This window comes from Xenopus tropicalis, chromosome 1 (assembly GCF_000004195.4).
Source record: "Xenopus tropicalis strain Nigerian chromosome 1, UCB_Xtro_10.0, whole genome shotgun sequence".
Lineage (NCBI taxonomy): Eukaryota > Metazoa > Chordata > Amphibia > Anura > Pipidae > Xenopus > Xenopus tropicalis.
In genome coordinates, this window is record NC_030677.2 from 117162758 (window position 1) to 117275194 (window position 112437).

General features: G+C 37.9%; 3 protein-coding genes across 8 annotated transcripts; 2 read left to right on the forward strand and 1 right to left on the reverse strand.

Annotated features, from left to right (window-relative positions):
• Nucleotides 1-16897: 16897 nt before the first annotated feature.
• trmt10b (tRNA methyltransferase 10B) lies at nucleotides 16898-31369 on the forward strand. Of its 4 annotated transcripts, none has more exons than XM_018097747.2 (10): nucleotides 16898-17215; nucleotides 18264-18434; nucleotides 19433-19652; nucleotides 21577-21691; nucleotides 23173-23300; nucleotides 24483-24635; nucleotides 24784-24862; nucleotides 27681-27748; nucleotides 28244-28364; nucleotides 30517-31369. In XM_018097747.2, the coding sequence occupies exons 2-10, from the start codon at nucleotides 18391-18393 to the stop codon at nucleotides 30645-30647; spliced, it is 1059 nt and encodes a 352-aa protein (XP_017953236.1). In that variant the 5' UTR covers nucleotides 16898-17215; nucleotides 18264-18390; the 3' UTR covers nucleotides 30648-31369. The 4 variants fall into 4 exon arrangements, with proteins under 4 accessions (XP_017953236.1, XP_004910928.1, XP_002935709.2 ...); XM_004910871.4 differs by having other exon boundaries at nucleotides 16899-17215; nucleotides 28241-28364; XM_002935663.5 differs by lacking the exon at nucleotides 18264-18434 and having other exon boundaries at nucleotides 16899-17215; nucleotides 28241-28364.
• A 5457-nt stretch (nucleotides 31370-36826) lies between these two features.
• Nucleotides 36827-70823, forward strand: ddx58 (DEXD/H-box helicase 58). 2 transcript variants are annotated; one of them, XM_002935671.5, is made up of 21 exons: nucleotides 36827-36966; nucleotides 38884-39061; nucleotides 40522-40653; nucleotides 42347-42528; nucleotides 44278-44425; nucleotides 45905-46003; nucleotides 46243-46326; nucleotides 47211-47261; nucleotides 47781-47885; nucleotides 49929-50082; nucleotides 52287-52545; nucleotides 54402-54564; nucleotides 55759-55863; nucleotides 56905-57062; nucleotides 58780-58915; nucleotides 59147-59289; nucleotides 59687-59777; nucleotides 61188-61358; nucleotides 62383-62534; nucleotides 62899-63045; nucleotides 70208-70823. In XM_002935671.5, the coding sequence occupies exons 2-21, from the start codon at nucleotides 38956-38958 to the stop codon at nucleotides 70520-70522; spliced, it is 2901 nt and encodes a 966-aa protein (XP_002935717.2). In that variant the 5' UTR covers nucleotides 36827-36966; nucleotides 38884-38955; the 3' UTR covers nucleotides 70523-70823. The 2 variants fall into 2 exon arrangements, with proteins under 2 accessions (XP_002935717.2, XP_031746242.1); XM_031890382.1 differs by lacking the exon at nucleotides 70208-70823 and adding an exon at nucleotides 66406-67047.
• A 3442-nt stretch (nucleotides 70824-74265) lies between these two features.
• On the reverse strand, nucleotides 74266-110540 carry aco1 (aconitase 1). 2 transcript variants are annotated; one of them, XM_012957530.3, is made up of 22 exons: nucleotides 110329-110540; nucleotides 102959-103019; nucleotides 99516-99632; nucleotides 97675-97843; nucleotides 96502-96639; nucleotides 95451-95520; nucleotides 93209-93392; nucleotides 92796-92935; nucleotides 91838-92009; nucleotides 91148-91248; nucleotides 90577-90693; nucleotides 89389-89548; nucleotides 88448-88583; nucleotides 88192-88276; nucleotides 87369-87525; nucleotides 86835-86959; nucleotides 85976-86080; nucleotides 84498-84640; nucleotides 83548-83695; nucleotides 77142-77264; nucleotides 76768-76959; nucleotides 74266-75968 (listed from the first exon to the last, which is right to left on the reverse strand). In XM_012957530.3, exons 2-22 carry the CDS (start codon nucleotides 103008-103010, stop codon nucleotides 75849-75851), a joined length of 2754 nt encoding a protein of 917 aa, XP_012812984.1. In that variant the 5' UTR covers nucleotides 103011-103019; nucleotides 110329-110540; the 3' UTR covers nucleotides 74266-75848. The 2 variants fall into 2 exon arrangements, with proteins under 2 accessions (XP_012812984.1, NP_001135643.1); NM_001142171.1 differs by lacking the exon at nucleotides 102959-103019 and having other exon boundaries at nucleotides 75115-75968; nucleotides 110329-110374.
• Nucleotides 110541-112437: the final 1897 nt, after the last annotated feature.

The following is a 112437-nucleotide window of genomic DNA, read 5'->3' on the forward strand; positions in this document are numbered from 1 at the left end:
CATGTGGGGTTGCAATATCCTAAAAAAAATGTTGAGTTGGGTTGGGTTCAGAAGGGACAGGATGGGAAATTCAACAACCACACATTGCTACTTTACTGGCTACCATACTGGCTTTTTAGAGTACTAATTCCCTCTGTCTTTTCAGAATTTAATTACACACCAAATTCATAGCAACTGGCCTCCTTTTTTCAGCTTACTATCCCCATTTGGGACATTCCATAGCAGAACCTGTTTATTTTAGTAGAACAGCAGCTGATACAAACTGCTTTAGGGTAATACATCATGCTTCTGGAACATGGATACTGATATTACAGGTGTGGAATCTATTATTCAGAATGCTTTAAACCTTGGTTTTTATGTAATTTGGATCACCATACCTTGCCTACTAAAACATTTAAGATAAACCTGATTTTAAGTTTCTTAACATGTGCTTTTTTCATTATATCACATTTCCTATCTACCTGTTTTTATGTATCAGTTTCTCTAGTAACCTAAACTCTCTTACGCAGCCTCTCGCTCTCTAACACAATGAAAGTCTATGGGGGGAATTCACAAAAGTGTCGGATAATGTAGTTTAAGCGAAAGTGTTGTGCGCCACTTTTGGAAATGTCGGTAATCCATCAGATCCAGGAAATAGGAGGTTCCCATTCATGCAACCAGAGCCGCATCTGTATCTGCCGCAGCGCATCTCGCATCACACCTTACTGGAGCCTCATCATGGCTGACGAACTGCAGGAGCAGGTGCGGGCGAGAATAGAAGCCGATGGTGCCGACTGGCTTAGCCAGTTGTTCGGCACACTCGGGGCCGACATAAGTCAGGGGGGGATTAACTGTGGACATCGATAATAAGCGCCCAGTCTGTCGCTCCCGCCCTCCCTTCCTTCTGAGCCCCAGCCCTCCTCGCGCTACTAGGCGCACCACCTCTGCCTCCCAGCTGATGAGTGAGACATAAAGGGGGCAGCGCGCGGAGGTTAGGGCTGCAGTGCAAACACGATTAACCCTTGCACATCAAGGCCCACTACCAGGCCAAATAAGCCAAAGCAGGCTGCGCACAAGGCCCCAGCTGCCAGGGTGGCCCCCTCTTCATATGCCCATGCTCCTCCACTAGCTAAAGCCCATGCCTGCACAGCATCCCTTTTCCCAGACTCCTTACCTTCCTCTGCCACTTCACACTTCTTCACTGCACCTTCACTACACATGGCTCAAACTGATCACAGTCTGATGGAATTTGAGGAAGGGGAGCTCCAAATGGTGAAGCAGGAGAAGACATTTTAAAATTTCCCCAACCTGTCTCCAGAACATTTCAAAAAATTGATCATAACGAATACATCGACAAATGGACCCTCATCTCACCCGAACAATCCACGGTGGGTCAAAAAACACCCATCCAAATGTCCAGAGCTTTTCACCTATCTGGATTCCATCCACGGCTCCTACAGGACTTATGGGGGTACGATGAGGAGTTTAGGCGTAGGTTGGCCTTAAAACCTGACCTAGGTTGGGACATGAAAGCCACGGACGCATGTCTGAGAATCATGATGACTCCCAAGCCGCCCTTTCAGCACGGTGCCACTGCACCCTCCAGTGTCGGGTTCGCGAGTGCAGTGGCCACTAGACGTCCCGGAGTCTGATGGCTCTTCAACAAGGGCCATTGCAGATTCTTCGAGACTTGCAAATTCAAAAATGAATGTAACTTTTGCAGTGGGGCCCATTCGGTCCTGCGATGCTTTAAAAAAACCAAAGTACCACCTAAGACCCCAACAGGCGTTCGCAGCTGCCTTAATTAGGGATGGTTTCACCTTTGGTTTTTTCAACCCCTTCACACCCAATCCCTACCCCATGTCCGCAAGCAACATAAAATCTGTGCTAGACAATAAAGAGGTAGTGGCGGTCAAGCTACAGAACAAAGTGAAGCTGGGTCGCACGGCTGGCCCCTTCGCATCCCTGCCTATCCATAATTTACAGGTTTCCCCTTTGGGTGTTGTGCCAAAAAAGGAGCCTGGAATGTTCCAGTTAATACACCACCTATCACACCCAAAGGGTAAATCGGTGAACTACAGTATCAGCAGTGAAGTGGCTGCAGTCTCATATGTCCCCTTCAACCAAGCGGTATCGCTAGTGCGCAAGCTCTGAGGGGAGCGCTGATGGCAAAGTCGGACACTGAGTCCGCATTCTGCCTCCTCCCAGTACACAGAGACTGCTACCATTTTCTGGCCTGCCAAATTGAAGGCCAATTCTATTCTGATATGTGCCTTCCAATGGGCTGCTCAATATCTTGGCGATACTTTGAGTGCTTCAGCACCTTCCTAGAATGGGTAGTTAGGCAAGAGACTGGGCATAACTCAGTCAACCATTACCTGGATAACTTTCTGTTCGTAGGCCCTCAAGCAATTAACGTGTGCCAACTGCTGCTGAGTACATTTCAAGTTTTATGGAAAAATTTGGGGTCCCCTTGTCAAAAGAAAAACAGAAGGGCCAACCACTATTCTCTCCTTTTTCCGCATTGAAATAGATACAGCTGCGCTGATTTTCCGCCTCCCAGAGAAGAAATTGGTTACGCTAAAATGCATAGTATCCACAACCCTATCAGCAAAAAAAGTGACCTCCGTAGCATGCAGTCCCTACTGGGGCTACTGATTTTCGTGTGCCGCATAATTCCCATAGCACGTGTCTTCTTGCGGAGGTTATTCCTGTCCAGAAGAGAAGTTAAAAAAGCCCACACCAGTAGTTCTTTTGGTTGGGCCCTCCTACCTCCGTCGGGCGGAGAGACGGGCTGCAATCCGTCCAGGTGGCAGGAACCTCGGTTTTCACAATTTGGATATGGCATGGAAAGGGATTGGCGGCCTGCGCTGGCTGCAAGTACTACCAGAAGTTTTTTCCTTCAGCAGAGTTTGTTTTCTATTTACATTGGATTGGGTCTGACTAACTTTTGAAGTGGCAGCGCCTGTGGTTACCAATACTAATTGGGATTGAGATACTAATTTCTCTTTTTTTTTTTTGTTGGGAAATCCCCTAATATTTTTGCACATCATGTAAATATTGTTTGTAATACATTTTTTTACAAGTTAGTGTTAAGTTGTCCTCTTTTTTTTGGATTTGACATTGAGTATATTTTTTTTGTGTTGTCCTAATTTCTAATACATTTTTGTTTTTTTGGATTATGTCATCATTTTGAGCAAATATATCCAGAAATTTAATCAAATTATTTTCTTCTTTTGTAGAGGATGGAAATAGAATTTCCATCACTGATTTTTGCACAGTTTTGGAGGCAAAGAAATATAGAAATGAGTAAGAGGAAAGAAGGGAAACCTCTTAGAAGAATCCGACAGAGGAAGGCAAAATGCATTCGACAAAGAGTGACTCTGAGTGATTCAAGTGAATCAGAAGTTTTTTCCTTCAGCAGAGTTTATAATGGCCCACTAGTATTGGTCATACATGCAGGAGGCAATGATTTAGGTGCAGTCAAGGTAGCAGATCTTATAATGTTAATAAAATCTGACTTGGACCGCTGCACTGCATTGTTTACGAATTTGATTATTATCTGGTCTGAAATCATTCCCAGGTTGGTGTGGAGAGGAGCCAGAGATGTGGCGGCCATCGATCGCGTGCGCAAGCTCTTTAATGTAAGGATCTCCCAGAAGTAAAGGCTGGATAGCTTGATGACACGCTCATTTAGAAGAGGAAATGCATAGGTTTATGGCGCCAGATGAAATACACCGATATCGGTCACAATATTTTTCTATCCGGTTTGCAGGATGGTATTGAGTGGGCTCTAGGATTATTGGTGGGTGGGGTCGGAGTTCAGTGTAGGGGTACATGAATTCCTCCTGGCGCGTGATAGTCCTTGGCCATTTAATTTCTGGTGTTAATTGATGTCTGTTACATACCTACTGCAGTTGCAGTGGCCGGCATTCGGTTATAAAACAGTTATAAGTTCATTAAGATGTGTTGGTAATTGTGGAAAAACAGATGGCAATGACTAATGAGTTTTTTCTAATAAAGCAGTGGCCGACCTGCACCCCACTTATACGTGTCCTGGTGTTTTTTCTTGCTTGGTTTAGTTATTCAGGTTCAGGAAGGGAGGGAACAAGTCTCCACAGTCCTGCACTGGCACCAATGCAAAACGTAACCCCTGTCTGCCTATGTTTTAGGGGGGCCCTGGCTACCAATGTCTGTGTGCTTTGCACTGATGGGAAGGGTCACTGGGGGAGGGGTGATTGGGGGTAGGAGGAGCTATTGGGAGTAGGAGGAGGGGGAAAATATTCTTGTAAAATTGAGAAATATGCTTGTAAAATTCCGATTGGAATAAAGAGAGCATGGGTGACTTTTTATTTATTAAGCTCTAAACTCATAGTTTGATAAATCTGACCCAGGATGGCCACATCATACTAGAGAATAATGTCAAGGTGAACTACATCTGTAAACATGTATAATTTTTTTGAGTAATCAAATTAGTAAATTATATAATTTTTCTAAAAATTAGGACAATGGTGTTTAACTATTGTATATTCTCTTATATTACTATATATACTATATATTACTATACTCATATATTACTATGTTATGTTTTTGATATATTTTTGTTCTTTCTTCTCTATACTTTTTACATATGCAATAAAAATAAATGCTGCTGATGTGTTTTATGATAACATTAGCCATAGTGTAAGTGTAGAATTGTATCATGTTAATATGGTGTATTACACATGATCAACAAGCAATACAGTATTCAGCCGAATACTGTATTGCTTGTTGATTGTGTGTATTACACTGCAAATTTTAACCTTGTTTGTAATATATTTTTTTACAAGATAGTGTTAAGTTGTCCTCTGTTTTTTTGGATTTGACATTGAGCATATTTTTTTTTACAAGTTAGTGTTAAGTTGTCCATTTTTTTGGATTTGACATTGAGCATATTTTTTTTTGTGTTATGTCATAATTTTGAGCAAATAAATCCAGAAATTTAATCAGATTATTTTCTTCTTTTGTAGAGGATGGAAATAGAATTTCCATCACTGATTTTTGCAGTTTTGGAGGCAAAAATATATAGAAATGAGTAAGAGGAAAGAAGGGCAACCTCTTAGAAGAATCTGACAGAGGAAGGCAAAATGGGTGACTCTGAGTGATTCAAGTGAAGAAGAGCTCAAAGACAGATACCGTTTAAATTCAAGTGAGATAGTACAGTTGTACAATGAAATGAAGGACTGTTTGGTAACACAAACCAATCGAATGCTATACCTGGGATCGTTAAGCTTTTAGTTAGTTTGAATTTTTTTGCCAAGGGTGATTTTCAAGGTTGTGTGGCGATTATGGATGGTATTTCCCAAAGCTCATGCAGTAGAGCTCTGCAGAAAGTGCTGAACTTTTTTAGCGCTAATTTTCACAAATACATTTTTTTCCCCTCAGACATGACATATTTGCACCATGTGAAGGAGCAACTTTATGAAATAGCTGGACTACCAAATATCATTGGCATTGTAGACTGCAGTCATGTTTGCTTTTGTCCTCCTTCGGAAACTGAGCATATTTATAGGAATCGCAAGAACTCACACAGTATTACTGTTCAGTTTGTGTGTAGTTATGACATGACTTTTGTGGATATAGTCTCAAAGTTTCCTGGATCTTCACATGATTCGTTCATTTTGTCCAAATCTGCCCTAAATCAGCATTTTGTGTCTGGTGAATTTGGAGAATCTTGCCTTTTAGGTAAATTTTTTTTTGGTTTTGCTTTAATAAGTATTTGATATTGTTTAAAAACTGTTAATTATTAGGTTGTTTAAAAAAATCTTAATTTTATGGCTATTTGCTTTTACACATGCTTTAACAAAGTTTACTTAATGAACTTTTTAATTTATGTAAGGTTTTATAGGTGACATGGGGATGATTTATGGTTGAGTCTGTGGCCTTGAGTAATTGTTTACAGAAATAACATGATAGTTTCAGAAACCATTTTTCAGGAGTGGGTTTTTGGGTCCTCATTAATGTAATTCTCAGCACCTTAAACCTTCCCATCATTTTTTTTAAAAACCCTGCTAGGGTAAAATATAAACTTTTTAGCATAAACCTGTGGTTATGGGATAATAAAACCTTAAAGAAGTGATCGCCTTAGTTGGCCCTACCTGTTTTCACTTTTAACACATTTGGGCTTCAAAGGCCCTTTCCTTATAGCTATACAAGCATTATATAGCTCTCCAATAGCTCAACTCAAACTCCCAGATGCCACCCAGATATCCAAGGGCTAAAAATCTCCTCCATAGAATACAAGATAGCATTGTTTGCAGACAATGTACTTTTATCAATAACTAGCCCACATACTTCATTGCCACAACGTCCATAGCATGTATGGTAACCTGTCAGGATATACAATCAACATAGACAAGTCAGAAGCCCTTTTACTTGGTATGCCTCCAATGACAGCTGAAGCATTGAAAGAAAAATTTGGCTACAAATGGAAAACAGATTATCTTACCTACTTAGGGGTCCGCCTTACGCCTTCATATAGTTCCCTATTTAAGCAACATTTCTTACCCTTGATCCACCATACAAAAATGGTCAAATTATCCGCTCTCCTAGTTTGGTCGCATTGCGGCAATCAAGATGAAAATCTTACCTGAATTTTTGTATTTGTTCGAGACCATCCCGGTCATAGTACCCACAAAAATAATAAAGGAAGTCCAAAGTGCTTTACAGAAATTCATTTGGAGTAAGAAAAGGCTTAGAATTTCCAGATCAATCCTACTAACTAATACACTGCAAGGTGGCCTAGGAGTCCCCTCTATCCAAAATTACCATGATGCAGCCCACTTAAGGTGGATATCCGCGTGGTCCCACGATCAAACAAGCCCCTTATGGGCCAAAATTGAAGAAGCATATTTACAACCACAACTGATGAGCTCCTGGATCTGGACCATAGGCCCCCATAAAGCCTTTTCAAATACCATGCTGGAGTCATCTAAAGCTATCCTACGGGTATGGCGACACCTAAGAGACAAGCTAAACCTGAGCTCATCTTTATCACTCCTAACCCCAATACTCAAAAATTCTCATTTCCTCCCAGGGATGCAATGATCTTTCTACTATATTGGAGTATACAGTGGTGTGAAAAACTATTTGCCCCCTTCCTGATTTCTTATTCTTTTGCATGTTTGTCACACTTAAATGTTTCTGCTCATCAAAAACCGTTAACTATTAGTCAAAGATAACATAATTGAACACAAAATGCAGTTTTTAAATGAAGGTTTACGTTATTAAGGGAGAAAAAAAACTCCAAATCTACATGGCCCTGTGTGAAAAAGTGATTGCCCCCTTGTTAAAAAATAACTTAACTGTGGTTTATCACACCTGAGTTCAATTTCTGTAGTCACCCCCAGGCCTGATTACTGCCACACCTAATTCAATCAAGAAATCACTTAAATAGGAGCTACCTGACACAGAGAAGTAGACCAAAAGCACCTCAAAAGCTAGACATCATGCCAAGATCCAAAGAAATTGAGGAACAAATGAGAACAAAAGTAATTGAGATCTATCAGTCTGGTAAAGGTTATAAAGCCATTTCTAAAGCTTTGGGACTCCAGCGAACCACAGTGAGAGCCATTATCCACAAATTGCAAAAACATGGAACAGTGGTGAACCTTCCCAGGAGTGGCTGGCCGACCAAAATTACCCCAAGAGCGCAGAGACAACTCATCCGAGAGGCCACAAAAGACCCCAGGACAACATCTAAAGAACTGCAGGCCTCACTTGCCTCAATTAAGGTCAGTGTTCACGACTCCACCATAAGAAAGAGACTCGGCAAAAACGGCCTGCATGGCAGATTTCCAAGGCGCAAACCACTTTTAAGCAAAAAGAACATTATGGCTCGTCTCAATTTTGCTAAAAACATCTCAATGATTGCCAAGACTTTTGGGAAAATACCTTGTGGACCGACGAGACAAAAGTTGAACTTTTTGGAAGGTGCGTGTCCCGTTACATCTGGCGTAAAAGCAACACAGCATTTCAGAAAAAGAACATCATACCAACAGTAAAATATGGTGGTGGTAGTGTGATGGTCTGGGGTTGTTTTGCTGCTTCAGGACCTGGAAGGCTTGCTGTGATAGATGGAACCATGAATTCTACTGTCTACCAAAAAATCCTGAAGGAGAATGTCCGGCCATCTGTTTGTCAACTCAAGCTGAAGCGATCTTGGGTGCTACAGCAGGACAATGACCCAAAACACACCAGTAAATCCACCTCTGAATGGCTGAAGAAAAACAAAATGAAGACTTTGGAGTGGCCTAGTCAAAGTCCTGACCTGAATCCTATTGAGATGTTGTGGCATGACCTTAAAAAGGCGGTTCATGCTAGAAAACCCTCAAATAAAGCTGAATTACAACAATTCTGCAAAGATGAGTGGGCCAAAATTCCTCCAGAGCGCTGTAAAAGACTCATTGCAAGTTATCGCAAACGCTTGATTGCAGTTATTGCTGCTAAGGGTGGCCCAACCAGTTATTAGGTTAAGGGGGCAATTACTTTTTCACACAGGGCCATGTAGGTTTGGATTTTTTTTCTCCCTAAATAATAAAAACCCTCATTTAAAAACTGCATTTTGTGTTTACTTGTGTTATCTTTGACTAATAGTTAAATGTGTTTGATGATCAGAAGCATTTTGTGTGACAAACATGCAAAAGAATAAGAAATCAGGAAGGGAGCAAATAGTTTTTCACACCACTGTAAAAGGTCTCTTTAAGATATATGATCTAATCAACCCCGTAACTCTTCAACTACATAAGTTTGAAGAATTACAAGCAAGAATCCCGGAATCCCCTATAAAGTTTTTTTGAATACCTGCAAATGCGCCACTTTACTCTTCCTTTTTTTATCAACGAAAGGTAGACCAGCCCTCATACCCTTTCAGGCCTTGATGAAAAACAGGTGGTCGAAAAAGGCATTGCTATTAAATATATACAAAATCCTAAACTCAATGCCCCCAGCTAACTTTCCCAAACACAAGTACATGCTCCACTGGGAGCAAGAAATAGGAGTCACTCTAGATTTAGAAGAATGGGAATCGATATGGTGTAACGCAAAAAGAATGGTTTCATGTGTCAAACAGAAAGAAAATGTGTATAGAGTTATCATGCTGTGGTACATGACTCCTACGAGGCTAATTAAAATATTTCCCACTCTACCAAATACTTGCTGGAGAGGGTTCCCAGATCAAGGGTCTCTTTTTCACCTTTTATGGACTTGCCCTCGACTAATGCCATTCTGGGATGAAGTCCAAAACATAATCAATAAAGTAACATGCAAAAACATAACGAAAGATCCAATAAATTTTTTTACTAGGTAAGCCAATAAGAGAGCTATCAAGCCCTTCACAAAAGCTGGTTAACCCCATCTTAACAGTGGCATGAATAGCAATTGCTACAAAGTGGAAAACAGCAACAGTACCAGCTATAGCTGAGGTCCATAATAGGCTTAGCCATCCGATGACCCTGCTCTGGGACTATTACTATCACTTATATGGGTATCACCATGACAAAAAGGGAAAAAAGGGGGTTAGGTCAACCAATCTGAGAACTGGATAGTACCCTATACAAACTTGCTTCCCCAATAGGCGATACCATCTCTTAATCCGTTAAATTTACTAGAAAGGCATTATGAACAAAATCTACCAAACTTCAAGTAGAAACATGATGAATCACTCCCCTCCTTTTTCCCTTTCTTCACCTCTACAGTTTTTTCCATGTTCTCTACTCTTACTAGAATAAAGGGGAACCGATAACATTGCTTTTCACGTACCTATTATGTACGTTCACTTCGCACCTCTGTGTCTAAAAATAACCCCATTCAATTGTATTTCATAAGCACTGTTTGTATGATTCTTTGTTTTCTCTTGTCTGGAAAACCTAAAAATCAATAAAAATTAAGTTACAAAAAAAAACCCTAAAGAAGTGAGCAAACTCCTGTGTTCTTTTACTAAGCGATTGCATGAGCTTGGAGGCAATCCTAAATCAGGTCAAATAATTTCATAGTATTTTCACAATTTTATATAATTCTATTAGTTCTTTTCATAAATAGAATTTTAGCATAATAATAATAATAATAATATATTTGGTTGGAGAAGGCCAGTTATACATTGAATTAATAATGTAATAAAAGTAATAATATTTTAGTTAAATTTACCAAAAAATATTTTAATACATAGGGCAATATGGCTGATGTTAAAGGAGAACTAAAGTTTAACTAAAGAAATAAGCTAGAAATATTGTACATTATGTTACAGGCTTCTGTACCAGGCCAAGTCAACCACAGGCCTTTAGTAGGGAAGATCTGTGCCCCCAAACATGCCCCCATGTTCTTTTCTGTTGATTTACTGCACATGCTCTGGGCTGCTGTCACTTACCTGAGTTTAGGGACAGACGCACAATATACTGTATCTATAGAATATAAATGTAACAGTATAAGGCTGCTTAGTAAATAATACTGGTAAATGTAATTAGCATCAAAATGCAATAATCAGCCCTTTAAAATCAGTTTATACGACAGGCAAACCTCATTTTCTGTTTTATAATTTGTGACAACCACTAAGCTTAGTTTATCAACACCTGCTAACTGTCCTGGACAGTTCTAATAGAATTGTTTATTCTTTTAATATGTTTGTAAAATAACTTGTGATGTGTTCTTTTTACTGTAGGTGATAGTGGTTACCCTCTGAAATCATGGCTAATAACACCTGTATGGCATCCAAAAACTTCCCAAGAGAAGAACAGGGCTCATTCTGCAACACGTTCAGTAATTGAGCGTGCTTTTGGAATCCTTAAAAGTAAATTCAGATGTTTAGATATTACTAGTGGCTCCTTATTGTATGCTCCAGAAAAAGTGTGCCAAATAGTTCTTGCTTGTGTTATGTTTCATAATATCATAATAAAGCGCTGCCAGAATGAAGCATTCCAAGGTATCATTTCTAATGACCACGAACCTAACAATGCTGGAGCAAATGCACATCGCCAATCAATTATTGCTAATTATTTTTAAATTTGTTAGTTTTTTTTTTTTTATTTTTATTGGGTTTTATAGACAATCCAACCTTCAATAAGGATAATAGTAAACAATGTTTCAATGATAATAGAGAAGCATATTAATCATAATGCGAAGTAAACTTGCGGTACATCATATTAATTATAGTGCTTAGTACAAAAAAAAAAAAAAAAAGGTAAGAGAGGAGAAGGAATACAGTGATGGGAAAACATGATTTTTTTTTTTTTAATTTTCAAAACTCATAAGTTAATAGAGCTTCCCCAGCAAAATCCTGCATTGCAGTCTGGTTTCCACATGGGGCTAGCCATATTCTTAATTTAAAAATACAGTTGTTACAGAGGATGTAGACTACAACAGAGGAAGGACCCATGAGCACTAACACATGTAGTGCTATGCATCTCTGAATAAAAAACTCAGGAGTTGCACTTGCATTGCTCTCCAGGGGGATTTTTTTTCTGTGTAATATCTATTTTTCCCTTTAGTCAATAAAAACAAGATTAAATTAAAACAAAAGCCATCAAGGCTAATTAGAGGAGATTTTATCAACTAACCATAAACCTTTTCAATGGAAGGTCATATTAAACTGTGTTTTTTTTTGTTTTCCCTAGCCCATGCCATTCCAGAAAATGTCACGGAATCTGTGACGGGACAAGACATGGAAAGCAGCCGTAAAACACTACAAGCTCTGGCACAAGATGTTGTCAACATTAGATAAAATGTTAATTTTGTCAAGGCATTACGTTAAAAATTCTAAATTTTCTATATGAAAGCAAAAACAAAGACCAAACAATCAATTTGTTTCTTGAATTAGAAAAACAAAAATAGTAGTATTTAATTGGCTTTCAAACCATGTTTGCTGACATTGTTACTTGTTTTTTCTAAAGTATAATATAAGGTGTTGCCTTTTGTTGGGGCAAATTCAACCTAAGTCTTGTACTTGCCCCGACAAAAGCCAACACAAATCTTTTTTTTTTAATTTCTAATATACCTCATCGTTGAACCCTTGTTGAAAAGATGGACAAGGTATTTACATTTAATGAAACCAAGTTTTCAAACATGTTTTCCGACAATGTTACTTGTTTTGTCTAAAACATAATGTAAGAGGTTGTACTTGCTCCGGACAAAAGGCAACACAAGTCTTTTTTTTTTTTTAATTTCTAATATACCTCATCATTGAACCTTTAAGTTACTAGTTTTTTTTTTCTTTCAAAAACATAATGTAAGAGGTAGGCAACACTTGTCATTTAAAGGAGAAAGAAAGGTAAAAACTAAGTAAGCTCACAGAAACGCTGCACTGACTTCTCTGAAAAAAGATTAGTTGTGTCTATAATTCCTGTGCCACAGACATGCAGCTTTCTGCTCTCTGCTCTTTCCAGCTCCCCCCTCCCTCAAGAATGCTAAGAACTCACTCCCCCCCTTTAGGAATGTGGATCTGAGCCAATCAGCAGGAAGCTGACTCATAGGGGCAGATTCATGAAATCACGAGTTCAAATCCCGAATGGAATAAATTCGGATTGGATAGAGAAATTTCTGAAGATCGCAAATATCACGAAAAAATCGCATTCGTATTTTCATTTATTAAATGCTAGAATCAAGCATCATACCAGATGCAACTGTTGCAGAGATATGCTTCCTCTGTAGTTGCAAATAATTCCCCCCTCCACAGCTGCTCCCCTACCTGCAAGCAGGAGGTCTAAAGAACATAAGCAGCTGGGGTACACAGGCTGGGGGTCACAGTCCCTAGGCACCAGCCCCCTCAAAAGATTTTTATGCAGGGGGCCTTACAGAGATGTTACACAAGTGAGTACCATATCAAAGATGTTACCATTGCAGCTACTATAACACGTTTTAAGGTTTTGTTCTGCTCTGGAATGGCAGCCTCATAACATTTATAATAAAGCACCATTTCCATAACAACTATTTTATTGTCAAAATAAAGGCACATTACAGATGTATATACAACACTGTTTTAGCAACACATATCCTCAAACCGCCCCCCCCCCCAAAAAAAAAACAACTTTTTAATTGATTCACATTCATTTATTGTGATACTATATGAATTTCTAATTATCCATTTCTAGTAGCCTTCAGATATATAACCACTGTGTCAATCTGTGTTAAACAATATGGCACTAACCTTGTATTCAAGCGTTAGGCTCATGGCACAATTTGTTGCCTGCAATGAATCTTTACTGCCACAGCCAACTAATTTCTCCAAAATGCCTTCCCATGCGCAATGATGTGAACAGCTATTAGGAAAGCATACGTGTTGCCTTCCTTTTGTGAAGTTGCCTGAAGTGGCCCCCATAGAAGACTTATTGTGACTTTGCAGACAGGAAGCAACATATATACAAACCCAGTGTGGGTTCACATTGTTGCCAGTGGGAAGGCATTTTGGAGAGATTAGTTGCTCACATTAGCTTACATATATCACAGATGAATAATCTCTCCACGTCCCAGGGCCCTTAAGGCAAGGGCACACAAGATGGATAAATGCAGGCTGACAATACACCCCTACACTTTATTTATGCCTGCATCTGGAAGCACACAGACAATATCTAAGTTTCACATTGTTTTGTGTTTGAGAGCATCCATGACTACAAAATGTTTATACATATAGGCAGATTGTCGATTGTCAGCCTGTACTTATCCACAGGCTGACAATCTGCCCTTGCTCTTAGGGCTCTGGCATATGGGGAGATTAGTCGCCCGCGACAAATCTCCCTGTTCGTGGGTGACTAATCTCCCCGGATTGCCATCCCACCGGGGAAAATGTAAGTGGCCGGTGGGATGGCACACGCTGCACAGGCGATTTCGACAAATCGCCGAAAATGCCTCGCGAGGCAACAATGGTGGAGAAAAATGTCAGTATTACGACAAATTCACAACAAGTGTCGTTATAAAAGAATTTAAGACGCCACACCCATTTTTCAACGACAGATTTTAAAATTGTCGGAATGGTCGGAAAACTGGCAGGAACTTGTTCTGTGAATTAGTTGGCACTTTCATCCGACATTTTAGTCGCACCAACACTTTTGTGAATTCCCCCCTATGTCTCCAGAAGGCTCTATCTCTCTCAAAATTGTTGCAATCTTTGTCTTTGCAGAATTCTGTTTCTCAAACACTCAGTGTTTCTAACACTTGAGGTATCTCTTCCATACTTGCTAAGTCTACTGTGACATGATGATCTCTTAACCCTCTCCCTCACCAATGCCAGGCCTGTTATCCTTAATAAGCATTATTTCTCTCTAGGAGCATTGGTGTCTTTGTCTGTCTGCATGTCTTTTCAACTATTACTCAAGTGTTTTTAATGTCTCTGTACCACTGCTTTTATCTACTGCACAGATCAGAAAGCTATTAAATCCTCATATATTGGGAAAAGTTATATTTGCAAAGCATGTAATAAAATAGAAGTGACATAGAATTCATAAGTATGCTTCAGTATAACAGATTCTGAGCACTGAACACTGCACTAAATTATAATAGAATTCCGTTGATTCCCCAAAAGTGGAAGTCTCCTAACCCACCCACTTATGGTGAGTGGCTAGCCAAGGTTGAGGAAATAAGAAAACTCGAGATTTCCTTTTTAATACAACACAAAAGCCAATATTACAAAAACATATGGACACCCTGGACAAACTACCTAGAGAAACTGAGCCAATAAGGGCACGTATACTAGAAGGCCTCTAGTCCATCCACATAAAAATTCCCCAGCCCCAATAGATTATCAAGGTACTACGGTAATGATAAAGGTGTATTACGGAATCCACTGATAAGCTGGTTATAATGCAAAACTAGGTTAAGGTGAAAACATGAATATGTATTAGTATTAGACAGTTACGACTTGCTGACAGACGATTCCTTAATCTTACTGCTAATATGTATGTGTAAGACTGTTATTCACTCCCTTCCCCCTCCTTTTCCTTCTGTACCCTACCCCCCTTCCCGATTTCACTTGAAAACTCAAAATAAAGAATTAAAAAAAAAAAAAAATTATAATAGAATTCTCGGTAGGCTAGGCTAAGACGCAGAAAACTATCTTATATTCTAGCATTAATAGCATAAAGTGATGTTTAGCCTCTATTACTAAACATCTTCTGTTTTTATATTATTCTTGTACAGGTATAGGACCCGTTATTTAAAATGCTTGGGAACAAGGGTATTCCGGATAAGGGGTCTTTCCATAATTTGGATCTTCATACCTTAAGTCTACTAAAAAAACAATAAAACATTAATTAAACCCAATAGGATTGTTTTGCATCCAATAAGGATTCATTATATCTTAGCTGGGATCAAATATGATGAATTGTTTTATTATTAGAGAAAAAGGTAATCAAATAATTCAGATTTTTAAAATTGATTAACATGGAGTCTATGGGAGACAAGCTTTCCATAATTCGGAGCTTTCTGGATAATGGGTTTCCGGATAACAGATCCCATACCTGTATAACCAAATGCCTGCAATATTTAGTTTTTTTTTTTTTCCTAGATGCTAATCACAGATTTATTGCGTATTATATATGTCCACTTGACTTGTACATATGCCACATACCAGTTACTTAACACATACATTGGTCATATGATATAAGATTCATTAAATAAGAATTAGTTACTTTCACATAATACATTTACATTACAGTACTAAAGATTTGCTAACTTCATTATAAAGGTTGAAGCTTCAGGCGATTCCTTCCCTTTTAACTATTCTGAACAATCTTTACATGATCAGTATTACAACGTACAATGAATTTTATCAGTCTGTGTTACAAATTAAACTTTGATCGCACTGCAGTGGCTGGTACTGGATGACAATTTGCTCACCCTGTAACTGGCTGGTTCTGTGTGACCCAATAAAAGCCCCCCAGCAGGATTTACCTTTAGGCTACCCCACTAATTGGCCTGTACTACTACATATCATACAAGCTACTGCCCTTATAAGGCCCTGCAAAGCGTGGGTCCCCCATAACCCCAACATATAACACACTGCGCTTCCCCCAATAGCCCTATTTCCGACCCTAACCCAATCCATGTTTCTCCAGCAGTCTTTCATTTTTCCATTTTTCGCACAGTTGCCCATACCATACTTTCGAACGTTTGAAAAATGAACAAAGATTTGGCGTGTGCAGTGCGGCAAATTTTTTTGGCCCACACCCGCTTTCCTGGCCACGTCCAATTACCACACACCATTTTTTTTTTCCCAAAAACTCCTTTTATATAGCTGAAATGGTGGGATCAGATGCAAAATGTGCTATACCTCATACTGTACTATCTAAGGCAGTGATACCCAACCAGTGGCTCGTGAGCAACATGTTGCTCCCCAACCCCTTGGATGTTGCTCCCAGTGGCCTCAAAGCAGGTGCTTATTTTTGAATTTCTGGTTCACAGAGGCAAGTTTTAGTTGCATAAAAACCTAGTCTAATTGCTTAAAAGAGCCTTCTGTAGGCTTCCAGTCACCTTCCAGGCACCTCCAGGAACTTTTTCCATGCTTGTGCTGCTCTCTAAAACTTTTTCCATTTGAATGTGGCTCACTGGTATAAAAGGTTGGGGATCCCTGATCTAAGGAAAACAATATTGCAACTCCTACATATAAAACACAAATATAGAGAGAAGGCAGTCAGATATAAGTGACTTATAACTATATACCAGTTTTGCCCCCCCCCCCCATATAGTGCATCCAACGGCCCAATAGACAGCCCCCATATAAAATACCCCCCATACACAATGTCCCCATTGCCCAACACATATCGCCACCAGTCAATTCGCAGCACTCCCCATAGACTCTCCTTATGCGGCGGCAACAGGCCCTTTTATAAGGTTGCGCCCTGTGTGTACGTGTGACGTCAATACGCACGGGGTGCAACTTTATAAAAGCACCTTTCGCCGCCACACGGAGCAGCATAAGAAGCGCAAGCCGCAGATAGAGCAGGAGCGCCCGTCTCCAGCGCGGGACAGTTGGGGTGTGTGCATGTAATGAAGCTCATTTCACGCTTCAGAGACACCCTGCCCCCAAAATGAGCAAGCGGCGTGCCTCTGTAATACGACGTACGTAACGTCACATCCTTCTGCTCGCATCTTGGTCACATGGTCGTGAAATGACAACTTCAACAAAGCCATGCTGTTCCATTCTATTCTACCGACTACGTCATAGCCACGTTAGCTATACTTTGTACTAGTGTGGCAGGCAGTGCTGGAAGCGGAGGTATTATCATTATGCAGTGCTATAGTGCTATTTATTTTCTGTACCAATGTTGAACCTACTGTCGTGCATTTGTTGAACTACGATTCCCAGTGTTCCTTGGTACAGGAGACTGGAAACGCTGGGCGCCCCTTATGTATGTTATGTGTGAGTGGTGATTAATCAGTTTTAAATTTTTTTAAAGACAAATATTTTTTATTTTTTGCATCTCTTATTAAAGTGTATAGTGAAGCAACAGTGATACTAATATAAAAATCCAATACACATTTTGGATTTAAATCACGTCAGACTAGTGTTTTTGGGGGCCACCTGCAGAGCAGATTAAGGCCATTTCAGCAAAGTCCAGCTATGTCTGTTACCACCCATACTCAACCCCTTTCCTTATAACCTTCCTATAGCTCTGGAGGATGGCTGAACAGTATTGTTAATAAAAAGCATGCAATCTCTCATTAAAGGAGAAGGAAAGGCTAATAAAGAGTTAATCTCAAGCTGCAGGCATACCTTCAGTTCTCTCAGTAGTGCCCTTAAGTCTCCCCATATTTCACTTGTTCAGAAGATCAGAAGCCAACCAGGTAGAAAAAACGCTGAGCTGGGTAGAGAAGATTCCCATAATGCCTCACTTCTTTCCAGACTTGAGGACTTGGACTGTAGGTGGCGCATGCGCACAAACAGGAGCCTCCCCCTAGCAGAACGTGTAACATCTTGTTTCCTACATCTCAGTTGAATGTACCTCACCGTGTATTCCCTACATTAGCCCCTGCCATTAAACACAGCTCGTTTAACCAATATGTAATACTGTCCTGTAGCACAGCTATAGCCATAACACTGATTGTCTGAAGGGAATGGGATGAATGCAAAGGGATCAACCAGCGTTCCATTTAAAGCTGCATGATCCCCAAAATACTGCCCCTAAACGGATATCCCGACTACTATAAGATATTAAGCTCTACACATGTGGCGCAGTGCCTCAGTCACACTGTAGTTAAGACTTTACAGGCTGTTGCATCAGAAGCACACAATATACCCATGTGCGACTCATTACTTTCCCCAGGCACTCAGAGAGTTAAAAGCAAGGCATGAGTGCCCTTACGTCACTGGGGGCTTGCCGGAGGGAGGAGCATGACAAGTTGAATGCACAGTGCCTGAGCGTTTCTGCAAAGATTCTCGGCTGAAGATCAATGATAAAATCCCACTTGCTGGCATATTTCTTGCTAAGATGCAGGCAAGTGCTGGAGGGGGGAGAGGCGAGCGGGAAGCGGAGAGAAACAGAGCAGAGCGGGGGCTGGGGGAAGGGGCCAGTGCTGACAAGTTGGTGTGTGAGCTGGTGGGGGGGGGGAGGCACAGGGGGGACGCATGCGCAGTAGAAACAGTGAGGGAAAGGCAGTGGGCATCCCTTGTTAGAGATGGCGGCGCCGTTCACTGAAACAAGCATGTAGAATGTAGTAGGTGTATCTCTGTAAATCTTTTATTAGGTAAGCCAGGAATATAGCGTTTTTACTCAGCAATAGTAGTACTATTTAATAGTGTGCTTTATAGATTTTGCCTTTCCTTCTCCTTTAAATGACAAGGAAAGGCTAAGTCACTTGGGGGTGCCAAAATGTTAGGCACCCGCAAGTGACTTAAATCGCTTACCTTGTACCCCGGGCTGGTGCCCCTGTTAGGAGAAAACAGCACCAGCCAGGGTACCTGCAGCGAGCGCTTCCTTCTTCCGCCTTCGCTTTTGGAAGGACTTAGGACAGGCGCATGCGCAGTAGAGTGAAAAGCCGACTTCTCTGTTAAAATTCGGCTTTTCACTCTACTGCGCATGCGCACGCGATAGAAGACGATAGGAGAAAGCATTGCTACCCCAGGCTGGTGCTGTTCTCTCCGAACAGGGGCACCAGCCCGGGGTAGAAGGTAAGCGGTTTAAGTCACTTGGGGGTGCCTAACATTAATCACTGGAGGGGAGTTGATGGAGTGTTAGGCACCCACCAGTGATTAGGATCACTTACCTGACACCCCAGGTGCTCATGTTCCTTAAAAATTGAACTGACCCAAGGTATTTCTATAGAAACTGCTCATTGCCATCTTTGGCTTCTTCCCCATTCTCTCCATGGGTTTTAGTTGGAATATTGATATTGGTATATGTTCTGTAAAAGAATAAACGTTCTTGAATACTGACTGCTAATGTCTGTTGCCTTTTTATCAGTTTGTATAGTTTGCCGATTTCTATTTTCACAGAAAATTTACTGGAATCAGCAAGATGGAATCTGCAGAAGGCTTTAATAACATTGAGAAATTGATTACCCTTGATAAAACAGATTTGCAAAATGGTTTCACAGATGGAAATTACAAGACAGAAGAGGAACAGTCCTCACTGGATTTTCTTAGTTTACTAGAAATTGATTCAGATAATGACAGTTCAAACTCTTTGCCACAGGAAAGTGATAAATGGTGTTCAGTAAGTATTTTTATAAAATTGGCTTGGCATAAAGAGCCAGCTTACTTAATGTATTGGACTTGAAAAAGCAACCCCCAGCATATCATATACCAAAAAAATAATATTAATAATACTGTTGACCATCAAGCTTCAAAGCCAGAAAGGTTTTCAAGTTGTTTAAGTTTTGTGACTTTCCGATCCCAATCACAATATTTTCGTACGACTGGGAAAAGAATTTTCGAACATCAGAAATTATCGTGGTTACTCCAAATTTTTTCCAATCGTGCTTTTAACCACCCAAAATGTGTGCTTTAATGAATGGGCCCCAAAGTGTTCCCAGTTTTTTTACAGATGGGATAAATTTTGTCACAGAATTAGAAAAGTATTTTTTCTACCAAATCTGCATGTGCACTAACAGGCCATTGCTGTGCTTCAGTTATTTCAATGCAGAAGAAAGCAGATGGGCTTTTCTCCCCGGTGTAGATACACCCAGGCCTGGACTGGCAATCAATGAATTCTGGCAAATACCAGAAGGGCTGTTATATGATCCCATAGACAGTTACCATTTATTGGGATGGTGGGGGGCTGTTGGAGCCTCTGTGAACTTGAAATGCCAGGGCCTATTTTGAAGCCCTCTCCAGACCTGGATACACATGTGGAGAAAACACCTTGTGTGACATGGCCCCAGAGGCAGTGTGATATTTACAGACCATGAATTATTATGGGGGTCACTTTAACAGGTTTAGGAACTACTGCTAAATAGTGATAACACTATTGGGGAGATTTGCAATGTTTTATCCCCTTCCCTTGGAGCCATAAATGTAGTTGAAGCAAAATGCTGCAGATCTTCCCTTTTGCCATACCTTAAAGCAGTGGTTATGAAACATGTCACAAGTGTCTCCCCAACAAAACTCATAGTCAGTGACAGGCACGTATCACTTAAAATGCATAGCATTTTTCAAGCAATATGTGTCAGAATCAAATACGGATGCACCGAATCCAGGACTCGGTTCAGAATTCAGCATTTTTCAGCATTTTTTCATGCCTCTGGCCAAACCTAATCAGAATCCTTACAATCACATGATTTTGCCACATAAACATGGAAGTTGCAAGTCACTCACCACACGTTTGTCTTTAGCCCTTCCTTATCCCAATTTGCATATTCAAATTAGGGTTTAGAATTAGTTCAGTATTTAGCCGAATCTTTTGCAAAGGATTCAGGGTTCAGTCGGGTCCAAAAATAGTGTATTTGGTGCATCCCTAGTCTTAAAGTAGGAGAAGGGGCATCTTTGGAAGTGCCGATCTTTACTGCTAAATAGCTGTGGTTGTCTTGTGTTGGAACAGGAGCCCAAAACATAATGTACAACATTTCTTTCCTACATCTTTAGTTAAGCTTTAGTTCTCCTTTAAAACAATATTTTTTATAATGCAGAGCATGGGATTATATGGAATTTTCCATAGGTGTTTCTTTTTGTAGGTTTTCAAGTGTTTAACATATGCAGTTTTGGCAGTTAAGCTATTATCTGTTTGTAAGGGTAATGACCCTAGTAACCAAATTAGCGGCTTTAGTTATGATAAATAAGAAAGGTCCTCAGTATAAAATATGTAATAATTAATGCTTACAAGGACGATTAGCATTACATAGCATGTTAAATTCCATTGCAAATAATTAAATCATGGAAACTAATGCAATGTATCGTAAATTACTTTTGTCTTCAAGGTACTAAAACTGACTTGTTACATTAACTACTGTTTTTATGCTCTAGAATCCATATTTAGCACTAGCAATAGAATAGGCATTGTTTATGATCATTTCTGAAACTGTATCACAAACATTTGCAGAGTTAAGGAATATCATTGGCTATGTCAAACTAAAAGTTAATTTTTAGGTAAATTACCTGTTTTAATACTTAAACTATTCCAAAATAACATACTTTGTTTTTAGAGAAATGTTTTAAGGAAGCAGAGGCACTGGGAAAAAATCATAGCAGCCAAGAAATGTAAAAGAAAACAAGAGAAGGAAAGAAGGAAAGCAAAGAATGCTGAAAATGTAGAACAAGGTATTTTTTGACCACTCAAAGCATTGATGTTGAATTGACACATCTGTTGGCTTTGATAAAAATGGCATTTGTTAGCACCTTCTGAGAGTCAGGAAAGGGTTGTTAAATAAGAACTGGACAAGTACTGAAAGTCTCCTTGCCTTTGAAGTACCCCTAGGGGCCCATTTACTTACTCACGAATGGGCCGAATGCGTCCGATTGCGTTTTTTTCGTAATGATCGGTATTTTGCGATTTTTTCGGAAAATGATCGCGACTTTTTCGTTACCAATACGATTTTTGCGGAAAAACACGAGTTTTTCGTAGCCATTCCGAAAGTTGCGATTTTTTCGTAGCGTTAAAACTTGCGCAAAAAGTTGCGATTTTTTTCGTAGTGTTAAAACTTGCGCAAAACGTCGCGCCTTTTAAGTTTTAACGCTACGAAAAAAGCGCAACTTTTCGCGCAAGTTTTAACGCTACGAAAAAATCGCAACTTTCGGAATGGCTACGAAAAACTCGCGTTTTTTCGCGCAAATCGTATTGGTAACGAAAAAGTCGCGATAATTTCCGAAAAGTCGTAAAGGCGCCGAAAAAAAAACGCGAAAAAGTCGCAAAATGTTCGTTTTCCAATCGGAATTTTTCCAATTCGGTCGGAATTTGTGTCTTAGTAAATCAGCCCCCTAGTGTACCTCCTCTGCATCTGAAAATAATTCTGTGTACTCCTGTGATGATGTCTCTTGAGCTCCATTGATTTACCACATCAGGCATAAGTAGTGAAGCAAGAAGACACTGGAGTACACTGTTTTTTCAAAGGAGCCGAGCAGGGAAGGAGGGTTTGCATAGTGGGAGAGTGAGAAACCGGGCTGACCATGATATGTAGCATAGGCAGAAAGGGATCATTTGAATCAGTTTTGATTGATTACCATACTTTAGAGTTTAAATGGACACTAAACCAACAGCAGATAAGAAAGGATTAAGTTGTGTGACACAATCCTTCAATATATTAGTTAAGTTACATATTACTGAGCAGAAGACATCTGAACTGGTCAAAGATCAGCCATGTAATATGTTACTTAAGGGTTTTACGAGCCCAGTATTTGTAGTCTCACAAATATATGAAGCTTTCAGTATGCATAGACAAAGGAACAAGCATCATACCACAGAGATGGATTCTTCTAGAACATGGATTACTACCCAATTGCATTTATACTTCTCCATTTAAAAGTGAGCAAAAATAAAATCTTTGTGCTCCATGACTGATTAAATGCATTTAGATCAAAATGTCAGGTTAATCTTCAGAAATGCCATTTTTTTATTTCAAAGAGGTTTACTTGCTAATCTCCCTCCTTCCACATTTAATCTGCATTTCCAAATATAAACACCTTGGTGAATATCCCTTGGTGGTTTCATTATGTATTACTCGCCTAAAACCCATCCTAGCTAACATATAAAGAGATATTTAGCTAAAATAAGAGCCAAAAATTATATTACTTATTTTTTATAGGAGCAGCTGAGCAGAAGCACAGTAAGAAGTTTCTGAAAGCTTTGACAAAAGAGCACCTGCTGGAAGCAAAGAATTCAGGTCCCAGACTTTGCATTGACTTGAGCATGACCCAGCATATGACAAAAAAGGTAAAAAATAAAGAAGCTATGTTGGTTCAAACACATTTTCTCATTGGTGTAAACTGATTTTATTACTGTTGTAATTATCCATCGTTGGTAAATTGAAATGGAGAAGCAGATATATTTGCAATTATCAAATAGCTTGTATTTATTTGTCTCACTAAATTTAAAAAGTTGTATGTTAAGAGTTAATGCTACTTCTAAAATGTTAAACTTACTCCAGTAGTGTTGCCATAGTCTTACAAAGTGTTACAGTAGTGTATTTCTGTAACAGAGTATTATGGCTTTTTGCAATACAGAGCAACTGCAAAGTTGGTCATTTTATTATAAGCCTAAAATACGGTAATAGTTTAGCTTTTGCATTTGGCTGATGTGGGCATTCTGTGCATTGTAGCCCCTGAAAGATATTTTTACCCTTGATGTACCAGTTCATCCTTCCTATGTCAGCTCTCTGGCACATATCAAAGGGTAAGCAGTATTTGTGTATGGTAAGTTATTGCACAGAGCTACAGTAAGTGAGAATGCACAATAGTAGCCCTATGCACACAAAAATACACCGGTTTAAAATTTCTTAAAATCAGTTAATAATAATAAACGTATTTTGACATTAAAATAAGTAGTGTAAGAATAAGAGCCTAAGCACATTCGTTTTGCCTTTCTCACTTTCTTTTGAAAAGCACCTCCAGTGGTAGTTAGTACTCAACATTTCACTTTTTGCTTGTACCAATTTGTGCATGACTATAGTTAGTTACTTTCTAGTGCTAATTCTGCCTAGCTTGATACATAAGATGCAGAGTGCAGTATGCTGCAAGGAAAGTGCACATATATATCCTACACCTGTGCCCCCCCCCCCCCCCCTTAACTGCCAAGTGCAAATCATTGGCATCTAGTATTATCAGCAAGTTTTGGACCAATTGTTGACAGCCATAATTGCACTGGAATTCTGAGAACGTATAGTGTGTTGTAGTTGAAAACATACCAGTTTCACCATTTTTTTACATTGTTTACTTTCGTAAATCAGACTTCATGTTCCTTACATGTATGCATTAAATTACAGTAATTAGTCAAAGGTGCTCTGGCCTACAATATATTTATTGATGAGCATGTAACAAAAATAGCAAAAACCTGGTTAACTACCGGAGACTGGTTACTTACCATGTATAATTGTCACTGATCGTTTTGGAATCTTAGGAATTAAGTCGTCTTTCAGCTCAGATCAGAAGGCTCTATGGATCAAATAAAAAAGCTGCAAAACCATTCTGGCTATACCTGACAAGTTTTGCTGGAAACAGCCTATTCTATGATGAATGTGTGCGAATGAATGATGGATTTGTCAATTATCTGGTAAGTTAATTGCGCACCTGCAAAGTTTGTTAATTTACTTTCATCTTCTAAAAGTGAATTCTAAATAGGTTTCTACTTTAACATAAAATTAAGAGATTGTATTACATAGCCTTTTGTAATACTGACCAAATTAAATCTCTTTTCATAGGTAGATACTACGGAAAACAGCTTTCTTGACATATTTCCATTGGAAACTGTTGTTTATCTTACACCTGATTCAGATAATGGTAAATGTTTTATCTGTGTAGTGCATAAAAGGTCTGTCAATGTATTTTCTGCTAATTTGTGTAATCATTATTACATCATAAGAGCTACAGCATGCATTAGATATTTCACTCCAAGTAATTGATATGGAATGCATTATGCATATTGCTATACCCTGCTAGGCAGTTAATGGTGGCAAATTCATTATGGCATCAGAAGAGAAGAGGTAGAACATGTTTGAACATTTGTTGTTTAAGTATAAGACATGTCTAGAGGATGTAGTATTGTCAGGGATTATATTACTTTTGTAATGGTTACTCATTTGAAGGCCTGGCTAGATGATGCATTATAAGATTATAATAGAAGTGACAGACAGTTTTGTATATTTGAGCACAAGTATATAGTCAAGGCAGGACTCTTACAGTAAAGGCAGCTTTTCCCAGCTCACCTTCCCCCTAGAAAGCACAGGCCAGACAAATGTAAAGCCAAAGGGGAAGTGCACACAGAACTGCACTATCATCCATTAAATTCTAATGGAGCTATAGGGGAACAAAACACTGAACACTAAAGAACAGCTGAAATAACAAGCACACTCACTTAACCCAAGCAGGAAGGCAGGCTCTATGCTTGTTGCTAGGCACTGGCTAAAGGGGTATGCTGCAATATTGTAGATTGTAAACTCTTTTGGGCAGGGCTCCCTTCACCTCTTGTATTGGTTATTGATTTCTTTATATGTTACTCTGTATGTCCAATGTATGAAACCCACTTATTGTACAGCGCTGCGGAATATGTTGGCGCTTTATAAATAAATGTTAATAATAATAATTGACAAAGGCAATCGTTATAAACACAGTTCACTCTTATCAAAGAGGAAAATGCCCAGCAGCTTTAAATCCACATTACAGTGGGGGCTGGTGCTTCGAGTGTGTCCTGGCTGTCTGAAAAATTTACTGAAAAAAGATCAGACTTCTTGAATTTCTTCTGAATTACCCAGCCTGTCCTTTTATAAATCAGAACTGGTTTGCATGCTGATACCCAGTAACCCAGTACGCAACAACCTCCTTGCACTGTAATACTTAAAAGTGTCCATGAGATGGCACCATTAAGCTAAAAGCAACAAAAAAAAGTGTCTGTCTGAAACACATTGAATAAACACACTATCAGTTATTGATTTGCAAGTGAGCTCCCTTTTGATTTTTTTGGCAGTTGCAATTATGTCAGTACTTTAACACTGTCAATGACCTTAACAAAGATTATAATATATCTTTCATTTGTGCTATGCGATTATATCTCTTTGAGTAACATTAAATTTGCTTATGATAAGCAATTTTCTATGGGATATTGTTATTCTGCTTCTCCCGTGCTTCTCTACAATGAATTTTTCACAAATATGAATTATGTATATTTTTTTTATTCTAATATTATGAGTAGGGTGTTTATGCTTGGGTGTTTAAGCATGGGTATACAGGATACTTGTGGAAAGCAATAAATATGAGCGAAGTGGCTACGTTACCTTGTCACAGTGTTGTATCAGTGATATCAATGTTGAAAAAAAAACAGGGAAACACTTAAGCTTAAGCATTTAATACAGTTTGCTTAGCTGTTTTATCAAACCCTTATTCCAGGGATAGTTTAATCAACTAAAACAAAACCTAAACATATATGTTCATATATGGTTAATTGGTGTAGCACAGTCCTAAAAACTCCTATTCACTTCCTATAGACCAGGGATCCCCAACCTTTTTTACCCGTGAGCCACACTCAAATGTAAAACGAGTTGGGGAGCAACACAAGCATGAAAAATGTTCATGAGGGTACCAAATAAGGGCCGTGATTGGCTATTTGGTAGCCCCTATGTGGACTGGCAGCCTACAGGAGGTTCTGTTTGGCAGTACAACTGTTTTTTATGCAACCAAAACTTGCCACCAAGTCAGGAATTCAAAAATAAGCAGCTGCTTTGAGGACACTGAGATCAACATCCAAGGGGTTGGGGAGCAACATGTTGCTCACGAACCACTGGTTGGGGATCACTGCTATAGACCATAATATAACAGAAATTGTAACACATATACAAGCAGTAGTGTAAATCAGGGGTCCCCAACCGCCGGGCCGCGGACGGCATGGCAGTGGGCCGCAGCACCCCCTCCCCCCCAGCGCGTCGCATGTATTACGCGCTGCGCCCCGCCCCCCTCGGTCCGTGGAAAAGATTTTGTGCCTCCTACCGGGCCGCGGGGCTAAAAAGGTTGGAAACCCCTGGTGTAAATAAAGTACAGTCATGCACACTGATGCATTTTGGGTTTCCTGAATCTCAAAAACACATTGCAAGATAACCCAAACCCAGCAAGGGGTTATTACAAATTGCTTTAAGTACACATTGCACAGATACCTTGATTCCTTATTTGGTGACTATTAAAATGGTTTGGTCTAATATACCTTTACTGTGATAGTGAGTGAAAATGGTTTCATGACAGTGAAGTTCATTACGCAGAATCTCTTATTATAGAAGAAATATAGACCTACACTTAACAGATTAGCTAGAAATGCCATATTTTCTATTATAAACTGACTGCACTGTCTGGATCTCTATAGTAGTAATGATATAGGTTGTTACAGTTGTCACAGGAACTCCCCATTTTGGATTCTGCCCTACTTCTTTAGTTAGGCTTTAGTTCTCCTTTAAAACAGCTGGTAGCTGAACCTCTGTGATTATTCCCGAACTGTAGGATATTACTTGTGTGCAGTTCATTTTTCCCATATTTGTGTCTGACAATTATTGCACAAACTGTGGCTTTCCTCTAAGGCTAAGTTTATATTTATGGTTTGCTTTTCTTATTCATGTAGCGCTTGAAGATGTTAATCCAGAAAAGGTTTATGTGCTTGGTGGTTTGGTGGATGAAAGTATCCAGAAGGTACATATGGTATTCTGGTTTCTCAAGAAACAAAAAGTCAGCAATCCTAACAAGTTGCCACAAGCTTTGTACTTGTCTTGACCTAGTTATATTGTAAATTAAGTACATATTGTGACTTTGACATCTGAGCCTGCTGCTATCTGTTTGCTAAAGCAAATCATCCTTAAGATTTTGCTGAGTAACCATAAACTTTATTTACTTTAGAATATTTACTTAAAAATCCCAATGATGTAATATCTAAGTTTTCAATGTGCAAAATGTACAGATCTTGTTATAAACATTTAAATTACTATTGCTATAAAATCAGATATTTTGGAAAACATTATATTTATTATACCCCTATGCAACACTTAGTAATAGGACACATATATAGTAATTCTACAAATAATAATATACAGTGGTACATAATTAGCCAGTAACTACTTAATGGGACAAACCTGAAAGCAACAGTTAATATACCAATCCATTTTATTTTAATACTTTTTCACCTAGAAGCTGACATACCATAAAGCTAGAGAACACGGACTGCAGACTGCACGACTGCCAATTCAAGAGTATATGGTTAAAAATGTGAACGTAAAGAACTTCCATTCTGAGATTCTAGCAATCAATCAAGGTATGTACATTGGATATTGTCTTTGATATTTGTTTATACCTGTTTATGTATCTAAATAAAATCAAGGTAGCACTTCAGCAGAGCACTCATATGATGGGTGATATTAACAATAATAATATTTTTGAAGCACTTTTTTTCTGTGAGACTCCTAGTGCTTTAAACATTGCTGATTGAAGACATGCTTTTAATTTTAATCAAAAAGCCTGGGTGAACAGGAATGCCTTGAGTCTTGAGGAGATCCCTCTTGGAATGCTATTGGCAAAAAGTTCCATACTGTGGGTGCTGGGTAACAGAATGCACAAATCCAAAGGATTTTAGTGCTACTCTGGGTACCTTGAGTCTGAGGAATGAAGAGGACAGGAGTATACGTGAGGAATTGGAAGATTTTTCAGAAACAGTGCCTTGATTATTTAGACATTTAAAGGCAATAAGGCCTTTTTTAGAGAATTCGCCATTTAAAGGAAAACTATACCCTAAACAATGTAGGTCTCTCTAAAAATATATTGCAAAAACAATCTCACATGGAAAACCCTACTTTATATAAATAAACCATTTTCATAAAATTATAGTTTTTTAGTTAGTAGTATGTGCCATTGGGTAATCCTAAATAGAAAATTGCCATTTTAAGAATTAAGGGCCGCCTCCTGGGATCATAGGATTCACAGTGCACACAAACAAGCCAAGGCACACATACATGCTAGGTCACATCAGCCAATTAATGAACAGTTCTGCCTTTTGCTTCCACACTAGTTCCTGGTACAGTTAGAGCTGCATTATTTCTGGTCACGTGATTTCTGAGGGAGCACACAGCCTATTACCAAATGGTGGATCAAGGGAACGGATTGAAAAGGCCAATATTCACTGAGATATATATATATTTCATTCCAGTTTGGTGAGATTCTTTAATAGGTCACTTAACATAATATAAACTATCCGTTGGTTAAGTATTCATTCTGGGGGTATAGTTTTCCTTTAATTGAAGGCAAGTGTAAGGAGTGTACAATTGGAGTTGTGTGGCATTGGCTGTGTTGATGGGAGTAGCCTGGCTGCTGCCATTTGTACCGACTAATCGGTTTAGTTCTTATATGACACGGATTAGGGGCATCATGATCTAGCATCCCGCATGCAGCCACCTGCACGTACACATTAACCACAGCCGGGCCAATATTTGATGTAAGGGGCCCCAGCAAATCAGAAAGGTTTAGCACGGCCGGGTCCCCCTTTAAAAATGGAAATCCTCTGGGCCTGGGACGACTGTGCCCCCCTGATGGCGGCCCTGTGGTCTACTAATCAGAGAGGTGTTAATTTAGCAACTTCTTGTCCTGATAGATTTGCTTTTTTTTCTCCACAATCTTTTCATTGTTTCCCTTTTGTTTGATTTCTAGTACAGCACAGCAAAAAGAAGGGAGGGGTTTAACTTGAACAGAATATTCTCTAGATGTAGGTGACAGGTTAAGCTTTAAACAAACTGTATAAGATAGTAATGTGACCAGACAACTTTGTCTGTAGCTATGTTTTTTAGTTGTGATTTTGTGGCCTGAATGGAACACAAGATCCAAGTATGTGACTTTTTTGTGTGTTGCAGATGTTACTGCTTGTTTCTCTCCTAGTCATAGTAAGGAGGAATTCTTGCCCAAGCTGTGAGATTTTATCATCAGCCCAGGCATTGAAGCTCCCAAGGATAAGCTGTCTAGAGTGAGAGTAGTACCAATGCCAGTTTCCAGATAGTTGTGCGTGAATATCACCAAATCTCCATTTGATAAGAAGGTTCAGAATGCTTAAAGTGGCATGTGTGTGTGTGGGACCACAATAATATGACATAAATTCAGGGGAACATAGCAGTTGTTTGTCTGGGAACACAATTTGTGTCAATCCCATGAAAAACGTAAAATTAGGGTTCCTCTATAGTAGTCAGTGCCTAGTAACACAGAGTGCTCATATATACCCAAGTGCTATTTTGGTAGGTGCTTTGTTACTGCTTCTTTATGTTGCCAGTCACATGACAGTATGGTATATAGACGTTGTTGACATCTGTAAATTAAACTGGAAGCACCTTTATGTCATACATATGAACAATTCCCATTGCCATTTATTGGGCATTTACTGCTTAAATATAAAAACAAAAATAATACAGGTTGTTTTTCCTCTACAGTCTTTGATGTGTTATCCACATATTGCAGAACCCAGAGTTGGCCAGAAGCTCTGCAAGCTGGAGTTTCACCTGGAAAGGGCTATATTCTTCGCAACAAAACCACACTAGAAGAAAAAGAGGATTTATTTTAAAATGTGGTCATTTTCTATATCTAATTTATTTTGTTCAGTAAGAATTATACTTTTAAAGAAGGCCAAGACCATTCATCAGAATTCGAAGATTGTTTTTGGAGATCTAACTTCTGTTTTATATTTTATAAAGCTCTTCTGTGCTATGGTCATCTGATCTGTCGTACATTATATTACTAAGATATATATTACAACCTTACCTCAGAAACTGTACTTAGGTTCTTACAAATATTGGTGTACAATGTATTTACCTATTTTTATGGTTCTTAGTTGCATTTTTTATATTCCAAAATATTTTGGACTTAATAAATCAGTACTAAGCTTTTAAATTAATCATTGTTCTTCAGAAGAAGTTGTTGACCAAGTCTCTTATAGTAAGTGTGTTAAAAAAAAAATAAAAATAGGGGCCATCATGATTTTATTATTATTGCAAATGGCAATTTTTTTTTTTTTTTTTTAAACTAAGCATGTGGAGTTGGTGCGGGATCCCCTACCCCAGAGATCACATTAATGCAGCAAAACAAAACTCGAGTATCAGAAGCTACTCCACTTAGAAGTGCAGCTATAACTGGAAATCTGCTATTTTGTTAGACTTGTTTGGCATATATTGCTATGTGTAACTCACGTGTTTGGATATCTGTTATTTTTAGAACTTCTTACCAATTTCCCAGCTGTGAAAAGAAAAATATATGTTGAAAGCAAATTAAAAACAACTGCAAGAAACATTTAAGGTTCATTGTTTCATTGTCTCGTTGCACATGGGGAGAATATGCCTTGCTGCATGTGGTCATGTAGTCGGTTATTTATTGAATGGAATCTGCCTAAAACATGGGACATAATCTGCACTAGAAGAGAATATGCAAATAAACAAACAACCTGAAAATCAATTGGAACAAGTCGATAATCTTCCCCCTAGACACACTCAAATATAAAGCTCCCCTCCAATGGTCCACAACAGTTAAATACCTAGGAGTACACATACATAGGGACATTGAGAAATATGTAGAGCTCAACCTCAGTCCCCTGTTAACACTGGTTGAAAATAAATGCAAAGCATGGCGCAATCTTCCATTAACACTGCTAGGCCGTATTAACCTTTTTAAAATGACTCTCCTCCCTAAATTCACATATCTATTTCGCCAAGCACCGGTCACGGTACCGCAAAGCTTCTTTCACAAACTTAAAACCTTATTATCTACGATGTAATGGACCTCATCTCGCCCCAGAACAGCCCTAACAACACTACAATATCCCTCTGACAAGGGAGGGTTAGCCGCCCCCAATATGTTTCTCTACTATTTTGCTACTAAACTAGTAAATGCATGGTGGTGGGCCTCTCCATCCATCGACAACGCAGCCACCATACTGGAAGCCCAGCTGGTTAACTCACTAGAAACACTCAAAAACCTACTCTACTGAGGCATCAACAAAAATAAAACACTCTCCCCCCTAATTAAAACCACAGTAAATATTTGGAAAACAGCACTAGTGTACTTTCCCAGAAAGGAAAACTGGTACTCAAAAAACACACCCCTCTGGCACATCCAACAAACCGGGTAATCCCATACTCCCCAAACTCTGATAAATGGAAGAAAGATATCCCCCACCTAACACCCGAAATGTGGATAGAGACTTTAGAAACCTATAACACAACCCTAATCAGCTCCAAAGACAAGATGATCCAATTTAGGTTGCACAGAACCTTATCATTCATCTTACCATTCATAGACTCCACCTAATCAACCCAAAAATCCCTGATATTTGCCCAAAATGCTCCCAATCCCCGGCTGACTATATACACATGATGGGGGACTGTCCCACAATAAAAAGATTTTGGTCCAAAATAACCGAAGAAATTAACCGCTTGCTGGCACTTATAATACCTTTAGACCTATCCTTACTGTTACTAAATCAAGTGGAGGACACAACCCCTGCCCCAGCTGAAAGAACACTATTGTGCTTTCTCTTTATACAAGCCAAGAGATTGATAAATCGGAACAACCCCCCAAAAAAAGACAATGGATCAACCTAATTAACAGCTCAGTCCCCCATACCACCTGACATACTTATGCAGAGGATGTCCCCAAAAATTCCACAAAGTATGGACCCCCTGGCTAACTGAACATTTACCTGCATTATTACCATAAAGGAAAGTCTGCCCCCCCTTAACCCTACATCCCCCCCTCCTTCCCTCCCCTTCCTCCCCCCCCCCAGGAAACAACAGTAAACACCATAAGTTGGGAAACAGTTTATTAGCTCAAATATAAGTTAGCAACAATGTACAGCTGTCATACATTTACTTATGCAAAGGCCTTACACCTCCATAACAAAACAATGTATGGAAACTGAATGCCTGTACTGATTTGTTACATAAGGATGTCATTGTTCAGACAGAGTGTAATAAGAAATATGACATGCTGTTTTATCTTTCTTTCTACTCTTTCCTATCTTCTCTTGCTTCTTCCTTCTTTTTTTTATGTTAAATAAAACTCAATAAAAAAACAATTTAAAAAAAAAAAGAAGAAGAGAATATGCCCTGTGGGTCTTAGGATAAGGAATATCGAGTCTCCATTTCCAAAAATAATTCTTTCTCTAATAACTGTTTGTATAATTCTTTGCCATTTCTTAGCATTTCTAAGATTATTATCTGTTTTCAGGGGCATGGGTAGCCAGGGAAGTTTTGCTTTTATATATGTTGTGTTCTCTAATTTGGTCCCTCCTGAGTTTGTAGTTCTTAAACTTAACATGTTTGTGTCAAATCCTTCATTTTTTTTTGCATGCCCTAATTTTAAGATATATATAACCCCTTCTAAATTACATATAACAAAATCCATGAAAGGGGACCTGTCATCCTAAAAAATAATTCCAAATCCTTTTCTATCAATTTAGTTGAGCAAAATAAACGTTACTTACACCATATAAAAATATTTTGCATTTGCAATCTAAGTGATATCTAGGAAGTGCTGAATGGAAAGATAAAGTAATTGTAATTAAAAATCTAAGCTGTCAATCATATATTGCCTGTCCTGCCTCTATGCCTGTGACATAGAGGCAGGGCAGGCAATATATGATTGACAGCTCAGATTTTTAAATACATTTATAACAGGTATGGATGATAACTTTAAAAAAAAAAAGAATGTGTGCTTTTATTATGCAGCTTTTTATGGTGGGTGACAAGTCCTCTTTAAAGAGATTTTATTACCTTTATGTATGGATGTACACAGTAATGGCTTGGGAGAATCCCAGAGCAATTAATAGAACGATAGCATTGAAATGTACCTCAGTGCCTGTCTCAATTTGTGGGTGTTTTTAGTATTCATTTTAGCTTCTATAACTCTGTCCCCTATACTTCTTTTAAAGGTGACACTTTTATCAGAGATGTACCTTTAATAAACCCTTGGCTGCCTCCCCGCCCACCTCTGGCCCTCTGCCTACCCATGGGCCCCAGTTAGGGACCTGAGTTGGTGTCCAACTCAGCTCCTTTCCCCAGTGTCCCATCTGTCAATGCTTCTGAGATAGACAGACAAACTCCCGCTATGGCTGGGGTATTGCTTGCATTTGTCCTCAGCCTTTTGGAATTTACCCACCTTCACAAGCCTAACATCAGCTTCTGATGCATCGGGAAGAGGGGCTGCCGACGGATCAGTTCGTTATTCCCTTTGTGCGAAAGTTGTGTTCTTTCGAAATTACTACCTTAGCTTTTGGGAATTCCATCCGATTATAACCTATTTGTAGAAATTATCTATAATCTTTCCTGCCTGTTCCTTTAAAAAGCAATATCTAGAAAGGATTGCTATTAGGCACATGAATTTTCCACATGTGGAAAATGTATCCAGCTACTGGTACCCTGTAGCTGGACAAAATAATTGTCTTTGCATGTAAAGAAATAGATTTTAAAAACCATATCCAATCACAAGTAAACATAACCTCCAATTTAAGCAGTGATTCTGAGGTTAGGTGTTCTCTTATATATTCCATCACTTTTTTAAGAAAAATAATAACATGTATCCTGAATACCTCCTGTATAGACCCAGTCATACAAGCTTGAATTGATGCTTTCGGCAGCAAGGAAATAATCTTTTGCTGTTAAGGGTGAACACCTATGTTCCACCCACCCCTCATGAATACAGTGCTGCCATATTCAGGTAGCTTTCTATTCTTTGTGAACACAGGTCTCTGTGCTCAATTTTGAAACACCTGTGTCAAATCTACTTGCAAGACGTGCAAAGTATAAAAAAAACCATGGCAAATTGTATTCTGCAGCCTGCCGTGCATGTAGTTAATGACCCCCACAGGTTGGTTTGTCTCATGCATACATGAGGTTATCTACGGATATTTTCATTCCTGCAGGTTGCTTACCTTTAAGTAGATCCATGGTACCCCTGCAACTATTGAGCATTGGTGTTCTGTTGCTAATAATGTGTGTCTGTTTGATAAAGCTTTGTTCCAACAGATGCGCATCACGCAAGTGTGAAACTATACAGCAACTTTGGGTGAATATCATGGTCCATGCTAGCAAAAGAGAGCTCAAAACTCTTTGTATTAAGGTTTGTTAGAATAATAAACAAAATAGTCTTTATAGGATCTCAAAACACAGTAGAAGGTTTTTTTTTATTGTTTCAAGCTACCCAAGCCTATTACAGTCTTAATGATAGCCTTTGTCTACTTTAGCCATAAAGATAGATATGAGCTCAGATGACCTGGGCTTTGCTTGGTTTGGTCACTCCCTAATGTGGGGAATCCCACTTGCTTGGCACCCCAGGAGTCTTTACAAATGGCAAAACTCCTGGAACAGTATGTTTTCTTACCATAGTATACCCTTATCAAGTAACAGCGCTGTTAGTTTTTTGGTATAAGTGGGCCTAACCTAACTACCACACTGGATAACAGGGTGGTCAGCGGGGCACTGTTTGCCTGACCCGCCCCATGATTGCATAATTTTCCTTAGGTTGCTATAATTTTCATCTGCAGGTTAATAAAGTGGGGAAACAAAGTTATTATTATTAACAAGGATCTATAAAATGCAAACATAATCCACAGCTTTGTACAATAGATGGAAGTATACATCAAAGATACAGATTACATACAATAATACAATCATTACAAGCAAGAGGTCAATTTTTTTAAGAAAGAGTAAAGTAACTGACCTTTCTTTCGAGTGTGGGAATTAAAATATGTATTATACATTGTAGACAGTATTTTAAGGTTTGGAAATTCTCATCAGTAGAGGGCAGACCGACTGGACTGGAGTAAGCAATGTAATATGACAGTAAGAAAAAAAGAGTACTTTAATTGTGTGCTACACACACCCAGTTAAATTCTTACCACCATCCTCATCAAATGAAAACTTTCACAAAACTGAGATTTTAGATTTTTCAGCTAGAGAAAGAAAGGTCTAAAATGTTCCCGTGATTGTCCCCCTCCTGACATGCTTTCTGTGTACATATCAAGGTTCTATAAGTCTTGTGATGTTTTTGTACCTTCATAAACTTATGCCTGGAGTGGCATTTAAATTTGGCTAGATTTGTTTCTACTTACCCCCCTTTAATGTGACTTTTCCATTATTATGTTTGAGAAATAATTTGCTGTAATAAGAAAGGCATTTTTATGAAATATACTTTTATGAGAGTTTATTTTGCAAAATAATTTGTATTTGTACCCTAATAACACATTTTGAAGGCCTGCCACCTACCTTACTGCTTTCACAGAACATTCCTTCTTATCATATTTTAATTTATACTTGGCTGGGAGATATACAGAATACAGCTAATGCAGGAAATATTGATATATTTCTTATATGATCGCATATTAAACTAATAGATCCCCAAATATGCAAAGAATTAATAATCTCAGCATCTTTATGCAATGAACAATTCTAAGCCACTAAATGGTCCAGCCAACAAAAATGATTCTTGATTCCAATATTATTAACAGATAGGAAGGTTAGGATCAGAAGCAAGAATGGGATAAGAATAGGGTAAGAAGCTTTTTCAAGTGTCAAAAAAAATGAATTGTGTTACTTGATAAAAAGGTACTTTACCCCTTCAGATAACAGATGTATAAGCAACTAGTTATTTGCAGTGTGTCGAATTGCAGCTTTATGTCTGTGTATTTTACTTGCAGCCTATGATAGTGAAGGGGAGGGTTGACTCTTTGGAAAAAACCTTCCTGGTTAAGTTTCGTTTCTCTCCCAACAGAAAGCACAATTAGGAGCGAGAGCTGAGAGAGCTGTGTGTATGTAGTCTGCTCGCTGCTGATTCCAGAGTGTTAAAGATACAAATCATCATTTGGCTTTATCTGCCTATTTATTTACCCCTGAAAGGTAAGAGGGCTGGGGTATGGGAACCAAAATATTAATGCAGATGAAGTAATACTGTACTGCACTGATCAGTCAGCTGTCGAGAGAAAGAAAACTGAAACCAGCAAATAAACAGCAAAAGCTCTGACTTGCTGCTGCAGAAGCACACAGAAAGTATAATTTTGCTTATTAGGTTATTAATTATTAGAGCCTGAAATGGGTAACATATTGTCAGCAATCAAGACAAATAAGGGACTGAAACATGCCAAAAATAAAGCCACATATTACTGGCGGTACAATGTAGCACAAACTATGGACAAAATGTGGTATAAAAATATAGATAGAGTACAAAATAACTAAAAGTATTAAAAGCTTATACAATATTTTGTGAATGAGTGTGTGCTGCATATATCATTATTCTCTTAAGTCCACAACCTGACATTTTTTAAATGCACAAGATGTGCAAAAACATTAGGTGAATTAATATTTCCTCTAATGAGTTCATACCTTTATACTATGTGCTTTTGTATGCTGCCCTTAGCATTCTTATTAGAAAAATGTGGTCATTGGGGCTCAAAGAGATTTTACTTGGGTTGCATCCATAGGGATCCTGGTACTGTGAGTTGAGGTTTTTATTTACAGCCTGTGTTAGCACCAGATCCAGGTTGACTGTAAAGCTGGCCATACACGTGGCGATCTGACGATGTTTTGTGTGACCACCGCCACACACCATTCAGGGCTGAATCGGCAGGTAAGGAGGTAGAAACAATAGGATTGAAGGGCGCTGAAGGGAGATTTTGGTCAAGCGCCTTCTATGGCGCCCGATCGAAATTTTCAAACTGGTCCGATCGGCGAGTCGGCCGATATCAGCAGCTTCCTGCGATATCGGTCGACTCGCCGACATACCATCTACGCACCGAATATCGTACGAAACGAGGTTTCGTTCGATATTATCGGTGCATGTATGGCCACCTTAAGGGTTTGTGGGAGTTTCAGTTCCAGTAGTTGTAGATCCATTTTATTTTTATGAGCCTATATGTGGAATCAGGGGCGGGCCAAGCCGACCGGGCGCCCTAGGCAACCCGGTCGGCCAACTCCGCCCACCTCCCCGCATCCCCCCGAACGGCACATGCGCGCCAATGCACAGGAGGGGGGCGGGGCGGTTAGATCGGTCATTGCCTCCGCCGCTAATGACAAGCGGCGGAGGCAATGACAAATTAGCACTAGGGGTAGGCAGGAGAGGCTCCTGCCTGGCGCCCCTAAATCCTTGCACCCTAGGCAGCTGCCTCTTCTGCCTACCCCTAGTTCCGGCCCTGTGTGGAATATTTAAAGGAATACTGTCATGGAAAAACATGTTTTTTTTTTTTCAAAATGCTAGCCATATTCTTCATTTCCCAGGGTTCCACAGCCATGTGACTTGTGTCTCTCTTTAATGCTGTGCTGCAAGCCTATCAGCAGCCAATGAGCAGAACAGTGGGAAGGTAGCAAGATAACAGCTCCCAGTAGATATCAGAATAGCACTCAATAGTAGTAAGAAATCCAAGTCCGGCTTGGGACTCCTCCAGTTACATGGGAGTAGGAGAAACAATCAGTTACCTGAAAGCAGTTCTAATGTGTAGCGATGGCTCCTTCTAAAGCTCAGATTTAGGCACAATGCACTGAGATGGCTGCCTACACACCAATATTACAATTAAAAAAAAATACATTTGTTGGTTTAAAAATAACATTTTAAATGGCAGAGTGAATTATTTGCTATGTAAGCAGTGTAATTTAGAAATAAAAAGTACATAATACATATTTGCCCTCCCCAAATATTAAAAGTGTATGGAACAATAGTTTGATGTTGCTTGTTAAGCATGAGATAAAGAAAATGGTGCAGGGAATTTCAAATACCTGATAATTTTCTCTACTCTAAGAATTTAATTTGTCTTTAATTATTAGTGGGAAGGACTACAAAGTGCTCACTAAGGATACACAGTTTTCTGGATGTTCTAAAAGCAGAGAAAACTAGACATGAGCCAAGAGGACAAAGAAAGATTAAAACTGTATAGTGATTACATCACAGGGATTCTGAGACCCACCTATGTTATTGACTGTATGTCCACTTGGTTCTCAACAGGTAAGTCCTCTGCAGATTATTGCAAAATCACCAAACATTATGAATTTCCCCAGCAAGTGAACCCAGACTATTGTCATTATCCTTTGGTAATCCTGGAATTTTTAGCTGCTTTCATTTTCATTGAAGCGCTCCAAGCCAAGCAGTGATACAGGGGGCATTGGAATCACTGGGATTTCCATAGCAGTGTTCGAGAGCTATTGGATAGCCAGGATATTGTAGTAACATCCTTTGCTTCATGCTTTCCCTAGTCATGGAGAACTCATGCCATGGATTACATATAAGTTTTACACTGTAACTAAAGTTTATGCTTGATTTTTGGTCTAGGGTATAATCTTGCCGTGTATGAAGACATCTAAGAGCTTTTATTGCTAGGAGTAGTTTCTAATAAACATGGTCACAATGTTGCAGTATCTGGGGTCTCTCTCACTTCTAAACTCAAGCTTGTCATGAGTAACCTTATCAGCCACTCATTGATTCCCTCAGTATTAACCCTATCAGATATACACATTAAAAGCATATATTTAGTCAGCTGTAGTCAAAAGTGGGACACTGTTTACATATATAAATCACTATAAACCCATGTATTACTTGGTTTCTGGTAGAACTTAAAGGAAAACTATAACCCCAAACAATGTAGGCCTCTATAAAATATATTATAAACAAGCTCATATGTAAAACCCTGCTTCATCTAAATAAACCAGTTTGACAAGATTCTTTAATAGGTTACTTAAAATAATATAAACTATCTGTTGGTTATGTATTCATTTTGGGGGTATAGTTTCCCTGTAAAGGAGAAGGAAAGGCTAATAGAGAGTTAATCTCAAGGTGCAGGCATACCTTCAGTTCTCTCAATAGTGCCATTAAGTCTCCCTGTTTCTCCTGTTCAGATGATAAGAAGCCTCATAAGAAAAAGAAACGCTGAGCTCTGTAAAGAAAATTCCCATAATGCCTCGCTCCTGCACCAAGACTAAGACCCCTGTACATGCGCAGTTTGTAAGACTATGAGGAAGATTTCTGCTGAATGGCTCAGATCACACATTCCTAAGAGGGGGAGGGAGTTCCTTAGCATTCTTATGGGAGGGGGGGAGCAGGAGAGAGCTGCGCAGACTCTGGCAGAGGAAAAAAAGAGACAAGAAATCCGGTTTCTTTTGATAGAGGACTCAGTGCAGCGTTTCTGTGAGTGCTTATGGCTGTATTTACATAGACCTTTCTGATAAAGCTTACTTAGTTTTTACCCTTCCTTCTCCTTTAAGCAGCTGCATAGTAAGAGAGCAAGAATACTGAGAAGAGTAAAGAGAGCAAGTAATGTAATGTATTATAACAATGTAGTGGTGTATAAATTCACTTATTCTTACTTTAGTACATCTGTTAGAGACATTGTTAGATGTTATTTACTTACAGTAGTCTGGGGAAAGTATGGCTTTGATTTAACCTTTTCAATTGTTTTAACCTGATACAAGATGTCATAGAAAAGATCAAAGCTGAAGAGTCAAACGGGCCAACTCAAGCTGCCAGCTTCTTCATCAAACACCTGCTAGAGCTGGAAGAGAGGGGATGGTACCAAGGATTTCTAGATGTGCTAGAGGCCACAGGTGGGTCCCTCCAGAAACTTTACTATATGTAGATATGTTTGTATCGTAAATATATATAAATATATGTTTATTTACCAAACACTGTGTAAATGTTTTTATTGCAAATTTCATATGTATTTTATGAATAGGTGCACCAGGAATTTGCATACATGGTTTAGAAATAGTCGATCCAAATTTTGAACATTTAGGAGTAATTTATAACAATTCTGTATAATTTCTTGAAAGTATCTTTCTTTAAACTACTTAAGGAATATGTATTATCTAAAGCTAAGCTGAGCATGAATGGGAAAGTGCATTTAAAAATAAGAAAATAGACTACAGTGAATGCCTTTCCTAAAGGGAAATTGTTATGCAAGAAATGATCAACTGGATAGGAGTGATCTGTATGCCAAAGAATTGGAAGTCACTGAGCTTGTGGATACACCAGATCTGAGCTATTTAAGCTCTTTCATATGATTAAGGTGGTCCTACATGGACTGATGGAAACCTGCTGTGATCTGATTGACCTTCTTCCTTCATGTCAATGATGACTCAACGCATGGAGATCCCATAATTGTCTTTTAGTTACATACTGGGTTTTAGTTTTTTTTTCTTTCTAAATATTCAACAGCCATTATTTGGAAATTTTAATATTGCCTTTTAACTGAGCTTTGAGCTTTGGTAAACCAACCCTAAGAATATTGTGTCCTATCCTTGTGCATAATTTTGGGTAGGAAAAATATTTATCCATCCATCAGTAATGTGAGATGGCAATCAGCAATCAACCATCCAAGATTTTATTCTAGATAAAGATTATTTTACTGTGCTAAAAATCAATGAGTTAGGGCAATATAAATAGTTGTTTTCCATCAGCAGAAAGATTTTAGGGGAAAGCAAAAGTCACCGGGGCTCATTTATAAACACTGGGCAAATCTGCACATGGGCAGGAACCAATAGCAACCAATCAGTGATTGGCTTTTTTAGCCAGCTGCATGTAGAACAATTTGATTGGTTACTACGGGACGATTCTAGCTGCCGATATCGGTAACTTAGACCGATTCGGCAGGTAACCGGCCCATGTAAGGGCACTACCGACGGGCCTGCCCGACCGATATCTGGCCTGAAATCGGCCAGATATCGATCGGGCAGGATAAAAAATCTAGTCGGATTGGGGACCGCTCGTTGATGCGGTCCCCTGACCGACTTTGCCTTTAGGATCGAATTAGCCTGGATTCTCCTGATATCGCCCACCTGTAGCTGCAAAGTATAAGAATGGAACTGTATCCTCTACATTTGTAATTTATATTAAAATGTTTCAGTGGTATGAGCTTGATTAAACCGGATGATAAGATACTGCATGTAGTTTAAAAAGTGGCGAAGGCAGCTTAGAGTAGAAAACTGAACCAACTTGTAGCTATCAGAGAAATGCTGTTATTTGTTAAGGATTGTTGTGATTGTCATGTACATACCCAAAGACCTACCATGCAGTACCCACAATTTTATTTATAAAAAAAAATGATGGCTTACATGAAATTAGGGTGAACACAAGGTTTCAAAGGCAATCTGAATAGGTTTTAAATGTGTTAAAGTAGCAGATATAGAAGACACAAGTTACTGTGATGTTGTTATCAAATTGCTGAGGTATGTAAAGATTATTTTCTCCCTGTACATATTTTATATATACATATATATATAATATCTTTTATCTCCCAAGGATACACTGGCCTCTGTCAAGCACTGACTATGTCAGACTTTCACCACATTGAGGCTCTAGATCATCCAAAGAGACTTTTAAAAACAATACACAGTACAGTTAAAAACAACATCACTCCAAGTGAGTTTGTTAATCATTTTACCGACTGTCTCATGTCCCGGGAAATTGAAGAAATTAAGCAGGTAAGACTTATTGAAAAAAATAAATATAAATATATATATCTATATACATATTATCTAGAAAGCTCCGAATTACAGGATAGCTATCTCCCGTAGACCTTCTTTTTAATCAATTAATGCTGGTAGATCTAGGGTGGTCTATCCCTGTAAATAAGTACTATTTCAATATTGAATAAATAGTAGTTATATATGGACACACTAAGCAGACAAGTGATTACTAAAACATGGATACTTTGGGGAATGTCTATGAAGAGAGAAACTAAAGGTCCCCACAGTTTGCCACTGTTGAACCTCACTATTCTTTATTAATTTCTATTTTTTAGGGTGCATTTATTAAAGTGGGGAACTATAATTGTCACCCATAAATATAGTGGTGGAATTTTACTGTGGAGGTCTGTGGCAAGCTCTAGCTTCATTCTCTCAGAAATATGCCCAAATAGCTCAAATATGTAGAAGCTACAATACTTTTGTGTTAATTTAATTTCAAGTAGATTAACAGGTAGCATGGTGCCTGTTTGATTTCTGTTACAGTACTGATTTATAAGTTTTTTACATTAAAAAAAAAAAATCTCCCTTTCCCTCAGGCCCCCGACTGCAGGTTCTGCTTCCCCTATAGTTAAACCATTGACATACACAGATCTGCAGATAACTGTCAAAATAAAGAAACAATCAGTGGTGTAATAGGGCACTGGATTACAACAAGCTGGGAGAACAAATTCACTGCTCCTTTGCTTAAAGGGATGCTGATAGTGGTGGAAAAGCCTTTGCTTTGTTGTTATGCTGGTGGAGCTAGAAAAGCCAAAGCTTCAAACTCTCACAATGTCTAATAAGTGTCTAGCTGGGATGATATCTGTTAGTTTATAAGACCATATAATTTGAATAGCTTTTATGGCCTTGAAACCATTCTATAACCACTAGGGGTTGTACTAAAATTAGCTTTTAGTATGATGTAGACATTGATATTCTGAGACAATTTGACATTTTGGACATTTTTTATAGTGTTTCAGTTATTTAGCTTTTTGCTTACCAGCTCTCCAGTTTGGAATATCAGCAGCTATCTTGTTGCTAGTGTCTTGTTTACCTTAGCAACCAGGCAGTGGTGTGGACAAAAGACTGGAATATGAATAGAAGAAGGACTAAATAGAAAGATAAGGAATAAAAAGTAACAATAAAAATAAAATTGTAGCCTCAAAGAGCAAAAGTTTTTTGGCTGGTGGGGTCACTGACCCCCCCATGTAAAAGCTGGAAAGATGTAGACAAAGATAGCAAATAATTCAAAAACTATTAAAAATAAATAATGAAGACCAATTGTAAAGTTGCTAGGAACAGTACATTTTATGAACCACCCCTTTAATCATCTGACTTGTTACATTGACAGTCAGAGCCAGCTATACAGACAAATACAGCTTTTAATAGTAATTACTTAATAAATAAGTTTTATATCAATGAAATTGTATAATTAATGTATGTTCCAAAGTGTTTGGGTTGGGTAGAATCCCTCACTGTGGGAAACAAACATGCAAGCCTGGAGGCTGACTATTATTATGATTCTTATCCACTGCGCAGTAAAACATTAACTGTGTACAAAAGTGCATTTTAGGTGAAAGTAAGTAAGTCTGTAAGTAGAATGATCTTGAAGGCACTTGCTAAACTAACTTTAACCTGAAGTCAATGTCAACTGTAACCTGTCTTTTTTGCCTGTGTATTCAGTATGAATGGGGTTTTAAAAGTTTTACTTTGCCTTTTTATTAGGAGATTACAAACAAAGGGGAAATTGCTGGTGCTGAGAAGTTTATAGATATCCTTCTCAGATCAGACAAACAAGAATGGCCCAAGGTCTTCACTCTGGCTCTGCAAGATGAAGGACACTTGGAAATTCTTGGCTTATGGTCAGATAAAGGTGTGTTATATACTTTTTAAACCACATTTAAATTATTCTCAGAACCACCAAATATTTTTCTTATCTTTTGCTGGATCAGAATATTTACTTTATAGCAGTAATCACTGAATAATTTTTGTCACTTAACCTATAACTTCTGTTCCATATTATGGCCAAACTAAAGGAGTTGTGTAATAAAAGGTGCAAAGTTTGTAACAGGTCCAACCATCTATAGCAGCCAAAAAGCAGGTAGAATTTAATCTTAATGGTTACTGTGGGTTAAATGTCACATTGGGAATTTCCTCTGAAACATATGGAATTCAAGAGTATAGCAGGCCAGGCTTCTCCCAATATGTTTGCTACCAGAAAAACATTTCTCATTTATGATGTTGGCAGGGAGTCATGGGAGAAACAACAGACTTCTTTGTTATATGTAACACTAAGGGCCTGATTTGTCAATGCTTGAATTTAAATTTTTACAGCTATTCAAGTTTTTTTTCTTTCTTTAAAACTCACAAACTCAAATTATAACTTCAAATAAGGTATTTATTAAGCTAAAATTTATTAACAAAAATGTCTGCACATAAAAGCTTGCATGGTCATGTAGAAGTCAATAGGAGCTGTCCTATTTTCAAGGTTTTGGTAAACTTGTAAACTTTCCCACAATTTTATTCAACTGAGTTTTTTATATTCGGATTTTTTAATAAATAAGCAAACATTCTATTGTGAGTTTATTCAAAGTAGAAAAAAAAATCTCAAAAACCTCACAAATTTGAATTTAGATAAACAGGACTTCAAATGGACTCATCAGCTACTGGAAGCCCCAAATGTTTATATGGCCTACTGGTTCCCTTAGGAGACTGATGGGAGGGGGATGGGAAACACTAAGCTTTTGCTGTGTGTTCCCTGTAGCTTTTGTTTATAGAGCAAAGAGTGACTCTAGTTGTATTAAGCTCCTTTTGGGGCTATTCAGTACCATAGGTAAGTTTCCTAAACCTAGTTGTTTATAGTGTTGGTAATTTCAACCAACCAGAACCTTATTATAGAACAAGACTCTGAGACAAGGTTCTTAGCATAACTGATGCTTTATTCATTAATCAAAAACAGAGTCTTGTGGAAGCTTTCAGTAACACAGAACAATAGATGAAATGTGTCACTAACAGCTTTAAATGAGACCCTGACAGTCTTAGCCTTTTATAGAGGATGACATACCTTATCTAAAAAGTATATGATACCCCTTTTACAACTTTCTCTGTGCTCTGAGGTTATAACTGTGCAAATAGCAAAGTGCACGTAGGGGCTTAGCTAGTCAGCACTATCATGTCTGACCCTTGTGATTTTATAAGATGGTATATTTGACTTTTATTAATCTAGAATCTAGTGCCCAATATTGGAATATCAATAAAAACAACTGAAAACAAAAGGTTTTTTGATCAAGGCATACTTTGTCCATGATACTACATAACCCTAATTTGGAATACAATGTTTTATTTCATTCAGAGCGTCGCAGTGTAGCAGAAAATGTGGAGGAAGAAACTAGCGCATTCAGTAACCTCCAGTACTCAGTGATACCAGAGCAGGAAAATCTAGATTACTCAGGTAAATACATTCTAATATTTCATATCAGTTATCGTTGTTTCTATACTCTAAACATTAAATAACTGTCTTTTAATTGTATTGGAACTCTGCCTCTGGAAAGAGGGGTTCTTTGGTACACATGGTTTAAACATATCCTTCATTCCAATAAACTTAAATCCAATAGGTTTTTGGATCAAGGCATACTTTGTCCATGATACTACATAACCCTGATTTTGAATATAATGTTTTATTTCATTTAGAGTGTAGCAGTGTAGCAGAAAATGTGGAGGAAAAAATCCTCCAGTATTCAGAGATGCCAGAGCTGGAAAATCTAGTTCTCTCAGGTAAATACAATCTAATATTTCATGTATGCTATCTGTTATTTCTATACTCTAAACTTTAAATAACTGTCATCATTTTATAGGAACCTTCTCAAAGGTGGCAAAATTCTCTGTACCTAATACATTTCTATAACTTTTATCTTACCAAAACAGGTAGCACTATCTATGGTTTACATCTAAAGAGTTCTAGTCACTTTCTAGTGGGTTGTATCATTTAAATTAGTTCTCAGTTTTATATAAAACACAATAAAGTAGACAGTGGCTCATAGCTTTTATCGGGAGTAAGGGGGTAAGCAGATACAATGGCCTAGGGGTAGGGGGGTGTACAATACTGGGTAGCAGTATAAAGGCTTTGTGCCTTTATATCTGATGTGATTACCCAGCTGTGCAGACAAACGTTCTCCACTTCAAAAGTGGCAATGGATTTCCTCACAGAATCACAGCAGGGCAATCTGCTCTTGGTTGTGAATTAGTTAGAAAGTTCCACTTGTAGTTTTGAGTGGGCTTCAAGTTCAGTGGCCCTGCAGTCAGCATAGGCAGCAACTGGCATATTGTGTAGCAACAAAGCTCAGAATAAATGCACTTTGACTCATTCAGATTATGCTCTTTCTCTTGCATGTTCCTGCAGAAAATTAAACCCAATCATATGCAGAAGAGGTGCAGGAAAAAACAACAGTTTTGCACATGTTATGTTTTTCTTTAAGCTTTATTCCACTCATAGGAAAACAGAAAAAAACCCTTGCTAACAAGAAGCCTGTATTATACATGTTGATAATTAAGTATAGACTACAAGAATGGCACATAAAATGTTGTATATATAATAAATAAATAGTCTCAGATGTATCTATGATTTGTGAAATCCCTAAGTTCCTTATTTCTCTTTTCAGCCCCTGCTGTTCTGAGCAATCAAGTAAAAAATGTCATCCCTAAAATAAATAGTAAGTACTACTGGCAAAGGCATAATATACAAAGCACAAAATGTTTATGCAATAATAGCTGGGCAAATCTTAATAGCTGTGGCTCATTTGGTACAATCACAATAAGAATTTAATGCAATAACAAATGCTTTAGGTGAGTGGGACACATGAGTGCCAACATGGTGCCAAATGATAATAGGAGCTGGTGTCTAGTGTGCAAACCTGAGCAATACAGTGTACACAAGTATGTTTTTCATATACATATAAATATAGCAGAAATCTGAAAGGGGTCAGGCCTGAGGGGCAGAACTTGTATGTTTGGATCTTGTGTACAAATGAAAGCATATGCACGCTCTGTTGCACACTGGACCAGCTCAGTAATAACAGTATCAATTTTATTAATTAGTCTACTTTTTTTTTTTTTTTTTTTAATCTTTGTCTACTTTAGTAATGTTTCCTATAGCTGTGACTTTAAGAAGTTTCCTTAATTTTACATTTTTTTTAATTATGATTTTACTTTTTTATCTTAAATTCTACTAGGTAGTGTTTCACAATCAATTTCCACTGTGAAGTTAAGAAAATATCAGGAGGAGTTAGCAAAACCTGCATTCACTGGAAAGAACACCATGATTTGTGCCCCAACAGGTCAGCCTGACCTAATCATTTCTTGTTTCCAGCTGACCAACATAGATTTACATTAGTATTGGTAACAAAAAGCAACCAGCCAGAAATTAGCATTAGTGATAAGCGAATCTGTCCTGTTTTGCTTCGCTGGAAAATTCCTAAAATAACATGAAAATTTGCGAAAGTGAAATGCATTTGTTGCGTGAATTTTTTGCCGCTGCATCTTTTTTTTTGCCTGAGGCTGTTTTGCCGCAACTGCGCCCAATTTGACGCAACTACACCCATTTTGCCGCGACCACAAATTTTCGTGTAAGTTTTGCGAAACAATTTGCCAATGGCGAAATGCGGCAATTCGCTGTGAATCCATGCCTGGCGAAAAAATTTGCTCATCACTAATTAGCATTATGACTGTATTACCAAGATAAAACCTGTCTGCTAATTGGTAGGTACAGATTGCTTCACTGGAGCAAGTTTGCATGCACCCATGTTAGTAAATCAGCCCTGCATATTTGAAAATAAGCAATCCTTCATCTGAAATTTAATTTATGATTACATGGCAAATCATATAGTGTAGCACCCAAACTTTAGTATAGTGTTGTGAATACAATATTGTTTGAGCATCATCATTTATTTATAGCAAGTCACATATCGCTATAATAATTTGTAATATACAGCTTTTTTAACAATTCTAAATTACTTTTCTGAGCAAAAATACACACGCATATACAATACATATATATATATATGTATATATTATATTGTACTTAATCAATCTTAACACCAACAAGTGGCCTTAAAGGGATAGGACACCTTTTTGATTAACTTTTAAGATGTAGATAATGATATTCTGTGACAATTTGTCGTTGCTCTTAATGTTTTTATTTGTGGTTTTTGTGTTATTTAGCTTTTTTCTCAGGATCTCTCCAGTTTGGGATTTCAGTAGCTATTTGGATTCTGGGGTCTAAGATACCCTAGCAACTAGGCAGTGGTGTGAATGAAAGCCTTGAAGATGAATAGGGGAGGGCCTGAATAGTCATTGCTCTTAATGTTTTTTTTTGTTTGTTTTTTGTGTTATTTAGCTTTTTTCTCAGGATCTCTCCAGTTTGGGATTTTAATAGCTATTCAGATTCTGGGGTCTAAGATACCCTAGCAACTAGGCAGTGGTGTGAATGAAAGCCTTGAAGATGAATAGGGGAGGGCCTGAATAGTCATTGCTCTTAATGTTTTTTTTTGTTTGTTTTTTGTGTTATTTAGCTTTTTTCTCAGGATCTCTCCAGTTTGGGATTTTAATAGCTATTCAGATTCTGGGGTCTAAGATACCCTAGCAACTAGGCAGTGGTGTGAATGAAAGCCTTGAAGATGAATAGGGGAAGGCCTGAATAGAAAGACAAGTAATGAAAAGTAATAATGACAATCAAATTGTGGCCTTACAGAGCAAAAGAACAATGCAAATAATTCAAACACTATAAAAAATGAAGAACAACTGAAAAATTACTTAGAATAGGCAATTCTGTTACATATTAAAAGTTAAAGGTGAACCAAAACCTTTACTAACTGTATCTTTACAGTAATTGGCAATTTAATCCATCAAACAAAATATCAGTGTTAAGATTTATTGCTGTGTTACAACTTGTATTTTAGTTAAATATTGGCTGGCTAAATTAATAAAACCATATTCATCAATTGCAATTCTAATTAAACTTCATATATCTGTACACAAGGCCATCTCCCGCAGACTCCATTTTAATCAAATTATTACATTTTTTAAAAACTGATTTTCTTTTCCTCTTTAATTAAAAAACAATACCTTGATCACACTTAACATATAATTCATCCTCATTGGCGCCAAAACAATCCTATTGGGTTTATTTAATGTTAAAATACGTTTTTAGTACCATTTAAACTATGGAAATCCAAATTATGGAAGGACCTTTTATCCCAAGCATTCTGGATAACAAATAATAAATTAATAAGTATTATGAACTGACTTCAGCATCATGCCATTTCTGACCGTAAAATAAGTCTTTTTTTAAAAATGTATTTATTTAACTATTTTGTTAACAGGATCGGGGAAGACTCTGGTGTCACTTGTGATTTGCAAACATCATTTAGAATGCATGCCAAATGGAAAAAAAGGAAAAGTTTTATTCATGGCCACCAAAGTGCCAGTTTATGAGCAACAGAAGGATGTTTTCTGTAAATATTTTGAAGGCAGTAGGTACGTAACAAAAATCTATTTGTATTGATAATGTAGATCCTAATTTTATTTATCATTTGCAAAAGACATAAAACACCTAGAGGGAAATGTAAAGCCCTGGCTGTAGTTATGACAGCTGTGTGTACTCCTGTAGACCAATGAAACAAACCCTAAGGAGGCATATGGATCCCATAGAGATGTAAAGCCAGCCAACAATCACCCAGCATAACTGTCCCAATTCCCAACATCTCTGATTTTAGGCAGAATACAGGTATTGCAACCTAGAGGTAAAAGTGCAAAGAGGGCGTACATCAGTACCACTCATCTGCAGAGTTCTGACAGTGACAACAACAGCCTATTAAGGGATGTCAGACAAACTTCTCATATTCAAAACTCTATAGTGGTCATTTATCTACCACACATCAATGTGCACATGTGCAAAATGCAAGCGAATGCAACATTTTTTCCAGAATTCTAGCGTTGTTGCGGTTGTCAGTGTGAGTTGTGGCCAATGTAGTTACTAAACTGGAAGTCAGTTTTGGTGTTCAGCAAGTGAGTGACATGTGCAACCGATTCAAAACAAATATTTAATTGGTTGTTATGGGTTACTGCTCCTAGGTAAACTTAGTGGTTTTTATTATATGTATGGACTTGTATAATGATGATGACTTGAACGATTTATCTGTGATGTGTGGGCCATAACAAACATCAGTTTTTTTTAATAGGTGGTTGATAAAACCTACAGGGCTTTGGAGATAGGTAGTAATGATGCACCTCAATGTCTGACTTGCAATATCTTTACTCTGCCTAGGTGCTGCAATGTTCTTAATTGGGCTTGGGCTAATTATGTTGGACAATGGCTGCCTAACTTTATATCACTACAGGTTCACATGCCTGTGTATTAGAGGCCTCCTTATGGTGTGATTCAGGAGAGCTCACCCAGGCAAGATTTTGCACAGGAGTGCCCTCTGTAAGCCTAGGGGCCATTTTGCTTTCATGTAAGCTTTACGGGGGGAGGGACCTTCTTCATAATGTCTCTTACCACATGGCACTTAATATCTGTATATTTATATTTATTTATTATAATACTTGTCTTCCATGTGTTTACTTTTCTGCATTGTATGATTGCATAGCGCTGCTATCCTATAGCAATGTATGAAAAAAGTTTTACATACTTATATAAATACATACATGTCTACTGCTACCCACCAGTAACTTGCTGGCAGAAAATCCTGTGTCACCATCTGTCTTGATACTAATACCTCAGCTGTATACTGTTGAGTAGAAGGGACAGCTGGTGCGCCTGTAAAAGCATTTTAAGCAGGCTGTATGCACTCCCTAATAATTGCAAACAACTGGCAATTATTAAAGGAAAAGGAAAGGTTAATTAAGAGTTAATCTCAAGCTGCAGGCAAACCTTCAGCTCTCTCAATAGTGCCCTTAAGTCTCCCCATTTTTCTCCCGTTCAGATGATCAGAAGCCTCATAGGAAAAAAAATGCTCAGCTCTGTAAAGAAAGGTCCCATAATGCCACACTTCTGCACCAAGACCCCTGTACATGCTCAGTTTGTAAGACTATGAGGAATCTTCCTGCTGATTGGCTCAGATCACACATTCCTAAGGAGGGGGGATTTAAAAGAAATTTGGAATATACCTTTAGGGAATGTTTTAAATGGGACCTGTCACCTTAAGAAATAATTACAGATTGTTTTCTATTGTGTTTGTCAAGCAAAATAAACTTTACTTACACTATATAAATTATTTTAATCTTAGTTTCTTCAGCCTTGGAATTCACAATTGCAGCAAGCAGGCAGAGGCCATTTTGTGGACACTGTAATCAAAGCAGGCATTGCATCCTGCCAAAATCTGGTTTCTGTGCCAGTATGGGGGGACCTGATACCCATATCCATGCACTGGTTACACAATTACATGGTGCGGAGGGAGGGGGAATGTGAGGAGAGCAGCAACATCTAAGAAGTTCTGAATTGAAAGTGAAAGTAACTGTCTGTCCCACCTCTATGCCTAAGGCATAGAGGCGGGGAAGGCAATATATGACTGACAGCTGGGATTTTTAAATGCTTTTATAATGGGTGGGTTTCATATTTAATTTGAAAAGGGCTTTTATTATACAGCCTTTTATGTCTGGGTGACAGGTCCTCTTTAAATATGTCATTAAAATCTTCTGAATGTACTGAGCCATCTGCTGAACCTCTTTTTTTTCTGTAGGTACAAAGTAGAGGGTGTTTCTGGAGAAACGGCTGAGAATTTTCCTGTGGGGCTGGTCATTGAAAACAGTGATATCATTATTTTAACCCCTCAGATTCTTGTTAACTGCCTACAAAGTGGAACAGTGCCTTCTATTTCTGTCTTTAGCATGATGATTTTTGATGAATGCCACAACACAATAGGGAATCACCCATACAATGTATTGATGTTCAGTTACTTGGATCTGAAGCTGAATATGCCTGGGGTGGCTCTTCCACAGGTAAACCTAAGCTCTACACATAAAAAAACATGAAAAAGTGCAGACACAAACTCAATGATTGCTGTGAAGGTGGCTGATATTATCACAGATTCTCTAAGGGCTATAGCTGGGAAGTCTTACCAAATGGTATATAACCTACTGAACAATTAATGGCAGCGACACAGACAGTTGAGAAGCCTTCAACAACATATTTGCCCAACTAGAAAAGCTGTCCTTTCTCACATTACGTCCACTGTGAAGTAAATGTTTATATATATATATAGTTGAGACTAATCTTTCAGCCACCACTTAGGCCTTTGTCAAAGTGCGCATACAAACAAACCACCATGTCCACATAAACCCCTAGTGGCGGGAAAAAAATCATCAATCAAATGTCAGTGTAACAAAAAACTCTTGCAAGTATAATAGAATATGCCCAAATATGTAGAGATACATCCTCAATTCAAAGGAGTTGCAATCTATGTAAAAAAAGAATACTAAAGAAATAAGTAACAAAAATAGAAAAAAAAATCACAAATAGAGTGCCGAGTGTGACAGTCACAGTGTCGCAGTGATAAAATATGAAGGAGGTGAAGTAAAGTAAATGACTGGCAGACTACATAAAGTAATATAAAGTAATATTCTGAGTCAATTTGCAATTGGTCTTCACTTTTTATTATCTGTAGTTTTTTAATTATTTCAATAATTTTTCTGCAAATTTCTTGTTTGGAGTTTTAACAGCTGTTTGGTTGCTATCATCCAAATTACCGTAGCAACCAGGGAGTTGTTTGAATGAGAGAATTACAGAGGTGTGAGTGACTATCCATTTGTATTCTACAAAAAGTTTGAAGAAGAAGGCAAATAATTCAAAAACTAAGAAATAAATAATGAAGACCGATTGAAAAGTTGCTTGGAATTGGTCATTCTATAAAATACTTAAAGTTACATTTAAGGTGAACTGCCACTTTTAAGATCTTGAACATCAAGGACATTCTTAAAGGAGAAGGAAAGGCTAACAAGGTGTTAATCTCAAGCTGCAGGCATACCTTTAATTCTCTCAACAGTGCCCTTAAGTCTCCCCATATTTCACCTGTTCAGATGATCAGAAGCCTCATAGGAAAAAAAACGCTGAGCTCTGTAAACAAAATTCCCATAATGCCACACTCCTGCACCAAGACCAAGACCCCTGTACATGCTCAGTTTGTAAGACTATTAGGAAGCTTCCTGCTGATTGGCTCAGATCCACATTCCTAAGGGGGTGGGTGGGAGTTCTTAGCATTCTTAGCTTATGGGAGGGGGGAGCAGGAGAGGGGAGACATCTGTGCAGACTCTGGCACAGGAATTACAGAGACAAGGAAGGAGACAAGAAATCCTTTTTCTTATGATAGAGTGCAGCTTTTCTGTGAGTGCTTATGGCTGTATTTACATAGACCTTTCTGATAAAGCTTACTTAGTTCCTTCTCCTTTAACATACAGTAAATGTGTTTGATGATCAGAAACATTTTGTGTGACAAACATGCAAAAGAATAAGAAATCAGGAAGGGGCAAATAGTTTTTCACACCACTGTATGTGTGAAAACCTTTGAAAGGGCCAGTGACACCAGGAAATTCTCTCATACATATAATGCATGCATAATCTGCCTACATGCATAGTCTCCCTGAACTTGTATTTACAAATATCTTTTAATTTTGTCAGGGTTTCTGTCCCGCAATATGATTCTGTAAATTTCTGTTATGCATGGGTTGGCAGACACCCTGCAATTAAAAAAATAACTTTTCAAAGATGTTTAATTATACAGGCAAGCAACGTAGCTCATTTTTTAGATGTTAGCTTCTGTTCTGCACTTTAAATATAACCATGTTTTATATTAATAAAGATCATTGGATTGACAGCCTCAGTGGGAACAGGAAAAGCAAAGTCTTTACCAGAAGCAATTCATTATATCACTAGATTATGTGCCAGCCTTAATATTGAGGTTATATCTACAGTCAAGGAGCATAAGGAAGAGCTGGCTGAAACTGTATTCAAACCAACAAAAAGTAAGTAACCCACACAAATTATTTCTATTATCATTTTTCTTACCTAATTGTGTCACTTAAGACCTCTAGTACAATGGGCCAAGTAAAATTTCAAGCACAGTCACCATGTTTATTACCCGCAGTGAAGCATTTCTCCATTATTCCAGAGTAATTGTGGTTGCGAGGGGGTGATGCGTCTGAGACAATTGCAGCTGATGCGTCAAAATTTACAGTGTTGCACTTTGACATGAATCTGTCACAGTTGAGCTGATGAGTTTCCAATTTCTCCCTATTTTTTTGGCACAAGTGTGCTGCATTGATTCACACAGGCCGCTGTGGGACCCTGAAGCTACTGCCAAGTTTTAAAGTGATACTGACACTAAAAATTTACTCTTCAAAGTATGAATGTACGTAAAAAGTCACCTATAGGTCATGTCGATCATTTTTCCCTGATAGGGCTGCTATTATAAGTAATTGCTACTTGAAGTTCCTAAACCTGACTGTTTTGCCAACCTGACTGTCCCTTTTCAATCTGTCAGTTATAGCTTCTAATGCTAATGGACTCCTGCTGCACAAATATGGCAGCCCTCTCATAGATCAGATAGGTAATGTAACAGCATTGAACAAATACTTTTATGTCAAAGTTATAAAGAGCATGCAAAGGCAGTGTTATGACAATTGTAAATCTGTAATTTCTGGTGTCAGTGTCTCTTTAAAGGTGGTGGTAGCTCAATGGTTCTTCCGAGCACAACTATATGGAAGTGCAACTGACCTGAATCTGACCTGCATGCTCACAAACTGAACAGTTATGTCCCAATGGCGCCCCCTAAAGTAACTGACTAACAAAGAGGTTATAGAGCTGAAAGCAGGAGGTAGAGTTCTGGCTATTATGTTAGACATCTGGTCACTCCAACTATATTAGAAATATTTTATATTTTGTGCAGTCTATCAATTTTACCCAGTTTCATTTTTACGCTGAACTGTTCCTTTAAGTAGTAGAGGGCCCAAAGTTAGCTGCTGTAGGTGAACAATCTACAAAATAATAGTAAGGGCAAAATACTAGAAGGCATCTGGCAATACATCCATGGCAATCAAGACTGTTTCATGTTATAAATTATTGGATGAGCATATGGGATGACTAAATAATATTGATACCCATCTATGTTTACTTATTTGTACAGTCCATATTGTTTTCTTTCTTTTACATTTTTACAGGTATTAGCATAGCACCACAGCGTGAAAATGACTCATTTACAGCTATCATGTCTGAAATCATGAGCGAGACTGAGAAGATGGCAAAAGACTTTTACCCTGAACTTTGTAAGGCCTGTTCCTTTCTTTCACTTGCATGAGTATAGACAAGTTAAAAGGATTGTTCACCTTTGAGTTAACTTTTAGCATGAGGCAGAAATTAATATTCTGAGACAATTTGCAGTTGGTCTTTATTTTTTAACTGCTATCTGGTTGCTGGATCACTCTATTCAGCCCCCAGATTAACCTACTTTATTCCTTGCATTCAGTCTAATCTGGTTCCTGAGTTGCAAGTTTAAATTACCAGCTCATCTTCCCTACTTCCTTGCACAGTATGAATCCCCACCCCTCTTCCTGTTTAGCTCTTCTCATCTCTTCAACTACTTTGTAGTGGTGCATGAGTCCCTGCTCGTTCTGGTCTTTCGTGCACAGACAGGTCCAAAAAACAGGTGCTTGTAGAGATTCAGTGTGCGATATAATGAAGAGGAGTGTGTGTGATTCTGAAAAGCAGCGCACACATCTCCTGCGTTCCTCTGAGGTTAAATGCTTTTTTTTGCTCATAAAGAGTTCACAGCATGCCTGGGACTTGTTGCTCACTCTGCCAGATGAAAAAAGGAGAAACAAAGGTTTAATCACTGAATGATGCCAAATATAAGAAGCCCACGGTGCTTGTAACCAATTATCTAATACCCTGGGCCGGTGGAGAGTTATCAATTGCCAGTCGATTAAAAAAAATAATGTTGGAAAAAAACAGTTTTTTTCTACGATCACAACATATTTAACATAAGTCTTGTTAAGACTTAAGTTAATTTGAAAATTCATTCATTTTCAATTAGGCTGATATGAGGATGATATATTTCCCCATGCCTTCTAAAGAATTTGGTTAAGTTTCGTAATCCAAGTTTTTTACATTTTTTTGCTATATAAATCTGGAAAGTGCAAGTTTGAACGCAAATATATGCAAGATCTTTTTTGTAAATATGGCCCTATGTGTGTGGAATTCTAGCACATGCTAGCAGCCATTTGATCTGCCACAATATTATAGAGTAAAGGAGAGCAACTCCATAGTCACTCATTGCTAATTTTTTTTATTATTATTTTTTTCACCAGATTCCATGTCCAATATCCAGAATCGGAGTTACGGAACGCAGAAATATGAGCAGTGGATAGTTGACACCCAAAAGAAATGTTGTGTATTACAAATGGATGACAAGAATAAAGAGATGCGTATCTGCTCATCACTGTTTACCTACACTGAGCATTTGCGGGTATTAAACACTATTTTAGCTCCTGATGGTATTTGAGGAGTACTGTATCCTGGTCATAAATTAAATTAGAATTTAGGTATAAATTGTCAGTGTTAAAGGTACGTTAAAGGTACAAAACAACGAGCCGAAGATACCATACTTTAGCCAAAACATGTAACACAAGTCCTGCTTTAGCCTATTGCTGTACTAAATATTGTGAGATGTGAAATTTTTGAACCCTACTTAAAGGAGAAGGAAAGGCTAAGTCACTTGGGGGTGCCAAAATGTTAGGCACCCCCAAGTGACTTTAATCGCTTACCTTTTACCCGGGCTGGTGCCCCTGTTAGTAGAGAACAGCACCAGCCTGGGGTACCTGTGAGTGCTTATTTCTTCCTGTTTCGCACGCATGCGCAGTAGAGTGAAAAGCCGAACTTTAACAAGAAAGTCGGCTTTTCACTCTACTGTGCATGCACCGGCCCAGGGATTTCGCCGGCAGAAGAAAGAGGAAGAAGGGAGCACTCGCTCAACGTACCCCGAGCTGGTGCTGTTTTCTCCTAACAGGGTCACCAGCCAGGGGTACTTAGCCTTTCCTTCTCCTTTAAGGGCATATGCAGATAAACATTAATCCATATTCACTTACTCTTTACCAAGGATTGTTTTAGGTGATGGCCCACAGGGAAATTAGTTGCCTGCGTTTAAATCTTGGCTACCATGGGTGACTAATCTCCCTGTAATGCCTTCCCACCCAAAGTTTCCTGCAGGAGGAAAACAAACTGACGTGTGTGCCTTCCCACTGGCAATTCAGTTTATTGCCTGTGGGAAGGCATTTTGGGGAGATTAGTCACCCGCAGTAGCTGAGATTTAACTGCGGGCAATTAACATCCCCTGAAGGTATGCCTGTAGCTTGAGATTTACACTTTAGTAGCCTTTCCTTCTCCTTTAAATCTAGTGCCATCCTATGAGCCAAAAAATATATATATCTTTGACTTGCTGCTTAATTTTCAATTAGAAAAAAATGTCCACTAGCTACACTGAGACAACATGGGGTTCGGTGACGTTAAAGACCACAACTGCAGCACAATCATTTAATATTGTCCAGAACAGAGTCTTGGGTCCATACCCTCATCCAAAAAAGCAGCATATAGTAATGAGTGAATCTGTCTTGTTTTGCTTTGCTCAAAAATTCACAAAACAGCAAAGATTTTTGAAATACATTAAAATCAATGGGTGTGTTTTTGTGACTACGGTGCAACTTTATTTTTGCGACCATAGAGGTCTATGGGCATTTTTTTCGTGGTGAAACCTGCAGAAAAATTTTGCTCATCACTAGCGGCACATGATCTTCAAAAAGAAAAAATCCAGTGTTTTAAAATACAGTTTACAGGAACTTTTTAACTGCAAATTATGCTCCACATTCACAGTTTAGCCATCATCCATTCATTTGCAATACTCACAAGCCCCTCTCAATTATTGAACTCTGAATGTGGCATCCAAGCAGCTGGCTCACTTAGTGCTGTCTTCATGCACAGATTGAAAAAAAAGAGGCTTTCCTCTTTACGCAACACACATTTCACCCTCACTTGGTGGGCTTCATCCGGGCTCTTGTTGATTCCTGCTAGGTTATTTGTGTACAGTTGTAAAGTTGACTTAATGGAGTGTTCAGAGTCTCAAACATCAGTTGCTATTGGCAGTTTTCATTTGTGAATGTTTCTAGAATAATGTTTGTTCTTTATAACAGAAATATAATGATTCTATTATGATCAACGATGATGCTCGTACAAAGGATGCTCTGGACTTTTTGGAGAACTTTTTTAACAACATGAAGAATGGAAGCTTTAATGAAATTGAACAGAAGCTGTATAATATGTTTCAAGGTAAATAAAGACTGCTAAAGAGAGTTATAATGATGTTCTAATGTCAAAACCAGTTTGCCACAAAAAAACCAATACTTGTATTCCCTAACTGCTTCCTAACTGCTGGCCATCTAAATAACATCTAGATAACAAACATTATATCTCGCTAGGGTGACACACTATATAGCTCCATATGGATAGAGAAGAGCCTAAAAACCTTTTTTCTAATTTTATATATTTTTGCTTTTGTAGATAAACTCCCACAGTTGTTGGACATTTCGAAAAATAATATTAACCCAAAACTGGAAGAGCTACAGTTTATTTTGGACGAATCCTATCACGAGAACCCAGAGACGCGCTCTTTGCTATTTGTCAAAACTCGGTCATTGGTATCGGTGAGCTGAATTGTATCAGATAAAGAAATACTAGAAATACATGGGGTAAATCTTAATGATCACCCAGGAAAGCATTTTTGTGCCTCCAGGAAAGTGAATTTGAACATTGATATGTTCATTTGGCAATTCATTTGGCTGGTCTAAGATAACAAATCCTGAAGGTTTAAGACAAATTTATCTGATAGTTAAATTAATTTCTAAATATTCTGTATGAGTTTAAATGCTTGGAGTTGGAACACTGATAAATCAGCTCCTAATGGTTGTATTTTGATGATAATACTAAGTAACATGAAAATTTACCATAAATTAAATTGCATAAATATAGCTCGGAAAATAAAGAAATGAAAGCAAGTAGCACAGCAGCCGATAACCAAAAACAATTTGTTTCTATGCTTAGGCATTAAAGACATGGATAGAAGAGAACCCCTTACTCCAATTCTTGAAGCCGGAGATATTGATAGGACGAAGCAAGAGGAATGAAAGCCTAGGTATGGGATATTGAGTTTATTTGAAGAAACAACACTACAATACTGGTACCAGTCAGTAATCTATAGCAATCTAAGTAGAAGTTTACTACCATGTCATTAAGAAAATATGTTTTAGACTAAAATAGTTCATCTTTAGATTAAACAAACGAGTGATTTAAGGCCAGTATGCCTTTATTTTTTTTTATCATTATAAGGGTCACCTGAACCATAACATGGCCCCATTGATGTCATCACCCACCCCCTTTTGTCTCTGATCCCCAGCCTGTAGGTAACAAAAGGTGACAGTCCTAGCTAAATGGAAATATTAAAAGTAGGATATATATATATTTGTTTTCCTTTACAACTGGCTCAGTCTGCAATTTTATGTCACACATATCTTCCTCACATTCTATACACCTTAACCAGATATTTTAGACATAGAAAGGCTTATTTAGAAAAGAGTAAGGGTAAAGACACACTGAGCTACTAGTAGCAGCTACTTTTTCATGGCTACTAAACTCCAGAAAATCCCGTGCCATAGACAATACTGAGAATTGTCTCTGCTAAAACGCATGTAGAGACAATTATCAGTAAATGATCAGCATTGACTGTTTCAGTAGCCCGACAACTAGCAGCTACTAGTAGCTCTGTGTGTCTCACCCTAAAATGCTACTAGAAAAAATTGATATATTGATATAAATTTGTTGTTAGCTTTTGCTTGTGGGGATAAAGTACAGTAATAACCCAAAGCAACCAAACAGCTGACCTGTAAATACTACATAACATGTTGATTGGTTGCTGTGGGTTACTAAGCTATTAGTACTACATAACACCCCCCTTCCTTCTACCACTTTGCCATGAGAACAAAACAGAAGAATCGCACAGAACAAATATGACTGGAAATCCAAATGATAAGGCTTGGTTCACTCAGCTGTCAAATCACATAGAATTGATTTAAAGTGATTGATTTAGGCAAGTAGTTAGGGATGATTAGGCAAGATTATTTGTGTATTGCAAATACTTTCATGCACGTGTAAGGGCTGTGGCAGATGGGGAGACTAGTCGCCTGCGACTAATCTCCCTTGTCGCGGGCGACTAGTCTCCCCGAAATACCATTCCACCGGCAAGTATGTAAATCACTGGTGGGATGGCATACGCAACACTGCGATTTCCCCGAAATCACAGAAGTTGCCTTGAGAGGAAACTTCTGCGATTTCGGGGAAATCACGGCGCCGCGTATGCCATCCCACTGGCTATTTACATACTCGCTGGTGGGATGGTATTTTGGGGAGACTAGTTGCCCTCGACAAGGGAGATTTGTGCACGCGACTAGTCTCCCCGTCTGCCACAGCCCTAACTGTGTGGTGTAATTACTTGGATGCAGTGTTCATCTTCCATTGGAATTTATGAACTTTGTTTATTCTCCTGAAGGAATGACCCTGTCAAGCCAAAAAGGTGCACTGGAGGCTTTTAAAAATTCAGCAGAAAGCAAACTTTTGATTGCAACCTCAGTTGCTGATGAAGGCATTGATATCCAGGCCTGTAACCTTGTGCTTCTTTATGAATATGTTGGCAATGTTACAAAGATGATCCAAGTCAGAGGTATGAAAAGCAAACTATAACATTTTTATCCCACAGATAAATTATTTTTTACCCATATTAATCCAAACTCTCTCTATTGACTGAGAATACAAATACTGGTTAAGCTGAAAGGTGACTTGTGCTTTATATCAAAGGTTAAGCTTTCTCGCAAAAGCAGAGTCTAGTAGTGATCTTAAGCAAGTCAAAATAATCGATTGTGTAAATTGTATTTACAAAAAAAACAAAAACTATTTCTCTATTTCATGTTTTCATTAACTGAATGGCTCCATCTTTGTGCTGCTAATGTCTATTTATGCACACTATACCCTGAAGACACCTTTAATCATATAGTCAGATAAAAATGAAAATAAATCACAATATGTATTTTTTTTGAATATGTCTGATGTATAATCTGACCATTGTAATTTGTTTACTTACACTTTATCTGGTAAGAGTTGCAATGATCCAATGCAAAATAATGCAAAGTGCAAGTTTGGATGGGAAATGAAACCTGCATTGACAAAAAGCACTTGAGGGTTCCCTTAGTGGGTTGGATTAATAGTCACAACTGACTTGTGCTGAATGAATCATTGACCAGTATTAATGCTGCACATTGGAAGTGACACCATTTCAACATGAATAGTCTGCACCACAACATACAATTTAACAAAATGGATGCTACTATTTACCTGCACTGGTGCATCATGCCAAGCTAGGACACCCACAAAACTGCATTGCTTCATGTATTTTTGCATCCAAATATAAAATATCACTTACTTGGCTTAATTATTATCTGTTTTTTATATATATATATATATATATATATATATATATATATATATATATATATTATATATATATATATATATTAGAACCTCACAGGGAACCTAATATTCTTAAGTCACCCAGCAGTTGCTTGTAGTTTCTATCTCTATGGTCCCAACAGAATATGTGTATAAGATATAAAATGTGGTATGAAAGCACAACATTAGCAGATGTCTTTAGAAAAACTGCATACATTACTATTTGAAACCCAACATTACAGGCCGAGGAAGAGCAAAGGACAGCAAATGCTTTCTGATTACATCCAAAGGAGAAGAAGCGATTAAGGAAGAAAATAATTTGCTGCGTGAGAAATTAATGAATGAGGCTGTAACTGTGCTACAGAAGGAGGAGCCTGAGTCCTTTGTTAATAAGGTAATCTATGGCATTATGCAGTTAGCAGTCAATTCATCAGGTGTATATATTAGGACATTATGTGGCCAAATCCTTGTCCTGCATGTGTGGTTCAACCTGTCACTTCTCCTGTCATGCCACCACTTTTACATACAGCATCCTTTAACCTATCTCTGACTTTCTAGTACTTAAATCCTTGCTCATAAAAAATTTAGGAGGGATAATCAATTGAAAAAAGGATGACCAAATAATAATTACAACAAAGGCTTGTGTTTCGGAAGCAAAAACTAAAGCTAGTTCTACCAACACTTCAGTTTTGAACAGAACCACCAAACCTTACTGCCATTAATTCTAATTATTTAATATTTTCTTTATGTTTTTAAAGATTCTTGAGATCCAAAAGGAAGAAAAACATATTCGTGATATGAAAAAGTTATTTGAGAGACCAAAGGCAACTGAAGGCAACAGGAAATTGCTTTGTAAAAAATGTAAAACATATGCCTGCAACACAGATGACATAAGAGTAATAAAGGTAAGTCCCATATTTCAAACTAAAATGCTACTGTATGTTCAGAGAAGTATACTTATAGTTTAAATTGTGTATATTAGGAAGGAACATGGAAACGTTCAATAATAAGCATAAGTCTTTGCAATCCAGTTTTGGTCTAATACATCAGTACACAGCCAAGTATTTTTGTGTCGCCACAACTACAGGGCAAGGGACAGTGTGATACCAGCTAGCATCAGTGCAAACCTGTTTCTCTTCTCCATTTATTGTCTTTGCTGTTCACCTTCCATAAGAGTAGTTTGGAGACTGCACAAGAAGAATAATGGAATACACCCACATTAAGTTAGACAGAAGCAATAGAACAGTGTGAAAAGTTTCAAAAATAGGCACCATTATTTACACACTGCCTTCCTGGCATCCTGAATTGCCACAGGGCTCTGCACTCCATTTTGGAGCATAGAGAACTGTGCTTGCCCTGTTGAATACAATGCTGCCAGCATTTAGTAGGATAGGGAAGGCACTTTGGCTCTGTGGCAGCGGTAAGGACAGGGTTGGCCCACGTTATCTGATATTAAATGACTTATTAAAGGATCTTACAAAACTGGAATATATATATATCAGTAAATATTGTTCTTTTACATCTTTTACCTTGATCCACCATTTTGCGACGGTCTGTTTCAGAGACAGTGGGCCCCCTCTCTCCCGCTCGGTACTTACAACTTTAGCTTTGGAGAGGGTCCAGAGGGGACCACATTGCTAGTGCAGAATGCACCAATGGGCTCTAGCAGAACCAAATCTTCTTTTTAAAAAACTAAAATTCAGCTCTTAAAGTTACCAGAGGCGGCTTTTTGCTTCCCATGGTGACTGGCTGCTCACTGCCCCCTGAGGCAAGGTTCTCACCTCACCAGGAGTGGCCCTGCTCAGAGATCACCTGACAGGAAATAATGCAGCTCTAACTGTAACAGGAAGAAGTGTGGGAGCAAAACACAGAACTCTGTCCATTAATACAGAGCTGCCCCTGCCATGAGGTAGGACATTATGAGCGAATTTTTTGCTTTTGGAAAATCCGGCACTGCTAGCAATGTGGCCCTCTCTGGACACGCTCCGACACTGAAATTGTAAGTGTGGAGCGAGAGAGAGGGGGCGGCATCTGAGCTGCTACCACAGGCAGCAGTCCCAGGATCACCGCTGGTGACCTAACATGTATGTGTAGGGTATGTAGGATACCCAATGGAAAATACTACTAAAAAAGTATACTTTTTATGAAAATGGTTTATTTAGATGAAGCAGGGTTATACATGAGCTGTTTTATGCAACAAATGTTTCTAGATCTTTCCTTGTAAAGGGCCAATTAATAAGCTCTGCTGTCTTTGTAAACTCTCATCAGTCTCACCTTCTCTTGGCAACATAAATATCTGGGTATATATTACCATGCTGATCAAATGCAGAAGAAAGAAGAAAACTATTGAAACTGTGTACTGTGACTAGTGACAAAGCCAAATTAGGCATACATTAAGGAAAAAAATGACAAAAGCAAGACCTTCCAAGCCACATTTCCATAGTTGCCTGTCAAAGAAATGCACCAGAGACTGCAACAGAAGTGAAAGTGTTTTTGTTCCATACTCAGGAGCTTACACTCAAAATCTATCCTTCTGCCATACACTTTGGACTGTCAGCTTCCTATGGGAATTCTGCTTCTCTGGCACAAGGACTTTAGTCAGCATTTTTATGGCCTTCCTTACACTGCAGCATAGTCTACAACCCTCCCAATTCTGGAGACTGTTTGATCAACCAGTTTGTAAATATTTAAAAAAGGGGGGATGTTGAAAGTGCTCCAAGGACTAGTAGTAGATGATCTTTTATAAGGCTTAATCTTTATGGTTGCCTTTATGGTTAGGCTTATCTTTCTGCTTATTTCCATGAATAGTAGAGATTTGTGATATTTGCAGTTTTCATGCACTGAATCAATTTCAGCAAAAGGTTAGCACTCCTAAAGAACCCATGGCGAAGCCTTTCTCCAATATTTAAAAAAAACGGCATAGCATGGAGCATTTAATACAGCACCTGCCCATTATTCACCTAAGTACCCAAGCTCTATAGTACGGCTTTTTCCTACTATGCAGCTTGGGGGTGGTGGTTCATGCATCAGAGATTCAGGCAGTGCCACATACTAGCTGCAGCCCAGCACAAGACAATGCTTGGCACCTTCATCTATAGGCTCCTCTATGAGGACCAAAGGGAGAATGCATACCATGTAATTATTAAAAGGAGGGACAATATAGGACACATTGTTGATCTGCCCCAGGCAAAGGCAGCTCCACTGAAAAATCCCCAAGCCCAATCTGCTTGAAACTTTTTTAATTTTTGTGTTCAGTGATTTGAAACTATCCCACATAAATCTGGACTGTTGGAACCTTCTCCAATGTGCCTGCTGCCAGTATTACTTTATATATTAGGTGATTGTTCAGATATATATCTGACCACTCAGTTTTCTTATATTTAGTGTTCAAAACTGAAATGTGAAACAGCTGATTTGATAACTATCCTTCCCACAGTGAAAACCACCAATAAATTCAGTTTTTTATTATTACAGGTATATGACCTGTTATCCAGAATGCTCAGGACCAAGGGTATTCCGGATAAGGGGTCTTTCCGTAATTTGGATCTCCATACCTTAAGTCTACTAAAAAAATCAATAAACCATTAATTAAACCCAATAGGATTGTTTTGCACCCAATTAAGATTATTTATATCTTAATTGGGATCAATTACATGGTACAGGTATAAGACCTGTTATCCAGAATGCTCGGGACCAAGGGTATTCCGGATAAGGGGTCTTTCCGTAATTTGGATCTCCATACCTTAAGTCTGCTAAAAAATCAATAAAACATTAATTAAACACAACAGGATTGCTTTGCATCCAATAAGGGTTAATTATATCTTAGTTGGGATCAATTACAAGGTACTGTTTCATTATTACAGAGAAAAAGGAAATCAGTTTTAAAATTTTGAATTATTTGATTAAAATGGAGTCTATGGGAGACAGACTTTCCGTAATTCGAAGCTTTCTGGATAACGGGTTTCCGGATAAGGGATCCCATACCTGTACTGTTTTATTACTACAAAGAAAAAGGAAATCAGTTTTAAAATTCTGAATTATTTGATTAAAACGGAGTCTATGGAAGACGGGCTTTCTGTAATTTGGAGCTTTCTGAATAATTGGTTTCCGGATAAGGGATCCCATACCTGTACTACACTGTGCCTTGTGCCTTACCGTTTATAAAATACCCAGACCCCAAGTATACTATTGTATACTATACTAACAGATTTGCTTTTAATAGCAATGGATCCTAATAGTTATATTTTATATTTTTCTTTAAATAGGTTTCTCACCATACAGTCATTGACAAAAGCTTTATGGAGCGGTTTACTTCTTTGCCTATTGAAAAGCCCAAAAAATTCAACGGCTACAAGATGTTGAGTAAAATATTCTGCAAGAGACTAGAATGCTCAGAGGAATGGGGGGTGTCTGGCACATACCAGAACTTTTCACCCATTCCTCTAATAAAGATCACTAAGTTTGTAATAGAGAACCCAGATGGAACCCAGGAGTACAAGGCCAAATGGACAGATGTAAATTTTACAATGAAGATCATCACAAGAAATGAATTGATTAGTTCATTCATTGCTTCTGTTGAATAATGTAACTGTCATTATTGACTACCTGGACTGAGCTCTGTATGATCACTACTGACAACGCGATTACATTTTTATGGCTAATATTATTTATTGCTTCACCTTAGGCTCTCTTCTAGTGACTTCCACTCTAACTTTAGAACATTTGCCCTGTTGATAGTGTAAATGGCCCCAGTAGCCTGAGAGCAATTTTACTGACTAATTGGAGAACTACTGAATAAATTGTTCATTCAAAACCAAATACAGTCATGACCCAAATTGTTGGCACTCCAGAAATGTTTCCAGAAAATCAAGTATTTCTCATAGAAAAGTATTGCAGTAACACATGTTTTGCTATACACATGTTTATTCCCTTTGTGTGTATTGGAACAGAACAAAAAAGGGAGGAAAAAAAGCAAATTGGACATAATGTCACACAAAACTCCAAAAATGGTCTGGACAAAATAACTGAACTCAGTCGCTTCCTATAACCATCAATAAGCTTCTTACACCTCTCACCGGGAATTTTGGACCACTCTTCCTTTGCAAACTGTTCCAGGTCTCTCTTATTGGAAGGGTGCCTTTTCCCAACAGCAATTTTAAGATCTCTCCACAGATGTTCAATGGCATTTAGATCTGGACTCATTGCTGGCCACTTCAGAACTCTCCAGCGCTTTGCCATCCATTTCTGGGTGCTTTTTGACGTATGTTTGAGGTCATTGTCCTGCTGGAAGACCCAAGATCTCGGACGCAAACCCAGCTTTCTGACACTGGGCTCTACAGTGCGACCCAAAATCCTTTGGTAATCCTCAGATTTCATGATGCCTTGCACACATTCAAGGCACCCAGTGCCAGAAGCAGCAAAACAACCCCAAAACATCATTGAACCTCCACCATATTTCACTGTAGGTACTGTGTTCTTTTCTTTGTAGGCCTCATTCTGTTTTCGGTAGAATACGAGTACAGTAGAATGATGTGCTTTGCCAAAAAGCTCTATCTTGGTCTCATCTGTCCACAAGACGTTTTGCCAGAAGGATTGTGGCTTACTCAAGTACATTTTGGCAAACTGTAGTCTTGCTTTTTTATGTCTCTGTGTCAGCAGCAGGGTCCTCCTGGGTCTCCTGCCATAGCGTTTTATAGCGTTGCAACCTTTCATCAATTTTTCTCTTCCGTCCACGCCCAGGAATATTAGCTACAGTGCCATGGGTTGCAAACTTATTGATAATGATGCGCACTGTGGACAAAGGCAAATCTAGATCTCTGGAGATTGTCGATATTTATCCACAATTTTGGTTCTCAAGTCCTCAGACAGTTCTCTTCTCCTCTTTCTGTTGTCCATGCTTAGTGTGGCACACACAGACACACAATGCAAAGACTAAGTGAACTTCTCTCCTTTTTATCTGCTTTCAGGTGTGATTTTTATATTTCCCACACCTGTTACTTGCCCCAGGTGTGTGTGACATGTCCAATTTTTTTCCTCCCTTTTTTTTTGTTCTGTTCCAATACACACAAAGGGAATAAACATGTGTATAGCAAAAAATGTGTTACTGCGATACTTTTCTGTGAGAAATACTGGGGTGCCAGCAATTTGGACCATGACTGTACATAAACTGCAGATTGTCTTCCTTTTTTCTTAAAGGAACAGTAACACCAAAAAATGAAAGTGTATAAAAGTAACTAAAATATAATGTGCTGCTGCCCTGCACTGGTAAAAGTTCTGTGTTTACTTCAGAAAGTCTACTATAATTTATATAAACAAGCTGCTATGTAGCCATGGAGGTAGCCATTCAAAGGAGAAAAGGCATAGGCACATAGCAGATAACAGATAAAACACTATTGTATTCTACAGAACTTATCTGTTATCTGCTATGTAACCTGTGCCTTTTCTCCTTTTTTCCAGCTTGAATGGCTGCCCCCGGGGCTACACAGCAGCTTATTATATAAATTATAGTAGTGTACTGTAGCAAACACACCAGTTTTCCCAGTGCAGGGCAACAGTGCATTATATTTTTATTACTTTAAAGCTGTTTCATTTTTTGGTGTTACTATTCCTTTAAGGTCTCTCCCTCCAGACTGTTTAAACAGCTCTCTGTATGGGGGCCTCCCAGATACCTTTCTACCGGTTTCTTAGCAACTTTTTTAACATGTAACTTGTATAGAAAAATAGAAATAATGTTGAGAATACGTGACATTTGCTTACATGGTTTCTTGTTTTTGTCATTACTATGCAAATATTCATGAACCCTGATTATTGCAAGCACATTTTATATACATTAGATATTTTAATGGTATAAAGTACCTTGTAATAAATGTTTCCAATTGTAGTCCATTAGTTGTAATTTATTAGAGAATGTTGTATAATCATGCTCATAATTAAAAACAAATGAGGGGAAATGTCCTTTTGACTGGGTTCTATAAACTTGAGGGATCCACAGACTCTTTCATCAATTAAAAAGTTTATTAAATCACAGAGCTGCCTATCTCATACCGTACTCACTCCACATGATTCTATTTAAGGTATTGCTCTGCCTCCTGACTTTACTCTCATTCGCTCCCTTTGCTCCTTGCACACTGACAAGCATCATCAGCTGCTATGGTAGATCCCTTGACTTCTGCTCAGAGATCATACTGAACTTTTAATTACAGTTAAATACCTTTCCAAAGAACAACATCCTATGGAGAGTCTGCTCCAATATTTGAGCTGGACCAGTGGAGCAAGGTTCCTTGTCTGGCAACAACCTTCCTGGGGCTGAAATTATACATGGCTTGTTACTCTGGCCACTCCCTCGCATTTGTTTGGGGGGGAAAAATGTATACCCATTAAAAAATGTTTTTTTGCACAAAATTTCATTGAAAGTGACTGCAAAATCATTTAATTTCCATATACAGAACTTCATGGGCCCCCAAAATAGATTGGACCTAATGTGATTGAACTAGTTGCACAGACTGTAGTTTTACCTGTTTACCTGCTTATCTGTATAGTACAACTGAAAAATATTAATAAAATAGGGCTCATTTATGAGCTCAAAAAAATTTTCTTTCTGTTTTACCTACAGGGTACAACTGCAGCTAAAGCACACAAAATTGCACGTGTGCTCTCAAGTGAACCTTACCCCATTGCATGGAGAGTTTTTGACATTCAGATTTTGTAATTTTTGCCGTTCTGAATCAAATTGTTGTCTGTGCTTGGTTCTTTAGGGGTGGGTTCACTGCATCAAATTGATGCAGAGCACTGTGGGAACCCTGGAGCTACTGCCAAATCTAAGCTGACAGTAGGATATACAAAGGAAAGCCAGTAGCTTATAAACTTAAGAGCTGAATTTTTAACCAGAAATGTTTCTCTTTGAGCAGAGAGCACAATTGTACTATGTGTAAATACCATCATAAATGCACACTTAACTCCTACGCCATATATTTTGTTATATACTTTATCACTGGCAGATACGTCTAACACAGATTTAAGTTGAATTTGAAGTGTATTATAATAATGTGTTGTTTTCTTTTTATATAGGATTCCCATCACATGATCATTGACAAAACCTTTAAGGATCGGTATATCACTAAGAAACATCCAAAGCCAAGAACCTTCGAAGGCTACAAGAAGATGTATAAAATATTCTGCAAGAGACCAGAATGTCATGAAGACTGGGGGGTGTCTGGAACATATCAGGGCTTCCAGGACCTTCCTCTGATAAAGATTGAACAGTTTGTTATAGAAAACCCAGATGGAACTCAGGAATACAAAGACAAATGGGTAGATGTACATTTTACAATGAAGAAACTTAGCACAGAGGAATTTCTTTCATCATTTTCAACCTGCATTTAGAATTCTAACACCATGGTGTAGAATTAAAATCCTGTTCCTATGTTAAAGGGTTAATGCTCATGTCCTTCAAAGAAGTGTTACAGAATAGCTTAATATGCACCCCTCCTTCTATCTTCTATGTTTTAAACAATAGTGTATAACTTTGTAGATAACAAGTTGTCTAATTCCAGGCAGTGTCATTCTGTGGCTACTAAAGCAAATTAAGTGTTTTGTATTAAAAGGGCGTTGACTCAAGGGATGAGAACATAATTTTGCCCCTTTATAGGTCCCTGGTAAGGCCTCACCTTGAGTATGTGGTGCAGTTTTGGGCCCTGGTCCTTAAGAAGGATATTAATGAGCTGGAGAGAGTGCAGAGACGTGCAACTAAATCGTAAAGGGGATGGAAGGTTGAAACTATGAGGTTAGACTGTCGAGGTTGGGGTTGTTTTCTCTGGACAAAAGGCGCTTCCAAGGGGACATGATTACTCTGTACAAGTACATTAGGCGGATAGGGGGATGTTCTTTTTTCCCATAAATGATCAGTGCACCAGAGGCCACCCCTTTAAATACATGGAATGGCACTTTCATTTGAAGCTTGGAGGGGTTGAACTTGATAAATTTTGGTCTTTTTTTAACTTAACTATGTAACTTTAATGGTCTGTTCCTTAAGGTCCCCATACACGGGCCGACAATAGCTGCCGATATCGGTCCCTTGGACCGATTCGGCAGCTAATCGGCCCGTGTATGGGCAGAACAGAGCTGCCTGGCCGACCGATATCTGGCCTGAAATTGGCCAGATCTCGATCGGCCAGGTTAGAAAATCCTGTCGGATCGGGGACCGCATCGGCTCATTGATGCTGTCCCCGAACCGACTGCCCCATAAGCTCAAATGTAATCCGATCGTTTGGCCCCAGGGTAGGTGGGGATATCGGGTGAAGATCCGCTTGCTTGGCGACATCGCCAAGAGAGCGGATCTTATAGTGTATGGGCACCTTAACTCTCTAGAGCCCGTCATTCTGTACTTTATACTAATGACCCACTGCTAATGTGGATGTACCCTAGCCTGTTAAAGTTAAACACCACTGCTTTGATACTTATCTAAATATATATTGGTATTTTCCTTGTGTTCATAAATTGCACTTTATCTCTTTCATATTTCTAGATCTTATGAATTAATTGTTGTTGGCTTTTATTTGCAATTCTTTCCATTTTTCACTTTCTTGATACCTTATTTTATCTTATCATCTCTCTAGTCAAAATCAAATAGGAAAACTACCAAGTTGTAAGCATGCTTATGCAAACAAATGTGAGTTTAGTGTTCCTTTGATAAACACTATTGATTGCTATTATTCATTTTAAATCCAATATTGTTTTAGTCATAGAACCAACAATAAACCTTTTAAAACATGTGTTCCTGCTGTTGTGATTTACTACTGAATACCTTTTTATTAAATGAACCCGAAAAGTTGAACCCTTTCAGGTCTAGATAATATTAATTGAAAAATACAAAAAAAAGGAACAAGCTAAAACACCCTTTGTCAAGTTCTTGCATTTTACACGCTTGGGGATTATTTGCACATGTATAGATTATTGGCCGGAGGATCATTTAAAGAAAATGATGATATGCCAAGTTTAGGTTTGAATAAATCCTTACCGGTCAGCCAAGATGAATGTGAACAATGATACTTATATTACTATTACTTTTACAGGTTTTAGTAAAACCTTAAAAATACATTTGGAAATTATGCATATTCTAACTGAACTAGGGTTAGATATAAATCCAAAAAGTTTGTAAATCCCATCTGGCATGGACAGCAACAGGTCCCTATTTTGATCTGCCCATTGGACTTGGGGCTAAACCCTTGAACCATCCTAACTTACCCCACCACCTGGGTAGCCAAACCAGATAAAGATTCTATCCCTTGACAACTTATCCAAAGGGGACAATCTCTACCTATATGGATAGATTTACAGTACTTAGGTAAACCAGAGGACATTTTGATAGCGCCTTAATAAGGGTATAAACAATGAAAATGGTGGAGCTAATGTGCTACATTATGATTGCAGAATTTGGGCCTACATTCATAGGTGGAGGTGCAATACTGATGGCCAATTTGGGTGCAGAAATGCTACATTATATGACTGCAGACTTTAAAAGCCATAGGTGGAGGAGCAATAAATATTGTCATGTCATTTTCTTTCATTTTTGACATAAAAACAAATTTAGGATGTTGATAGTTGTGGTTAGGCCATAGTACATCTGCTATTCAAACCAGGAACAACTGAAGGCTGTTACACATGTACAGTAAATACAACTATACTTACATTCATACATGCAGAAGAAGCAGGCAGAGATTGTAGAGTTTGAACGGACATTCGTTTCCATGAATCCTCTTTATTTTTCCCAAACAGGAATTGCTCCAGCAGCCATTTTAGAAGCATTGGTGCTCCTTCTTGGAAAACAATAATGTGTTAAAGGAGACATATCCTATAAAAATTAAAGGGACAGTAACACCAAAAAATGAAAGTGTATAAAAGTAATTACTATATAATGTAATGCTGCCCTGTGTTTTCCTTAGAAAGACTACTATAGTTTATATAAATAAAGCTTCTGTGCAGATAACAGATAAAACCCCATTATATTCTACAAAGCTTATCTGTTATCTGCTATGTAACCTGTGCCTTTTCTCCTTTTTCCCAGCTTCAATGGCTGCCCTCGTGTTGACATAGCAGCTCATTTATATAAACTATAGTAGCGTTTCTGTTGCAAACTTACCAGTTTTACCAGCGCAGGGCAACTGTACATTATATTTTAATTACTTTAAAAGACTTTCATTTTTTGGTGTTACTGTTCCTTTAAGAATGTACCAGTGAATTATACTCCTCTAGATATAGTAGGATTGTGCTTAAAGAAGTTGTGTTTCAGACTGATTTATTGAGAAATTCCACAAAAACCCCACTAGCCCCGCCCATCTGTTCCACTTCCTGCTGGCTGAATTCTCTGGATGAGCTGGGGAGCCGGCGGCCCTCCATACACTGCACTATAGGATAGGAACCAATCAGCAGCTAGGCTGACCTGATGGGGAACTGAAGCCTGTCTTTGCTTGTGTGAGTGCAGGGCTGTGATTGGCTCTCCCCCTCCTACTGTACTTCTGGCAGGGACTCTTTATTTCACACTGGACAGAGAAGTGATACGATCTATAGGGTCTAAGGGGCCATTTTTACAGAGAGGATTAATTTTTAGTCCAAAGGGAAACCAGCACCGTATATTATTCATAATTGCCTACAATATTAGGGTTTTTCCCATTTATACAATATGTCTCCTTTAACGTTTCACTTGAAACTGGGTGAAACCGAAAACAATGATGGGATTAACTTCTCCTTGAAAACATTTCAAGGACAGGCTTTCACTGGCTAGTCTATTCCTCTACTATTTTAACCCTCCATAGGACTGGTACTAGACAGATCAAACCTGCCAAATTTTTTTTTACAAAAAAAGTTAAATAAATATTATTAAATCACAAATTATGGGAGTTATTTTCGAAGAACTCAAATTTTTCGGGGAAAATTTCTGAAAACTCGAATTTTTATCAGAAAAACCAAGTACAGGTACTGGCAAAAACCCATTTGTTAATCTTGAAAATATCTAGAAGTACAAGAAAAATCTACTTTTTTTCTCAAAATTACTTAGTAAATGTGCCCCTAAATGTATACTAAAGTAAATAGTGCATAGCAGGATGTACATATTTAAAAGAAAACATCCATGACTCTTGAAAATAGGTTTATTTGGGTTGCTTTTATAAAGTGTTTCCTCATTAACATTTTTTTTTTTGCATCTGGCAAAACTAGGATAGCAAGAAAATAAAATGTAGCAATAGAAAAATTCACATTTAATATTCTTGAAAAAAGGTCTTTAGCAACCTAAACAATATTCATCATCATATTTAATGACTTACTGCCGCTGCCACAAAGATTTCATTGGATTTTTCCACCAATTGTTATTTGCACCGCTTGCATTACTAGACTATCCTCTGAGCAACCAATTAGTATGCGAGATTACGCCGATCAATCATTCGGTATGAGTAATACATTCTAAATTCATTCTCTATGAATTCTACAATGATCAAATCATTTCTTGCGGTACTACGAATGAGGCCTGATGCTAGACTTATAAGCACACTTGGAGAAACTAATGATTAAGGAAAGTAATAAAGCATGTAGCATGTGTCTTAATGTACGTATAATATTGGTCATAGGGACTTCATTTGGAAATTAAAAAAAAAAATATTTATTATCATAGGGGCTGTAAAAAACAAATTTGGTGCTGCTTAGTGAGTCAATATGGTTTCTAGTGGCGACCGTTTCAAATTTTTACCCTGAGTGCAAGGTCCTATGTTAGTTTTCTCATAAGAACTCTGAACATATAGGTTAAACCATGTTTTTACTTTGCACATTTAGAAATATGTAATGTAGAGGAACACAGAAGTTTATGGAACCTTAAGTCACCATACACTACACGAAGTGTAAACCATTGCTCTGGAGGTATGATATCAAGAATGTAATCATGCACCTTTAAATTAACTTTGAGATATATATTTTGTGACACTTTGCAATTGGCTTTCACTTTTTATTTGCAGTTTTTGAATTATTTAGCTTTTTGTTCAGGTTTGGAATTTCAGAAGCTATCTGGTTACTAGGGTCCATTTTAACCTAGCAACCAGGCAGTGGTTTAAAAAAAGTGACAGGAATATGAATAGAGGAGGGCCTAAACAGAAAGATGAGTAATACAAAGGAACAATAACAATAAAATTATAACCTTTACAGAGGAAGAGTTTTTTTGGCTGCCAAGGGCCACTAACCCCATTTGAAATCTGGAAAGAGCCAGAAGAGGAATAATTAAGAACTGTAAAAAATAAAAAATGAAGACCAACTGAAATCTTGCTAACAGCCCATTCTATAACATACTAAAAGTTAACCTGAAGGTGAAAGACATACCTGTAAAGGGGGTAATAATGTCTGGAAAAGCTGCTGTATGTGGAAAGCTTGTAGTGACATTCCTGCATCATAATGTTAACTTGGGTGCATATTAATCTACACACAGCTGTCTGTGCTATTCTTCTGAAGGAATCAGGAAATACTACTATCTTTCTTCTGCACACTAGTAATATATTATACAAAGGGGTTCGTAAGTACTTAAAAATTTAAGAATTTGGCCTTTCAAGTAAAAATCAATTTCTCATACATCACTGATCCTGTAAAGGTCTGTTAGATTATGATGGAGAGAATTGTTAATTTCATGTCCACAAGTCATTTGCTGGATCTTTATTAGCTTCATTTTTTCTTTTAATTAACTAGAGTTGGCCATTTTACGGATCATGTAGTTTAGAATGCCTCCATTGCGGTAATATGTCAGTTCCACGTCCGTGTCAAATCTCATGATGGCCTCAAAAGATTTTCCAGTGTCCAGCTGAGAAGCAACAAAATAATTAATGTTACAAGGTGCTGTAGCACTAACTCACAAAATTCACTATCCCCGCTAAAGATAAGGTGGGAAATCTACTCTTTGATTAGTATTACAGGTATAGGATTTATTTTCCAGAATGCTTGCTTTGTTTTTCCAGATAAAGGATCTTTCTGTAATTTGGACCTTAAGTCTGCTAAAAATAATTTAAAAACTAAATAAACCCAATAGGATTTTTTGTTTCCAATAAGAATTATTTATATCTTAGTTGGGATCAAGTACAAAGTGGTGTTTTAATATTACAGAGAAAAAAAATTAGAACAATTTGCTTAAAATCGGCATTGGCCTTCGCACAATTCTGAGCTTTCTGGATAAAAGGTTTCTGGATAACGGATCCCATACCTGTATTGGGTTTTTAATTATCAAATTATTTTTCCTTATGTTCCTTGAACAAACACCCAAACTGAGTGCAGAAACAGTGGAAAGAGAACTTAGCCTTGAAGAAGCTAACCTTCAAGCTAACTTTACTGACTAGGAAGATTAATACTATTTTTTGTTATTATCTAATGAGAATACCTTCAGAAAGCAATACGGCAGCTACAATACATAGGTGTGACACCTCTGCATAAAGCACAATCCTTGTGGGATAGACAATTAAGGAATTACACTTCTTTTTCACTAATAAGTGGAATAATAAATAAATAATAATATATTTTTTCTGGCCCACAATTTATGGCTTCATTAAAAAACTGAAATGGACTGTAAAAAAAAAGAAAATGTATTTAATATAATTCTGCACGTTTACCTTGATTTCAACATTCATGCCAGGTCGGAGATCTTTCTCTTCAGGAATGACGATAGTGTAACGCTCTTGGCCACTTAGCCCTAATGCTTCTGCTGACTCTCCTGGCAAGTACTGTAGAGGAATGATCCCCATCCCCACTAGGTTACTGCGGTGAATGCGCTCATAACTCTCAGCAAGGACGGCTTTGATACCCTGTGCAATAAATTTACCTTTGGTTACTTACATTCTATTGGACTGATTCAAATTGAATTATTTACTTGATTTTTTGTGTTTTTCTTTCTGCTTGTGTGCAATAGTGCATGCATCGAACAGTCTATAAATATTAATGTTTTATGAAAACAAAAGAAATTTGGAATAAGCAGATGCCACCATACCTGTAAGAAAGGACCTTTTGCAGCCCAATCTCTAGAACTTCCAGAACCATACTCTTTTCCTGTCAGAAGGATTAAATTGTGCCCATCATTTTGGTATCTTTCAGCTGCATCAAATATATCAAGCTAAAAAACAAAACAAAAAACAAATATATTTCCAATACACACATTTAGAAAGGCAATAAGAAGAAGGTTCAGTAGCCATTTAGAAAATGATGCTATTGGCAGAATGTAGTGATTTCAATGACATAAATAAAATGACATACTTCAATCAAGGAACACAGATTTGTGTTATGTTTCATAATATTTATTAATCAGCCAACATAATGGGTTATTTTCTTCTGCATTATATATGGATGCAACAGCTACCAGGAAAAAAAATAATAGTTTTTGACACATAACGAAAAATCGAGAGGTGAATGGATGACCAGCAATAAAGGTAGAGCTATATTATACTCTCACCTCACTTTAATTAAAGGGCAGTATACACTCACCTAAAGGATTATTAGGAACACCATACTAATACCCTTCCTCTGACCTCTAGCATCAACAAGGCATTTTCGCCCACAGGACTGCCGCATACTGAGTAACACATGCAGTAACTGAGCAGATCTTGAAATATATGCATTGAAGCAACTGCCATGTGATTGGTTGATTAGATAATTGCATTAATGAGAAATTGAACAGGTGTTCCTAATAAACCTTTAGGTGAGTATCTATTCTGCCTCTTTTTTCATTAAAAATTCTAGTTTTTCTTACTTTTTAAGGCACTCATGGGAAGTTTTGTTTTTTACTAAACTCACTCTACTCTGCCAACCTAAACAAGGTTTTCTTTTTAAAGGAGGATAATAAACACTGAATAAACAAACCCCCCCCATCCTTAAAGGTCATGTCAACCCCAAAAATAATTTTTTTGCAGAATCAAAGAAAACATAATTCCAATTATAATTGACTGATAATTCCAAGCAACGTTCCAATGTAAATTTATTGAAAATTTTTAGTGCTTTAACCTTTTTACTGCCAGCCATTTTGGTCAAAGCGGAACTTGTATTGCCAGACAGTTTTTGAACATTTTGCACTGTTTCACTTTAGGGGCCTTTCCTCGGGGGGACTTTTAGTTTACCAAGGAAAACAATATATCATTTTTTTCAGAACAACCTAAGCTTTCAAAATATGGTAGAATTTTTGTGTAATTCCAATTCTGTAACAAGATATAGGCTTCTAAATGTCTAAAAATGCAAAAAAAATCAAATTTTCCATAATATAATCACACATACTAGAAACAAAAATTATTTTATGCACGAATATACAACTGATTTGGAAAGTCCCATGTCTCCTGAACGTGCCAATACCAAATATATATAGTTTTATGGAGATTTCTCACTTGTATAGGTCAAAAACTCCCAGCAGTACACTACCAAATTCCCAAAGCACTGCTCCAAAAAAACTGCATACTTTGGATTTCAAGGCCAAAATTCCACTAACAGAAGTTTTATCCCAGAAAATTGTACATTTTTGGAAAGAACAGATTCTGGGGAATACAGAATAGGCACAACTGTCTGTCTACTCCAAACTATCAAGTCGCAATGCTTTCCTAAAGTTATTGGTTTTTATCAAAATTTGTGATTTTTTTTAAAAATCGCTTCAAAGCTTCTAGTCTATAGTATCTTATCTCCTACAGGTCATAAAGTAACCAAATAAAACACCCTAAATATGAATGCCTGGGGTCCACTGAACAGTTTGATGCCCAATATGTATAGGTTTACCTAAGTATGTGGCATGTAGGGGCCCCAATGTGAACATACCCCATATGAACTGTCATTTCTGTCATTTCAGCTTCTGCAAAATCAACACATTTACATCATTATATGTGGGATGAAGCTAGTAAAAAGTACGCTCACCCCAGAAAGTCATATATTTTTGGAAAGTACACATTCCCCCGAATCTAAAATGGGTACCCATGTCTTTCTACTCCAAAGTACCAAGCCGCACAGCTTTTCTAAAGTTAGCAATTTTGATGACATTTCCAAAAATCCCCTCAAAGCTTCCACTTTGAAGCATCTTATCTCCCACATAGCATTAGATACCAAGATAAAACACCCTGAATTTGAACGCCAGGGGTCCACTGAACAGTTTGATGCCCAATATGTATAGGTTTACCTAAGTATGTGGCATGTAGGGGCCCCAATGTGAACATACCCCCATATGAACTGTCATTTCTGTCATTTCAGCTCCTGCAAAATCAACACATATACATTATTATATGTGGGATAAAGCTACAAAAAAGTACGCTCACCCCAGAAAGTCATATATTTTTGGAAAGTACACATTCCCCCGAATCTAAAATGGGTACCCATGTCTTTCTACTCCAAAGTACCAAGCCGCACAGCTTTTCTAAAGTTAGCAATTTTGATGACATTTCCAAAAATCCCCTCAAAGCTTCCATTTTGAAGCATCTTATCTCCCACATAGCATTAGGTACCAAGATAAAACACCCTGAATTTTAACACCAGGGGTCCACTTAACAGTTTGATGCCCAATATGTATAGGTTTACCCAAGTATGTGGCATGTAGGGGCCCGAATGTGAACATACCCCCATATATACTGTCATTTCTGTCATTTCAGCTTCTGCAAAATCAACACATTTACATTATTATATGTGGGATAAAGCTACAAAAAAGTACGCTCACCCCAGAAAGTCATATATTTTTGGAAAGTACACATTCCCCCGAATCTAAAATGGGTACCCATGTCTTTCTACTCCAAAGTACCAAGCCGCACAGCTTTTCTAAAGTTAGCAATTTTGATGACATTTCCAAAAATCCCCTCAAAGCTTCCACTTTGAAGCATCTTATCTCCCACGTAGCATTAGGTACCAAGATAAAACACCCTGAATTTGAACACCAGGGGTCCACTGAACAGTTTGATGCCCAATATGTATAGGTTTACCCAAGTATGTGGCATGTAGGGGCCCGAATGTGAACATACCCCCATATATACTGTCATTTCTGTCATTTCAGCTCCTGCAAAATCAACACATTTACATCATTATATGTGGGATAAAGCTACAAAAAAGTACGCTCACCCCAGAAAGCCATATATTTTTGGAAAGTACACATTCCCCCGAATCTAAAATGGGTACCCATGTCTTTCTACTCCAAAGTACCAAGCCGCACAGCTTTTCTAAAGTTAGCAATTTTGATGACATTTCCAAAAATCCCCTCAAAGCTTCCACTTTGCAGCATCTTATCTCCCACATAGTGTTAGGTACCAAGATAAAACACCCTAAATTTGAACGCCAGGGGTCCACTGAACAGTTTGATGCCCAATATGTATAGGTTTACCTAAGTATGTGGCATGTAGGGGCCCCAATGGGAACATACCCCCATATGATCTATCATTTCAGCTCCTGCAAAATCAACACATTTACATCCTTTATGTGGGATAATGCTACAAAAAAAGTACATTCACCCCAGAAAGCCATATATTTTTGGAAAATACACATCCCCCCGAATCTATAATGGGTAAATATTTCTTATTGCTACAAAGTACCAAGCTGTAAAGCTTTCCTAAGTTTGCAGATTTATATGACATTTTCGAAAATCGCATAAAAATGTTGCAATTTGCCGCATTTATCTCTCACAATTTCTTGATAAAGATCAGATAAAGACAAATCACCCCAAAAAGGAACACCAGAGGTCTACTGAACAGTTTGATGCCCAATATGCATAGATATACCAAAGTCTGCGGTATGTACTGAACCCAAAATGAAAATAGCGCATAAGGATTTCTCGCCTGCCAGCTCAGCTTTTGCACACAGAGCCCCCTGTCAGTGTATTATGTGCCAAAACTTCCCCTAACTATACAGAGACCCCCACAAAACCATATATTTTTGGAAAGTACACATTCTGATGAATTCAAAATAGGTAAAGTTATTTTTGTACACCAAAGTTACACCTGGCAAAGCTACGCTAAAAACAGATCAGGAACACTTATACAGGGATAAAATGTGATAAAACCACAAAAATTGTGCAAATCAGTGAAACAACAAAATAAGTTACATGACAGTGTAATTAGTGGCCAGAATATCTGATCCAATAGTTACGCTGTCAAAATAAACAGTTTTTAGGTAAAAGAAAATAAAAACAAAGTGGTAAAATGAAAAAAAAAAGCAAAACAAAAAAAAACCAAAGTGTTTGTGTATACATGTGTGTACATGTGTAAAAGTTGTGTGATAGTGTGTAAGTGTGTATATGAGTGTAAATAAGTGTATAAAAGTGTGAAAAATGAAAAAAAAAAAAAAAAATGCTAAAATGTGTGCTGTAAGTGTGTGTAAATGTATGTAAGTGTGTATAAATGTATGTAAATGTGTGTATAAGTGTGTAAAAGTGTGTAAAAGTGTGTAAATGCAATAAAAAAAAAAAGTCCTTACCTGTTCCTGAAGACCCGATCGCCTCCTTCCTCATTTGGGCCGGCGCTGGGGGAGAGGGAGGAAGCAGGAAGCAGCAGATGCGATGCGATCGCGTCTGCTGCTTCCTGGAGGGTCCTGCGAGCGATCGGCTCGCAGGACCCTGATGACAGCCCCCCTGGCACATTGCCCAGGGGGGCTGTCATTGTTAGAAGCCCTCTGCAGCGGCGGCACATGCCGCCGCTGCAGAGGGCAGCGCTTAAACGCCAACGACGTATGAGACACGTCGTTGGCGTTTAAGCCCTTTTACTGCCAGCACGTATGCCATACGTGCTTGGCAGTAAAAGAGTTAAAAGTTATATTTAAATGTAATTGCTATTGAAAGCACCATTTGCTGAACTCCTGGTTCTTGCTTTTTAAAAAATGTTGCAAATGCAAGGCTCCTCCAGCAAGACAGGTCTGTAAAATCTGGTGACAATATGTTACATTGTTTCAAATGCCAGAGCCACCAGGGCAGAGAATAGAAAAAACAGACAAACACTGCTTTTAATAGCAGTTATATAACAAATAACTCAAAAACCATTACAAATATATAATGAATGTACACTGCGAAGTTGCTTAGAATTATGTTTTGTTTTATTAGACAAAATATATATTTTGGGTTGACTTTTCCTTTAAGCTGCAGCCTTTGTAATAAATATCATTTTACAGGGGTTTATCTGTGGACTTTGTTTTATTAGGTTCTTTTCTGCAATCGGTGGCTAGACAGAACAGGAAGTTGGAAGCAGTTTTAAATTTTACTGAAGTCACTCCCTTCTCCCCACCCCCCTAAACAGGGTATTTTTTCCACAGGGTGATAATAAGCTCTGAATAAACAAACCCCTCCCTTCCCTAAGCTACAGCCTTTGTAATAAGGAGCAGCTCATTTTACAGAACAGAAAGTTGGAAAATAAAAAGTTTCTTGTATAGTGCAAAAATAAACAAAAACCGCAGGCATTTTGTAAATTTAGAAACAGGCAAAAAATATGATAAATGAACAGTTTAAAAATAAAACTGGGTAAAATAGATGCGCAAAATTAAAAATATTTGTAATCTATAAAGGCTGGAGTGAGCAGATGTCTAACATAACAGCCATAACACTACTTCCTGCTTTTAGCTCTCTAAACTTTTAGTTAGTCAGTGACTTTTTTTTTTTGGGGGGGGGCCACATGGGACAAAACTGTTCAGTTAGCTTGTGAGCAAGCAGGTCAAAAGCAAACTAACTAAACAGCTATGTCTCATATGGCCCCCCTCAAGTCACTGACTGCAGCTTAGAGAGCTGAAAGCAGGAAGTGGTGTTATATATATATATATATATATATATATATATATATATATATATATATACACACATACATACAAACAGTTTCTAAGCTGCACACCAATAGCCATAGATACTACCTGGGTGCCAGTGCAAAATAGCAAAATGCAAAAGTGAAGAGGGGTGACGGCACTCACAGGAATTTTCAAGCTTGGAGACATCAGATGAGGTGTAAGAATTGAGGTTTTTATTTATATATAAAAACCTCAATTCTTACACCTCATCTGATGTCTCCAAGCTTGAAAATTCCTGTGAGTGCCGTCACCCCTCTTCACTTATATATATATATATATATATATATATATATATATTATATATATATATATATATATATATATATATATTAGAAATATTTTTTATTTTGCGTCATCTATTTTACCCAGTTTTATTTTTACATTGTATTAGTTCCTTAAGCAAAGCTTAGCTTTGCTTTTGCTGAGGATTGGTTTCATGTTAAAAAGGTGGGTATTCTGCCCATTAAAAACAACTCAGGAACAATAATTTGTTAAAATAACACACATCTAAACATCAGTTTGAATACAGCATAAAGCTGCAAAAAGTTCTTTCTGGCTTAATGGTACCGCAATAAGCAAAATCAAATGCAACCACATAGGAACTAGTAACTAAATATGAGACTCACAGTTTCGTTAGAAGGGAAGTATATAGTTGAGGGAGACTGCTTATTAATGAACTTGTTAAATAAACGAATATTGGCAAATGTTCCTCTCGCCATGACAGCATCATTCCCTCTCCGTGACCCATAAGAGTTAAATTCTCTTGGAGTTAACCTGGCCAGAGGAAAAAAACACTTGTGAGGTGAAATGCAAGAGGTCATGTGTTGGGCTCAGCAGCAACATAAATGGCAGGTTAACCTGGAAAGACTCATTGGATAAATAACAAAGCTGTTTTTGGGTTCCCTTGTTGTTCCATAAATTTGTGCACGAATTCCAAACCAAGTATGATCATTTACTGACTTTATATTATGAAACATAGGGGTGCACGTGGTGTCACCTTTTTCCCCTATATATGTTTGAATGTTTTTTGGTTTTGAGATCCCTCCCCCTGCTTGCTCACAAAGAGATAATAAGAATACTTTTAGGTGTCTCTAGAAACGCAAGCAGGGATTAACAAATCACACCCTAATTGTCATTTAGGCAGAGTCCCCTCAGCCAGTCATCTGAGCCACAGTTTGGAAACATACTCCCTTTTAGGCAACTTATATCTGTGGATCATTAGCAGATGACTACCATAGTGTGCAAGCGAGGATAGCATGTCAGTGGATATATAAGATAGTATCAATGTTACTTTAAAGCATTTGGTTTCAGGTTGCAAGTGAATGTTACCTTTGTGTCAGGGTGACTGATGGGCTAGACTGCACCAAGACTCATTTTCTTCTGCTTTTAATGTTGCTGTACTTCTTTATCTACACTTCCCCTGACAGAACTGGTCATGACTGCACAATACAACTTGAAGGGACTTCAAACAAATAAATTAAGGTTGGAAGTTGTTTTTTTTTCCACTTCATCATTATTCCCCTTTGATCTTTACTATAATTCAGTATTAAAAAACAAAACAAAACAGAAGCCTTACCCTCTGTTCACTAAATAGCGTGCTGCAGGACTGTTTCTTGCAATGTTTCCAGCTGGAGAAATGTGGTCAGTAGTAACAGAATCGCCCAAGTTTAAGAGAACATATGCATCTGTTATGGATTTAGGGGGCTGAAGTTCCATTGTCTTGAAAAATATAATTATAAATAAGATTACATTTTTACAATAAGTTGCAGGCTAAAAGAAACTTTCTATATATGTTTGATTAAACAGAAGAAATTTATTTTTAAGGCAAAATAAATGTTTAATCAATCAAACACTTGTGATATCCACACAAAGAATGTCCAAGATATATGTGGCCTCAATCATAAGCGCAAGTGCTGTATGCAAAATGCAATTTCAGGCGTAAGTCCACAGCATTTTCCCACACAATTCCAGCATAATTGCAACTGCAAGGTGGCAATGCGGCTGACTTACATGCATATGCATTTGCGCTTCAAAATCTAATTTTGATTTCATTATTTCCTGCACTCACCATCAAAATTACATCTACACCTAAATTTTTAGGAGCATGTTTGCTGTGACAATTAACACAGGCTGCTGTGGGAAACCTTGAGCTACCACTACCTTCAAGGGAGGCATTGCTTCAGGGTTCTCGAGCGCCATATGCACAAGGGGAGACAGGATGAAACACTGGCGCTGAGCTCAACTATGCAGAATGCAAGAAGCAGCTTCGACGCAACAAGTTTGTACTGGGACAAACTTTGCATGACCGCATTTGCACTTTGTAAGTGTCCCCTATGGAGGGCCCAGGTGCCCTGCCTGAAGCCTTTAGCTAGGAGAGTGGGTAAACAAAAACTAGTGGAAGGAAGGTAACCAAAAACATTTCTCTGCAGACCAGGCTTGTAACATAATGACTTATTAAGTGTAATATAATAACAGCCTGACGTGATTTGTGCTTTCCTTAGTACTTAGTCATAGGTTTCAAATTAATAAATAATTTAAAGTCTGATCTTTAAAGGATCTGCTTTGAATGCCTGCCATCTACAAGTTTTGGTAATTGTGTATTTCGTACAGCATAAATGGGAATCATCACAAGTGCTATATCATGGCATTCTGATCACTGCCTTTGTATAACTGTAATCTAAAAGACCTATTTAAAACACTGATAAAATGTATATATGTGGATAAGATAGATAAAAAGGAACCATAACTGTAATAAAAACAATATCCAAACATGAATCCCCCATAGTTTTTTATGATAATGACCTTTCAATCTGCACATGGCAAAACAACTTTTGAATTAAAGCCTAGTAGGCTGCTTTAAAATTATCTATAAGCTAAGATGGCTTTTTCAAAATGGAATTAAGATATATCTAGTAATAACTCTCCTCTACATTTATTTATATAAGCACAAAGTCTGTTATGAAGAAAACTAAGCTGACAAACCTAGGTCTGCACATAAAATCTTTATTAATTATAAAGTCATGTTAAAAAAAAAAAAAAAAACAGTAACCATACCAAACTATCAAAGAAAGGTGGAGATTTGATGTAAGTTGATTTGGGGTCCCAGGGATATAATTCATCTGTTGGGGCTTTTAAATCATTCCAGCTCTCGTTGACTTTCTGTTAAAGAAAATAATGAGGTTATAAGCAAATATTATATGGATAAAAGTAGCATCACAACATCTATCTATGTAATTGAGCTATATAAATCAAGGTTTTCAGAAATCTAAATAACATTGTGTGTATGTGTCCTGAAAAACACTAGTAAATTAACAAACCCAATTTGGTACTGCTTGGACCTAAATATTTATCAGCCCAAAAGGAAAAATCTGTTTATTATGAAAATGGAAAGAAGAAAAGACTGATTGGACTAATTCTAATTTGACACAAATTCTAATCTAATCCAATGGTTAATACTGGTCAGAAAAACTTAAGGGCTAATGAGAAAATATTTTTTGTAGTGTGATCCAAAGGCCCCACAGAAAGCAAAGGGAAAAATTGATGTTATATATTATGTGAGTTTAATTCCTCAGGCAAAATGTTTTTTCTGGATTTGTGGTGGTTCAGAGTAATACAGGAAAAATGTCCTGCCTCCCAAAAAACAGAAATTTACCATTATTAAATCATACTTATGTGTACATACATACATATCTCAACAGGCTTTGAATTTCACTGGTAAATAATGCACTGTATGTGCTGCTTAGTGGCAACTTAAATGTTATTTGTGCCAAATAGGCAATGTGGACTGATATAGCACATTCTAGCTAAAGGATACCACAAGCACATATTAATAATGTCTTTCTTACTGCTTAATTAATATGAAGAATTAATAAGAAGAATGTTGCTGTAAAGAATAATGACACTGCAAAAATACCTCAATTTTCTCATAGACCTCTTTGAACATCCCAGGAATTACATATTGCCTTTCCACGGCTTGTATTTCATCTCTTGTTGGCCAGATGTCTCTGAGGTAAATTTCTTTACCCTCAGCATTCACCCCTAAAGGAAAGCATTGAACAATTATAAGTAAGAAGTTCAAAGTTTGCTCCAGTACAGTAAAGGCTACGTACTGAATGGCTGATGGCTTAAGTTAAAAGCTTTGCTTTTGCCCATCTTTTTTTATCTCCTTTTCTAACCTCAAACCATTCGAGACTGCAAGAATTTTCTTGAATTTTTGTCTCCCAGGCAATTTTTGTCTCCTTTCTCTTTAGACCTTCAAATGCTCCCTAAAGACCCCAGTGTTTAAAAAAGCCTATATGATGTACCCTGGATTATTAGAAGATACCATAATAAAATCTCCAGTTTCTCTTAACAACGCTATGTCTTACTTTATAACGAATTTATGCAGTGCAAAATTTTGACCACAGGACAAACAAGCCAATACCAATTCTGAGATATTTGTTTTTACCCAAAGGATCTTTCTCAAAGTCAATCCTGATGGTTCCTGCTATGGCATAAGCAATGACCAAAGGAGGAGAAGCGAGGTAGTTTGCACGTGTGTTCGGATGGACTCTGCCTTCAAAATTTCTGTTACCAGATAAGACACCTACTGCTACAAGGTCTCCCTGCATGAAAAAGGCAAAGCACATTTATTATTTTTCAGCAGGTTGGCAAAAGGTACAAGCCACAGAATATTTCAAAATGACTAGATCTCTTGTGGTGAGAACTATAAACCACCCTGTATCAGAACACAATCTCAGAGTAATATACTGAGGCTACAAAATGTTGTAATGTTAGGACTACAGCCCTCTCTTAATCCTCAGTTATAGTGACATTTTGTATGAAGTCATCTGTTTAGTCATCTGTTTATAACTACTGCACAGTTCCAATATGAAGGCAAATTAAACTTGGATCAACTTTAATAATCCATTTAAAATAAGTTAAACATTCTCTATAATTAGCCTTCCACTGTCTCACATCCTTTTTGTTTGTGAATGCTACTACATGACCTTTAATAAAGGCTTAAAACTAAGTCTTAAAGCTAAGTCTTAACTAAGGCAGTGTTTATGTTTTAGATAATTAGTAATACAAATAGCACATAAAAAGATCCAACTCACCTAACCATCAACATTATGGTAAACACTAGGCAAAAATGTTTAGCACAATGGTTAGGGACTACGTAATCATCCATCACATACAATCTAAATACTGTAAATGTAACCAGGCAAACTGATAGATTGATGGGCTATCCTATAAGCAGCACAGAAACATATGGGTGTTGCCCATTGTACCTGAGTTATGGCTTCAACGACTGGATCAGGCAATGGGCCGCTGTTCCCAATGCATGTCATGCACCCATATCCCACAACATCAAAGCTGAGTATGAAACAAAAGACAAGTATATAGTCAAACAGGACAAGAAATTCATTTTCTATGTCAGAAATGCTAGCAAATTATCTAGTCTATATTTTGTGATGCAGGGCATATATTGCATTAAACATTGCACTTTTCCCACACAATAAAAAGCAGCATATGACAGGTGCATACCCAAGTTTGGAAAGATAAGGCTGAACTCCACTATCTCTCAAGTAAAAAGTAACTACACCGCTTCCAGGTGACAGGCTTGTCTTTATGTAAGGTTTCACACACAGCCCAGCTTCTACTGCTTTCTTGGCCAATAATCCTGACAAAAAAAAAAAAAATCATAGTGAGGAAAAAAAAATTAGCATTAGGATATAAACCCAACCACCAAAATCCACTATTTTTACAAACTAAATGATACGGCTGAGAAGTTTTCTTCAGGTGCTTATTTTAGCAGGGGTCCCCAAACTTTTGAGCCACATTCAAATGTTCAAAGAAAGGTAATTTTGAAAAAGTTGAAACGGGTTGCGATTGGTTATTTGGTAGCTCCTATGTGGACTGGCAACCTACAGAAGGCTCAGTTTGACACTACACCTGGTTTCATGCAACCAAAAAACTTGCCTCCAAGTTCAAAAATAAGCAACCGCTTAGAGGTCACTGGGCGCAACATCCAAGGGCCTGGTGAGAAACATTTTGCTTCCAAGCCACTGGTTGGGGATCACTGCTCTATAGTAAGGTTACTAAGTGAACCCTCCTTTACCTATCATTCTCATTAAATCTGTAACATGATTATGTGCCACATGGGGGGAAGAAAGTTCAGCTTTTCACTCTACCACATATGCGCAAGCAGGCAAATACAGAAGAAGGCAGAGGACAAGCCCGCTCACAGGTATCCTGGGCTGGTGCTGTTTTCTCCTGGAGCACCAGCCCAGGGTATAAGGTAAGCAATTACAATCACTGGTGCCTAAATTTTTGGTACCCCCCCCAGTGATTGTACCTTTCCTTCTCTTTTTAGTCTGAAAAGCTCAGCCCCAGAGAATGGAACACCCCTAGTAATGACATGATATTACAGGTATGCATGCAGTCCCCAGAGAAAGACTTGTGTATCTCAGATGTGCACAACTCACCGGCTCCTAACATGACTGAAGGGTTGCTGGTGTTGGTGCAGCTTGTGATTGCAGCTATGACCACAGAACCATGAGATAGTTCATACTCAGTGTTATTGTAGGGGAATTTTACTTTGTCATAATGATGCCCTTGGGGAATCTGAAAACCTTTGAATCCTTGCTGAGTGGAAAGAAAAAAAATATACACGTTTCTAAAGGAATGCTTATATTGCCACAACTGAGGCTACAGGTCAATCAAACAATGAAGTGACTGGATATAGAACCCACCATCCTCTTTTCAATGCTGACTTGCACTGAACATACTTATTGTTTTAATTAGGAAATATCTATATTTTTTTGTTATTTATTGTTCTAAACAGGGCTAAATTTAAAAATGAAATTAAAGCCACATTCTACTTGATCCCAAAGTCCAACAAACCAACAGTCCACTAAGAAGCCTCTGTATGATGGGGTGTATTTTATGTAAAGGGATAACAGGATGTAGATGCGGGAAGGGAGAGGTATATTTATACAGATACTTCTCAGTGCACTGCCGATTTATTTGACTTTGCAATAATTAAGAGCACCTATACATATTTCCTATTTAAAAACAATAGGCAAAAAGTATGTTCAGCACTCAACCAATGCTGAACAAGGGAGCATACTGTAACTTGTAATAGTAGCGTCTATTTTCTAATCCCATTACACAGACAGTAAAATATGCAGTAAGAATTGAAGTTGCTGTCAGCTTACATATTCCTCACAGACAGGGCTAAACAGCATTATTTTACCCACTGTGCAGTCATGTTCTATAGATAAATGGAATAACAAAGACGTAACATGATAGCTCCGGTAAATAAATGCAAATATGAAAATATGTCCATGGCAGGATTTTGCTGGTGTTCAAACCTGTTTTAATATCCAGGGCACCACAAAAAAGGGGTGTTTAGGGTGACTACTAGCCCTTTATATAAAAATACTTAAAACACAAATTATAGTAAATAACTATCATCAACTAAGTATGTACTAACATTTAAGCCATTGTAACCAGCTGATAGTAAGGCAAGGCACTTGCTGCATAATTTTGCCCAAAGCAAAACTTACCCGCCTTGATTTTGTCCCCCATTCTAAAAAGTATGCTTCTAAATAAATTACATCTACAATTAGCCATACAGTGCAATAGAAAGCCAAATAATAGAATGTTCTTACCTTAGCTCCTAGGCAATTTTGAAAATCACTTTTCATTTCAGAAACAGACACTTTATCTTGAGGTCTTTTAGGTCCACTGCAACATGGCACCACAGTGCTGAGATCCAGCTCCACCACCTACATGGATTCAAATACAAATGTTTATCAACATGGCTGTCATCAGGAAGACTTACACATTATGGGATTGATTAATCAAAGGCTAAATTGTTTTCACATTTATGAAACTTTTTCCCAACATTCTGAAACTTTGTATTTACTTGTTTGCGACCTGGACAACAGAAAAAAAAACACCCCAGTTTCCCCATGACAGTGTGACTGCAGTCATAAGAGACTGAAGAAAAATAGTTTTTTCACTTTTCTTTAACACTATGGTATATTTGTCTGCTACCAATAATAAAAACACAAATATAATCTGCTAAAGACTAAAAATAGGATGGGGAGAGATAGATTTGCAATGAAGAAAATGAGGATAGAGCTGGGTAGTATATATGTGCAGTCTCAGCACACAGGATAGGTGACAGCTTCAGCAAACAGGCAAAACAGAAGCACTTCATCATAATAGATATATTACCTGACTAAAATCTGGGTCCTGGTTTGTATTATTAAAGTCCCTGAACAACCCAGCAGCCTCAAGATACTTCTGAATGTACTGAACTTTTTCTTCTGCACGACCTGTTAAGAAAGATTACAATTCAGCTAACTATCCATTTAAACTAAGATCTATTTAAAAAAAAAATACACACCAGTTGATATGTCTTAATCATTTAGAGAGTGCAAAACCTAAAAGTTTCTAGTGTTGTTGCTTAGGTCTCAAAGAAATATACTGGTGACACAACTAAAAGTTTGCTAAAATGCTTCTCATTTGGGCAAGCAGGAACTGTCTATCCTATGATGCACTGTTTGTCTATTATGTCAGTCTGTACTGCTACTACTACTGCTACCTTAACTACGAAATAGAGGGAATTTGCAATGTATATAGAACTGGCTTTACTTAAGAACAAAATCACAAAAATATTGAATAGCTTGCACCACAAACAAAAGTCATATACTGCTTTTAAAATACAACCATACACTAAAATGGAAAACGTGCAGAAATATAGTAACCAAGTCTGAACTTTGCAAATGTAAATGCTTCATTTAAGAAGAAAACTTTGTGGTGTAAACAATGATTAGAGACAATGGCAGGATTGAAATAAGTATCCCTGATGCAGCTTGCCCAACTGAACAGGTCTGTTTGTGTTTGACTATTATGAACTCTTACCTGTTTGCTGCAAATACTGTACGCTGACCAAATCAACTGGAAAGAAGGCTGCAGTAGCTCCATACTCAGGGCACATATTGGCAATGGTGGCACGATCAGCAATGGAGAGTTGAGCTACACCTGTGCCAAAAAACTCCACAAACTTTCCTACAACTCCAACTTGCCTTAGATGCTGCAATTTACAAACAGCAAATTCTATTTATGAAGTAATATTTTTTTCTGATATTATTATGCATAAAAAACACACCAGGTTCAACTCCTATACTTTTTTCAAACTGTCAGTAACACCAGGATAGCAAAACAATGAACATCTATTTATACATAATGTAAATAAACACAGTTGCAAAGAGAAAACAGCTTTCTTGAATGCTGGAAATACAATTTCTATTGACTTCTATGGCATCTGAACAGGGTTGTAGGCAGAAAGGTTTTTTTTTGGGGGGGGGGGGGCTGCAATTTAAAATGCAAATGGATAATTTTAATTTTTGGGTGAACATTTACTACATCAGCTTCATCAGTTGTACATTTTCTACTACCACACTAGAAAAGGCTGGTCTTTGACATGGATTATAATAGAGATACTGAGATTTTGATCACACACTTGCAATTACACTCATATCTAAACCAAAATAACCATCCAAAGTAATGAGTTTTATTAACAATTAAAGCATAGTACTAAATAGTTGGAACGATTAGTGCTGAATAGTTGGAATGGGTAGAACGAAACTCTGCTATGTCATTAATTATTTATCTTAATGAAAGCTTTCAACAAATGATAATAGCATTAAAAACATGGGTTGCCAGAGATAATATAGGCATAGCAAACCTTACAAATTATGATCATTAATAAGGCTAACTGTGATGGAGGCAACCATTCCTTGCTTGCTCAGGAGATTGATATTAACTATGTTTAAGTAACGGAACAAAATACAAGTTTTACAGTGGTCTCCAAAATTACCTTGGTTACAGTGAGCACAATATCTGTAGAAGTTACCAGCGGGTGAGGATTTCCCATCAGTTTATATCCAATTACTTCAGGAAGTACCATACTGATTGGCTGTCCAAGCATAACTGCTTCAGCTTCAATGCCTCCAACACCTGGATAAATAGGCAACATTAGAATTCCCCCTGTCTGTGTACAAATAAATGATAGTTCCACAAATTCCAAACAAATGCACTATTTGTTTTATATTATATAAACACAACTACATCATATTTCACTTAGATATAATTATTATTAACAAAAACCAATACACAATGGTAGGAACTGGACAAAAAAAAAAAAAACACATCTTTTGTCCAGATTAAAAATTTAAAATGCCTCTTCCAGAGAAGAGTGGTAATGAGAAAGAGATGACAAGGCTTACTTACCCCAGCCAAGAACTCCAAGGCCATCGATCATTGTAGTGTGTGAGTCAGTCCCCACAAGGCTATCTGGATAGTAGTATCCATCTTGATCAAACACTACTCGTGCTAGATATTCAAGATTAACTTGATGTATAATGCCAGAGCCTGGGGGGATGATTCTCATGTTCTGAAAAGCTTGAGAGCCCCACTGAAATAAATACACACGCAGTCAGTTAGGGCATCTCCTTCATATCACAGCTAGAAAATATTGCCTACCTGTACAGTGGGTGTCTTGAATCACATACAAAGAAAGAGAAGCTACATATTGCTTTTAACATGCAAAAATGAAATCCTACTTAATAGAACTAATTATAAAAACAATGGAAAACATTAATAAATGTTCTCTTCTTAGCACCTTTCAACTGGCCTTCATTTTAAATAATGTTTTAATTATATCCTTCTTTGCCACTTTACAGCTTTCACTGACCCCCACTCCCAGCACATGAAAAAACTTTTGCTCTGTGAGGCTACATATAGATATGGAATAAAAATCTACATAATTAAAAAATAAATTAATAAAAAAAAAAAAACGAATAGGAAAAATGAGTAAGTAAAACAAAAATATGAATAGTGAAAGTACTGTAGAATATTTTCACATGCCCTGTCATCAATTTATACCTATGCAGATCTTACAAAACACAGTGTTTAGTGTTGTATTATTTGTAGATAAAGACATCAAATAATTGGAATTATATAGTAATCACAAATTACTTTGTTTGAGTGCTGGAAAACCTCTACATTACAGCTGAATGTAATTCTACTTTTAACACAGTATTGATGGAATCTAATAAAAACAAATTTGTCCAGCTACAAGTTAAAATTACAGTTCTGCCACTTAGCCATTTCCCATAATGATAAATGTTGGAAACTATTCTAAGAAAAAATTACTTAGAACATCTGAGAGAATTCACTACCATTCTTGTATACAGGTATGGGATCTATTCCTAGAATGCTTGGGATCTGAAGTTTAAATAAGATTGTTTTGCCAACAGAGTGGATTCAGTATAAGGTACTGGTTTTATTATTGCAGAGAAAAAGGAAATAATTAAGAAAATAATCAAATGATTTGCTTATAATGGACTCTATACTAGATGGCCTTCCATAATTTATAGGTTTCTGAAACATGGGTTTCTGTATAAGAGATCCCATACCCGTATCACTAAACCATTGTTCTCCCTGAAAAGTCGTAGGGGAAAAAAAAAAAAAAACATGAGACCACCATTTCCTGATGCACTGTAAGCTGAACATTTACAACATGGTGCCTTCCATGGGGATAAACGAACAGAGCATTAAAGGGGAGCCAAGAACCCCTGTGGTGGGCGAGTGACATAACAGTTGGGAGCAAAGACACTTGGCTCACAATCAATGCTGGGTGAAGCACTTGTCTAAAAGTGCCTAGCAAGAACACTGTGAAAACATCTAATACAATAACTACCACAACAATGGAGCACTATTTGCAATTTGTTTTTCTACAGATAATAAAATATACATGCAAAATATTGCCCAATTCTATTGTAATTCTCAGAGGAAAAAAGGGCAGCAACAACCTTGCCCCCCGACTCTAGTGCTTAAGTCAATAATTTAGGATCTGCATCCCCATCAAGCTGAGCAGCATAAGACATTAAAAAATAAGGATACACTGAATCCAGGAATTGGTTCAGGATTCAGCCTGTCAGCAGGATTCAGCCAAATCCATGTGCCTGTCCGAACCAAATCTAAATCCTTAAAACCATGTGACTTTTTGTCACATAAACTAGTAAGGAAATTTTTTACCGCACAGTTCTGTTTGACACCTCTGGCCTTATTTGCATATGCAAATTAGGATTCAGATTTGGTTCAGTATTTGGCCAGATCTTTCACAAAGGATTCTGGGTTCGGCCAAATCCCAAAATAGTTGATTTGGTGCATCCACTTATAAATAAAACTCATACTACATGATTAACTAGCAAGAGATCTCAATACATAATCTAGACTGCAATATACTGTATTTCTAAGTGTGCAAAGACTTTGCAGCACTGAATGTAAGTGAAATATATTTAAATTAAAAATATGTTTACTGCATTCTTGTGAAAGAAGCATTGTAAAGAAAGGGATGTAGCTTGCCCCACTCTAAACAATGAAATCTATCTAGCATCATATAATTTTGGGTAGGCGAGACATATCCACGAGTTTATGGTACTAATTGCTAGCATAGTGACAAGCTTACCTTCAAAAATTCAAATCTTTCCCTGTTCCTTTCAAACTCAAGCTCCTGATTCTTTTGTAAGCTGTCAGACCTTAAAACAAGAGATAAGAGGAAGCAGGTGTGCAGACAAAGGGACATTTTATTTTCTCTTAAAGTTAGTTTTAATATTTTCTTTTTATAGAACAGGATGCATCATGCTGTACATAAATCTTATCACATGCACTTAATACATGTATTACTACAGTTCTTAGTAGAAATGACAAATGACAATAGGTTTAGAAACATTCACTTTGGATATGGCAGTATATATTCCAGCCTGCAAAGAAATGTCTAAACATGGCTATTCAGTCAATCGTTCATTTAGTCAAGAATTTCACTGAAACGTGCCAGTGAAACATATACCCCAGGTGTCATAGGCCTTCGTGTTCAGCAGACTTAAATCTTCAAAGTGCTGGACACTTTAAAAATGCAAATGCAAATTAGGGATTTGATACAGTTAAGCATTGGGCTAAATATCTTTTTGTGGAAGATTCAATATTCAGACAAAACTAAATATTAAGGTTTTGGTGCATCCCTAGTTTTCAGGACCAAAGAAGAAGTTGACACACATTTGGAAAACAGTATGGTAGCCTAAATCCTACTTTATTAAATGGTAGATATCACGGTACTATGGGAAACAAGCTAATCAACAGTAGAGTAACTACCACACAGTAGACCCGCGGGGGACCCAGGAGACAAAGGGGCCCAGTCCGCAGTATGGTAGTCCCATTCCTTGACCACATCTTCTACTTCAACTTGGCCACCAATGTCGTGGTGGGTGCAGGGAACCAGGGCATATAAGAATATGCAGGCCAAGCGCTCACTGAGTTTTGCTGGGAGGCCCAGTTACTTCACATTACACCACACCTCAGAAAATTTTAACTTTGACTTCAGAGCATGTCTCAATAAAAATGCTTTTGTGGCATTGTGCATTTGATGTATAGGCATGCATTTATTTTAATCAGACTTTTAAAAAAGTCTAATCCTGAAACTAACTTATTACACATATATAAAACTTTTGAAACTTTCTCACCTTCTGTTGAAGTCCACTTGGATAGAATGATCAATGACTAAGTCCACAGGACACACCGGGTTTATGGTTTGTGGATCACCTCCTAAACGCTTTACTGCATCTCTCATGGCTGCAAAGTCCACCACAGCAGGAACACCTCTAAAATCAAAGACAAGAGTGATATATGAGACAATTAGAAGTGAGGATTCTATTAGCTGTGCAAGATACAGTGGCTTATACAGCTTATACTGAACTAATATTATCAAGCAGGATGTAGAAATATTAAGAGATGACTGTGTTATGAAAAATGAATTGCAAGTCCTCCCTAACTTGTGTTAGTTATGTTTCTACAATTCTGTATTGAATTGTCTCAGCTATTGTTGTCTTTGTTTTTCCATAAACCTACTTCTCTCTCCCAAGTTTCTTCTGTCAGTCTGCAAAACTGTACCATTGCAATATCTATTCTTCTGACAAGACTATTATTTTGGATGCCTATCTCCTTCTAGTGCATAATGCTACCACAACTATATTTCATTCTGCATAATGCTGAAAACATGACAGTAACCCAAAGAAACTAAAATAGACCTTCTTTGACAAAGTTCATTATCTGATGTGCAATTTTTGGCCTGCTTTTTAAAACACACCATACCTACAGTGAGGTGTATTGGTGTTAGTAATATGGTGTGCTGGTGCATTTCAGTAGTTTCAGTAGTAGGGATAGGGCAACAGAAGAAATAATGTACAAGGCAAACTACAGGGAAAGGCTGAAAGATAACTTGTTGAACTCAAAAAAACTGACAATTGGACAAAAAAAAAAAGGATAAGAAACAAATTCTTTGTATTTAAATAAAAATATCAGAGAAAAGAATTTAAGATTTCTTAAATAACGCAAAATAAGGAAACTGGTCAAGAGTCTTACAATCAGTGTGGGAAGATGGGGTGCCAATTTGTTAGGCACCCACCAGTGACTATAATTACTGCCCTCAGACCCCAGGCTAGTAATTCTCTTTGCTGAAAAATGTGCTGGTCAGGGTACTATCATAATGAGCAGTAAAAATCAAGACAATAAGAATTTAACACTAAGAAAGAGATGGCCTTATGGATTTCTTTTGTCTAATACAAATATGGAAAAAACAGAGTGTAAACAATGAAAACCCACAGATACATAAATTTTTTAAAAAGCGTTGTCATTACGTGAAATCCTGAAGGATGACTCGCGCTGGACGGAATGGTACCTCCACATTGTCATGCTGGGTAAGTTTCCAGTTCAAGATGTTCTCAACATCTTGTTTTTTAACCAGAAATTCATCGCAGTTTCTAATAGCCGCTTCGAGGAGAACTCGTATAGAGAATGGTAACCTGGCTACAATTAAAAGAAATTAAAAAGTTAAATATAGTTTGTTGTTGCAGAGTAGCCTAATCAAGGGCTGCTTCTGGTTTGTCAGTGTTCATATTTGAACTATACAGGACAGACAATTCTATTGCCTTTTAAAGAATTTGCATTCTGTATTACATTTATAAGTTAGTTTCACAATGGATTGTTCGTCAGAGTCTGTGTGACCACATAGTCTATTGTCTACATCAGGGGTCCCCAGCGTTTCTTACTCGTAAGCCACAGTCTAAAGTAAAAAGATTTGGAGAGCAACAAAAGCATCATAAAAGTTAATGGAGGTGCCAAATAAGGGCTCAGATTGGCTATTAGGCAGCCTCTATGCACACTATCAGCTTACAGGGGGCTTTATTTAGTAGTAAATCTTGTTTTTATTCAACCAAAACTTGCCCCCAAGTCAGGAATTTAAAAATAACTCCCTGGTTTGGGGGTACTGAGAGCAACGTCCAACATGTTGCCCCCGAGCCACTGGTTGGGGATCACTGGTCTACATAGTTATGGGATCACTGCAAAATACTTCAACGACCGTTTAGATTAAGTTCCTTTCTGAACAAAGCAATGCAAAGCATTAACTATAAGGCTTATGCCACTTGATTCAGATTCACAGCTTGCGGATAAATATTGGGAGAAATTCTGCTATTGTTGTGTGGGACACAGGTGGGTTTGGGCTAAACTCTTCTTTCTGCCTTCATTGTTCACAACTTTACTATGCATTGCTTTCAGCAGCCTCTATTTATAGACACGCACATGCTATACTGCGCAACTTTCGTGACGTCAGAGATGGGGCAGGATCGGATCTAAGGGTTGAAGTAGATTGTGGGGTTATGCACAGGTTGGGAGCGGGCAGGTTCGGGATGACTTTTTGTCACTCTTAAATCAGGCTCTTCAGTGTCTGCACCTGAAGCCACTGTGGTGACCTGGGTGCAGGCACACAAAGTAGATTTTGGTGCTAAATGCATGTTTGCAGTACCAAAAATGTTTTTCTCCTCAAGGAAAGATATGCACCATATATTTAGTAGGCATAGCAGTCACATGATAAATGCAAGGTGTTATCAAGGGAAGACACTGCTGTTCATGGAGATGTAGTTATATTTACACTTCTGGTTCTAAATATTTTAACAGTCAGCAGTAAGCCACAAACAGTTGTCAGTTGTCCTAAGATGGATAAATGGATAAGAATTTACCATATATATGGGTTGCTGTTTCTGTAGCATTTTGGTCTAAATTCTTCTATGAATGTTTAAATATTCTGACTACAGACTGGGATCTAGATATTTACGCTAAAAGTTGTCACTGGCAACTGAAAAATTGTGGTTTAATTGTCTGAAGTGCCAATTCTGTGTTAACTGCTTTTTGTAGTGGTTATTTCTAGATCAAAGATGTGCACTGAAATATGTTATAAAAATGATTTTGTTTCAAGTACTGGAAATAAATGTGCAAGAAATGGGATTACCTTAAAGAAAAGGGAAGGTTGGAAAGAAAACTGTTTCCATAGGAAGCAGTCTTTTAAAGAAAGAGCAGGAGTCAAAGAGTGGGAAAGTAAAAAAAACTCCTTATGGGCTTTAAGTTATAAAAATAAATAAATAAAAAGCAGGTTGAGAACATTTTTAATTTAAACTCAATAATGCTTAGATTGATTACTTACCATATCTAGAGTCACCTAGCTTATTGAGGTTGTAAAACTTTTTATCTTGCTGTGCTGGGTCAAGTGGCTCTGCTAGGTGCTGAAAAGGATTACTCATAATGAATGTTTCAGTAACACCTACAGATTGCAGGGAGATAAAAATAATTAAGCCAGATTCTTTGCTGCAGAATCAATTTTACAGCAATAAACTCACTGCACTATATAACTGTAGCACCTTGAAAAATTATTCAGAACCATGCCTAATTCTCTCAGTCTACTGAATGATAAACATTATAACATTTTTTTCTCAGTGATATTTTTATTTTCAAGAACTGAAACTTTCTTAAGATGATGTTTAGTTTCGAATAAATCATTATAAATAAATAAATTAAAAAAAAAAACACAAAAATGCTGTTTCCACAATATTCATTTCCTCCAAATGAATATCTTGCAGCAACAACAACTTTGCAGTTTTGCACAAAAAAAAGACTGGATACATTGAATACCTTTATATCTTAGAACAGTGTGCAACATGCTAGCTTTTACATTTTAATGTAGACATCCCTGTAGCCTTTGAATGCCTTACATACTGTAGTGTATTAGCATTATTTTGCAGAAAAATATTGCTATATATATATATATATATATATATATATATATATATATATATATATATACCAATTAGTGATGCCATTTTGCAGTTAATTAATTATTGTATATTCAGGTCCTTTATCCATGGGTTTTTGGATCACGGCAGCTGTCTCAGGGACAACCAGGAATAAAACACCCCATCTCACAGACAGTTGCTTGACTGGTAAATGCTCTGTCTATGGAGCCTGTTGGCAGAAGTGTGCCATACACAACACGACTCGTTTAAAAGAATGTCAAGCACTGTCTTAGAAGAAGGATGCTCCCCATAGCTCACAATCTGTGTGTATCCTTAGTAATAAATCGGATATTAAACCAGAAATATCATCATATATATTATATATACATATCTACACACACGGAGACAAGAGGCCCTGTGTACATACCCATTTTCTATATATGCAACAAAGACATTCTGTACATTAAGCTACCAAGAAATACCCTCCCCTTTAAGCAAAACAGGGATTGTGTATCCATATATTGCAATGTACTTCAAGCTTGCTTACTATGTCCAAGTCATCCCTGGTCTGGCCAGTCCTTCACTCACTTTCATGTCAACCCAAAAAAAATAACTTTTTGTCTGATAAAAACATAATTCTAAGCAACTTTCCAATATGAATTTATTAAACTTTTTTAGTGCTTTAAAAGTGATTTGTAAATGTAATTGCTATTGAAAGCAGCAGTTGCTTAACTCCTGGTTATGATTTGGTGTATGATTTAAAGGAGAAGGAAAGGCAAAAACTGCTTTATCAGAAAGGTCTATGCAAATGCAGCCATAATTACTGCACTGAGTTCTCTTTTAAAAGATACAGGATTTCCTGTCTGTTTGCTTTTCTCTGCCAGAGACACGCAGCTCTCTCCCCTCTCCTGCTCCCCCCTCCCTGAAGAATGCAAAGAACTCCCTCCTCGATCCCCTTAGGAATGTGTGATCTGAGCCAATTAGCAGGAGGCTGACTCATAGGGGCTGATTTACTTACCCACGAACGGGTCGAATGGAGTCCGATTGCGTTTTTTTCGTAATGATCGGTATTTTGCGATTTTTTCGGATTCTTTACGAATTTTTCGTTACCAATGCGATTTTTGCGTAAAAACGCGAGTTTTCCTATCCATTACGAAAGTTGCGTAAAAAGTTGCGCATTTTTCGTAGCGTTAAAACTTACGCGAAAAGTTGCGCATTTTTCGTAACGTTAAGTTTTAACGCTACGAAAAATGCGCAACTTTTCGCGTAAGTTTTAACGCTACGAAAAATGCGCAACTTTTTACGCAACTTTCGTAATGGATACGAAAAACTCGTGTTTTTACGCAAAAATCGTATTGGTAACGAAAAATTCGTACAGAATCCGAAAAATCGCAAAACATACGAAAAAATCGCAAAATGTTCGTTTTCAAGTCGGAACTTTTCCAATTCGGGTCGGATTCGTGGGTTAGTAAATCAGCCCCATAGTCTAACTAACTGAGCATGTACACCAGTCTTGGTCTTGGTGCAGGAGCGAGGCATTATGGGAACTTTCTTTACAGAGCTCAGTGGGTTTTTTCCTATGAGGCTTCTGATCATCTAAACGGGAGAAATATGGGGAGACTTAAGGGCACTATTGAGAGAACTGAAGGTATGCCTGCAGCTTGATATTAACTCTTTATTAGCCTTTCCTTCTCCTTTAAACTACCCGTATAATTAAGGAGAATGAAGCCCAGCTGCTATTGCAAATGGAGGAAGCCTCACAACCAGGTCAAGTTGTTATTATGGGGGACTTTAATTATCCAGACATCAACGGGAGTAAGGCTGATGCCACACCAGGCGTAGGGCTGATTTTTTCGGCAAGCGGAAAAACGCTTGCCGAAAAAATCAGCCCTACGCCTGGTGTGGCATGAGCCTAAAGTAATAAAAAAAGCTAGTAGGTTTGTAAATTTGCTAAATGTTAACTTTTTATTTCAGGCAGTTCCAGAACCTACTAGGAATGATATTCTTTTGGACCTGGTGATAACTAATAATGCTGATCTAGAATTTGCACTGGTGAGCATTTAGGGAACTGTGATCATAACATGGTCTCCTTTTAGATTATGTTGCAGAGACAGCTCTATAGGGAGTAACTAAAACACTACATTTCAGAAGTGCTAACTTTGCAGTATAAAAGGTATCTCTGCAATGTATTAACTTGCAAAGGCTTTTCACAGGGTTAAACACAGAAGTAAATTGAATATCTTTAAAAGGTTGCATAGCAAGTATACAGGTCAGTATATTCCCCTTGTAAGCAAGGAAAGGCATCGCAAAGCAAAACCAATATGGTCACTAAGAAAAAAAACTTGTTTTTTTAAGCATTCAGGTTAGCTGGGACAGCTGAAACTTTCATCAGGTACAATGAAGCAAGCTAAAATAGAGATGGAAAATGGTACTGCATCTAGGAGTAAAAAAGAAAAAATAAAGCAAGGGGTGGGACCCTTATCATAGACGGAGTTCATAAATTCTGAACTGTTATTTTTTCATCTGTCTAAACAGCAGAGGAACCAGCTTATGAAGGTTTCCTTTTTAATAGATCCAATTCTAGTAAAATAACTACTGACACATGGGTCACTCAGGAGGACTCAATAAAGACTTGAATATGTAAAGGTAAACAAAGGTCTAGGACCAGTAGGTATTCATCTCAGGGTACTGAGGACTGGCCAAACCAGGGATGACTTGGACACAAGTAGGCAAGCTTGAAGTACTTTGCAATATATGGATACACAATCCCTATTTATTGGTAGTTTAATGCACAGAATGTCTTTGTGTGTATATAGAACTGCTTAATTATATATAGTTGATATTTTTAGAGATTTACCTGCAACTCTCTTGCTTTCAATATTAAAACTCCTAAATGATTTCCCTTTCATTGGAATCACCTGAACCAAAGTAAAATTAAAATTATTATATTTGGTCAAGGAGTCTGAAAGTCTGAAAGGTTACAAAGGAACCCAGGGTAACTTCTAAGCAGCTGAAGGCCTGTCTCACATAGGCAAATGTTAATGTTCATGAGTCCACCATCAGGAGAACACTGAACAGAAATGGTGTGTATGGCAGGGTAGCAAGGAGAAAGCCACTGCTCTTCCTCAAAAATATTGCTGATCATCTAGTTTGCTAAAGATCATGTGGACAAACCAGAAAGATACTGAAAGAATATTTTGTGGATGAATGAAGCCAAAATAGAACTTTTTAACCTTAATAAGAAGTGTTACTTTTGGATAAAGAATTAATTACAGCATAAGAACCTTATCCCATCTGTAAAACATGGTGGTTATAATGTTCATATTAAAGGGTCTGTAACACAAAAGGGTTTTACAGGCTTTTACTGTAAAAAATAGTGTACTGTTAAGCTGGCAATACATGGGCTGATGTGAGCTGCTGGTTTGGCCCGTACAAACCAAGCTTAGACATTTCCAAGATACAGTTTATTTGTAGGTTCTCAATCAACAGATATAAATGTTAAAGTAGAAAAAATATTTTTATTTTATGATGTTACTGGTCCTTTGATTATATTACTGAGTAATATATTGGCCACTTGTAAACTCTGTATAAACCTAAGTAACTATGGACCAGGGGAAGTCTGTGTAGCTTGAAACTCATTATCAGATACTCCCAAATCCCCAAAACAAACAAAATGCATTTTGGTATTGCTAGGTCATGTGATTTTAAATGCTAAGAACATAATCATTAGTATGCCAAATGTATAATTATTATGTTTGCCAAAAAAGGAATTTAGAATCTGAGAAAAAGCAGAAAACACAGGTTCTACACAAAGTAAATATGGATTAGCAAGAAATGCTTTAAAGATTATACACCATGGGTGGTATAAAGAAGCAATTAAGATTATTGGCATTTTTAGTTGGTGGAGATATAACCACTAGGTAATGGGTCAGAGAATTCTTGGCAGCTCTGTGAGTGTTAGGCAGTAAATGCTTGCTCAGCACCAGCTATTTACTATAGTACTGAGTCCAGTTGTGCTACATGTAAAACAAGGACAAAGTTCATGGCTGAGATCCTTCTTTTGACTGAGGAATTTAAGCCTAAGGGGAAGGTATAGAAAGTAGCAAGTGAACAACGGTGACTTAAAGGAGAAGGAAAGGAAAGTCACTTGGGGGTGCCAAAATGTTAGGCACCCCCAAGTGACTTAAATCGCTTACCTTTTACCCCAGGCTGGTGCCCCTGCAGCGCTTCCTCCTTCCGTCTTCGGTCGCGCGCGCATACGCAGTAGAGTGAATAGTGTAACTTTAACAGAGAAGTCGGCTTTTCACTCTACTGCGCATGCGCCTGTCGTTTAGTCCTTCCAAAACAAAGGCGGAAGTGCTCCGCTACAGGTACCCCGGGTTGGTGCTGTTTTCTCCTAACAGGGGCACCAGCCCGGGGTACAAGGTAAGCAATTTAAGTCACTTGGGGGTGCCTAAAATTTTGCCACCCCCAAGTGACTTAGCCTTTCCTTGTCCTTTAAAGGAGAACTATACATCCCAGGTGCAAAAAGCACCCATAACTATCACTGCCTAGACCCCCCCCCCCCACCTCTCCCTTATAGCATTGTTTTTAAATTTAATGTCTGTACCAATCTCTAACTTAAAATGCAGAGTAGCACAGCTGCGTACCTCACCAACATCTTCTTTCTGACTGAAGACACTTTGGGTCTCTCCGCCGATAAGAACCTGCTTGCGCATGAGCAGTTGGAAGTAGCAGGAAATCCGCTTCAACTGCGCATGTGCAAGCAGGTTAGGTGTCGGCTGTGAGACCCGAAGGGTCAGTCAGTAAGATGATGTCCGGCAGGTAGAGGGCTGCACTCCTCTGCATTTTTAGTTAGCGGTTAGCGATATGGACAGTCATTAAACTTAAAAACAATGTGATAAGGGAGGTCTAGGCAATGATAGTTATGGGTGCTTTTTGTGCCCAGGGTTATAGTTTTCCTTTAAGAAGGAATAACCTAAAATAATGATACCAGGGGCTGGTTCTGTGGGGCAACATAAATATCATCAAAGGAATCAAACAAAATAGCACACTTCCTAAATGTAAAGTCTGTATTCCATGATAGTTATGCTGAAAGGAAACTGTATCAACATACTATTACATTGCTGACCCGCCGCAAAGCTTCATATAGTGAAAATACGGAAGGGAGAGAAAGATCAGTGTAAGGGGTCTTACAAAAAAAATGTTTCTTAGAAGTAGGGAAAAGTGGTTTAATATCACGAGAGAATACTGACTCATATTTAGCAAATAAAGCAGCATTGCAACTGTGACTCAGCAAAAATACGAGTGTGAAATCCCCTCCTTCCCCACTGTAGCTGTGCAATACTGAGTTTATCTGTCACAAAAAACATAGTTAAAAACATCTCCGTTGGTTCCAGCTAGGGAGGCACTGAATCCAGCATTTGGTTCGGGGTTCGACCAGGATTCTGCCTTTTTCAGCTGGATTCGAATTTGGTCAAATTCATGCCTCTGATTGAACCAAATGTGAATCCTGAAAATCACGTGGGTTTTTATCACATAAACATGGAAGTTGAAAAATTTTCTCAACGCACTGCGCGTGCGATTCTCTCACTCTTGCACGTGCTAATTTGCATATACAAATTAGGATTTGGATTCGGACGAATCTTCCACTAAGGATTCAGCTGAATCCCAAAATAGTGGATTCTGCGCATGCCTAGTTCCAGCCTGCACATGGCAAAGCACCCTGTGCATCATTAGCCTGAAGGTTCCCTCTAGATTGTGGATCCCCAACCTTTTTTACCATGAGCCAGATTTGTAAAAAGAGTTGGGGAGCAACACAAGCATGAAAAATGTTCCTGGGGGTGCCAAATAAATGCTGTGATTGGCTATTTGGTAGCCCCTATATGGACTGGTAACAGTAGGTTTTGTTTGGCAGTACACCTGTTTTTTATGCAACCAAAACTTGCCTCCAAGCCAGAAATGAAAAAATAAGCACCTGCTTTGAGGCCACTGGAAGCAACATCCAAAGGGTTGGTAAACAACATGTTGCTCATAAGTCACTGGTTGGGGATCAATGCTCTAGACAAATAATTTATATGGTCCATTTGGAACTGCCCTAATTGCATGAAAAGATCAGCTCTGTAACTATGTAACCTCTGAGTCAGAGTCAAAAATATGTCATCAGAATATTTAAGGCGATGAGTCCTATAATATATAGATAAATTGCTGCCTAAATTGGTAATTAAAATGAGATAATTAATTCTAAATATTGGGTCACAAAACTAGCTTTGGTTACAGGCGAGCTAAAGTGGTGGCAGGTACTCACACTGGGCACTGGGGGGGTGGAAAGCATAGGAAAGTCCCTGGTAGCATAATTGCTGATGTTGCAAAGTTACAGTAGTTGGCTGCATCACCAAGGTTTGCCGAGACTGCTGGATAGCACTAGTTATAGGCTGGCACAGTAAATATAAATGACAGCAATTCCTGGAAAGGTTGTCACTCAGTAAATACTAACGGCTGGGTTACTTTTTGAGAGTCAGTGAAGACACTTTAATACAATTATATTATTACACATGTGTGGCCCCATCATATTTTACTTTATTCTTTGTTTTGAACCTCTGGAGCACTATGTCAAGAAAAAAAGGGCATCAAACTCTAACAAATTTGTATTTTTCTAAAGTATCTAAAGATAATATTGTTAAATCAGTACGACTTTTTCGTGATACATTCGTTATTCCACAAAAAAGTCGTACTCTTCAAACTTTGCGGAACTGGCAGATCTTTCTTTGCTTTATGAATTGAGAGGTTTTTTGACACTTTTGTGCGACCATACAAAAACGTTGCGGTTTTAAGTTCAGAATTTTTAATAAATGACTAGACATTTGTGATTTTTCTGGTAATGAGGTTAGCCGTGTCTTCAAAAAAAAACTCGAAAACCACGAAAATCAGAATGTAGATAAATCTGCCCTTCGCAACAGATTTATCAAATTATGAGATTTGCACTCAATATTAAGGGGCAGATTTATCAAAATGAGAGTTTAGAGCTTAATACATAAAAACTCACCCACTCACATTAATTTCTGTGGGACTTTTAGAAGCATATTTATCAGTGGGTGAAAGTTCACCATTTGCTAAATACGCTTCTTAAAATTCCATAGGAATGAACAGAATGTGGGTGAGTTTTTATGTAATATGCTCTAAACTCTCAATTTGATAAATCTGCCCCTTAATGTTCACAGTGAAGGGAGAAACATTTCTGCATGTTTAAAACCATAAGATCTATGGCAGAGAGAGCAAATCTTGGGTCAGGACTAGTGAACAGAAAGGAGTACATAAATACTCCTTTTAAAAGCAATTAAATTGATGCAATTCTAAAGCCACTGAACTTTTTTTTCTTTAAAGAATACACTGACATTTTCTTTCTCTTAGGGCTCTGGTACACGGGGAGATAAGTCGCCCGCGGCAAAACTCCCTGCTCGCGGGCGACTAATCTCCCCGAGTTGCCTTCCCCCTGCCATCCCACCGGCGAACATGTAAGTCGCCGGCGGGATGGCAGACGCGGCGGGGCGATTTCGGGAAATCGCCGAAAAGACTTGCGAGTCTTTTTCGGCGATTTGCGCGAAATCGCGCCGCCGCGCGTTCGCCGGTGGGATGGCAGGGGGAAGGCAACCCGGGGAGATTAGTCGCCCGCGAGCAGGGAGTTTTGCCGCGGGCGACTAATCTCCCCGTGTACCAGAGCCCTTAGAAAGTCACATCAGCACACAATTTGAATGCCACAGTATCATCAAAAGTACTTTAGACAACTATCAGACTGCATGATCAGCTTTAATTGCCACAGAAGTGAATTGAGGGGTTCTTATAAGTTTAGAGATCCCAGACCAGCAAGTCAGAGCAGAATAGCTTTACACTGAAATAAGTGCATCATGTGTGGACTGCCGGTATGATTACTAAATATTATGTAGAAAATATTGGCTTCTTCAAGCACATATACACAGTAATAGTAATGGCAATGAAGCATTAACAGCAAAGTGCCTGGACTTTCCCTGTAAACAAAGTTAATTTTTGGTGGCAGTTAGGGGCAGTGTGTTATGAGGTACATTTTACTTTTCTTTTGCAAATTATCAATGTTACAATGAACTTGTGTGTGTCACAGTAGAAAATCTCCATGGTGACATATTGTCTGTTTACCTGTAACAAACCTATGGAAGGTAAAAACACTAATGAGTTATTGGTAATTTACCCCTGGTGATAACCATTCTTCACCTTTTGTTGGATAACAAGGAAAAAGGTGGGCTAGTAAGTCACAGCACGCAAAGTTGACACAACTTAACTTTCATCTTTCACAGTTACTGCTCTTTAAGAGGTAGTATTGGTTAAAAAATGCTATGTTGGTGAGTTCTTCCAGGTCTGCTCTTTCTGCAAATGCTCTTTGTTCAAACACAATGCCATCGTGAAGCATCGATTTTACTGACTGAAGTATAAACATGCTCATATTATAGCTCGTCAGTGGTTCAGCAATATCAAGAGGTATATATAAAAGTTTTCTTAATCTAGTCTTAATTACTTTACCAGTATAGAGACTAGTTGATAACCCTGCAGTCAGTTTGCTTCAGTTTGGCTTTGCACAATTGTAGTGTATTATGTGTCACACGTTACATTCAGATCAAATACAGATGGCTGTTTCAGATAGTCATTTTCCATTTTAAAAGCACTGTTATCTTACTTTTTCAGGTTGCCACACACTGCATACATTTTTAAAAAAACACATTATTTCATTGCCATGTCCAGTACTGGGTTATGTAATAAAATACACAAAGTTTGCCCAGGTGCAGTAACCTAGCAAGTTTAAAAGCATTATTTAAGATTATATAGGTTACTGCACCCTAACAAACTGAGCACCTGTTTTACATATCCATAGAATCCTGCTTAAACAAACAATTTTTCATTTTTGACCAGCTTTTTCTCTTTCATAAGACAGTATAGTACTATGCTAACAGTATTGTGTGCGGGTAGTAGCAAGTCTATATCTGAAAACCATTCCAAAACCATAAATACTGCTATCCAGGAAATTAATCACTTAGAGCAATGCATGAATGTAGCACACAATAACAATCTAGACTTAATATGAATGTCATTTACAGGTATGGGATGTTAATCAAATAAAAAAAGCCCAACTACTGTTTTAAACCATGGTGCCAAAACAAGGTGACTTCCCACCTGAGCAAAATGGATGTCAATGTAAGCTTGTTCCCACCAATGTTCACAGTGCTTTACAAGGTGTAAATAAAAACAGGGGAATAATTATAAGTTATACAGTAATAATAAGTACATCTATGCTTCAGTGTTTACGTGTTCAATACAAAGCTTGGATGATGTACCTGTCCTGGAGAACTTACAATCTATTAGGAAAAGAAAACAAACCAAAACCGGAGTGGGGTATAAGTGCATCGGTCAAGGGTGGAGCCCATAGAAAATTTAGTGTATCGTGTCTCATTTGGCATGCTTGGAATTGCTAGGGATTGAGGAGCTCTAGTTTCTACAGTAAAAGGAGTGCAAAAGTTTGGTTGTGCCATAACAAAACAATATTCCAAACAGATTAATTAGAGCAATGAACATTGAGGTTAATTACAATTGTAAATCTGTTTGACACAATACCCAATCACACTATAATAACTGCATCACTGCCTTAAGTATCCAGTTGTTTGGGCTGCTGCTAAAAACAATTAGGTCTGAGACTTTACTGACCAAATTGGCCCATGGGCCACATGTAGGCAGGTTAACACTCAAACTGTTTATTGTAGGGCTGTCCAACCTAATATATATACCTAATATAATCATCTGTACTTACATTGTATTTTGTTTAGAAAATCAATGCAGTTCCTACCAAAGCAGTGAAGTATAGAGCCCTAGCTACTTATATAGTAGGTTCCCCATTAACTCTAGTGCCAGGGGTATCAGACTGTGCCCTGCCATTACATTAGAGATCTGACTGTGACAAACACTGCACCTGCCACTGAGCAGTCACACAGAGCCTCTCAAACACCATCCCCATACCCCCCTTCGCCATGACAAGTAGTCCATGACCTTTATCACATTTGTAACCAGTGCCTTTGGAGTTGTTTAACTCATATCTCCCAACCCCCCTGGCAGTCAAGTCAGGTAGTTCTGTATTTGAGCGACTGCTGGGACTGCATATTTCTCTTTCAAATAATTAGAAAGGGCTGCGTTTAGCACATTAATACTCACGGAAAACTTCAGTCAGCTTGAGTCAGAACTGTCATGTGGACAGGGCAGGCAAATGGAGGCCAGCTGGGTTGTAACACTGGCCTATGCCTTCTCTCTTGCAGCCCTTGCTCTGTCAGCCAGTGTGTACGGACAGCCTAGCCTTCACCAACACGCCACTCCCTTCGTATAGAAGACAGCCGCATGATTGGCTGGGTTCGTATGGGCGGTGGAGGAAGAAGTAAGCTGTTGTTGCATAGGATCATACGCTGGTAGTTCCTCTTGTAGAATGGCCCATAGGAGGTGGCGATATCACACCATGTGACCGAGCTGTGGAAGGGAGGGAGGGGGAGGTCGCCTTTCTGTTTTTGCAGAGGGCTTGCTAGGGTCACGGCCCCATGATAGCGATGAGAGAGGAGCTGCTTTTCAACCATCCCTAGATGGGAGGGGGAGGGTTTAATGTAGACTTGCTTGAATTTTGTAAGGGTCCCACAAGGCGAGCTGTGCGATTTTACCAGGGCTATTGGAGGGGCAAAGTAATTGTATCAGGGCTATTGGAGGGGCAAAGTAATTGTATCAGGGCTATTGGAGGGGCAAAGTAATTGTATCAGGGCTATTGGGGGGGAAAAATAATTGTATCAGGGCTATTGGAGGGGCAAAGTAATTGTATCAGGGCTATTGGAGAAGCAAAGTAATTGTATCAAGGCTGACAGCCAGGGAATACTTTGTATGCTGTACAGGACTACTGCTTGATAAAGTGACATTTAGGGGCATATTTGACCTTTAGTGTATGGACTTTTTTGCACAATTGACTGCAACAAATTTGTTTGACGCAACTGCACTTTGCAGTTGGAATTAAGTCCCCCAATTTAATTGAGATCTAGTTCGTGTCAGTGTAAAATTCTAAGAAAACCAGTTATACATTTTCTCTAAAAAAATAGATGACAGTGAAAGGGTAATGCGTTAGAAATCAAACCACACAATTCTGAAGTTTGCTCAGACAGCTCCAACTAATATTAAAATGCAGAATAAACCTGTCTGTATGTTTCATTTTGCTGAAGAAAAACAGGCATATTTTGTCCTTTAAAATAATACATGTTTAAAATGTTAGATTCAGTGGTTTTGTCAACTGTGCCAACTTTGCAGACTTACTTTAGTGATTTATGCAGCCACTAACAATTATTATACTTTCACACATTATCTTTTGGCTTGGTGAAAGCTTATTTGGGAAGTAAACGTGTCTTGGCGGTCCACCCCACAAAGAGAGCCACTGTATTAAATCCAGTACATGCTACATCTTGCATACTGTTTTTAAAAACTATATTCTTCTGATCTGGGAAAAGAAAACTGGCATTTTTATCTTGGTGACTATTACATAATGTCTGTTAATAGACAACATATTCAAGATCGCACACAGTGCACTGGGCCAATAGGGTCTCTTGGTATCAAATTGGTTTATTGACTTTCTTACGTCCAAACACACATAACTAGGCACAGATTTAAGGTCCTCAAAGATGAGTAGAGGGTTTAAACTGGGTGTCTAGTGTCTTATGCTCTTTACTATGGACTGAAAACAGTAATAACAATTGTTTAATTAAAGGATGAAGTACACTGAATAATTTTGAAAATTAGGCTCTACAGCCCTATTCCAGTCCATGGGCAAACCTTTCCACATAAGATGACATTATATTTTATATTAAATTTGCACTTCTAATATTTCTAATATAGTTAAGCGTCCTGGTACCGCTTTTGATATCCGACGTCAATAATGGGGGAGGAATGATATGAGCAGGTGTAGTGTTCTGACAAGAACCAATGATGAATTAAAAGGTCACTTTACCTTAAAAATATTCTTTAGTGCTAGGTGTGCTGATTTATTGTTTCTCTAAGTACAGGCTAAAAGTATTCTTAGGTTCTTGCTATGTCTCTACCAATACATTATTGACCCAGCTTGGCTGATCACATTCCCAGATGCCATTAGATCTTTGTTGCTAAACATTTTCTTTTCTACCTATTTTAAATGTTAATCTGGACTCTTGGAAGTTGATTTTCAGTTTACACGCACATATATTTTACCCTCTCTCGGGTTCCCAGGGGAGGGGGGCAGTGCAAGTATATAAATACAGGGACTGT

Bases quoted from the DNA above. Each gene is read 5' to 3' on its own strand.
- trmt10b (XM_004910871.4), top strand. From the start codon at position 18,391: ATGATAAAATCCCACTTGCTGGCATATTTCTTGCTAAGATGCAG. The intron at 19,653-21,576 runs GTAAGTATTTTT...CTTTGTTTTTAG, and splicing joins AAAGTGATAAATGGTGTTCA to AGAAATGTTTTAAGGAAGCA. The intron at 24,636-24,783 runs GTAAGTTAATTG...CTCTTTTCATAG, and splicing joins ATGGATTTGTCAATTATCTG to GTAGATACTACGGAAAACAG.
- ddx58 (XM_031890382.1), top strand. From the start codon at position 38,956: ATGAGCCAAGAGGACAAAGAAAGATTAAAACTGTATAGTGATTACATC. The intron at 59,778-61,187 runs GTATGGGATATT...ATTCTCCTGAAG, and splicing joins CAAGAGGAATGAAAGCCTAG to GAATGACCCTGTCAAGCCAA. The intron at 62,535-62,898 runs GTAATCTATGGC...ATGTTTTTAAAG, and splicing joins CTGAGTCCTTTGTTAATAAG to ATTCTTGAGATCCAAAAGGA.
- aco1 (XM_012957530.3), bottom strand. From the start codon at position 103,010: ATGAAAGGGAAATCATTTAGGAGTTTTAATATTGAAAGCAAGAGAGTT. The intron at 86,960-87,368 runs GTAAAAACAAAT...GCTTTCCTTTAG, and splicing joins CTTTGAGAAAGATCCTTTGG to GGGTGAATGCTGAGGGTAAA. The intron at 86,081-86,834 runs GTATTTTTGCAG...TTTCTTTAACAG, and splicing joins AGGTCTATGAGAAAATTGAG to AAAGTCAACGAGAGCTGGAA.